The 144,179-nt window shown below is 36.1% G+C and overlaps 2 protein-coding genes across 2 annotated transcripts; one reads left to right on the top strand and one right to left on the bottom strand.

Annotated features, from left to right (window-relative positions):
- Positions 1 to 8,186: 8,186 nt before the first annotated feature.
- Positions 8,187 to 11,131, top strand: LOC128198731 (piggyBac transposable element-derived protein 4-like). The gene is made up of 2 exons (XM_052885466.1): positions 8,187 to 8,724; positions 9,006 to 11,131. The coding sequence occupies exons 1-2, from the start codon at positions 8,438 to 8,440 to the stop codon at positions 10,990 to 10,992; spliced, it is 2,274 nt and encodes a 757-aa protein (XP_052741426.1). The 5' UTR covers positions 8,187 to 8,437; the 3' UTR covers positions 10,993 to 11,131.
- Positions 11,132 to 35,649: 24,518 nt separating this feature from the next.
- On the bottom strand, positions 35,650 to 137,850 carry LOC112047349 (uncharacterized). Its single transcript, XM_024084446.2, has 13 exons — positions 137,425 to 137,850; positions 87,173 to 87,543; positions 71,649 to 71,785; positions 70,794 to 70,994; positions 62,908 to 63,144; positions 60,008 to 60,114; positions 58,916 to 59,135; positions 56,980 to 57,129; positions 51,993 to 52,139; positions 48,107 to 48,268; positions 38,630 to 38,844; positions 37,627 to 38,547; positions 35,650 to 37,366 (listed from the first exon to the last, which is right to left on the bottom strand). The coding sequence occupies exons 2-13, from the start codon at positions 87,474 to 87,476 to the stop codon at positions 36,820 to 36,822; spliced, it is 3,348 nt and encodes a 1,115-aa protein (XP_023940214.2). The 5' UTR covers positions 87,477 to 87,543; positions 137,425 to 137,850; the 3' UTR covers positions 35,650 to 36,819.
- Positions 137,851 to 144,179: the final 6,329 nt, after the last annotated feature.

Raw genomic sequence — 144,179 nt, 5'->3', positions numbered from 1 at the left:
TTGTCTTATGTATTTATAATTATTTAAATAATTAAAAATCTAACACAAGATATTATTTATTGTTAATTATTCAATAAACTCTATCAGATAGACCTTGTTATCTTGTCACAACATTAATTAGACAATCACTTTATACAGTTGAATAAATACGTACCCATAATAATATGTAGTAGCAATAATAATAATCAGAGTGGAATATGAAATCATTTTATAATGCCACTTTGACGAAACATTTCCCTCTCAAGATTTGGTACAGTTAGATAATAGAAATTGTGATCTGTTCAGTTACCCGTAAATTAGGAGGGAACGACGAGGAGGCTTAGAATTGTCACCGTCTTTTGTATAAACAATATTATGGCTCAGTTGTTATAATACTTAACCAATTAATGGGCACGTGTAATCTCTAGCCGTGATAGCACAGTGGATATGATCTCTCCCATCGATTTCGAAAGATGTGGGTTCGAATCCAGTCCGGAGCATGCACCTCCATCTTTTCAGTTGTGTGCATTTTAAGAAATTAAATATCACGTCTCAAACGGTGAAGGAAAACATCGTGAGGAAACCTGCATACCAGAGATTTATCTTAATTCTCTGCATGTGTGAAGTCTGCCAATCCGCATTGGGCCAGCGTGGTGGACTATTGGCCTAACCCCTCTCATTCTGAGTGGAGACTCGAGCTCAGCAGTGAGCCAAATATAGGTTGATCACGAGTCTCTATCATCATTTTGATTTTGTGGGCTCTTTTGAGGTTTTTACTCATCTGGGTCAATACAAATATCATTCTTAATCCGCTGCTAGATTTTGTGGGTTCTTTTAACCTTTGATATTCGTCTGGGAAAGTAGAAATACTATATTGTCTATTCTGCTGCTAAGGAGTACGATGTTTTATAGTTTGGAGGATATAAATGCCGACGATGTAATAAACACTAATTTTCTTATGCCCTGTCTAGCCTATTCACTAAGTTTGAGTACTTTTAGTAGATAATGGATATGTCACAAATTCAGTTTTCTCTCACACAAAACGTTTTCCATCTACATTCGTGCAGAAATGGGGTATGTCTTTCCGGCGTCTGTGTTTCCTACTACGTATAATTAGAACACCATCAAGCAAAGAGTATTCAAGGAATCTTCTTTTGATCACGATTGTAAAAAAGTTTAAAATCAGATTATTTTCTGTGTCAATGCTTTCGATATCACACTACATCTCTGAAAACCTAACGACGTACGAGTAATTAAGCAAAAAAAAAGTGTAAAACCTGCCGGCGATAAAAAACCGATAAAAAGCCTAGTGAATTGATATAGCTCCAGTTAATTCAAGCGTAAACTCGGAAACAAAGTTCAGCACGGCATCCACGACCATAAATAGGGTAATGCGCTCGAACGGAATGCTATGAAATTGAATAAAACCGCGATAAAATCCTTTGAAATTGTCCCATTACCTATAATAAAACGTAAGAGCTACCTACCTAGTTGTGTATTATTTTGTAGGAAAATGGAACGAGAGTTTTTAATTAAATGTAATCTTACTCACAATCACACAAATAGGTAGAGAAAAACGGTAAAGAGCAATATTATTAGCTGCCCCCCTAGCCAAGTGGCATGTCGATTCTCTTTCTACGTTCGCTAACGCTTCGAAAACTAGAAAAATGTATGTGAATGACAGATCTTGATCACGTGACCTGTCGATAGCCAATGTCATTCCCATTCATCTCAAGCCAATCGAGCTCGCTCCAGAAGCTTAGCAGGCTTTATTAGCTGTTGACGCAGTGGTGTGCAATTCATTGCGAAAATGCACTGCCTAACTTAAGGTCTCATTATGAACCTGTTTTAGAAAAATAATTTTCTATCTGTACGTATAGTGCCTACCCTAGTTATAAACCTTGTGCACGCCACTATGATGATGACCTAAAACTTCGTTCGCGTTAGGTATCTCAATAGAAATACCTACCAATATATAGAACCAAGGAGACTGTGATCAGAGAGAAATAATTTACGTGAGGTTTGATGAGAAGCTTTCTTCCCTCTAAGGTTTTGGTACTCGTAGAGAGAGTTAATAGAAATTGCGATTTGTACCGTTGCCTGTGAGATTGACCGATTTTAGAGATTGCTCAATAAAACTTAACGTATAAAGTAACATTTTTTTTTATTCTTTACAAGTTAGCCCTTGACTACAATCTCACCTGATGGTAAGTGATAATCCAATCTAAGATGGAAGTGGGCTAACTTCTTAGGAAGAGGATGAAACCCACACCCCTTTCGGTTTCTACACGACATCATACCGGAACGCTAAATCGCTTGGCGGTACGTCTTTGTCGGTAGGGTAGTAACTGGCCTCGGCCTCAATCGGCCCAGCCGGGGATCGAACCCAGGACCTCCGTCTTGTAAATCACATTATAATAATTAGTTCGAATTAACTATAATAGGAGTCTATCAAATCTTGTCAGATCGGTCAAAATATTCTCAACATAATGTGTTTCACAACTCTTAAGCAAAATTCGTTAAGATAGTGTTAGAATCTTAATTTTCTTATCTGTAATTCTGTAGTTAAATAAAAGAAAAACGTCGCTTAATTTAAATATTTTGTATTTAAGTAACCCTGGTTTATAAGTACTAGTGTAAATAAGCTTTGGATTTGTTTCTTTAAGACTTCCATGCTATAAAGCATAAATTCATTCGCTATTCCGTGTTTAATCTTACCTCCCGTAGTTAGTTACACATTAAACTGTTAATTTAGTTTTATAGTGCTGATAAAGAAAAATAATTTTAAAAGGTTCTATGCAAAATAAGCAAGTGGAGTTCTTATTCCAACAAATTATTGTAACAACTTCTATTTTTTAATTATTTACAAGTTAGCCCTTGACTACCTGATAGTAAGTGATGATGAAATCTAAGATGGAAGCGAGCTAACTTTTTTTTACGATTAGGTTGAAAATCCATACCCCTTTTGGCTTCTACACGACATCGTACCGAAACGCTAAATCGCTTTGCCGTACGTCTTTCCTGGTAAGGTGGTACTAGCAACGGCCGAAGCCTCCCACCAGTTAAAAAGCAGCAGAAAATACTCCACGATCGGAGTTAAGGGCATATGCTAGTTATTTAAATTAAACATAGCTGAAACATTGACATTTAGTCGTTTTATAACAGTGGATAATTTCCTGCGCATTCTAAGTAACCGCCTTGGCGTGTTACTTGCATGGAATTAATATAGGCTTTAGGCGTTAATGAACCACGAAACTCCCTCGAACGTATTTGATTTAGATTACATGAACATGGGCTTCAGTAATTTGAATAAAACGCTCCGAGTTCACTGTATAATCCGTTATATCATAAGTATATAAAAGTAGGTATGATAATTGTGACCGTGTGTGTGAGCCGTGATAGCCTAGTGGATATGACCTTTGCATCCGATTCCGGAGGGTGTGGGTTCGAATCCGGTCCGGGGCATGCACCTCCAACTTTTCAGTTGTGTGCATTTTAAGAATTTAAATATCACGTGTCTCAAACGGTGAAGGAAAACATCGTGAGGAAACCTGCATCTTATCTTAATTCTCTGGTATGAATGGTGAAGTCTGCCAATCCGCATTGGGCCAGCGTGGTGGACTATTGGCCTTACCCCTCTCATTCTGAAAGGAGACTCGAGCTCAGCAGTGAGCCGAATATGGGTTGATGACGATAGTTATAAAGTTTGATAATCTAGATAAGCTTACAGGATTTAACTAAACATGTTTTCTTGTTAAATAGATTTTGAGTTTATAAGTATTCAAAAGTGGCCTCAAATGGTTCGTGTGACCTTGTCGTTTTGTCAGCCATTCTCTTTAATTTGGCTTCCCTGCGTCTCGATATCTTTAATCACTGCCTGCATACCAGAGAATTTTCTTAATTCTCTGCGTATGTGAAGTCTGCCAATCCGCATTGGGCCAGCGTGGTGGACTATTGGAATAAACCCTCTCATTCTGAGAGGAGACTCGAGCTCAGCAGTGAGCCGAATATGGGTTGATAATGTTGATGATGATGATAATTGTGATTTTGAACACTTGCGATGAAATTTAGATGTTTTGAATGAATTTTTCACAACATGATTTTCAATAGTTCAATGGTAAAAAGGTTTACTTAAATATAGTCGAAACTAAATTATTTTTATTGAAATAAAGTAATTTATATAATGCAAGACGAAGTTCCCGTGGCATCGTAATAAAATTAATTCTTGAATGCTGTATGTATCCTATTCTTGTATCGCTGTGTTGTAGAATTGTGTGCAAAACTCTATTTTATCCGCTAGCGTTGAAAGTAAATTCAAATATAGAACATGACAAACGAAGCATTAAAATAACAAATAGCTTAACTTTCGTGAACAATAATAATAATATTATAATCACAACACATCACACAAGTATTATATAGGTGAAAGTTTGTGTGTTAGAGTGTATGTTTGTTTCTCCTTTGCGTTGCGGCTACTGAAGCGATTTGGTTTTACTCTGGATTAACACATAGACTACTTTTCATCCCCGAAAATGCCACGCGAACGGAGTTGCAGGCGTCCGCTGGTAGATGATATTTTCGTACAGAAAAGCAAAATACTTCGTATAAATAACTCTCGTCCATTAGAAGTCAATCCCTACATGCCATCTAGCTGTTCACGGGTGTTCAATGAAAAAAGACCAATAAGTAAAACTTTACTATCAATCCTAAAAACAATATTTCCCCATTTATATCCAATCCGGGTCTATATAGCGAAAGTTTCGTGACCCGCAATGTATCAAACATTGTCGGGACTTCATTTTGTGTCGCTGGCTGCAATATTTGAGGAAACTGGGTGAAATAAATGGGACTTCTTTTCTGACGAAGTAGTTTTGGGGCGATGCTGAGATGTGCACGTCTTGAGACATTCTATGACCTCCACTTTTATGACTACACAGCCAGTTTTTGTCCCTTTTGTAAATTTACAAAATTAAAAGAAAAATAAAAAATATTTTATTTTATTTTCAAGTATGTATGTATGTAGGTATGTAATCTTTTTCATCATACGGACCATTTTTTAAAGATAAAATGGGTCTAGTAAGTTAGTTATATTTAATCCAAATAAAAAACCAAAAAATAATATCTTACCACACGTGTTTTACATTCCTTTAAAATCATACAATTCAAGGACTTTTTTGTAAGATCTTTATAACTAGTATAGTTCCTCCAAACATGTTTTTGATATAAATCTCCAATCATCTGCCTGCCTCATAACACTGTATTCATATGTGAAAACCGAGTAAAATCCAGTAATTTAGTAGTCATTTTATTTATCGCGATACAGACAGTCGCGATGGAGGACTTTGTTTCATAATAGGTATTCTATAATGGGTGCCATAGGTCATAATAGCGTGCGACTAACTAATTTGTTTAGTATTTGTTGATAGAATATTTGGATGTCTTATCTGTTATCGCCGCGTTGCAACGACTTTCGGTACTGACGGCTTCAGTGTGCTTGTGGCGTTCGAGCTGTCCACATGTCTTGTTGTGTAATTCTTTGTGGGTGTACTTAAAAACTCTATTTTATCCGCTAGCGTCTTGGGATAGGCGGGAAGAGTGACTTGAATGGAAAAGGGGAGTGTTAGTCGACTATCAAAGGATCCTTTAACCCTACATACATCGTTCACAAGTGCGTGACTCCACTCAAGGTCATTCTCTGCCATTCTAGGGTCTTAATTTGATTACAGTTAGATTTGTCAATTAAGTTGTCCTGACAAGTGTTGTGAATAACCTTTGTTCGACATTAGTTTTCTAATATTTGTAATCACTTTTGAGTCCTATAATATATCTGACTTTGGCTTTGACATTTACTTTGGTTTTCAGTGGAAAACCAACACGTGTGACATAGCACAGCACAAAAGGAATGTGTAGAACGCTTTCCACAATGCACTGCGTTGTGCCCGTCAACTTGAGCCGTAGGTTTAAGCCTGATAGGTAGGTATCATAAATCATGATTTTACTAGCACCACAGCAATACTGTTTCTTCAGAAGAAATAAAAGAAGAAGAAGAAAAGCTGTAGTTTTTCGCTCTCTCTAGGTCTAGTACTATGCAGTAAATCAATGCAGCACTGCACCCAATAAGTGGAGCAGGTTATTAAAGGTTTCATTGTATATGTAAATCGAATATGCAAAAAACTTTCTACAATAGGTGCATTCCGCCGTATAAATTCGCCTCTCTCGTGGGATTTACTGCAGTTTTTCTCAACAGCTTTCCGTTAAATAAAGATCCGGTTGCGGTGCATTGGTTTTCTTTTTTCTATAAACAGTTTTACTAGAAGCTTTGCATAGGGAATACATGCTCGTTAAACACATTGGGCACCTCATACAATTCAATCAAGGCAATGCAATAAATAAATATTATGTACACTGAGAAAAATAAGCTAATTTCATGCGCTACATACGTTCTTACTTCTACCGGTGCAGCATACGTAAAATAGATATCCTATACTTTGTAATGACAGCCTTACAGCTATATATTTATGTAATACAGCCTTACTGTGCCTCTTAGAAGCATCGTCATGTTTTCGTAAGGGACATTAAGGTGCTAGCTACAAGCGTAATAAAGTTTGGATTGCTATGTATTTTAATAAATATGGCGGTCCTGGATTTTTTTAGGGAAAAATTCTTTATTCCTTAATAATGATTAAACCTGATTCAATTAAATAGTTATACTTATTTGTATGATTTGATAATCATAAGAGGTATAATATTTAAAAGTTACATACAATAAACAGATGTTCCAAAAACTTTAAAATTCATGTACCTAACTTCATAAATGGGTATAGCAAGCGAATGCTGGAATATATTGTTCCAACAATCTTTCACGATCCTCCGAAGACGATCAAAAATCTTCTAAGATATACGACTATTTTACGAACGAGGCAGAAATTGAAGGAATACTTTTTGGGACACCCTGTATAGCGTCGCAGCAGTGGTACACTCACACAAACGCATCTTCTTTTCAGAACTCCAAAATGGCAAGCGTAAGTCTGGCGGCCAGTACCTTCGGTACAGAGATGTTCTGAAAAGACACTTAAAACGATGTAATATAGATTCCTCGTGTTGGGAGGACATGACTAAAAATCGTGCAAAGTGGAGACAAACGGTGAAAGACAAGACAAAGGAGTTTGAGCAACAACGTCGACAAAGAAAAGAAAGAAAAGAAAAGAAAGAAAAGATCTTTACTTTTAAGTAATGCCACATATCACATTAAATCTAAATTATAACATATTATGGCTTAACTGTCCACTCAAACAGTGGAGCACTAAAGAATGCCCTGTAATATGTGGCACAACCGACTCGACTCGACTTAGATTGGAAGCGAGATGATCTTAAGCTTCGTCCACCTGCCGCAATTCCATACAATTACCGTGACGGTGTGCTAACTTGTGCCCTATGTAGTCGCACTTTTAAGGCCAAAATAGGGTACATTAGTCACTGGAAAGCACACCAGAGAACTATACATCCGAGTTCCTTACCCAGATTTGAGGAGTCATAAGCGTCGCTGTAGCCGAAATCGGCTTTGAGTCATCATCACACTCACACAATAATTAGGTTGTTTATTTTACTACTCGCTAATGTTCTTTTTTTTTCTTTTCACTTTTTGTTGAATGAATGAATGAATGATATTTTATTCATGAAAATGTAGGTTTAACATGATGGTACATATTATACAATTGAGCCTTTATACATTTTACCATAACTGGTGTATGAATACTGGTGTATGTTTGTTCACACACTAATATTATAAAGGCAAAAGTTTGAGTGTAAGTGTGTAAGTATGTTTGTTCCCCTATTACGTTGCTGCTACTGAAGCAATTTGGCTGAAATTTGGAATGAAAATAGATTTTACACTGAATGAACACATAGGCTACTTTCATCCCGGAAAAATCCATGGTTCCCGCGGGATTTGTAAAAAACTGAATTCCACGCAGACGAAGTCGCCGGCGTCCGCTTGAATCTTGTATATATTGATCGCGATCAGCATGATGTCATGAACATCGCGACCAACACACAATCAGTTTTATCGGCTTTTACTTGACCGTCAGTGGCTGACATAAACTGTTAGTGAATAGGCTTATAATAACGACCTCAACGGAAGCAATGCTGTTTTCTATCAGTGTTTTCTACTCTAGTCGAACATCCTGTATCATCAAACGATCAATTAACACATTTAGTGCTCACTACTCGGATCCGAGTTGGGAGGGGGGATAGTAGCGGTGCCGCGCACTCGGATCCGAGTGACCGGCCTGTGCATTTTGTAGTAGTCAGTAAGCCGCCGGCGTTTGAGGTGAGTTTATGTTGGTTTGCGCGACCGCTCTGAAACATATTCAACTTACGAAAACGCGTATTGGTTTCATTATAACAGTGTAATTGTGACTTTTACACACGATCGTATCAAAGCTATTTTTGCACTAAAATGGACAATAAGGCTGGACCGTCTGGAAGTAAATCTACGAGTAGTTCTAGAAAAAAGCGTCGGCAAAGTGATGACTATGAGTCTGACTATAGTGATGAGGATGTGTATTCTCAAAGAGCTGATGAAGACTCTTCAAGTTCAGAGGACTCTTCTAGTTGCGGCAGTGATGATAGTATCTTTGATACTAGACTGAAGCAAAAGACGACCAGCCGTGTACCACCAGCTCAACCTTCAAGGTCATCTGCCCCAAAGACGACAAGCCATATACCACTAGCTCAACCTTCAAGGTATGACTAACTAATGATGTTATGAACGCATGACAATAAATATTTGAAAACAATGTGGAAAATGAAATCTCCGAGTGGGAATCGAACCCGTTCCTTCAGGATTCCATCCTTGACACTTTAATCACTAAGCCTCAAAAGCCAAATTCCTCATTGCTTTGAACCGTCTCAAAGAGGTGTAGTTACCATCAAAAAATGCTTAAAAATATTTATTATGAAATTAAATTGATTGAACTCAATAATAACAGTAAATTGTACTTAATTCCATTTAATTTTATTTAAAGGTCACCTGCCTCAAAGACAGTCAGCTGTGTACCACCACCTCAACCTTCAAGTTCATCTGCATCAAAACGTGGTTTATGTGAGTCAGATGGAAGGGCTATCATTCAATGTAAGCGATTAAGACCTTCATTTAGGGATGGCCCCACGCGTAATAATTCTACTCAATCGTTGAAGTTACCAGATCTAAATAGTTCCTCAGCATCGAAGTCAGCGCCTCGACTACTGGAATTCGATGGAGACGGTAGCTTTGAATTCAATTCTGAAATTGACTGCCGTCCTACATCGCCGAATATCGTACAGGACTATGGAGATTTTTTGCCGGATATACCAATTAACCCTACCAGTTCAACACCTAGCGTATCTCTTCTGAGATCCGATGCGATCACCCCCAACCTTTCGCCAGAACGTGATGACGTCTCTCCATCAATTATGGCTGTTCGGAGATCTGGAAGTCGTACTCCAGACTTACCCGATGATTTTTATCTATCACCCAATAACTCACCCTCTGGTCAAGGAGCCACTACCACCTGGAGCAGTGATCCAAGCTCCATGAAAAGCTTAGAGTTTACTAAGGAACAGGAACTCTTAGTGCCGCCTCCAACTGATCCTTACGAAGCATTCCGACTAATGATTGATGACGAGTTGTTAGATCTTATAGTTCGCGAGACCAACGCGAACGCAATAAGAGTCGGTAATGCACAAAACGTCAAACAAAACTCCAGAATAAAATCTTGGAAAGATTTAACAAAGGAAGAACTGCTGACATTTTTAGGACTCCTTCTTCACACAGGAACAATTCGACTAAACCGTTTAAGTGATTATTGGAAACGACACTATTTGTTTAATATTCCATGCTTCGGACAATTCATGTCACGAAATCGTTTTTTACTTATTTTACGATGCCTACACTTTACGTCTGTAACCAGTGAAGAAGACCGTCTCAATAAAATCCGACCATTCATGGATCATTTTAACAATAAAATGAAAACTATTTACTGTCCAGGTAAAGAGCTATCATTGGATGAGTCCATGGTATTGTGGCGCGGTCGGTTGCTGTTCCGACAATATATAAAAAACAAACGGCATAAATATGGCATTAAACTCTATGTTTTAGCAGAACCAGATGGTACGGTCTTGAAATTTCAAGTTTACGCCGGTGCTAATGATGAGACATCAGGGCAAGGACATAGTAGTAAGATTGTCTTCAAACTACTAGAAGAGAGACTGGACTGTGGCCATCATGTATACATGGATAATTATTATAATTCTTATGGCCTGGCTGTGAAATTGCTAGATCGACAGACATACTGCACAGGAACGTTAAGAAAAAACAGGAAAGATAATCCCGTCGAAATTGGCTCTGTTTCACTGGAAAAGGGAGAAAACAAATCCTTGTTCTTGAACGGCGTTCATGTCGGAAAATGGAGGGATAAGCGATACGTTCTGTATATTTCTACAGAACACGGTAGTGAGATGATGGAGACTACTTCCAAAAGAGGATCTATAGTAGTGAAACCAATGGCAATCGTTCATTACAATAATTTTATGTCGGGTGTTGATCTTCAAGATCAGATGTTGGCATACTATCCAGTCCAAAGGAAGACGCTGCGTTGGTACAAGAAGCTGTTTGTGCATATGCTGCAAATGAGCCTTACTAATGCATTGCACTTGTACAATACATTTTCGGCGAATGACAAATTAAATCTATATGATTTCCGTATGAAGATACTGGAGAAGCTTTTACCTGATCCTAATGATGTAAATCGACGCAATGTTTTGAAAGTGAAACACGAACTCACAAAAATAGAAAAGACCCGGACGAGAGTTAAGACAGTAGGAAGAGTCACGAAACAAACTATCGAAGTGGTCCGAAAAGAATGCAAAGGTTGCAAATCACAGAAAAAAAGGGTGCAAACAATTTATGAATGTAAGCAATGTGAAGGTTCTCCAGGTTTCTGTACAAAATGTTTCTGCCTAGCACATTCATAATTGTTTTCATTAAATTTTATTGTTTTGTTACCTATGTGGTTAAAATTTTCAGAATATTTTTTATTCCTTTGTACCTTTATGTGAGTGACTCACCTTTATTCTGTGACAAGTTTTCAATTAAACTTATAATTATTACGTACTGATACTTTTGATTGTATGGCTTTGATTTGATTTTTGATAAATATTATTGTATCGCTCAGATTTATGAATGTCTTCCTCAATAAATAATTATTCAAATGCGCATTATATTTTATTTACTATCTATATCCCTATGTTACTTAGGGATAATATAGCATTTAAAATGTAAAAGAATTATCGAAATCTGTGGAGTAGTTCCATTCCAACCATTGCTGTCCCTTACGCTCGGATCCGAGTGACCGGCACCTGGCGCGCTATGTGCCTAACACTCGGATCCGAAAAAGGTTATTTTTTATTAAAAAAATAATAATAACAATATACTTTCATCCATATTTTTAAACATACCTATATACTTAATCAAAATACGCCTTAAAAAAATTTGGTTTCTGCCTAATTATTTTAATAATATCTTAAGCAGTGAATGTGTTAAAAAGCTCAAAGCACACTATCAATATCAAATTATGACGCGCTTCCTCTTGATGGAATTTTGATGGCGTCCAACTAGCAGCGTTTTTAAATTATAGTTTGAAGGGTTTTTGTCAAACTGCAAAATAAAATACTGTAAACTTTAAAACAATTTAATTAAATGATAGTTGTATGTCACTTTTATACTAAAATATCTAAAACTATCATGGAGTGGAATTGTAATAATGGTCATATTAAAAAAAAAAAAAATATAGGGCAAATTTTCTTAAAAAAAAATTGACTGCAGCGGACGTCCATCGGCCGACATAATGATAATAATTATCATATTGTCTAATAATGGCAAACAACTACACACAACAACTTATCATTACGCCATTTTACTGAATCTTTAAATTATTAATAAATGAAAGTTGCAAGCAATACGAAAAATCAAATTATGATTATTTTCTTGTCTCATCTCTCTATAAAGCTTAACGATAGGTAAATTAAAAATATCTAGTCTATCTATCTATTTAAAAGTTTTTCTATAAATTATACTGCTCAGTTAGAAAACATCTGGGGTAATGCTAATGTATTGCGTTTTAAAATGTATACCTGTCCAGGCTTTTATAAAAATGGATTAATGGACTAAGAGCCGGCGATAGCTAGACATACTTCATTTTATTTAGGCTGAAAGTCAGCCTATGCTCCTACCATTATCGGGGTGTACAAGGCATATCCTTGTTAGAAGTCTTATGCACGCCGATGTATACAGAGTGCATACACTATACATAAAAATTGTACCAAAATAGAAAATTTCTTATCCAAAACAGGTTTCTGTGGTTAGAAGTGTACTTTTGCTTCAATTAAGTGGTTACCACTGTCTATCATATTATGTAAGTAAATACGGTAGCCAACTACGGAGTTTGGACTGTAGTGACTTTAGAAAGCAGCAAAAGCAAGTGTCAAGGGTGCAGACCCGAAACTTTTCAAGTATTTTTTTTTTAATATGGTCCACGGATCCATGGGCATATAATGAGAAATCATGTCAAATAGCTTCGCGGCAATCATCGTAGAAGATTCCATTCTGTAAAGGTATAAGGTAAAAAAATTACCTTATTCTAACAATATTGGTATCAAATAAAAGATTTTTAAAAGACCATTTCAAAAATATATATATTATAATATGTGTATTACCGTTTTAACACAAATTATTATCAAAAAGCGTACCAATATAATGGGACCATCGAAGTAAAATTTACTAACTGGAATTTATGAATGTTAGGAATGACTTTGTTTGTACTTATTTAGATTTAAAATAAAAGGGTATGTCTTAAAGATACTAAATAGTTTTAATTTTTTTTTATTATAAAAAATCCGACTGCTTGAACGCAATGAACTAAAATGTATCACAATATCTATATCAAATTCTGATTAATTTCTTTGTGGTGTTGCAGGCTGAGACAAATAATACTTTCTTACGGGCAGAGAATGAATTATCAATGTTTGTCACCGCATGCGGCAACATAAGAACTTTATATAGATTTTATCATACTTGTTTTTCTCTTTTCAGTTCATTACGCTTAAGCAGTCAGGTTTTTTGTTTTTATAATAATATTTTTTTTTTTACTTGGACAATTGATGATCTGGACCATTGAAACCTGCTATCTTTCAAAGCCAATCCATATTTGGCTACCGTACCTACCTTACGTTACGAGCAGTGGCGCGCACTTCATACACGCGAATATGCATTGCTTACAAATACCGTGTGCTCGATTACGAGCATAGGCTGACATTTTTTCAGCCTTCATAAAATGAGGAAGGTCTGGCTATGCAGGCTCGATTTTATAATAAACTCCTCTCGATTGACGGGAGTAATTAATCAGGAGGATTTATTATTTTTTTATCGTAGAATAAAGCAAGAAAGCGCTTTATTTCGCTCAATGTGGCTCATTCGCAACCGCCGCGCTTACACTCAATTACTAAATAGCTTAATGGATGGAACGAGCTCATTAGCGCAAAGTGCGGGGCTGTTTAGAAAGACATTTTACTATTGAAACTTGACCTGGATGCGTTTAATAATGTTAGAAATACCTAATATATATCAAATAGGTGTATTATGTTTATAGTAGGGGAGACGGACAGGGGATTTTTGCAGTTACTTGAGTGCGGCAGATGAACATAAGGGTTGCACGTTGTTCAGTACCTCCAAAAATTATGAGTGCTTAATATTGTACGTTTTGGGCAACCAAAAAAAAAAATAACTTCAGAAATACTCAACCCGTACGTCAGATTAAGATAAGGTAAGTGAGTTATAGCTCTAAAAGGTGTGCATTTCGAAAATCTAACAATTTGAGCGTAACGTTATGGAATGGAGCCACGTGTGCGGTTAATTTTTTGCTTATTTTTAATGAACTAATCTCCTGAATCATGTTTTCCGATGATTTCAGTAAGCCGAAGTAATAAAAATTGTCTTTAAAGTCTGTAGTTTTTTCCCCACCGCTGAAAAAGAAAAAAGTATGTAACCATTTATTCTTTCTATCATCTAATCTACCAAATCTAATCGATTCCAATGACGCTTTAGTAACTGCAAATTTAGCATCCCGGGCTCCCCTACTATTATATTTTTATGTTTTTTGTCAGGCTTTTGTGTTAATTTAATAAAAGTCGAATTTCAATAAACATGAACGGATTGCCGATAAAATCACAGAAACGAGGCGATGTGCTAAGTCGATTCAGGATGATGATGAAGCTTAGCTAGATGAATTAGCTAGGACTAGCTACATGGTAGACGCTTGGCAGTACATTTTTGCTTGGATGAAGTGTTTTCTGTGATCGAGATAGTTCTTAACTCTTTACGTACTACAAATATTTATTAAGCTAATCTGTTTTTATATTCTTATGGAAAGGAGGTACGAGTTTCTCAAAATATTCAATTGCATATTTTGTAAATAGAGCCTCAATAGTTCAAAGGTCGGACTCATCACCAAGGGGTGATGGTTTGATTCCCGCCCTGTTGGTCTATTGTTGTATCCACTTATTACTAAAGTATTTTCCGACTAGTAGGTTAATATTCTTTTAAAAATTACGCAAATAAGTGAAGTGTGCGTTATCAACACTGAACAAAGAGAAACTAGCCTGCAAATAGACGTATATAAATCAAAAAGAAGATGCGAAATAAAAATTTCAGTAAGCATTATATTTCGTCCAATGCGATTCTTTCGCTAGCTCCGAGCCGCTCGCACCCAATTACTAAATAGCTTAATGGATGGAACGAGCTCATTACCGCAAAGTGCAGTGCTGTTTAGAAAGACATTATCATAAAGCTGCACGCCCACAGTGTTAACGAATGTTTGCTCGTACGTAAGGATCGGGTAAACATTCGTTACTCGGTGAGTGACGTGCGAATTTGTTCCCCGGCAACGATCGGATGTTTGCAGTGATTCTCTCTCTCGATCTGTGGTTGTGTGCAAACAGTGTGTTCACCGTTTTTCTAAGCTGCTGCCTGTGACTGTACCATCAGTAAGTTGTCTTTCATTGGACATCGTTTATTTACACGTTAGGTGCATGAACTTTTTTACCTGACTTCGTCAGAAGGAGGGTAATATTTTTCGAGCGTATATAAGTATGTGTATAAGTAAGTATGTGTGTATGTATGTCCATTTCTTTGGCAAGCCCTACAAATAAATAACTAAATAACTCGGGAATAGCTTAACAAATGTGAATGAAACACGCACAGAATCTCATAAAAATATTCTTAGTAAAATGAATGTGGAAATGTATGCGGAAAAGTTCAAAACATATAAATAAAATTGAAATCAATACATAAAAATAAATTTGAAGTGTCTGTCTGTAATTTTGAAAAATCTGTGTTTTCTCGAGTACTTATTATATAGTACTAGCGGACGCCCGCGACTTCGTCCGCGTGGAATTTAGTTTTTCACATATCACTCGGGAACCATGGATTTTTCCGGGATAAAAAGTAGTCTATGTGTTAATCCAGGAATTTAGTTTTTCACAAATCACTCGGGAACCATGGATTTTTCCGGGATAAGAAGGAAGGGAAAGTAGTGTATGTGTTAATCCAGGCTATAATTTATATATCTTAATACCAAATTTCAGCTAAATCGCTTCAGTAGTAGCGGCGTTATAGAGTAACAAACATCCAAACATACATCCAAACATCCATACAAACTTTCGCGTTTATAATATTAGTAGGATTTAGGTACACGATACTAAAACACTAACTACTTTTTTTTAAATTTTTGGTAATTATTAAATCTATATTTTAACGTTTAGACTGGACATTATTTCCAAATAGACAAATTATCTTCATATAATTTAAATGAAAATAATCAATTTTGATATTTTAAGCAAAAATATTCAATTTTAAATGTCTTTGTATGAATAATTTTGGCACCTTGATTGTTTAAACTCATGCAATCACCATCAAAGCACATCGTGTGTAATGATTTCATTATCATGGAAAGTCAGTGCAAAATTAAATTGCACGAGTAATTTAAATGGAATTAAAGAGAAAAACTGATTAAAACAAGCATACAAGAAATTTAATTAACGGGGTAGTTTCAGAAATGAATGACGCCAGGTATAAGCATCGATCGTAAATACTTTTTTAAGTCCACGTCCACTCACAGCATGCGCTTGTTACGTACTAAGATAAGATGTGCGTGCACGTCTTTGGGTAATGTCATAAATTTGTCCGTTCTCTAATATGGAAGGGCTCATCTGAAGATTTATATCGATGGGTATACATCCTACTAATATTATAAACGCGAAAGTTTGTATGTTTGTATGTTTGTTACTCTTACCGCCACAGCTACTGAACCGATTTGGAATGGAAATGGATTTTACTCTGGATTAACACACTTTGTCCTGAAAAATCCATGGTTTCCCGAGATTTGCAAAAATGTGATGATTTTGCCTCGGCTACTAAACCGAATCACCTGAAGTTTGAAGTAACTAAATTTCAGCTAAATCGCTTTAGTAGTAGCGGCGTTATAGATTAACAAACATCCAAACATACATCCGAACATCCATACAAACTTTCGCGTTAATAATATTAGTAGGAAGTAGGATTTGTATTTCTATAATTTTTGAAACACTGTTATAAGACCTGGTCAGAAATGAAACCACCCCTTTGTCTGAATAAGAAAACCATTTTATTTTATCGTACTTCGAATTCGAAGAAACGCAGCATGTTAGTACAATACAGAGATATCATTTAGTGTTTCACGTTTCGTCCCAGCGCTTTTAACAAAGCTCTGTCGGTTTGAATTCAAGGAAATACAATTCGGGCTGGCCGTTCAGGTAATAGGGATATTTTGGTTCGCTATCCACTCGTACGGGGTCGCCCGAGATCACGTAACTGGTTCATAGCATTGAAATTTTCAAGCATATTACAAATAAACGCGACAATGATAAATTTAGATGCGAACAACATAAAACTACTCTGTAATATAATAGTTTATTCATTGCGGCAGTAAGAATTTATTATAAGTTACCAAAAGAAATTAGGAAAGAATAGAATAGAAATTGCTTTAAAAATAATTTATATAAATACCTACCTAACTCAACAGGCATTCTACAGTGTAAATGAGTATTTGTGAGATTCAAGTTGATATTATTGTTATTTTCATACATATTTTCATTTTTTTTATATAGGTAAAAAAAAACATTATATATATATATAATACATGTATCTGCAAATAAATAAATTGATTGAAAAGTTAAATTTTTGACTGGAAAAATTTTTAATATAATTTTTATCAGTATGACTTCAATTACGAAACTGAGGTCCTGAGCTTGAATTCCATGTTAATAGATGCCGAAAATTCAAGACAAGACACGGCATACTGTAAGGTAGTTGACTCATATCAAATTTAATCGACGTCTATCGCATGATAAGGTAAGGTACCTATGATGTCGGTGATATGTACTGACATATATGTATGATAAGATATTCCAATATTTTTTTTACTTTAACTGGGTGGAGCCATACATAATTATCACACTAATCAAATCTATTAAAAAAAAACACAAGAATGTTTAAAACCAAGCATTTTTTTTAAAACGTTACACTATTCTATATACTTATAGCAAGTAGTATATTCTAGCACAAATTATTCAGAAATTTGAGATGGATCAACTAGTAAGTGTTATGTTTCATAATAATTGTCCAACTTGTCGAATTTTACATAAAATTACATTTTATCTCACCAATATCGATATTACGGATATGGAATCGGTTCACAGAATTATTTAACTGGACACATCTGTCGTAATAAATTATTATCGTGCCTCGTATCATTTCATTGTAGTATTGGACTCTTTCACAATAGCACTATACTGCTTCATCAAGTAACTGAAACCATTAATGATTCATCATCATCATCATCATATCAGCCGATGGACGTCCACTGCAGGACATAGGCCTTTTGTAGGGACTTCCAAACATCACGATACTGAGCCGCCTGCATCCAGCGAATCCCTGCGACTCGCTTGATGTCGTCAGTCCACCTGGTGGGGGGTCGGCCAACACTGCGCTTACTAGTGCGGGGTCGCCATTCCAGCACTTTGGGACCCCAACGTCCATCGGCTCTTCGCACTATGTGCCCCGCCCATTGCCACTTCAGCTTCGCAACTCGTTGAGCTATGTCGGTGACTTTGGTTCTTCTGCGGATCTCCTCATTTCTGATTCGATCACGCAGAGATACTCCTAACATAGCTCGTTCCATCGCCCGCTGTGTGACTCTAAGCCTTCTTATGAGGCCCATAGTTAGCGACCAAGTCTCGGAACCATAGGTCATCACTGGCAACACGCACTGTTCGAAGACTTTTGTCTTCAGGCACTGAGGAATTTCGGACGAAAAGATGTCGCGAAGCTTCCCGAATGCAGCCCAGCCGAGTTGGATTCGACGGTTCACCTCTTTCTCGAAATTGGACCTACCTAACTGGATCATATGTCCTAGGTATATGTATTCGTCTACAATTTCGAGTGCAGCGTTCTCAACTATAACTGGGTGGAGCGATACATGAGCATTACACATTATTTTTGTTTTGCCCATGTTCATTTTCAGGCCCACCTGTTGAGAAACGCTGCTGAGGTCATTGAGCATGGTACTAAGGTCATCCAGAGTCTGTGCCATGATGACTACATCATCCGCGAACCGCAGTTGAGTGATGTACTCGCCATTGATGTTGATGCCAAGTCCGCTCCAGTCCAGAAGCTTAAAGACGTCTTCCAGTGCGGCGGTAAATAGCTTCGGAGAGATCACATCTCCCTGACGCACTCCTCGCTGCAACTGGATTTGCCTCGTAGTCTGATCCTGAATACGGACTGACATAGTGGCGTTTTCGTACAAGCACTTCAACGCTTGGATATACCTGTAATCAATTCGGCATCTCTGCAATGACCTTAGCACAGCCCAGGTTTCCACCGAATCGAAGGCTTTCTCATAGTCCACAAACGCTAAGCAAAGTGGCTGGTTATACTCGTGAGTCTTCTGTATAACCTGCCGCAGCGTATGGATGTGGTCTATGGTACTAAAGCCTTTTCGGAAACCGGCTTGTTCGGGAGGCTGGAAGTCGTCAAACCTATTAGCGAGACGATTCGTAATGACTCTCGAGAACAATTTGTAAACATGGCTTAGCAGCGAGATGGGTCTGTAATTCTTCAGCAAGGTGTTGTCACCTTTTTTGAAGAACAGAACCACCACGCTCCTATGCCACGCCTCAGGCGTCGTGAATTGAACAATCGCTGAAGGACTTTAAGTATCGGTTTTCCACCCGCTTTCAGGAGTTCTGCTGTGATTCCGTCCTCACCTGGCGCCTTATTGTTCTTCAGGTGTTTGAGAGCCACACTAATCTCGTATAGGCTGACGTCCGGGATATCTTCGGTATAGTGTCGGGTCAACTTGGCTCTGGGGTCTTTAGCCAAATTGGCAACAGGCTGCTGAGTAGTCGTGTATAGCTGTCCATAGAACTTCTCGACCTCACTTAATAACTCGGGCTTGGAAGAAATTAGATTACCGTGTTCGGTCTTCAAACGCGTCAGCTGCCTCTGTCCAATAGACAGATCTCTGGCGAAAACTTTCGAGCCTCGATTATTTTCAATCGCATTTTTAATACGCTCGGTATTGAAATTTCGCAAGTCGCTGGTTTGCGACTTAGAGATCTGTCTACTGATTTGTCGGTATTTTGACGCATCTGCTGAAGACTGTAATCTCATTTCTTGCCTCTCTTCCATGAGTTTAAGTGTTTGGTCCGAGAACTTTTTGGTTCTTTTCGCACGGTGGGTCTTATAGAACTTAGACCCAACGGAATGGACAGTTTCCACAAACCTGTTGTTCAGATCGTCCACAGTTTCGCAATTTGCTAGGCAATCAAAGCGGTTCTGCAGTTCTAGTTGAAAGGACTCGGGGTTTTGAATATGGGCACGAGTAGGTCGGAGCGTAGACTTCACCAGTCGATACCGTTCCAGCTGAATGTTGATATTCAACGTGCCTCTAACCATTCGGTGATCGCTACCGGTTTTCACCCTATGGATCACAGAAACATCGTTGAATATTTGCCGTCTGGTAGACAAGATGAAGTCGATCTCGTTTTTCGTGGAACCATCGGGGCTCATCCAGGTCCATTTCCTGTGTGGTGGCTTCTTGAAGAAGGAGTTCATCATAAAAAGGCCCTCCTTCTCCATGAAGTCAGCCAACATTTGGCCCCTATCGTTCCGTTGCCCATACCCAAATCGTCCCACTTTCAACTCTGAACCGCTACGTTCGCCCAGCTTTGCGTTAAAATCCCCCATCACAACATTGTAATAAGAGTTTGAGGCATGTATGGCTTTAGAAATATCCTCATACAATACCTCTACCTCCTCGTCGGGATGTGTCGAGGTCGGTGCGTAAACCTGTATAACCTTCAACGAATACCGTTTGGTAATTCGGAGGACCAGGAACGCTACCCTGCTCGACACACTCTCGACTTTTACAACATTGTTCACGAGGGACTTGTGAACGATAAATCCGACACCACCCTGGGACTGTTGGTCGCCCTCCCGGTAGTAGAGCATGTTGCCGGATTCAAGGATTATCGAGCCCTCCCCCTCTCTTCGGACTTCAGACAATCCTATGATATCCCAGTGCAACTTGCTCATAACTGCTTCCAGCTCGATGACCTTTTCGTCGGACCTCAAAGTGCGTGCGTTGTATGTTGCCAGGTCTAGTCGTCGGGGTTGGCAGCGGAATCTCTGCCGGAGATTCTTAACACCCCTTGCCCCGCCGTTACCATAACCGCTGCCAGAGCCAGGAATAGCGGGGCTGCCGGGGACTAGGGGCTGTGTTTTGTTTTTGCCGTCCATACAAAGTTTTGCCCAGTACTGACCACGCTGGGCATGCGGGTTGGTCAGCGCAGTGCTAGATTACTCGCGCCGGTGTCGCTGCTGCCCGACACCGGCCTGAGGCATTTCGTAATCTAGCCTGTGGGAATGGATATACCGCCATTCGTCGGTCGCCAGAGCCTCGTCGGTCCATCTGCAGGGTGCACCACGAGCAGGTGAGGTTGGCAGTTGGGGAGACTGACTGGTACTAGCCTCCCCCTTACACCCCATTAATGATTACTTGAAACTATTTGGTTATGAAACTTTTATAATACGTAAACAATCAAAATCATCCTCGTTTTTTAGGTTTTTGTAGTCAACACGGAACTCTTAGTTCCGCCATGTCCGTATGTCCGTCGATACGCGGTTTAGCTCAAAGACTATTACTCATAGGTACTCATCATCATCATCATTATCAGCCGATGGACGTCCACTGCTAGACATAGATCTCTTGCATGGACCTCCAAGCATAATGGTCTCGAGCCGCTAGCATCCAGCGTTTGCCTGCGATCCGCTTGATGTCCTTGGTCCACCTAGTGAGGAGTCGATCAACACTGCGCTTTCCGTGCTGGATGACCTTAGTACTAGTAAGCTGTAATTTAGCATAGGTATGTACGAGTACATTGTTAAGTAAGCCAACAAAATCCTGTAATAAAATCTTGAAGTAAAGTGAAGTAAGTACCTACCCTGAAAAAATCCCTACCTTACTGATAAAGTGGGGATTTTTTTTATGTATGTCCAGCGATAATTCCGTCAATTATGGACCGATTTTGAAAATTCTTTTTTTGGTTTGTAGGGTTTACTTCCAGGGTGGTCCCATTTTTTTCATGTCAGGATCTGATGATGGCATCCTGGAGAAATTGAGGGGAACTTTCGAAAGTTGTAGAGACGACTAGTACGTTTGTTAGTGTTTCCATAAGGTATTTTGAACCACTACAACTTTATGAAGGTTTGGAGTTGGTCTGATGATGGAGCCGAAACACAGACGATGGAACTCGTCAAGGATTTACAGCAGTCACCTTTTATTTGGGCTTGATTAATTTGTATTGATGAGTACTTTCCACCTATATGGGTTGTGACTGTATTAAGGGTCTGGTGATGAAGACGAGGGACAGTGAAGAGAACTCCTCGACGGTTCACAGTAGCTACCTTGTGTTTGGACTTAATAAATTTGTATTGATGAGAACTTTACACCTAGAAGGATTGTGACTGTATTAAGGGTCTGGTGATGAAGACGAGGGACAGTGAAGAGAACTCCTCGACGGTTCACAGTAGCTACCTTGTGTTTGGACTTGATAAATTTGTATTGATGAGAACTTACCACCTAGATGGATTGTGACTGTATTAAGGGTCTGATGATGAAGACGAGGGACAGTGAAGAGAACTCCTCGACGGTTCACAGTAGCTACCTTGTGTTTGTACTTAATAAATTTGTATTGATGAGAACTTTCCACCTAGATGGATTGCGACTGTATTAAGGGACTGGTGATGAAGACGAAGCACAGTGAAGAGAACTCCTCGACGGCTCACAGTAGCTAGTGTTTGGACTTGATAATTTTGTATTGATAAGAACTTTCCACTTAGATAGGTTGTGACTGAACACACGCAGTGGGTATGCTAACACTAAAAATAAAAAAATAAAAATTTTAATAAAAAAAATTCAACCGACTTCCAACTCAAAAAATAACTTTAACTAAAAAGCAAAAAATAACATCCTACCTATGTGCTACCTTCTGATCAGTTTTAAGGCGGTGTCAAGCCAGTGTCGTGTTTTAATTAAAGCTGTTTCTGGAATAACCACAGAAATTTTGTAGTTTAAACTTATTTAATTAAAACATCACTGGCTTGGCACCGCCTTCAAACTGATCAGAAGGTAGCACATAGGTAGGATGTTATTTTTTGCTTTTTAGTTAAAGTTATTTTTTGAGTTGGAAGTCGGTTGAATTTTTTTTATTAAAATTTTTTGTGCATTATGGAAGTGTTAATTCAATCTAAGGAACCACAGAGCGTGGCCCGTCATTCGCTTGGCCAGTTGATATATTTATAATAGCTTACCTATTTCTGGTTTTATGTTATCAGATTACATAAAATATGTTCTCTATACTTTGTAGTTTTGTGTCAAACAATGATGACAAACAAGCCAACAAGTGGCGTTTGCAATAAATTCTTTACGTTGTTGCATTTTATGACATTCACACGAGTATGAAAATGGCTATTGAACTTGAGATGAGCGCTGTTACTGTGAGTCGTTGTGACATTGTACTGCTGTGAATACTGACCTTTTCGTACTTTGCTATTATAATATAAAGCTTAAGAGTTTGTTTGTTTGTGTGGTTGAAATTTCGGAACTACTGGTTCGAATTGAAAAGTTATTTTTGTGTTGTCTAGTTCATTTATAGAGAAAACTATAGGTATCATATCATGCTACGAATTACATGGGCTTAGAATTAATGAAAAACTTTCCAAGTTTCCATTACCTGCTCTGTGTTCACGGTTAAATAGATGCAATAAAATATGGAAGATAGAATTAATAGAGTATGATCTTTATAAAATATGGAAGATAGAATTAATTGTTAGACTTTAAAAGTTCTAAAAACAAATCTACAACACATAGGTTGACTCTCTATAAAGGTTTTATTATGGTAATCAAATTTGTTCTAAATTAATTATTTGCGAGGCTGACATTAACTCTTATCCAATACGTACGTAGGTACCTAATATACCAAAATACCTCCGCAACAAAATAATAATAATCGAATATCAAACTTAAGACGAAGTCGCGTTCGTAGGCTACAAAGCGTATGTTTGTGTGAATGTTGGTTTGGATGTTTGTTATACTTTACACCGAAATTACTAGATTTGGAATGGAAATAGAGTTTACTCTAGATTAACACATAGGCTACTTTTTATCCCGGAAAAATTCATAGTTCCCGAGGGATTTATGAAAAACTAAATTCCACGCGGACGAAGTCGCGTATTCGGAGGTGCATGCCCCGGACCGAATTCGAACCCACACCCTCCGTAATTGGAGGCAGAGGTCATATCCATAGGGCTATCACGGTTATTATAATAACCTAAATAGCCTTAATCGAAAACTCAACCCACCTTCGCAGTCAGGTAAAAATAGAGTCAGACAAGAAAAAAATATACTGCATAAAAACAAGAGTTCATAATACGAACGCAACGTACGGAACACTATAAACTCGATTTCCACTGTTTCAGCAGAATAAGCAGCCGCTGCGGTGCCGCTCAGCCGCGCTCTTTATTGTTTCAATTTTGTTGCAACACTTGCCTTTGTTATTAGTTTTGTTAGAGTTTATCACTTCCCAGTTATTTTACTGCACAATTCATTATGATCCATACCTCCGCAGAGTTATGAGCATCTGTTTATTTAACGACTAGCGGACAATCGCAACTTTGTTTGCGTGAAAGCTTATAACGGTTTAAGGTGAAGGCTTTATTATTAACCGACGAAAGACAATTTTTTTTTAAAGAAGAATGAATTTGTCATGTTTTTTTATAATATTACCAATATAGGTACTCATTCCCTCCAACTAGTCGGGAAAGACTGTGCTAGGAGTAGGTACGACAATAGACCAGCGGGGCGGGGACCGAACCACCACCCCTCGGTGATGATTCCAACCGCTCTTAAGATTTTTTTTTTTAAACTTTGCTTTTTTTTCGGGATAAAAAATAGTAGTAGTTTATAAAGAGCTACAGAGCCGTGATAGCCTAGTGAATATGAAATTTCCTCTTTTGAGCGCCTCATTTTTCATGACCTAACAACACATCTAACAGTATTTAACATCACTGGTTTCACCGGCTTCACCATGTTGCTTGTAAAGACTCATTCTGTATGATCTTTATTCTGTGGCTTCAGGTATACGCAAGAATGCCTGCTATGTGGGCCGAGGATGCCACAAATATCTCAGTTTGAAACATGACAAACAGCTGTTTTGCAGTCAAACAAAAAACTCCTCGCTGAAATGTCCAGCCAAATATTTGCAGCGAGCAGACGCGGACACTATTTACAAATGGCCTTTTTAGTTTCCTGAGGCATAACTGTTTGGACGGTATTTTTAAATGCTTTTTAAAAGTAATAAATGTTACACAAAAATTTTACAATGTCTTGAATGTTTCAGGAAAATAACTGGAAAATTTTTGTATTATTATACAAACTAAATTGTAAATTCTCCAATAGACTTTGGAATATAAAAATAATCTCTATGAGTCTTAAAAGCCTGAATAGCCTTAATTGTTATTCGAGAAATATTTGTTACAAACTAAAGGGGGTTTGTTTTTTTTTAATTTGTACATTCTTGTACCCCCTCCTAATACAGACTTACGACTCAATGATCGGAAACGGGAACTTCTTATCCTACTAATATTATAAACGCGAAAGTTTGTATGGATGACTTTTTAACGCCGCAACTACTGAACCGATTTGGCTGAAATTTGATATAAAGATATAACATAATACCCTGGATTAACACATAGGCTACCGTTCATCTTCTAAAAAAGTCCATGGTTTCCGAGTGAAAAACTGAATTCCACGCAAACGAAGTCGCGGGCGTCTTCGAGTTTACTAATAATCTTTATGAGTCTTATAAGCCTGAATAGCCAATATAGTTTACGAACTAAAGAGGGCACACTGACATATTTGTTCGATCCCCGCCCGCCCAGTAGGGTGGTAACTAGCCGCGACCGAAGCCTTCTACCAGCCAGACCTGGACCAATTAAGAAAACTTCGATCGGCCCAGTCGGGGATCGTACCCAGGACCTCAGTCTTCTAAGCCCACCGCGCACACCATTGCACCACGGAGGTCGTCAAAAATTTAACGGGAACGCGAATTTTGGTCTTACGAATGAGAATATGGTGTAGTTGTGTAGTAAACTACTTAAATTGACTACTTATAGTCATACTAGCTAACGCCGTGCGGTTTCACCCGCGTGGTTCTCGTTCCCGTAGGAATACGGGGATAATATATCCTCTCTATGTCTTCCTCGATAAATGGGCTATCTAACACTGAAAGAATGTTTCAAATCGGACCAGTAGTTCTTGAGATGAACGAGTTCAATGAACCAAACAAACTCTTTAGCGATACAATATTAGTACTATATAATAGACACTGACTGAATAACATATTAAATAGTACAACTAAAAAAAAATATGAAAAATAATAAAGTTTTTGGGTTTGAGTTTGATTAAATTTTTAACAAAAAAAAAAAATCTTTTCCTTCACACTTTACCATAAATTTCAGATTTCACTTTTTAATGCTATCGCGTTATTTATTTTTATGACGAAATGAATTTTTCTAATATAAAACTTTACACATTTGCCTCAAGGAGTGCGGATTTAACGACTTAGTTTATTGCCCGATTCCCAATTAGGCAATTCGAACTTGTGGTCGATACTTAACTTAAATTACTCTTAGAAAACAGTTTTTGCTCTCAAGAACGCCTCAAAGGAGTCAGGAATAATAAATTACCGAAATTGACTAATTCGGCAACCGTTAAAGTTACTTTTTGTTCCCGTACTTTTCCATTAAGTTGGAATTTTTCATGCGAACTTTACATCGTACATGTTGAAAATGTTTGCCTTTTTCATACAGTTGTGTACCTATTTGGCACCAAACAGTGCAATTATTTAAAAAAAAAATTTTTTACAAAAATAATTTTAGGAAATTAAATATCACGTGTCATAAACGGTGAAGGAAAAACATCGTGAGGAAACCTGCATACCTACCTGAGAATTTTCTTAATTCTCAACATGTGTGAAGTCTGCCTTTCCGCATTGGGCTAGTGTGGTGCCTAACCCCCCTCATTCTGAGAGGACACTCGTGCTTAGCAGTGAGCCGAATATGGGTTGAAATAATGACTTAATATTTACGTCATTGTTTTGTGAAGACGGGCACTTGTAAGATGTGTTCCTTCTATCATGTTCTTTAAAGAGTTCCACTGCTTTGAGATTTTTGCTGGGGAAGGATTATTTTGTAACAAAAAAGAAGTTTCCCTCAATGACAAAGCATATGGTGAATAATATGCTCTGGTCAGCAGTAGACCAAGTAGCTATGTGAGAACAGAACACGGAGATTCTGCCCTAAAATAGGTATTTGGAAAGGGGTTCGTACCGTGCATACACTTTCCGCCATTGCATTATTTATTAAGCCTGATGCGTTTTACGCGTACCATACTGATTTGTGAGGAGGGGCCAGAATGAGAAACCAATCTAAAATAAAGTACCCCCGACTCGTTAAATCTCATTATTTATTTAATTTGGAGTGCAATGTTGTATTGAATGCAGCAGTGTACCTAAACGTATCGAATCTAATATTTTTAGCAAGCGAAAATTTTATGTTTTGTTTTTTAATTTACTTTAAGGTTTTGTTTTCTTAAATAACTCGATTAACATATTTCTTTTATATTTTTTTTATAAAAAAAAATATATGTAAAATATATATTTTTTTTATAAAAAACAAAACCTCAAAGTAAATTAAAAAACAAAACAATATTTAAAAAAAAACATAAAATTTAAAAAACAAAACATTAAAACATATAAGCAATTTGCCTATTTTTTAAAACACCATTTCATCAGATTTTTATTGATGAAAGAATTTTTAAATACCTATTCGTAACAAACAAACAAAAAAAATATCAAGTTTCATTTCTTTATAATAATAAAATAATAGACAGTAAAAAGCTCTGATGTACATCTTTAAGATAGATTCAATTACTCATGTAAAAGTTTTCATTACATTTCAAAATAATTAAAGAAATCAAGCCTATAGAATGACGGTAATTTTGAAAATATGCGTAAACTCAAATGACCCCCGAGACCCTTGCTCTTATTTGAATAAAGACATAATAACGCCATTAGCTTCCATTTATAAATCAATGTAGCTAATTTAGTAGGCGCACGCAATACGCGGCTGATGCTATAAATCTTCGGTAACTACCGCAAAGTAGCTCCACCGACAACGGTTAATCTGTAATCTTAATATATTGGGTAACTGTACGTACATGTAAGTATCGTAGATACACGTACTTGTTATTAGTACCAGTCTTGTAGTTTCGTAGCTACAAGAACTGTAGCTAAGAACTTTCTGGGATATATACAAAGAGTTATTAATTCAGGGAGAAGGATGAAAGAGAGAATGGGAGGTAATAACATTAAAAAAAACTAAAAAACACGCTTTTAACAGCACTAAAAATTACAATATTGGATTTAAGTCACGTGACTATTTTTTCGTATTCCTGACAGCAAACCCTTTTATTTGTTATCCATATCATGGGGGTGGATTTCAAACAGCCAGTCCGCAATCTTGGGGAGGCAACCGTATTGGATTTGTAATGATCTTTCTTAGCTAGACATGTATTACCATCAGAACTCAGAGCGTGTGCAAAATTTCATCCTAATCGAAGACCGGGAAGTAGGTCAAATTAAGATTCCAAGATGTTCTTACATACATAATTACAAATGATTGGGGAGGCCGCCATAATGGATTTGTAATGACGTTTCTTAGCTAGTCATGTATTGTCATCAGAACTCAGAGCGTGTGCAAAATTTCACCTTAATCGAAGACCGGGAAGTGGGTCAAATTAAGATTCCAAGATTTGATTTTCGTACATACATAGTTACAAGTGAAGCTAATATAACCAAGCCAAGCCAAGCCGCCAAGCGATTTAGCGTTCCGGTACGATGCCGTGTAGAAACCGAAAGGAGTGTGGATTTTCGTCCTCCTCTTATCAAGTTAGCCCGATTCCATCTTAAATTGCATCGATGCCGTGTAGAAACCAAAAGGAGTGTGGGTTTTCATCCTCCTCCTAAAAAGTTATCCCGATTCCATCTAAGATTGAATCATCACTTACCATCAGGTGGGATTGTAGTCAAGGGCTAACTTGTAAAGATAAAAATATAAAAATAAACGGGATTTTTTTTTTAATATTTTTTGTCCGCCACACTTTCAACGCACTAGTATAAAATTTTTCTTTTACGCTGTATATGTATAATACACAGCTTTATCGAAAGTTTTACAAATTACATACATAATAGCAATCAAGCATTCAGTAAGTAGATAATACTATGCAAATTAATCATAATTAAAAATAAACACAACAATAAGTTAATTAATCCTATGTCAATTAGCAATAACGATTATTTACTCAGTATTCCCCTGCGTAACCCTGACTCGTGTACACTCTTCCACACAAATCACAGGATTATGACACTTATTGCGATGGTAATAAGTTGCAAGTTGGATTTAGTTGCAAGTTGTACAGTGCGTTCATTAAAATTTCTTCCGACGTGCGTGCGATAAACCACTCAAATACCTTACCCGGCGAAAACTTCGACTTATCTCCCTCACGTAGGAGGTCGTTACGTCGGAATTATGGGCCATGGTTAAACACATGCTACATTTAGTCGAAAGTTCATGTTACGCCCGAATAACTTGTTATTAACGCAAAATGGATAATGGTACACATGACGGCATGTAGTATAGTGGAATATAGCTAAAGGTTTTAGTTTAGTTTTAGATGGAATTTCGCAGCGCGAAGATGTCATACGTTATGAATTTTTTTGGTTTGTTGATACATTACACATGTATGTTGTGGTGTGTGGATGTGTGTCTGTGGTTAAATCTTAGCAAAAAATTTTAATGGCAGAAAATTGCTGAATGTTTTATGAATGAAATTAATAAAACTTTGTGAGATAAAATGTAATAATAATAAAAAAATAAAACCGACATCAAAATCTCAAAAATGTTTCTACTAAACCGAAAAATAACATCGTATGGGCTACTTTCAGATCAGTTTGAAGGCGGTACCAAGCTAGTGCTGTATTCATTAAAGCCGTTTCTGAAAGTACTGTCTGAAAATCCTAAATCTTTATGAAATAAACTCGTTTCCATCACCAGACCCTTAATGACAATCAAAATCCATCTAGATGTAAAGTTCTCATCGATACAAACTAAACAAAAATATTAATTTACTTTACTGGCTGTTTTAGTGCATTTGCCTAAAAAAAACAGCACGCACTTCACTATTTGTGCAAAAATGACAAGCGTATCAAAATCAAAAATCATATGGAAAACAGGCAAAGATGCAAATTCATTGTCAGAAAGTGTGTTCAAAGTGTGTTTTCGCGCGAATGTGTTATAAAACGTCGTATGACATACGTGCGCTTTGATAATTACAGCCTCTTCTTCCTTACTATAGCTCTCGCCTACGACTCGAGCTTGCAATATCGTTTTGGCTGTAATTTTCAACTTACCGCACTTTTAACATACTGTACTATTTTTATGCCATTTCGATGTCTGCTTTTATGAAACGCTTACCACATAGCATTATTACATTATTGTAATTAACAAAATATTACCGCATTGGAAAATTCATTTAACAGTCGTATCAAAGAGAAATATTACGCATTCGATGGGAGGATACGTTTAATTATGGCGATTTATGGAGAGCAATAATGGCGCAGCCATTGTTATGATTTTTGTTCGATTTCACAAATAATTGCATGCGAAAACATTAATTTACAATGCAATTCGTGAAATATTTTCATATAACCTGTTACATAGCGTCTCAAAACCATACCATTGTTTATGGTCATCTAGAAGGTGATGGCTATTTGACCTGAAATATAAGTTGCGATTTAGCCGAGGTGTTTGTAGTGAGTGGTTGATGTAACATAGAGCTGCTAATTCCAATTTTGTCATCTATATCTTTATCGATACAGATTGAGTTACGAGTACATCTCTATTTTATACTCTTATCTCAATCTGTATTGTGTTAAATGACACAGATTGAACTGCGAGAGTACATCTCCATCATTATCATCGAATTCGTTGAGACAAATTCGACACTGCTGAGTACAAGAGGCACACGTCCATCAGTGGACGTCCATCGGCTTATACTGATGATGATGAGTTATGAAAGATCTATTAGATTGAAGGAACAGTACCGAAACTTGGTCTTCTTGCCAAATGGAATGGAATGGATGAAACGGCGATCAGAAAGCGCAGTGTTGGTTGCCCTCTAGGTGGATCGAAGATATCAAGCGGGTTGCAAAAAGCCATGCAGGCGGGTCAAAACTGTTTTGAAGTCCTTAAGAAATGGTCTATGTTTACAATAATCTATACTAATATTATAAAGCTGAAGAGTTTGTTTGTTTGTTTGATTGAACGCACTAATTTCAGGAACTACTGGTCCGATTTGAAAAATTCTTTCAGTGTTATTTAACCCATTTATCCCCGTATTCCTACGGGAATGGGAACCACGCGGGTGAAACCGCGCGGCGTCAGCTAGTTAATGATAATTATGAATTGCTACTCTGTATTGTGCCGTTTTTAGTTCACTAACCTATGGCTGGTAAAAAAGAGATGTCAACTATAAATTTCAATTGTGAGTTTTTCAATTTCAGTCGTATATCCTCATTATGTACAGGTGCACTTTTCAAATAGAATGCGGGCACAAAATTGATTGTATAGGACCGTTTTCCATTTAGATATGGAAATTCAACGACTATAAACGAGATCGTAGTCCGTGTTAGAAGCTAAAAATATTGGATTGAGTATTTGTATGTCAATTTCAATTAATTTATTTAACCCAGATTATTTATTATTTCTTTCAATTAATATGAATATTTTAAATACATATATCCTTCAGCGCTAATCTATAGCAATGTAAAACATTGTTATAGATTATTTTTTCTATTATTCTTTATAAGTTAGCCCTTTACTACAATCTCACCTGATGGTAAGTGATGATGCAATCTAAGATAGAAGCAGAATAACTTGTTTGGAGGAGGATGAAATTGCACACCCCTTTCGGTTTCTACACGACATCGTACCGGAACGCTAAATCGCTTGGTAGTACGTCTTTGTCGATAGGGTGGTAACTAGCCACGGCCGAAGCCTCCTACCAGCCAGACCTGGACCAATTAAGAAAACCTCAATCGGCCTCCGTCTTGTAAATCCACCGCGCATACCACTGCGCCACGTAGGCCGTCAACAGAACGGAAAGGATTAATAATTTAATACAAAACGAACATTAATTGTACTCGACGCGGCTAATTTGTATTTGTCTCGCAATATAATTAGATTATTGGCTCAGTCTGCAACAGTACGTCCACTCCGACGAAACGGGCGCTGTAAACTGAATTATCAGATGAACTAATTGCTGGCTCGATGGTAACAGCACTTGGCAATGCGACGAACGTTACGATATGGACTAAGGGCCTGCGATACCTAGACCTCATACCATTGATAAGTAAACTGTAGCCAATTATGAAAAGGGAATGTCCATCTTCTGCCTGTCCTGTATTTGGAAAATTGATTATATCATCATCATCGTCATCATTAGCAACCCATTTTCAGCTCACTGTTAAGCACGAGTCTCCTCACAGAATAGGAGGGCTTAGGCTAATAATCCATCATGCTGGCCCAATGCGGATTTGCAGACTTCACACACGTAGAGAATTAAGAAATTTCTCAAGTATGCAGGTTCCCTCACGATGATTTTCCTTCATCGTTTACAAGTTTCAAATCACATGATATTTATTGCACAAAACTAAAAAGTTGGAGGTGCGTACCCCCATCCCGAACTCTCCGTAATTGGCTACTGTACTTACCTATGGTAGTAGCGTGGGCTGACGAACTTTCAGTCTCCATAAAATGATGTCTGGCTATCGCAGGCTTGCATTTTATTACGACGCGTTTTATTATCCTTATCGATGGTTAACAGACAAAAGAAATAACTGCCACTTTACTAATTTAACATGATAATAGTAGAAAAGCAAAAAGCGCTAGCCAGCCAAAGCAAACTTTGTTTGGTATACGAGTAGATCGATTTCGCAAAAAAATTTTTTTTTAATTTAATTTGTCCGGGAAAAAAGGGTTTATTTTTTTTAACTCAGAATCAGATTTTATTCAGCTAGATATGGAATGCAACTGACTAATTAGTTAGATGTAATTATTTAATCATGTCTTAATTTAAGGAAAAACATCGTGAGGAAATCCGCATACCTGAGAATTTTCTTAATTCTCTACGTATTCACATACGCCAATCCGCATTAGGCCAGCGTGATGGACTATTGGCCTAACCCCTCTGATTAGGAGAGTTAGTTGCTAATGATGATGATGATGATTTTGTACTTAATGACTGACTCAATGGATTTAATAAAATTAACCCTTATCTATTTTATATTTATGTTCCATAACCTACACGCGGTCTCTAAGACCGCTGTTGATACATTTTTGCTTACCAAAACAGCGTTTGCGTAACAGTAAAAGTAGTAAGTAGTAAAGAAGACTTTATTTTTCCGTGAATAAGACCGTTACTTTTGCTTTATGACGTTACTTTGACTGTTACTTGCGATGAAGAAACTGGCCGTTACCGTCTGCCAATCCGCACAGGAACAGCGTACTAGATTTTAGTCACATGATTATTTTCCTTTACTCTATAAACAGCTTGGCCATCCAAATATGATGACAGCGATCTTATTGAATAAAATTTCTATTTAACTTTTTATCTTCTTAATTGGAAGACTAAGAATAGCACAGATTTAATTTTCTTGATCGGATAAAGTAATTATAGCTTCGTTAGGAGCGGCCGTTTGCATAGCAACGAGGGATGGGAGCTTTACAAATGTCAGATTTTATAGTTCCCTTTAGGATCGTTATGTAACAAACAAATGAGCTCTCTCCGTTTGTTGACAAAACTCGTTATTTTAAATGACGTACTATATTTGCAAGCATATAAACTTTACAGTCATTGTAAGCGGTTTGGTTTCTCATCTCTGCACTGCAAAGATTAAAATTGTCTTACGCAAATATCTTGAATTTCCACTTGAGCTTCCGTTTTCATTCCACCTTCAATGCCTATCTAGTCGAGAGTGAAATGCCACCAAATCTGGTGAGTTCTAGAAGTGCCTTAAGATTTACTTCTACCTACCCCTTAAAGTGTTTCTAATCCTTTTATGTTAGAAAATCTATTGCATTCGTGAAAAAAAAATACAAAGTATAATTTGAAATTAAATGTAAACTCTTTGGAATAAAAAAAAAACAAAAAAAAGTATATTTTTAACATAAAAATGGAACCGACATCAAAGACGTATTTTAGTTATTTCTATTTTAACACAAATTACTAAACCGATTTTCATGAAAATGAAATGGGACCAATGAGGAAGTATCTATCTCTTTCAACCATAAAAGAAATTTCAAAATCAGAAATTATTAGGTAACTAACAAGAAAATTAATAAACTTTCATAGAAATAAATCGTGTTCAAGCGTTGAAGCACAAATAGGCAATCGAATCTTTTTAGTGTCTAACACAGAGGCTTTAGTGTCGTATACATGATCTGAATTTCCATATCTAAATGGAAAACGGCGCCACACAACGGTTCTGTTCCCACATTCCATTTGAAAAGTGCACCTGTACCTACTGAGGGTATACACGTTTTTCAGCTTCTGTACGAATTGAATTTCACGATTGGAATGCATTGTTTCAATCTTTTTGCTTACAGAGCTACAGGGCAGAAAATCTCATTTTGTACTCGACGAAAATGTATTTAATGATTGATTTCTTGTCACAGTTATTCAAAACTTAAGGTTTGAGAACAACTTTTAAACTGTCTAGCAAGTAAGTTATTTTAGCATGTTGGGTTTAAAATATTTATTATTTCACAAAGAATTCACTCATTCACTTATGTGAAACTTACAGGCTAATACAATACATTTCAGTTTGAGCGTACAAGAATAGTAAAAAGTAGTAATAATAGTAGTGCTAACAAATAAACTATAAACAATAAGAATTATAACGTGATAAACACAAATACACAGTATTTCAATAACTCAATAACTACTAACTAAACTAAATGTTAGTGTAAGTAACTAATATTATAAATTAATAAATATATGTGTGGGCGAGTGAGATAATTGATCGGTTAGCAAAATCTAAGTTAAATATTGGGATTTAATTATTTACTGTTTAAATAAATAAGACTGTAAAAGGTTGATCACGTGACTCTCGTCCAATAGGCGCGTCCAAATGGCGCGTAGCCGGTACGTTGACAGAGTGAGACACCCTGCCCCCACTGTAGTCTGCTGGTTGAGCAGTTCAGTTGTAATCGCATTCTCCACGACACGACCGATTCTTGATCAATATTATACATCGATTAGAGGGTAGTACTGTAATAGTAAGTTAAGCAGTCGTTCCGGTAATGATCGATAGTGTTACTTTGTGTATCTGCCATCCTTGACATGTAAAGCTTAGAACTTGTTCTGAAGCTACGGCTTCTCCGTTATCAGAATTGGAATTTAGTCTGTTCCCCGTTATATGCATTTTATAGAGAAGCCGTGATAGCCCACTGATATCATCTCTGTGTTCGTTTTGGAAGACGTAGGTTCGATTCCCGTCCCGGGCATCTGCCTCGAGCTTTTTATTTATGTGCATTTTAAGAAATTCATTCGCGATAATTATAACAAAAACCTGCGTACCTGAGATTTTTTTTAATTTTATACGTCTATACCAATCCGCATTAGGCCAGCGTGATGGACTATTAGCCTGACCCCTCTTATTCTAAGAGGAGACTCATGCTCAACAATGAGCCAAATATGATTTGTTAAAGATGATATCTTTTATAAATGTATAGTAGGTATTAAACATTACTTAGCCATGAAACAAAAAAGACTCAAAGTTATTTTTAGAAATGACTTTATTATTCCTTTTACTCGGAAATTACTTACAGATGTTAAAAATTCTTAAGCTATAATTTATTTACAATCAGTTATTGTATACTTATAAGATAAATTTACACACATATCAAGAATCTATATGGTACATAAGGAAAATTTATTCACATTATCAAGTTATACAGTTCTTGTTGTCTTATCTACATTTTTTACAACCTATATCACATTTCATTTTATAACTAGATTTTCAATACAGATGTATATTTTCATTTATTTCTACATAATTATTCGCCAATGTTACAAATTAATTGCGATGTGAATCGCAAACATAGCAAAATAAACAATTTACTATAGTACCTTGTCAAATTATTTGTGTATCCAAATTGTAAAATTTTTCGTTTACTTCCTAACCACGCATTTATTAATATTACAATTTATATTGATTTAACTTGTATCTTAAAATCGTATTGTCAAGCATTTTATTTACATACAGATATGTTATTTGATGTGATTACAATGTTTATAATGCAGATAAATTAAATTTATGACCAATTTTCTATTTGGAAGGCAATTAATATTTTAAGATAACAGCAGCAATTATTGTTGTCTTAATATATACAAAGTGAATATGACGATAATATATAACTATGTATTTTATTGAAGAAAACGAAGTTAAACATCAATATTAGTAGATTATTTTTTTAATTACTTTTCAACAACGCATGTGAGTGCATTATTGCTGATCAAATTAGTTAGGGAGGCACTTTCGCCAATTCAGTCTTTATTTAAATATAATACGATGACAATTTTTAATTTATTAAATAAGGTCTTAAAGATTGCGTCACTCCACTATTGTCATTAATCATTTCTTTTATGTAACATTACACCATTTTTGAGCGGTAATTGCTCATTTATTCTTTATTCTTCTTTATTACGGTAATTAGAATACATTTTGTTTTATAAATGTGGCAAGTTTACAATAAAATATATTCGCACGTCCATGGAAGTTATTCGTATGTCCTCTAGAGATAGCCTATTGAAATAACGTTGAAGTTTTAACACACATATTATAGAAACACTTTAACTTGTATGTGAACACATAAGTTTTACAAATTACCAGTTCGACGTCTTTTCAGCAGTAAGACTCTTAATATTTCAGACGCTATACTGTCGTTTCTAACAGATCAGGGGAGTGTCAACAGAAACCATCTTTTAAGTCTGGATAACCTAGATCGGGCATTGCTCGTCTAGAACCATTTCCTCTATTATTTTCAGCACGAAGGCCTCTACCACCACGGCCTAAACTAGCATATCTTGTATCAGCAAGTTTATCTCTTTGTGCTACTTCATCGTAATATCTTGCATCGTTTAACCCGGCACTGTATTTTTGACTTAAACTGTATTTGTCTATAGTTGCATATTTCTGTACTGTTGCATATTGTTGTGTTGTTTCAGGAACTCCGTTGACTTTCGCATGATCATAGGGTCTCTCCTCAGGTGGTAACGCACCATCAAGTCGTGCTTTGAATTCTTTATCTTTTCTTCGACGTCTTTTACATGCACATAGTGTTATTGCTAAGGCACATATAAGAAGACCGATACCAGCGAGTGCAGCAACATATGGTGTTGGTAGGGATAACTTAAATGAACAATTGGAATCGTCTTCGTCGTAACCGGAAGGACAATGAGGGCTGCCATCACACCACAATGCTATAGGGATACAGGCGTTTAGTTCCGGACAGCTAAAACAAGACACAAAAACATGAACATTATTTTTCTACAACAAAAATACTTCCTGGTTCAAATTTCACATGACAATATTAGTCTTTAAAATTAAATTATATTATTTTTATAATACCAGTTTGATTTTTATTAGGGAATTTATTAATTTATGATTAATTTTTTTACGAAAAATACAAGGAATTTGTGTGGAAAAATACAGATGAGGAAGATAAAAGTTTCGAACTTTCCTGTACAAAACTGTTACTATATTTATACTTACTTATAACGGCAATCGAGCGTAGCAGAAGAAGGTAAAATATTTGTATCCGGGTCATGTTCGATACTCGCTTTCTTCATTATTTCTATCCATTTCACCGAGTAATCTGCCTGTTCATGTTGTAAGAAATCTAAAACGTAGCTTCGTGCGTGAGGTTTGAGTGACGATTCTATTGTTGTTTGAGCTGATTTCCAGCCAGGAGAGTAAAGTACAACAGTATTACTAATATCTGGACAAATTTTTCGATAGATCGACGTATCTCGTGCTTCGTAAACAAATAACCGATTGTGCGTTTTGCAATACGGAGAGTTCGAAGTAATTTCGTAACCTGGAATCTTTACATAAAGATATCTTCCTTGCATAGGCGTAACATCATCGCCTCCGGGTTCAATAAGCCATGGCCTATGAACACAGGCCACTTCCGCTCTTACGCTTTCCGAAATTACATGTCTATCACCTACAATATCAGGTGCTACAGAAGCTTCTCTTTTATCGTATAACCTTATTTCGCCACTACTGCCTCTAAGTTTACGATCACCCCAACCTGAAGAGCATATACTATCATCACCAGGTCCAGTAGGAATAAATTTGTATTCACCTTCAAAAGCAAAATCATCATAATCTTCTGTTATATTCATCATTGTCACTGTGAAATTTACTTCAACAACAGGCGCTGTCAATGTGTGTATGTTCAAAGGTTCAGAACGATTCGTGCATAAGCAATCTCTTTGAATTGGGATTCCTTCCCAAGGATACTCAGTGATAATAATTTGTGACAATCCTTCGCCCCCTATAATCCTTTTAGCCGGCCTGTCACATTTCCAGCGGCTAGTGCGGGAATCTTTATGGGTACTACAAATTTTATTTCCGAAATACGTGTTAGTAAATGTCAGTTGTATTCTTTCGCCATGTTTTGCTTCAAATCTGCGAATAATAAAAAAAAATAGTAGTAACAATAAAAAGAGATAAACATTCATTTGAGAAACCTTTATGTATATTAGTTTACCTTAGTATACAAGTAAGATTTTGTGCTCCACCTCTCCCGTAATAAAATATGGCACGCGGTGCTTGAAATCTTCCAGAATATGTGAGTGCTGACTTGAAAACCCTGTCGCAGGCCGATTGAGAGTCTACTAATGGTTGTCCTTGCTCGCTCACGTCCACGAACTCGTAGCGTAGTAGGAAAGAGACGGGATACAATGCTGAGCCTTGACGCAACTCCTGCGGGAAAATATTTCTTATTTAGCATTTGTAAAATTAGCAGACAACGGTTGAAGTTAAAACAAATTGGGGTCCCGATGTGCAAATAACTTGTTTACTTCTAATTTAATCTGTAGCATGTATATAACGTAACTTAGTTTATAATTTTATCTACTAGCGGACGCCTGCGACTTTGTACGCGTAAAATTCTGTTTTTTACAAATTCCGCGGGAACCATGTATTTTTCCAGGATAAATAGTAGTCTATTTTGTTGTTCTATAACTTCCTCTATCTTCCATTGAAAGTCCCATTACAATCTCTCTAACGGCTGGTTCAGCCGAGATTCGTTCGGATATATAGAAAGACAGACACAGAAAATTTAAAAAAAGGTTGATTAATTTTTAGTAAATATTATCGTGTATTAGCTTGAAAACAGTTATTTTGAAATCACAGACAGACAATTAAATTTTAAATTTTATTTATAAGTTTAATAATTGATTTACCAATGACTTGTTTTGGTATTTCATTTAGAAAGTTATATATGTTTACAAATATATATATTCCCTAGATGAAAGAGATTTGATGCATTTCATGTTCGTAACATAAAATAAATCAATAACCAAGTTCAATAAAGATATGGAACAAGATTGCGTGCAGTAGTAAAACTTCAAATATTTAGTTAGGAAACTTGCTTCAGTCCTTCCGACGTTGAATTTAATATTGAATAATAAAGCAGTTCTCAACTTGTGACTTTAACAACTTGCTTAAGACCAGGTTCCCTGTATTAACTAGGACGCTCCACTTCGCGCGTTTCGCACAAATATTATTGGAATCAATGTTGTTTGTCAAATAATCAAACACGATACACATTTCATTAAGTATAGTGCTACAAAACATAATATAGCTTCTAATGAGTTCAAAGAAGATCTATTTTGATAACTAAATTATTGGCGATCACGTGTACTGACTTCTTAAATGAACGAAACTACCTAAAAATAACACTTTAAAAATTAACTTATGTCTTCAGCCTATGATTATCTAGTGACACCCTTGTGACGAGAGAAAGATAAGTGTCAACCAATAGCGGCGGAATTGAAAATATTTCTTTCTTTCTCTTAAATATATCTCTATTGTTGCATTGGGATGAAAGAGAGCAATATTACCGCTGTCGGTCGACAATATGTCTTTTTCTCTTCACGATATCGTATGCTAAGCCTACCGACCGATAAGAGTGTCGATCAACAATTTATCGTTGCAATTTGATGCTGAATCGTATAGACCAGACAGAATTTTCCGAAAACCCAGTCTGAAGGGCATGGTTGCCAATTACAGGTGTAAAATCCTAAAGGTTATTGGATACAGGGCGGAACTTTTTGAATACCCTGTGAAGAGTTCTGAGACAGAGCTTCACTAACCATCTGCATGGTCCATCAATGTGGTATTTTAAAAAGATGAGAGTGCAATCAAACACCAACTTGTCCTTAAAAACAAATGTTCATCTCACTGAATCTCAGTAAATTAGCACAAACAGTCATCAAGCTTTTATTCTCTTTGCTCTCTGTAATAAAGTGACAGCACTTAAGCATTCCATCACTGCGAGCGGAGAGTGCACGTGCCTCTTGCATTATTCACTGTGGCGGGTGCAAGTCTACGCGTGACTTATCTTCCCTTTGCTCACTTAATGTCAGAGAGCAGAAAAATTCCTTGTGCTCATAGAATGAAGTCTTGAAAAATATGCGGCTTTCATATAATGCTTCAATGACGATAGCTAATTTAATTTACCACTACATATAAAAAAGATTGACTGCTTCCGTGGCGCAGTGGTATGCGCGATAGATTTACAAGACGGAGATCCTGGGTTCGATCTCCGGGTGGGCCGATTGAGGTTTTCTTAATTGGTCCACTTCGGCCGTGGCTAGTTACCACCCTACGTACCGCCAAGCGATTTAGCGTTCCGGTACGATGTCGTGTAGAAACCGAAAAGGGGTGTGGATTTTTATCCTCCTCCTAACAAATTAGACCGCTTCCATCTTAGATTGCATCGTCACTTACCATCAGGTGAGATTGTGGTCAAGGGCTAACTTGTAAAGAATAAAAAAAAGGCTGACCAAGTATTTAAGAGAAAATATTTACAATTCATTAAGTATTATTTTAAAAATTCGTTATGTTTTGCTACTATTATCAAGAGTGAGCTTATTCTGTGAGCTTATTCTCTATCATTGATCAAATAAAATGAAGTTAATAAATGGTACTGGTAAGACTCCTCTTTACGCCGCAAGTATCGCACAGGAGTGCAATCAATGGAGTGGCAGGCTAAAAGCAACTTGGAAGCGGTCTACAAAACCGGAGATGAAGACTGTTGATCTATCCTGAATCATGATAAAGACTGTCGCTGAAAAGCCTGGGATAAATCTGGAAATATGTCTGTATGTGACCAGGTCCGCACTACATTCAAGTCCACAGTTTACGATGCTCTTCGCGTAGCCGGAGATAGGAAAATATGGCATAACATCCTAAGGACAAGGATCAGTGATGGAGGTGGTCACGACACTCACACATGAGGATTACGATTTACGGAGGATGTCTCTGTTACGGTCCTATGCAACACTATAGGTGGGAAAGGAGATAAAGAGACTTTAGGAATAACTAAAAATATTTCTCTTAATACGTCTCTATTTAAAAGAGCTACAATTAAATGAATCAATAGGTGTAAGTGATTAATTAAAGATATCAGAGTAGTGATAGCTCAGTGGATATGACCTCTGCCGATTCCGGAGGATATGGGCTTGAATCCGGTCCGGGGTATGCACCTTCAACTTTTCAGATGTGTGCATTTTATGCAACTAAATATCACGTGTCTCAAACGGTGAAGAAAAACTTCGTGAGGAAATCTGAATACCAGAGAATTTTCTCATTTCTCTGCGTGTGAAGTCTGCCAATCCGCATTGGGTCAGCGTGATGGACTATTGGCCTAGCCCCGCTCATTCTCAAAGGAGACTCAAGCTCAGCAGTGAACTGAATATGGGTTGATAATGATGATGATGATGATTTAAGATACCACATGGATACATAAAAACATACAACAGAGTATTGAGAAAATCACATCTAAAACCAATCAAATAAGTCATTATAATGCTCAAGCTAAAAATGGAATTGTAATAGAAAATTGGATACGATTGCGCAACATTACAGCAAATTTAACGGTATCGAACCTCCTATAATATTCCGCTCACGTAATCGACAAAAGCCGGGAATATGTCAGCGTCGGGAACGATTTGTGGCCCGTCTCGTGCGTGGATCTGTGGGAGCTTGCTATTATGGATCAGCAAATATAGAAATTTAACTAAGAGAATTTCACAAAATGTAATTCATTGAAACGTGAAAGATAATTGTGTCTCTATACTATATAATTATGATATATTACAACCATATGGACAAAAATTCTGCAATAGCCAGACGTACTTCATTCTTGGAAGGCTTAAAGTAGGTCAGCTTGTGCTACAGTAGCTAATTATTAAGTTAGTACGAAAGGGAGAATTATCTATCTTCACCGCTAATGGACGACAATATGTCTTTTTCTCTTCACGAGATATCATTATCAACCCTCACTAAATTCAGCTCACTGCTGACCTCGAGTCTCCTCTCAGAATGAAAGGGGTTAGTCCACCACGCTGGCCCAATGCGGATTGGCAGACTTCACACACGCAGAGAATTAAAAAAATTCTGTAGTATGCAGGTTTCCTCACGATATTTTTCCATTCACCGTTTGAGACATTTAATTTCCTAAAATGCACACCAATGGAAAGTTGGAGATGCATGCCCCAGACCAGGTTCGAACCCACACTCTCCGGAATCGGAGGCAGAGATCACTGGGCTATCACGGCTCTGCGGCACGAGATATAGAATACACAATTTAGTGGCTTTGGAAGGTAGCAGATTACAAGGGTCCAAACCCTCAGTCGTAAACTATAAAGCTTTTTTATATGATATTTTCTTTCTTATAATATAAGAATTGATGTCGGCAATCGCCAGTCTTCTACTTCTACTTAACTTATATGTCTACTAAGATTCAACGTCTACCCATTTATCTTCGCAGTAATCCTTTGAAAAGTACCGTTGTAGATCAAACTTTAAGGATCTCTGTATCGAACGTTTGCCATAAAGTTAAAAGTCAGGCTACTGGAAACATGATTTACTCATGATGTACAATAAAAATAACAAAAAAAATATATTTTATACTTGGACATTTGAGGATCTTGACCAAGATATGCTACGGTAAACTCCATGATTGATTACCGTACTTATCGATGGTTAGAGCATAGGCTGACGTATTTCAGCCTACGTAAAATGTCAGCCTTCGTAAGGTGTGTCTGGCTGTTGCAGGCTCCTTTTGTATTACGGTTTCGGTCCAATTATATTTTGTTCATGACATAAATTATTGTTCCAATTAAAATGTAGCAATGAGCTTATATGGTTAGTTTATTTGATATGACAATTTAATTGTATTCAGTGGTCTAATATTAATAAGTTTATTGAAATTGGCCTACAACTACTTGGATTGTAAACTTTTATATACTAGCGGACGCCCGAGACTTCGCCCGCGTGGAAATCAATGTTTCAAGCCCTATTGCACCACTTTAGGGGCTGAATTTAAAAAATTTTTGAATTACATTATATTTCATATTTTTTTTATGATTTATGAACAAATTTTTAGGACTTTCCATACAATTTTTCAACCCCTATTTCACCCTCTTTTCATTTTATTTTCGCAATAAAAAGTATTTTATAACCTTTTTCGTATTATGGTTTTAAACCGTGCCAAGTTTCATTTGAATTTGTTCAGTAGTTTCAGCGTGATACCCGAATAACAAAAAACACAGACAGACAAAAAATCAAAAAAAAAAATATTTATAGCTTCAGTATTGATTATATAATTGGGGGGAACCCAACAAAAATTTTCAGAACATCTTCAATATACAAAATGTACAGAATTCGTATTATAAGTATAGATTCTAGATGGCGCTGGCGTCCGTTATGCCACGGTGACGTTTGGTGTTACAAATGGTATAAGTAAAATCACAAAATGCGAATAATTGTATAGAATTCGACCAGTTTTACTATAAGTATAGATATATTATTTTAGATAAATAGGACTTGACTTGACATAGGCGTTGACTTGATGGAATGTTGTACCTATTATAAATAATAATTAGATACGTACAGCAAACTTCGCTTTAAATAATATTATATGAGTTTGGTATGATCAAAGTTAACATTCCATACCAGTAAAATACTTTTAAATTTTCCGTTTTTGGTAATCGAAATCTTAAACATCTTTAAAAAACTCTAATTTATTCTAATTAAAAAAATATTAACAGATATGATATTCCCCATTGTAAACTCCCCAGGATATCACTATAGCAAATTGTAATTTTAAATCATAATAATTTTATTTCGTGGTTCAAAAGATGGGATTTGTGTTTGTCCACATGATATACAATCACGTATTCTGAACCACTCAGAAAAATGGTGTCATACTTTCCAATTACTTTCATTCTACTGACATCCACGGATAGTGTATGTGCGTTATATTTTTCATGGAACTGCAAGCCGCGCCGTACCGCTCCATGCATAGTTGAGTGAACCAAAATGGAGGCACAATGTTTGCGATGTAATGAAAGACCTCGAAAGACCTTCACATAAGCCAAGTCCTTTGCTTTCCGCCGTGTTTGGATAGCGAGCCTAGATATTCTTTCCTTGATGTTGAATTGTGTTGCTATAATGCTTTGATATTATGTTTTTTTTTTTTTTTTTCTTTTACAAGTTAGCCCTTGACTACAATCTCACCTGATGATAAGTGATGATGCAGTCTAAGATGGAAGCGGGCTAACTTGTCAAGGAGGAGGATGAAAATCCACACCCCTTTCGGTTTCTACATGTATACTCGTATGAGTACTTTTACTACTATTTTCTTTAGTTCTATTTGTGTCTGTAATGCCTAACTATCGATGACTTTGGGGAATCATTACATTTGAGCACATCATTGGGATGTTACGCCAGCTAACGACAATAAAGCTTAAAGATTATTGGGATTTCGATATTTTATTCAAGTCTGCAGGCTGTACTGCAGACTTGATCGTGTGTAGTTGGCGTTACGAATTGAGAACCTATACGTTGTTAGTTTTTCTGTTACATAATAACACGAAAAATTTTAAACTTCGTAATACAAAAATATTGCTGATACTGATACAAAATATTATGATATTAGGAATGAAAGAGGAGAATGATTAAGAAACAAATCTTTTTTTAGTAAGAGTTTTACATGCTTTTTTTTATTTTGTTTTTTAATTGTATAGATTTTGGCTTAAATTTCTTATTGTTTTCTTTCTTAATTATGTTTTACTGTTGTTATTTTCCAAATATTTTAAAAGCTCCATTGAAACTCCGTACTAATAATAAAGCAGATGTTATGTTTAGTTATTAAACCCAACGTCTTAGAAGTGAGCATGTGCCAGTGATACGTGGAACGAACATTAATTGTGGCGGAGCACAGTTTGCCGTTCGACATATACATGATTGATACAAACTGCTGAAATTGCATCTTGTTCCAACGGATACGTAGACAAATGATGCCCTCTATACACAATATCTCAATTTGAGACGATTGATAGAAGCAGACGTTACTCAGATAAATTACTTGACATAATCTATATCTATACTTGTAATAAAACTGGTCGAATTCTATACATTTATTCGCAATTTGGGATTTTACTTATAGCATTTGTAACACCAAACGTTACCGTGGCATAACTGTCGCCAGCGCCATCTAGAATCTATACTTATAATAAGAATTCTGTACATTTTGTACATTCTGTACATTGAAGATATTTTGAAATTTTTTGTTAGGGGGCACTATATAATCGATACTGAAGCTAAAATTGTCTGTCCGTTTGTCTGTCCGTGTTTTTTGTTATTTGGGCACGCTGAAACTACTAAATGAATTCAAATGAAACTTGACACAATTTAAAACCATAATACGGACAAGGTTATAGGATACTTTTTTTTTGCAAAAAAAATAAGAAGGGGGTGAAACAGGGGTTGAAAGTTTGTATGGAAAGTCCTTCATTTTTAGAGTTACAGTTTTAAAAATTTGTTCATAAATCATAGCTTTGTCACTAAGAAATAATACAATACTTAAGCTGACTTACCCTAATAACTATACAAATCATGCCCACGTGGTGGCAAGAATTGAATTTGCACGAAAAATGAGCCAGTCATTTGTCACCAGTCGAGGCAACTAGCTGCGGTGAAATCATTCGAAGAAATACTTCTTTATTAATATTATAAAGAGGTAGAGTTTGTGGTGTCACAGGGGTAATCTCTGGATCTACTGAATCGATTTGGAAAAATCTAGAAAGTCACGTTATTTGTGAGAGTCATAGGTTCATTTTTATCTTCGTAAAAGCACGGGGCGTTGGCTAATAAGCAGGTAATTCCAATTTTCGTTTAAGTGTTAGTTGTCATACTCCTTCGAAACGGCTTGACTAATTTTGATGAAACTATAATTATGTAGGTATCTGGTATATTCGGTAGGTCTGAGATTAGGTTGAAAATAACTATTTTTCATACCCCTAAGTGGTCCACCCCAAATGTATTCGTATTTAACCTTGCACCTCAACACTTTTACAAAATTATATTAAAATTATCTATTCTATAAATCTATTATATTCTACTTCCTACTAATATTATAAAGGAGAAAGTTTGTATGTAAGTGTGAAAGTGTGTAAGTGTGTATGTATGTTTGTTCCTCTTTTAGGAAAAAAATTCATCCCGGAAAAATCCATGGTTCCCGCGGGATTTATGAAAAACTGAATTCCACGCGGACGAAGTCGCGGGCGTCCACTAGTAGTGAATAAATGTAAGATGTGTATAAGGAAAAACTCAACCGATTTCATTAAACATTACACTATCGAGGAAAATAAGATCATATGTAAGTACGATCTTATTTTTTTCCCCTATCTACTAAGCGATTTGAAGGAGATGCCTAGCCAAATAGGTAGCGCTCTATGTATTATTTTGTTTTCTTGGCACCGCCAATTATAATGTTATAGAGTCGAGAGCCAGAAAAGTTGTGGCGAACAAAAGTCAACGACTTTTAGCACTCTGAAATCGTAAATTCGTTCGAAAATTATAGAATGTTCCTGTGTAACGTAAAAAATTACGATTAAAACAAATAAATACGTAAATAGTAAAGACTCATCTAATAGAATTCATCATCATCATCATCAGCCGATGGACGTCCACTGCTGGACATAGGCCTCTTGCATGGACTTCCAAACGAAACGGTCTCGAACCGCCAGCATCCAGCGGCTCCCTGCTACTCGCTTGATGTCTTCGGTCCACCTAGTGGGGGGTCGACCAATAACTGCGCTTTCCGATTGGGACCCCAACGTCCATCGGCTCTTAATACTAATAATTCGAACTAATATAATTACGGATGAGCAATTAGAAAACGAAGATATTTGTATAAAATCTAGGTATTTTCGGCGTCCTTTGCATTATCATCTATCTACGTTATCTATATTTTTGTAAAAAACTTGTAAGTAGGTACCTACCTACTGTATCTATGTGAATATTCTAAAGACGTAAGATTGTATTGTTTGTTCGTTTGCATTGTACGAGTATAGGCTCCGAAACTACTAAACCTATTTGAAAAATTCTTTCACTGTTGGTTAGCTACACTATCCCCGGGTGCTACAGGCTATATTTTATCCCCGTATTCAAACGGGAACGGGAACTACGCAGGTGAAACCATGTAGTGTCTATTAGTGTATTGTAATATACAATATCACCCAAGCGAGTTGTTTTTCTTGTTATGAATATTCAAAAGAATTTTGACGGCCTCCGCGGCATTGTGGTATGCGAGGTGGATTTACAGAACGGAGGTCCTTGGTTCGATCCCCGCCTGGGCCGATTGAGATTTTCTTAATTGGTCCAGGTCTGGCTGGTGGGAGGCTTCAGCCGTGGCTAGTTACCACCCTACCGCCAAAGACGTACCGCCAAGCGATTTAGCGTTCCGTACGATGTTGTGTAGAAACCGAAAGGTGTGTGGATTTTCATCCTCCTCCTACCAAGTTAGCCCGCATCATCACTTACCACCAGGTGAGATTGTAGTCAAGGGCTAACTTGTAAATAATAAAAAAAAATTCGAGCCAGCTTTTTTTTCTTGCTAGTGTGTTTTCTTAATTAAAGTTTAAAAGGCAGTCAACATTGTTTAGTTTACCTGTAATATAGTGAGGGCTGGCCCGGTGGTGATGTAACTCTCGCTCGGTGCACAAGGCCGAGTAGCGCGGGTGGCGTTCGACAGAAGAGCGTGGTCGCACAGTCGCGGCGACTCTTCTCGACAGAAGGAGCCCAGAAGATACTTCTTATCAGTCATGTCCAACTAAAACAGAAAATTATGCTCAAAACACCATAATAATAATGATGATATAGAGATACAGAAGGCAGTTATTCTTGAGACGGCGCGTAAGGAGGTCCATCACTCTGGAATCCTGACCACCGGTTGCTTGGGCACTCTAATGTCCCGCAGCGGGTGAGTTGAATTTTTTTATAAATCTTTAATAGTGTTTGGTATTTAAATATTTTTTTAAATAAATAAATAAGTGATAAAGTAGTATACATAGTTGTTTGTTTGAGCCATGATAGCCCAGTAGATATGACCCCTGCCTCTGTTTCCGGAGGTTGTGGGTTCGAATCAGGTTTGGGGCATGCACCTCCAACTTTTCAGTTGTGTGCATTTTAAGAAATTAAATATCACGTGTCTCAAACGGTGAAGGAAAAATATCGTAAGGAAACCAGAAAATTTTCTTAATTGTCAGCGTGTGTGAAGTCTGCCAATCCGCATTGTGACCCGTGGTGGACTATTGGCCTAACCCCTCTCATTCTGAGAGGAGACTCGAGCTCAGTATTGAGCCGAATAGGGGTTAATAATGATACATAGTTCTTCTAGTTTCGGAAGACGGTTTGACTTTGCATGTAGTAGTTACATTACAAAATCGTTCGGATGCTTAAAGTAAAGGAAGATTAGCACAGCAGAAATGCACTTATGATTTTTTTTAAAGAATATTTGCCATACTTTTTTTAAATATGACCAATATTCCCATTCCCACCAACTAGTCGGGAAAGACTGTGTTAGGTGTGGGTACGACAATAGACCAACAGGGCGGGAATCGAACCACCAACCCTCAGTGATGTGTCCGACCGCTCTTACCGTTTAGGCTATTGAGGCTCTACAATTACATGCATAGTAACAACATACTTTATATTACGCGTGTAGAACCGCGAAAAGGTATGTTAGTTTTGTTATAATTACCATTACCTAACTTATAAAAAATTTTGAAAACTAGTTTTATTTTCAGCTGTAGTAAGTTATTTCATATTTTATATTATAATGTATTTACTAGCGAGGCAATTCGAAAAGAGAATACATTTTATTTTTCAAATAAAAATAAAAAAAGCCCGCACGAAATACCGTGAAACTGTATCATCACAATATTCTATTTTATTTTATAAAACACAATGAAAACAACATTTCTTCCGTCCAATAAAAACGATAAAGTACTTGCTCGTTTGTACCAGCAGTTTGCCATATTAAAACACAGTTGCAATAATGTTTCTACTGGAGAATAAAGCGTGACCTACTTCCGAAGTACACAATCTACGAGCAGGAAGTGATTTGCTCTAGCCAGGTGCACTATTTACTCGAACTATCTAGCGAGAAAACTTTACTGATTAAAGTGCCAACAAAAAATAACTTCAGCGTAGCGCTCATCCATTCTTAATGCAAACTGTGGAATGCCGAATGAATGGAACGAAACACCGCACTGCAGGACCGTGAAGCGCTAAACGTAGCGAATGAATGACATAGCGTGTTTTACGAAAGAAACGCTTGTTTGTCTTTTTTAACCGACTTCCGACTCCCGACTTTGAGGAAGAGGTACTACGTTCGGTATGTATATATTTTTTTATGTATGTCCAGCGATAATTACGTCATTTATAGACCACATTGAAAATTCTTTTTTGTTGTGAAGGGTATGATTTCAGAGTGGTCCCATTTTTTTTATGTCAGGATCTGATGATGGCAACCTGGAGAAATTGAGGGGAACTTTTGAAAATTGTAGAGACGGCTAGTACGTTTGTTGTAATAAGGTATTTTGAACCACTACAATTTTATGAAGGTCTGGAGTTAGTCTGATGATGGAGCCGAAACACAGACGATGGAATTCGTCAACGATTTACAGCAGCTACCTTGTATTTGGACTTGATAGTTTTGTATTGATGATAACTTTCCACCTAGATAAGTTGTGACTGTATTAGGGATCTAGTGATAAAGACGAAGGAGAGTTAAGGGACCTCCTCGACGGTTCACAGGAGCTACCTTGTGCTTGGACTTGATTAATTTTATATTGATGAGAACTTTCCACCCATATAGGTTAAGACAATCCTTATTTTAAGCTGTTTTAAACTAATTTACATTCCCTTAACCAAACATTTACCTGAATATGTCGAATGATTGGAAAGAATATTTAAGTCATGGATGTAACCATTATCTCTTGGATTTGGTTCTACTCCTGAACCGTTAAGCTATTGACTCTTGTAAAAGAAAACCTAATATCCTATTATCACATTTAGATCATGATAGATAGACAATCATGGGTTACACACAACAAGAAACAGAAACGGGTAAAGTTATTTTAAATTCTGATATTCTTAAATGTTTTGTACCTCTACGAAAGTTAAACGATTGCTAAGCTTAATACTCTAGAACAACTCTAGTAACTAACTAATTTAGTTTATTTCCTTTAAATACCAAAGAAGGTTTTCATGAAGAGAAAAAACGAAAATAAATATGGTAAAACACCACTTTTTTTCTATAAAAACTACAGATTTGAAAGTACGCAGTCTGTGTTACTAGTATTAGAATAAAAACGCCCTGAATGCACATCTTCTCCGATCGCTTCGTATGTTTAATGCTCAGAGTTGGTAAAAGTACTCAGACACATTAAAGAAAATTAATGTTCGGCTCCCGACGTCAAGTGGCAAGAAGCGCTAGTTGGCAAAGTGAAATGGCACGAATAGAAGCGAAGACGCCCGATTTTATATAGTTTCTGTATTTGTATCATCGCATTAGTCTTCCACTAGCAAAGTTTGCGAGCTAAGTTATTCCACATTTCATTATTTTAAACTTTACTCTCCGCAGTTAAGACGGGTATACTACATTTAACTTTGAGAACGATGCTTTGAGAACTGATAATGTGCGCGCTAATGGGACTTTGGGTTAGCACTTTTTATTGCTTTGAACTAATTAATTTGATACTAAAGACTTCCATAATTGGTTCATAATAGATTCCGCCAATATTCAAACGGTGTGGGGAGTCTGAGGTCAATTTACTTCTCCATATTATCTTAAATGAACCGCACTGCTCTAGATTTGTTCATGAATTTGTATTAGACTATTTTCTACAGAGGGAAACTGAAACGTCCCTTATTATTCGGAAAAGTACTAGTACTTATTATTTTATATGTATTTATCTTTTCTTTTTTATTATGTAACAGACGGATTATTATCACCAATCCCGTATTGTAAGTAAAAAAAAAAAAATGAAATACACTAATTATCGTAAAAAATCCAAACACAGCTTTATCATGCAGGGTAAATACAAAATAAGTGTCATGTGATTCCAAAAAGATCAAAAATTAATAAAAACAGTTGTAAAAAATCTATAGTTACCTGTTAATATTAAGATATTTTTGATAGTTTGTTTGTATTGAATGCGAATGTCTCAAAAAGAATGTTTTTCGTATCTATGCCGACGAGGCTATGAGCCGTGATAGCCCAATGGGTATGATTCCGGAGGGTATGTATTCGAATCCGATCCGAGGCATGCGCCTCCCAACTTTTCACTTGTGTACATTTTATGAAATATCACGTGTCTCAAATGGTTCAAATGGAAGTTTTCCTTCACCATTTGAGACACGTGATACATCACAGTACCTACATCGTGAGGAAACCTGCATACCGTAGAATTTTCTTAATTCTCTGGTGGTGAGAGGAGACTCGAGCTCAGCAGTGAGCCGAATATGGGTTGATAAAGATGATATTGTACCTTTCTATTGAGATCAGCATCTGGAGCTGCACCGTCCCATATAGTGAGTTGCGAGGAGCAGTCCTTCTGTTGGTCGAAGCCCGCTGGCTCTGTGCCCGCAGCGTGATATTTGACAAACGACACCCAAACTATTTCATTTGGACGACCCTGCAGACAAAAGCATAACTTCCTTAGGCTTCATTTACACAAGCGACAACTCTACCGACGACCGCAGTCGACTGCAGTCGGCGACGCCGTCGCCTGCCGCCGAGACGTCGCCGACTGCAATCGACTGCCATTGCCTGTCGCCGAGACGTCGTTTACTGCAGTCGGCGACACCGTCGCCTGTCGCCGAGACATCGCCGACTGCAGTCGACTGCGGTCGTCGGTAGAATTGCCGCTCGTGTAAATGAACACTTACCCAAAATAAGGGTTAAAATTAAAAAATTTAATAAACCCCCGACAGTTGTGAATTTAGTTTGAATTACGATTCATATGTAAGTCATCATTTTAACAGAAAAACGTCATAGTGGATCACCGGATTTTCATCTTATGAACGAATAAAAATGAATTTTAAAATGTTTTGTTTCATAAATCATTACATATTACATTCTTCCAAGGCTCCCTTTCGGTGGAAATTTTTATTACTAGGTGCCGCTCATACTCTGAAATATATAGATAGAAACCATTGTATACATATATACTATACAGATAGTTACTACGATGCAGCTCTGTGTGGCAGCTTGTTGCTAGCTTGCATAAAGACACCCAGTCTTTATTATTCGTTCGTTCGTTACGATTTCACCACTTTACTTATCTCCGTATTCTTACATAAACGGGAACTACACAGATAAAACTGGTTAACTATACAATTTTCAAAGAGATCGCATACTTACTAGAAAGTCTACCTAACGCCGTAACATTCTGTGTTAGTAATTTAACTTTAGCTACGGAATGAATTTCTCTACCTGAATAGTTCGTTCGCTCAAAAGGCGGACAAATACAGCTAAGTGTTTGTCTTTAGAAGGACCTTCGCCGGCGACTCTATGTAGCTATTCAAAAGTAACCACGACCTAGATGACTCTGCCTTCACGTATTCTACGCCATGTTGTGCGTATTAAGTGAAGCTTTATGGAGGGATATCATTTCAAACGTAGTGTAGGTTAGAGTAGTGAGTACATATGTGTGTATTTAGTAAACGTTTGGAATTTTATAGTTAACTAGCGGACGCCCGTGACTTCGTCCGCGTAAAACTCGATGTAAACTTTCAACTACCCCTACCCTACCACTACCCTAACCTACCCCTACTCTACCCTACCCTACCCTTACCCTACCCCTACCCTACCCCTATCCTACCCCTACCCTAATTACATATCTGTCTGTCATTATACGTCAATTACATAGCTTTCATTTGCGTTTTGCGTTTCATATCAAGTCACACTGGAATGCTGTCGAACGGGATAAAAAGTATCCCATGTCCTTCTCCTGGCTCTAAACTACCTCCATGCCAATTTTCAGCTAAATCGGTTCAGCCGTTCTTCAGTTATAAGTGGAGTAACTAACACGATTTTCTTTTATATAATATATAGATTTGTAGCTAATCAAATCAAATAAGTTTGTAGAGTGCCTCCATATGTACAAGTTTTTCTATATTAAAAGAAGTTTTCAGTTATTTTTAGCCTGTATTTGGTAAAATCGTATTGGACATCCGTGCCTTGAAGAGTAAGTAAAGCCGACGATTATGATCGTTACAAAATCAAATATTATCCACCAAAAACTGCTAATTCACATTAGCAGCGTGGCGGGTCTAAGCTCTATATTCGCTTAAAGAGGAATCCACCTACCGCGTTGCTCTAATGTATAAGTGGGCTTAGCTTAGCTTATAAGAAATAAAGAATTACATCACAATCCGTACACAATTGTATGTTTTTCTGAAGGTTAAAATACCCCCGTACAACATTTTACCACTAAACACTAGTGTGTAACGTCTAGCGCTACTTTCTTAAGTGAAAAGTTTGTCAAACGCCTCCTTGTCTTTAGAATTTTTTTACTCTTTTCAGCACGTCGCTCGGTACTCCAATTTTAACTTCAGATAAGGGATAGTTTTCGATATATACATAAAACTTACATTACATAATTTTATTATTAGATATAAATTTTGAATTCGGCCTTAATTGCAAACTATTGATGACAATTTCAATATGATATTAAAATTGTCTGCATTAAGATGACATGTGTGTAAAAGGAGTGGATGATGAATTGACTAGTAATAGAGACGAATGGAAAAGATCGATATTTTTCCGACCCCACATAAGTGGGATTATGATGATTGAAATTATATTAAGGAGATGATGATGATTGAAATTGTCTGCATTCTAATTGAGTAGTATTATAATTAAGTAGTACAATATATTAGAAAATTCAGAAAATAAATGCTTAATCCGTAGTTGAAAAGTTACTACAAATAGACAAGATTGACTTGCCTTTTCTATTATATATTACCATAGCCCACTACAGCTTGTTTCATGTAGGATGGTGCGGATGACAGTTCGTTTCACTCTTCAAAGATTGCCGCCATTCACGATAGTAGTACGTATTATGAACGTCATATAAGCGACAGTCACCATATCTATGCTATCTGTAAAACACTCTACGTGTCTATGATAAATGCTCCTATGTCGCTCTTAAAAAAGAAGCCTGTAGTGTAGGTTGGTCATTAAAAATAGTGATGATGATAATGATAATACTTTTATCATGTCTTTTTCAGCATCAACTTACAACTACGCCCTACGGCAAAGGTTCTGTTCTCTATGGGAGAACCAATGATTATGCCATTAGATGTGGCACTAGCATTTCGTAACTGAGACGAAGAAAGGCACATTGGCTTCATTTCATGTAGTCGCATAGTTAATAATGAAAGTTTTTGAGCATTAGAATACCTAAATAATATTATAATCAACTAGCTGACGCCGCGGTTGTTGTTGACGCGTGGTTTTCTTTCCCGTAAGAGTGCTGAGATAATATATAGCCTATAGCCTTCCTTGATAAATGGGCTATCTAATTCTGAAAGAATTTTTCAAATCGGACCAGTAGTTCCTGAGATTAGCGCGTTCAATCAAACAAACAAACTCTTAAGCTTTATATTTTAGTATCGAATATAGATGAGTAGCGTGTGTTCAGGAGTATAAAAACTGTACATACATAAATATGTAATGTGAGTAATTTATACAAAATTATGCATGTGCGCCCAGAGGAGTAGCTGAATTTTTACACTTTTTGAGGTGATATTGTAGGTAGTAGGTACGTAACATATTTAATAGTAATAAAATCATTTTTTAGACCCTATGGGCCTCCATGTATCAATATCCTACTAATATTATAAACGCGAAAGTTTGTATGGATGTTTGGATGTTTGTTACTCTTTGACGCCGCTACTACTGAAGCTATTTGGCTGAAATTTGGAATGGAAATAGATTTTACTCTGGATTAACATAAGGGGTACATTCTTATCCCAAAAAATTCAAGGCTTCCCGAGATTTGCGAAAAATGATGATTTTTATGATATGAACGTTTGTTACTCTTTTACGCCTCGACTACTGCACCGCCTTAGCTGAAATTTGGTATTGAGATATGTTATAGCCTGGATTAACACATAGGCTACTTTTTGTTGATTTGTGAAAAACTAAATTCCACGCGGACGAATTCGCGGGCGTCCGCTAGTCTATATCTATACTATCTATACTAATATTATAAAGAGGTAAAGTTTGTAAGTTTGTAAGTTTGTAAGTTTGTAAGTTTGTAAGTTTGTAACAATTTTTTGAAATGGGGTAATCTTCGGAACTACTGGACCGATTTTAAAAATTCTTTCACCAGTAGAATGCTACGTTATCGGGGAGTGCTATAGGCTATATTTCATATTTCTATCATATATAACTACTGAGATATCGCGGGTTTTCTCCTACAGGTCAGACCGAAAAACTTACTTATTCGCATGCGCTGCCTCAACCATTGCGTATAACTGAAATAAATGTATGGAGGCTTTTTGAACCTTTAAAATTTGTACAAAAAAGTCCGCGACACCATATATCTATCTTTTATATTTTAGCAGATATAGTACCTTTAGTACTTTAATAAATTATTTAAATTTTAAACTAAGTTTTACGTCATTATTTACACAACTAAACTTAATTCCTTATCAAAATAAATGATTTAATAATCACAAGGATATTATAGGGATAAGATTTGCCCTTTACAGTATGTTAATTAGTTATATACTTTCGGAGATAATAAAAAAATTCTGAAAGTCGCAGAAATGCCGCTATATGACGCCCCGCGGTTTCAATTACGTGGTTCCCGTTTCCGTATGAATATGAGGACCAAACATAGCCTATGACACTCGCAAATAATGTAGCTTGCTATAGGTAAAAGAATTTTCCAAATCGGTCCAGTAGATCCAGAGATTACCCTCGACAACCACACAAACTTTATCTCTTTATAGTATTAGCATAGAAGTCGCTTGGGAAATTATAGTCTTTTGGTCAGGGTTAGGGTAGGGATAAGGTAGGGGTAGGGAAGGGTTAGGGTTAGCGGTAGGGTAGGAGTAAGATAGGGGTAGGGTAGGGGTAGACTAGGGGTAGTGTAGGATAGGGTATGGATAGGTTACGGGTAGGGTTAGGGTAGGGTAAGGTGGGGGGAGGGAAGGGTTAGCGTTAGCGGTAGGGTAGGAGTAAGGTAGGGGTAGGGTAGGGTAGGGTAGGGTTGGGTAGGTTTACGAGCAGGGTAAGGTAGAGGTAGAGAAGTTTACATCAATTTTTACGCGGACGAAGTCGCGGGCGTCCGCTAGTATTGTATATTTCTCCCGATGTAGTTCTGCTGCACCACTTATTTGGACTATTGGAAGCAAAAAAGACATGGGTAATATCAACATGGGTTGTTGAGATAAAAACAACCAAGAATCCTTGAATTTGCAGCTAACATTTACCAAAACAATAAATTCCTATCCACTTACTTGAAAGTAATAAACACAAGAGGTGTTCGGGGGCAGAGAATGGCGCGGATTTCTTAGCACGCCACTCGTCTTGTCTGAAGAGCGCAGAACAAACCGACACCGCCCATCTGAGCTCACGTACGAATGGGAATCTTTGTCCACGTACAGTACCTGCCAAGAATAATATTGGTAATACAAACAGGGCGATTTGTTATGAAAAGAATTGTTTTCTACAACGTGCGTTGTTCAGAATGTGACAGATGTATTTCGTTCATATATTGTGTAACGAAAGGAAAGTACGAATACAGTTTAAGTTCATGTACATCACTTATCATTATCATCCGATATCCGGCTCACAGTCTCCTCTTACAATGGGAGAGCTTAGGCCAATAGTCCACCACGCTGGTCAAATGCGGATTGGCAGACTTCACACACGCAGAGAATTAATCAAATTCTCTGGTATGCAGATTTCCTCACGATGTTTTTCCTTCACCCTTTGAGACACGAGATATTTAATTTCTTAGAATGCACACACCTGAAATGTGACTGATACAATCTGTAAAAAATACAAAAAAATACAATCTAAAAAAAAAAAACACAAACACAAGGCTCTGCACAATCAAATGAAGGTAGACACGGCACGCACATTTCCGTAATATTAAAATAAATTGACGATTACATAAAATCAGTTTACATAAAAAAAAATACATTTTACAGTAACAAGAAAAGGAAACATTTTACAACTATTATTTGAATATACTATATAATACAAAAAATAAAATGGAATTGGTAAAAACAAAAAGAAAAATTAGTTTAGCAAATAACTTGCGATATGTCCTTGGTGAGTCTATGTGGATATCTATAGACCGCCTAAGTGCGTTATATAATTTACATAGCCTAGGCATAGTAGAATAGCCGTATATCATACCATATCACGTAAGGTATTTAGAAATACAATTGTTAATCTGCTTAACAATTCTACACAATGAAAAATCTATAGAGAAGTGCAAAGGAAAGCACGATTTTTTCGATAAGTTGAGTTAGAGAACCATGTTAATGAATTTTTTTAACCACATACTTATTATGGTTCATACTTGGTTCTTATTCTGTACGATCAACGAACGATTACTTTATTGTAAAGGATAGGGGGTAACCCGGGCAAAGTGAATACTTTCAAGGATTTCATAACAAGGCCTCCCATTGCTTTCATCTACTGCTTAAATACATATTCATTAATGTTAAATAATACTTTATACAGGGTGCTGGGTATTTACCATAACTCTGGGGAATTCTTTACCGAAAATTAAATAAAAATGTTCAAGAAAAGTGTTCTAAAATGAATATTTTCCGGGTAAATAATATTTCTTTTTCAAATCGATCTTAAAACGTCTCACGTATACGCATACTTATAATAATGACGTAGCCAAGTTTCACGTATTTTAAAATGCAAGGATATAGATATCGGTGTGAGTTACATGGATAATCGTAATTATTTAAATTACTTCATAATTTTTTTTGGCTGGTGGTAGGTTTCGGCCTACATAGGGTATTTACCACCCTACCGACAAAGACGTACCGCGATTTAGCGTTCCGGTACGATGTCGTGTAGAAGCCGAAAAAGATTTCATCCTACTCCTAACAAGTTAGCTTGCATCTAAGATTGCATCATCACTTACAATCAGGTGAAATTGAAGTCAAGGGCCAACTTGTAAATAATAAAAAAACTTTGTACGAAGACATAAAAAGATTTTTTTTTTAAATTAGTTATACAGTTCGGCTCCTATAAGTAGACTCGTCAACACCTTGAAGTTATGGAAAATACTTCCTGGCACCTTATACGTTGTATATGATTCTTATAGTTATTTTTCCATAAGGTGTCAAGCGTTAAGCGTTCCCTTTTGCCCGGACATCCCCTAATAAAGCAAGGTGGATTAAATGAACAAAGTATAAACCTTACCTGAACTTCAAGTTCAAATCCAGGCAAATAACTCAATGGCACCGGATGGAATGGATTATCGTACGGTGAAGTATGGAACTCTAGGAGCATGTTGGGTCCTCTGCTGACTATGTCCGGTACGGCGTCCCCTCCACACAGACGCACAAGTACTGGAGAGTCTCGTGTTAAGCCGTCCCATACTGTTAGGTAGTCTTGTACGACGTTACATTGGTCCCATATTCTAAAAAAACAATTAATTAGTTAACTTTTTTTAATATAGATGAAGAAGAATAAGAAGAAGAAGAAATATACTTTATTGTACACTGTACACTAAAAACAAAAATAAACAATAACTTATAATAAGACTTAGAAACTTATGTACAAATGGCGGTCTTATCGCTAAAGAGCGATCTCTTCCAGACAACCACTGTGGAAGAGATAAACGTAAACACAGATTCGGGTATAGGCACACATGTTGAAATAATGATAGATAGATGTAATTTATGTAATTTAAGGGTTTTAATTTGTAATAGCTACAAAGGAATTTTAAATACTTATATTCAAAGCTATTTACAATTAAATAAAAATGAAATTAAATATATTTTAGTCATATTAAGTATTAATTTTACATTTAATCAGAACAGTGTTTACAACTAAAAACGACACACCCTGACAGCTGATTGCAAACAGTGCACATTTTTGAAGACTTGCTAAATGTACTTGCAATCCGTTCGTAATGGAATTTTTGGTTCAAAGGATTTTTTTACAACAATAAACTAAGAAGCAAGTTTAACAAGGCTTTATAAAATGATTAACTTATATTAAACTAAAACTTTTAATAAAAGAAAAAAAAGGATAAATTAAGATGTAATTTTCTTTTAACATTATATGAAATCTATACTAGTATTGTAGAATTAAACTTTGTGAGATTGTAGGTGGTAATTTCTGAATTAACTAAACCACATTTAATTTCTTTTTTTACTAATTGAAAGCCACGATAACTGAGAATGTCATAGACTATATTTCATCCACGTATTCCCCCAGAAAAGGGAACTAAGCGGATAAAACCGTTCGATGGCTTGTATATGGTGAAGAATTGAACAAATTACTTACTTGAGGACCCGTTGACTTCGGTCATATTTCACTATCTGATCTTTGATATGTATTTTATGGCTGTTCGTTTGTCTAACCGCTAACATGACGTGTTTGTCCGCTGGAATCTGGAAAGATGTTTTCCTTTTATCTCCACATCTAACAACATACTTTACATATTGATTAAGCGTTGTATAGCCAGACCGTCGTAACTTAATATTAAAGCTTATATAGTACCTAATTATGTATTTTAGACCGTGGTGGCAGATTTCAGGGGTCGAGGCTCTCAACGATTCAAGTACAAAGCGTATTAAAACGAAGTTACTTGTCGCGCGTTACGAAAGGGACGGAAAAAATAAGACCAAAAATTGTAACGACACTTTTTACCCGACTGCGTAAGGGTAATGTCTTTGCTATAGTTGTAAGCCGTGGCCTGAAGACAGCTGATGAGCTCCAGGGTCCTAAAAATGCCCTCTGTCCCCAAAAAGCTTCCCGATCGCAAAAAGCCACCATCTTCAAGAGCCCCATGTCATGAGGCTAATTTTCTGTCGACTAAGGCCTTAACTTCTCATCGTAAGAAACTATAAAAATACGTTTATAGTAGGTATTTTACACCTTATAATTACTACCTATTAAAATCATCACGTTACAAACTTTATAATGCCAATCACACTAATATGGTTGGGACACGAGCTAATAAACTTTCAGCTTTTTGAATTAAAGAAGTTATCACATACTAGGTACACATAAAAACACAATTTAACTTTGATAGTAAGCATACGATTGTTTATTCGTCGGTCACAAGGTAGCAACATTTTATATGTAATGATTCTTACCTATTGGACTGAATGCCTGCGATTGCCAGACATTTTATAAAGATTTAAAGTTTACGTGGCGCATTTGGTAACCTTTAAACTTTAATTTTAAGTTTTAGAGTAATTATCATCATTATCTAATAACCCTTCTAGCAGTCGGGTAAACAGCATGACATTTCAAAAGTGCTTCTAAACTAAGCCTTATTGAAATAAACAAATTTTGACTTTGACTTATGACACGTTCTTACAATAGGTAAGTTCATCAGCCAATTACGGTATTTGGACAGTGGTGGCTTTGAAATGTAGCAGGTATCAATGGCCTAGGCACTCGACTGTCCAAGTTTAAAGCACATTTTTCAAATATTTTCTTTAGAATAATAATACAAATCTTGTCCCCAGTCGTCAAACATATACTCGTAGATTATTTTTATAATAATATTAAGGATCTCTAGCGAAGGGCTGCCATAAACATAAGGGTCTCATGATGCCCCAAAGAAAATATCACAACGTATTATACTTGGAAAGGAGATGGTCCAAAATTGTATGGAGCCCAGATCCAGTCATTGTACCCTAGCGGAAATAAAAGAAGATATTTTTTTAACTATTTTTGATTATACTAATCTACGAATTTTATTCAATTCTTTCGAAATCATTATCTCCAAAGAAATGCAACACTAATACGGGTAATAATGGCGGATCGATGACGTTTTCAATGGAGTATTCGATTTGACGTTTGCTGTCAATTGTCATGTCATACTTGTTTTAAGGACGCCATCTTGATATAACTCAAAAGCTTGGGTTTTAATTTTATTTATTTCTTTTTATTTAGTTACATTTATTCACTTTAATAAATTTTAATAAGATCCTTGTATTTTTAAAATTTTAATGATACGGGGTACAAGAGTGGACCTGAAATTGACCATCTCCATTGAGGATATTGCTCCTTGTGACCAAAGCTACTACGTTCTAAGCCCCATGATTGGTTATTGTACTTGCCTATGGTAGCCTTATCTAAAATAATAAAATACACAAACAAACAATAAGGTATGTCTGACTGTCGCAGGCTCTCGCTATATAATATGTATATGTGGAGGCCTGCGGAGACGGCTGGTGTAAATTTTAAATTAAATATTAATACAAACAGCCGCACCAACCGCGCGGCCTTACGCGATGTGTGAAATGTTCGTTTTAATGTAAATTCGCGACACCCTTAACCCAGATGTAAAGGGTTATGTAATTTCGTTTAAAGTAAACCGGGCTTTTAATTTCTGTGTTTGTTTTGCATTTTGAAATGTTTTCGGCAAATTATTATATTATAAATAAAGCATTGGAAATTTTTGTAACTATATACTTCGATTTTCTCGAATAATTATGACTATACGAAATTTTGACTAAGTGGATCAGAATTTAACATATTATCTGTAATTATATTAAAAATGCTACCTGATTTAAATCCTGATATTTCGTAACTTGGAACAACTTAATGGAAACTCTTTACGGACAATTGAATCATAGTACGCGCACACTTCTAGTCTTGTTTGAGGTTAGTCCCGCTGAGATATGTTTTTGTACACAGCGCAATCATAAGCCTTGTGTTCTCATATGACGCGATTTGGGAACCGGACTAATATGACTATCCTTTTATAAATGTTTAAAGTGTTAAAAATAATTGTATACCCGTAATGCATAATAACTGCACTGCTATTTGGAAACAAGCTTCAGTTTACAAACCCGCCAACAAAATCAACGTGGTGATTCTAAGCTCAACAATATTTCCTTTATTATAAGCAGGCATTACTGGCTGTTAAAATAGGCTGACTATAAGCACATAGGTATCTACATGAAAATCATCATCATTTTTGAGGGGGACGAGGTATACTCACACATCAAAAATATTTAACACCAATAAATATATCCACTTTCGTTATACTACATACAACAACGTATTATGATAAATCGTAACGCACACTCGTGTAATTTTAATATAGTGAAACGTCGATTCTTAGACGCAGTTTGTATAAACACGTTAGATCGTGATCATATACTTTAGACAGAGGGGTAACGTCTAGCGAGGCAGGTCCTGTAGTAATTGGTCTGAGTATTTACCTTAGTATGCTCGATCCGGTAGACACACGAAGCATTACGTGGATACACGCCGGGGAAGTTGGGGGACTGTATTCGACATGCACGTAGATCACAGTCGCTCAGTATGCGGTCACAATATGTGCCGGCAACCCGCTCCCCCCTCCAGGCGCCCACAGTCGCATTCCCGTACCGCAGTCTCGCCTCGCTCCTTCTTAGAAACTTGTACGCCAACTTGAAGTCGAAATTGTATCCGACTCCCTAAAAGCGAAATGACTCATTACATACATGTGTAAGATGAATTAAAATTATCAGACTTAATTGTCTACGTCTCCCTTTGTTTAGTTGTGTATTCTGTTTGGCTAACAACTTTGGACAGAGTTCCGAATTTGCATTTTTCCTGTAAGCCTAACAGTGGAATTCGTAGACGTTGTAGGGGCGCCCCCAGGGTTCCTTCGCCAGCTGAGTGTCGAATTTAAATTGGATACTCAGCGGGTCAATGGTCCCTTAGGGGTGTCCCTGCAACGTCTATGAATTCCACTGTAAGATGTGTCTGTATCTTGGGAACTGATAAAGACGTATTGTCGACCAAACCATTGGCATTGAAAACATCGATCTCTCTTTCAGCGCATTGTAAATCATCATCATCATATCAGCCGATGGAATTCCACAGGAACAGTTTTTTTTATAAAAGAACGCTTAACGCTTTGTGCCAATTTCAGTTAGTTAAAATATTTTGATATTGTAAACCCTAGCCCAAAAATTTGTTAAAATTATGTAATAGTAAAAGTAATAGTTTTGTATGTAAAGGAAAAAACAAATATGTTGATTCTTTGTAATGCTTTGTATTGTTGAACTCTTTTAAATATTTCCTCTCTCTTATTCTTTTTTAGGTTGTCTTCTAACAACAAATACTCTAAATACACACACGTAATATTACAAAGGATACCACGGATCGCAATAACTAAGTATGCGGTCGCAATACGTGCTGAAATCGTGCCCGTCCCTGGTACCCTGTACCCACCCTCTACCCTTCCGCATTTACGCCTCGCTTAGAAACTTGCGAGCCAAGTAAAGTCGGAATAGTATCTCACACCCTCAAACCCAAGGTGTCGGTAGTAATTAACGTCTATCATTCACTAGTTGCGTTAGTTTCAATGATAATTACTTTTGATTTATTTGTACGAAATTACGAAAGTGGTTTGATACTTGGATTATTATGTATTGCCCGGAATTGGAAAGTTGGAGGTGATACACCCTCGTACTTTAGAGATCACAAGAAGCCAACTGTGTAAGTCAATATCTATGTCACTAACATTTCTCTCCTTCCCCGTATGAGTGTTGACATGCCTTAAAGGAGCCTTAACCCTACATCCATCGGTCACAAGTCCGGGACGGTCAAGGTCGTTTTCTGCTACTCGAGGATTTATGAGTAACATTCCTGATGGGAATTGTGAGACCTGACAGAGTTTAATTTTGCCCTTTAATCCGTTTCTGATGTCCAAAAATGCAATATTTGGTAATTTAGCCTTAAGATCACGCAAATTGTGTCCTTGGTTGGACTATGAAGTACTGTGCCTTTATTTCTTTAAAGAAATTTTCAATGTTTTAGGAAGAAAATTTAAAACTCTCCCCCTTTCCCCCGCTTGCTTAGGGAAAGTAGTATATTGATCACTTTAAAACAATACATTGTTACATTGTCACGAAAGATAGTGAAAATGTTACCTACCAATTAGCACAAAGAAAGTCGTTAGTCGTACTGTAATTGTCATGTGTAATTATAAAAGCGGGTGCCGTTTAATTTTCCACATTTACCCGTATGTTTACATTACCTTTTTAAATTTAAGGTTCTTTTGCAGACACCTTTACTTTGTTAATGCTTCTATTTGCTTTTAACAATCATTAAAATGTTTAATGGGAGACTTGTTTTTAAGCGCTAATGAAATGTTAGAGTTATTTCATAATTATTTAATTACTGCGATTTTTAAAACCAAACTCATTAGATACAGACGTGATATTAAAATTGTTCAGTTCAAAGACTGGTCATGACTTTACCTAGAATATAGCTTCTATGGCAGCAACTCTTTTCATTATAATATCGCCGATATCTGTTGCCTTATATGATTTTTATGGTTACCAAATAACCATCTGGATCACGTTGGATATACAATGAAATATTGAAAAATACTCTTGAAATTCTTACCCATAAAAGATTATGTTTTTGTAATAAAAATGCACATAGGGAATCTTGATCGAGAATTTGAAGTTAAGCTTCTTTAGGCTCCCCCCACGTCACGCCCAAAATACAGCTTTCTCGGTTCATATAGAATCAGTTTTATTTATTAAATCCATACTAATTTTATAAATCTGAAGAGTTTGTTTGTTTGTTTGATCGCGCTAATTTCAGGAAGAATGGTCCGATTTGAAAAATTCTTTTAGTGTTAGATAGCCCATTTATCGAGGAATTTTATATATTATCTCCGTATTCTTACGGGAACGGGAACTACGCGGGTGAAACCACGCGGCGTCAGCTAGTTAAAGAAAAAATTAGAGAACAGGAGCGAGTGGAAGAAAATATAATAAAAAAAGGTTACTGAATTGCGGACACGAGCTACAGCCATGAAGAATTCGATCAGAAAGAAGAAGAAGAAAAGAGTCTTGATCACTTTAAGATTTCCGACCTATATTAAAGCAGAGTTAAGAGAGAGGCCTAAGTACCATAAATCACACTAACACAAATTATTATTTTGTTTTAGTTCCACATCCATTGATGAGTTTTCAAGTATTTCTCAACATAAATTGTAAATTATGAGTAGTATTGTTACATAATTCAATAAACGAACCCATAAATTAATAGATAGGTACTGATTACTGAATACCGAACCGAAATCAATAACTAATCCTTTAATACCATTCGAAATTACCATGCCAGGCCGTTAATACGGTGTGTTTAAATAGGACTAATATGTTCTATTTTGCGAAGGATTACCTACACTAAATAAGTAATTGCATTGTTATCATATAAAAAATGTAAACTGGATTTTAACTAAAATTTACCTGCGGTCAAATTAATATACGACTAGTCAATCTGTCGTATAAATACAGTCAATGATTATTTTATACTATAGATATGTTACGTGCCAACAAAATTACTGCAAAAAGTGATTCGAATTTAGCGACACTACTGAGCTCATACGTGTAAGCAAAATATTGTGTTGACATTGTTTGACGGCCTCCGTGGCGCAGTGGTATGCGCGGTGGATTTACAAGACGGAGGTCCTAGGTTCGATCCCCGGCTGGGCCGATTGAGGTTTTCTCAATTGGTCCAGGTCTGGCTGGTGGGAGGCTTCGGCCTTACCGACAAAGACGTACCGCTAAGCGAGTAGCGTTCCGGTACGATGTCGTGTAGAAGCCGAAAGGAGTGTGGATTTAATTCTACTCCTAACAAGTTATCCCGCTTCCATCTTAGATTGCATCGTCACTTACCATCAGGTGAGATTGTAGTCAAGGGCTAACCTGTAGAGAATAAAAAATTAAAAAAGACTTACATTGTACATTTTTTTTTCATATATAGTTTTTACATTTCCTAAACACACAACTCGACATTGTAGATAATATTCAGGTATCAAGTGTTTAAATAACTTTTGTTGTTTAATAATCGAATGAAGGAAATTAAGACAATTATGCACATTTGTCTCCTCAATTTTGATACGGGCACTAGGCCCTATGAGAAAATATCATTGGCTTCAGCTATGAAATAAAATTTTAATGTACAACTGCGATTTACAAGTTTCGAGTTATTGTAAAAAAATATAACAAAAAAATTCCAACTCTGCACTATAATAACTCACTGTCTACTTACTGAGGTTCTTAATTATTTTGCAAAACAGTTTTGCGAGCATCTAGCAAATTTAAAGAATCGACTACATGTTCTGGTGAATGGTGATGACGACCAGCTCTCGGACCTCCAATTTATAGGATCCACTCAGAACATTGGTAAAACTGATCGTTCACTACTGTCATCATCATCATCATTATCAGCCGATGGACGTCGCCTACTGGACATAAACCTCATTCATGGACTTCCAAGCACATCAGTCTCAAGTCACCAGCATCCAGCGGCTCCCTGCAACCAACCCGCTTGATGTTCACTACTGTAACTGATCTAAAATTGGGAGGAAAACCCGATCCGATCGCTAGATATTTTAAACAGATTCTGTGACGCGAACATAATTGCCTTTATTAAAATATGAAAGTAATAATATTAATTATCGTAATTGGACCTATCCAGCCCGGAGGGTGTTCGTAATCATCGCTTAATTAATTGATCGAAAGTTCAACCCTTGGTTCAGATAATGTGCCTGCTAAAGGGAGATAAAGTAAAGGGCACCGAACCGGTAAACTCGGGGCGATGTGAAATATTGGGCGAGTCACAAGTGAAAACATGTTTGTTACGTCAAGTCGGTGTAACATAAAGGGGTGCTTAGATACTCTAATGAAGATAAATATCTGCTCCCTTATTAGGATTAACTTTGTGATGAGCTGATGCTGTTAATTTGTAAGTTAGTACAGAGTTGCAAAGTAGCTGATCAAGCTAAGCAAATTTACTTGCTTAGTCAACTTGCAAATGAGCGATAGCGATTATCATAGATTATATCTTTCTCTCATTTGCATTATGGTCGATCGATTTATGCTAATGCTGAACTTCGAGTTTAGTTTAACACTAATATTATTAGAAGACAAATTATTATGATTAACGAAACGTATAGAACTCTAGGTTGTAAGACATTGTAAATGTAATTAAATTAACACGTTCACTGCGGGGTCATTTTTCATGGACTTTCAAACAGTGCGTAAGAGGTCTTTTCGAGGCCAGGTTGAACTTCTTTTTTAGTACGTATGATACCTTTCTGACCTCATAATATTGTGTTTCTGAAAATACTTTAAATATGGCCCAAATTTGACAATAATTGCTTGAAACTTTACCATATTATGAAGCATTACTATAAAAATAACTAACGGACACGGTAAAGAATCGCTTCTACTTTTGTGCACTTCTTCCCTACCCTACCTCTTCCCTATCCCTACCCTACCCCCTACCTTACGCTACCCCCTGCCCTACCCTACCCCCACCCTATCTCTACCGTTAAGAATAGTTAAGGAAGAAATGTAAAGAAATAAAAATCATGACTATGCATCGTCTGTACATATTGTAAATTGTACTTGAATGAATCAGTTCTATTCGAACCTAACCTCTGTAATTATATCGATCGCGCCTTAATTACACCACCTAACAACTTTATAATTACTACAGCGCTATATAAAGTCTATCAGACGAGTATCCAATCAATAATAATTGATGTCACACAAATATTGTTAATTATAGGTAGATGCAAATATAACGCTGCTCCAGTTGTATTTCTTATATAACAAATAAACATTAGTTATGTATATAAACAAAATTTGTTGTTAGGAGCATTTAGTATCACTGTAAGTTCTTACAATAACTTTAAATAGTCAAAAAATCTTAAAAAATATGCTTTTAGAACGCACTAAAAATTACAAATGGATTTAAGTCACGTGACTTTTTTTTCTTATTCCTGGCAGCAAACTCTTTCATTTGATATCCATATCATGGTTGTGGATTTCAAACAGCCAGTCCGCCATCTTGGGGAGGCCGCCATATTGGATTGCATGCCTCGGACCGGATTCGAACATACACCCTCCGGAATCGGAGGCAAAGGTCATATCCACTGGGCTAACAACACATGAGATGAGATAGAAACACATGTATACATTCAATTATAAATTCAACATGTTACAGAAACGGGGACAACAATGATCATCGCTACGCCATTTCCATGCTACATCCATACAACTGTAGTGACCCATTAAAAGCGAACCAGTGAAACAACTGATCTAGATTTCAAACCTATGCTTAACAATCATTTATTATTAGAGGCTTTGGATAACAACCGCGCTTCACGAACTGAGAATGTTTTGAGCGAACAAATAAAGGGCTTTTTATTCATTTCATTTATAATTTTTATAGTTTATGTACGAATAATATAAAAGTTTGTTATTTTTATACGCTTCTAACGATTATCCTGCAGTTTTCTATACACGTTTTCAAGAATAGGTACAAAAAAAAAACATAGATACCTTTCATCCAGAAAATATGGATGGATATGTTATTTTTTTTTTAAGCGACGTTGCTTTACTATTTTAATTATCTTAATCAAAAATATAAATATAATATTTTCAGGTGGCTTAGTAATTATTTTTATTCAAATGTACAAAACTGATGATAGTAAAATTATCTTAAATTAAAATCAGTTTTTTAAATTTGCTCCATTTATGGAAACCAATTTTTAGACATTTTCATAATTCATAATTCATTATTGACATTCTTTTGGTTACACCTTTTTTTAGGGTCCCGCATACAACTGACTAGCTGACGCCGCGCGGTTCCCGTTCCCGTAGGAATATGGCGATAATAAATAGCCTTCCTCGATAAATGGGCTATTTAACACCGAAAAAAATTTTCAAATCAGACCAGAGATTAGTAGTTCAATCAAACAAACAAACAAACTCTTCAGCTTTATAATATTAGTATAGATTAGTGTCACCTGAGAGCGACGCCTGGCGCGGCGGCTAGTTCGATGTTTGTCCTTGGGGTGTGGATCAACACTACACTCACCATTGCGGTTTCGGCATTGCAACACCTCGGAACCACACCGTTTATTGGATCTCGGAACAACGTCTCTTAAAGAACGTGCGATAGCCAGAAATAGCTCATTTTAAATTTGGTAATTTTTTTTTTATTTTTTACAAGTTAGCATGATGGAAGCCGGGTAACTTGAGAGGAGGATGAAACCACACCCCTTTCGGTTTCTACACGATGTCATACCGGATCGCTTAATCTTTGGCGGTACGTGTTTGTCGGTAGCGTGGTAACTAGCCACGGCCGAAGCCTACCACCAGCTAGACCTTTTTTTTTTTTTTTAAAGTGGGGAAATCTTCATGGATACCTTCTCGCCACGGGGAGGCAATAAGGTTATGTCAGACTTCAACCGACTAAAACCCCACGGTGTTCCGACTCGCCGCCTGATGACTGAGCTACGGGAACATTTCATAAACTACCGCAACACCACCAGCTAGACCTGGACCAATTCAGAAAACCTCAATCGGCCCAGCCTCCTTAATAGGCTGACGTAAAGTCGCTACGCGCAGGTCATACATAAATTCAAGACGCGTGAGGCGACTGCGGATGGGTGGGAGATGCGCGCGGATTTTCTGTGCTATACTCGTATCTAAAATCTTATATTGCGTTGCGCAGCACCATACTAACCTATTTGTAATATGTAATGTAATATGCATAATGGGGATGATGACTAGGTTTGAATATATTGATTTTTATGATACATTCGGGTAAATAAGGTCAATGTTAACTAATTTATACATAAAAAGCAAAGATTGTTTGGATATTTGCAAAATAAATATGATTATAAAAATTCAAAATCTATTAAATTTTTTTTATCGTAATTAGATGAAAATTCATACAGTTATAGCTTCCTTACATTACATGTGACATTTTTCAATAAATGTAACAATAAACATAAACGCACAAATAACAAAGATATTAGTAATTTTGTTTGAACGCCCATACAAATCTAACGATCGGCGAACCACCGACGTCACTAAATCGTGCCATTTTGTATGGAGCGTTTTTCAGGGATCCACGGCCGCGCCGCAAATCTGACCCTTTAAATCCCTGTAACTCCGAAAGTAATGATCGCAGATACCCTGTTGCTTTTACAAAATTGCTTTGCTATTAGTATACTCTTAATTTATAGTATGTCTAACTATCGCCGGCTCTATTTCTAAAAGTATAAATGTCAAAATCTTACCTGTTGACTCAGTCTATCCAATCTAAGCGTCATATTGATTGAGTCAGTCTCACTGAAGTATACAGTGTAACCCCACGCCGAGCCACACCATTGCCCCGTGGGGGGTGATGGACTGTTCTCAACTATCGTCATGTGTCCGTCCGGACATCCGTCCGACGTGAAGGACACGAACTTGCCTACGGTGAACGTGTCGAATGTTAGCTGAAACAAGATTATGTGGTTAGGGATCTCTTAGCGACTTTCTACGGTTCCTTCGGGGTTTATTCTGGGACACGTTCGAGAAGTAAGTGTTTTTTTTTTCTAAAGGTTAATTTTTCTTTTGTACTTTTATAAAGAAAGACATATTGTTTTTTAAAGAATATTTTTTTTCCTTTAGTTCTCCTTACAGATCTTAATAAAACAAAGTCTAAATGCTTCACGTACTTTGCGTAATGTAACTGTAAACCACATCAGAATTCGATGAATTATTACGGAAATTAATACTAAGAGGAAGGCAAACAGAGGCTTTCTAGTGGAAACAAAATTTCAAAAATTGATTTTTGTTTTCACTATTGTTTATATAGCAGTTATGTCATTTTTGTTAGATTATTAGATTTCAATATTTTATAGATATTTAATTTAAATGACGCCAAATTTTGAAATTCAAAACTCAAAATCACGCTTGTGTATTAAAAAAAAAACATTAAAAAGCTACGGGACCTAAAGCTAAAATTATTTTTTTAAAGTTACTTTGTAAAACTACGATTTAATTTAATAACTTCTTATTATATCATTTACCTGTACCTGATTTTTTTTAAATTTAGAACTGAAGTTTTTTAGTAAAAGAGTAGATAAAAATATGTATAATGTAGTTACCTGTATAATATCGCCATAGCTTCCGCCATTAGCGGTGAAGTTAAGATGACACACGAAGGGCAGGTGGTCTTCCCTCGGCCTCCGCACCTCCAACTCGTAGGTCCGCCCTACGTCACCCATGTACGTTCTATTGCAAGCTGAAACAAAATATTCATATTAAAAAAATTATATTTTAGTTACAAAATATTAAAATATTAGCGGACGCCCGCGACTTCGTCCGCGTGGAATTTAGTTTTTCACAAATCCCTCGGGAACCATGGATTTTTATGGCATAAAAAGTAGCCTATGTGTTAATCCATGCTATAATATATCTCAATACCAAATTTTAATTAATTCGGTTAAGTAGTCGAGGCGTGAAAGAGTAACAAATATTCATATCATTAAAATCATCAGTTTTCGCAAATCTCGGGAAACCATGGATTTTTCGGGATAAAAAGTAGCCAGTAAAGTAGTTAATCCAGAGTAAAATCCATTTCCATTCAAAATTTTAGCCAAATCGCTTCAGTAGTAGCGGCGTTAAAGAGTAACAAACATTCAAACATCCATACAAACTTTCGCGTTTATAATATTAGTACAGAATACATAATTACGTACAGGTATAAAAGATTCACTCCGTTACGTCATTTATTTAAATAAATAGCGACTCTCGCAACGACACAATAGAGTGCAATTCAGTTCAAAGAAGTTAATAGCCTTTTGTTTTATTCACCTACAACTTTTATCTATTCTGACAACGTTAGGGTTGTCTTCAATTACAAAATACTTAATACTAGAATCCACGCGCATGTATAGGTAGTGCAATGAACTATACTGTGGTTTACTACCAGTACCATCATTTTTAAAGTTACAGTAACTCTAAAAATTATTAACTTTCCATACAAACTTTCAACCCCTATTTTACCCCCTTCTCATTTTATTTTTGCAATGAAAAGTATCCTATAACCTTCTCCGTATTATGGTATTTAACTGTGCAGAGTTTCATTTGGATTCATTCAGTAGTTTCAGCGTGATACCCGAATAACAAAAAAACACGGACAGACAGACAGATAAAAATCAAAAAAATATATTTTTAGCTTCAGTATCGATTATATAATGCCCCCAACAAAAATTTTCAAAATATCTTCAACGTACAGAATATACAAAATGTACAGAATTCGTATTATAAGTATAGATTCTAGATGGCGCTGGCTTCCTTTATGCCACGCTAACGTTTGTTGTTACAAATATATGTTCTATAGAAATCGACCAGTTTTATTATAAGTATAGATACGGTTGAGCCACGACATGCAAGCATTATGAGAGTTACATAATAATAAAAGAATTATAATGAATAATCTTATTCACTATAATTCTTTACGTACATTTGCCGCTATTGTCAATAGAGAATTTAAAACATATCAGCTACCTTGGACCTTTTTTAAACCTTCTCAGGAAAAAGTCTAGTTTCTGACATTAATATTATTACAATCACACCTTCTTTTAAAATATAACCTTTAGAATAAACGAGACTTGTTATCTTTAGATAAAATTTAGAATAAACTAGTATACCCGTAGGAATTAAATCGAGACTTTTCTCGTAGGTCAAGTGATTCTTTAGAAAACGATGAAGGTGTTCTTCAAACAATGAAATTGTGAACAAGAAAACATGAACCTTGAAAACGAACAGTAGACATACTCCCATTCTAGCAAATAATAGACAATATGTTAGTATTTATACAGACGAATAAGAAAGTTCTGAGTAAACATGTTGAACAATATTATGTTGTTTTGTATGAGTTTCATACATCAGTTGTGGTTATCTTATATCGGATTTCGGACGAAGGGTCAACCTTGGAGTTATCTTAGAACAAGTAAGTACCAAGTTCTACGTAACCTTTCAAATTGATTAGAAGAACTTTGTTAAACTACCAACAGAGGACTAAGGAGGTCGAGCGAAGGATTACGATGGGTATATATAAATAAAAAGCTTAGAATTCAATTACTATGTAATGTAATCGTCTGTAGCTAGCCCTTTAAGTCTAAAGCTGCCACAATTCAAACTTCAGAGTTGCCTTACCGTACTACCTGTGGCGTTTCTGGACTACCTACATTGTAGGTACGTCGAGCACGAAAGTAGAAACATTAGTCGTGTGGCAGATACCGGCGGGGATAGACGTCTGCCTAACCAAGTTTGGCAATAGAGAAATGAGCAGGTCTGCGGCATCATACTACACTAAATTGTATTACTGTTTGTGACACTATAATAAATAAATGTCTCTTTCTTTTTGTAGGAACATGGGCTGACAAAGTTTCAGTTTTTTATAGGTCTGTGTAATTCTTGATATAGGATTTAAATACGAGTCACTACATGTTTTTCAACGATTTTTCATTTTTTGCAATGCAATTTGGTTATTTCAACGAAATGACCTTGATGACGTCATTTACATCTATAAGCAGTATTTTTTTTTTGTTTTTACGCTCATCTTTTATGATGAGGCATTTCAATGCATTGTTTCACGATATTACGGCTAATAACGTTACGACTTAATATTATTGCACCTACTATATTAAAGTCTGTGGAAGGACATAAGAGGAGAGGAAGGCCAAAGAAGAGATGGTTGGATTGTGTGAAAGAGGACATGTGTGTAAAAGGAGTGGTGTGTAAACTCATCATGTGTGTAAACTCATCATGAGTTGACGAGTAATAGAGACGAATGGAAAAGGTTGACATATTTTTCCAACCTCACTTAAGTGGGATAAGGATAAAGAAGAGATGATGATGATATTAAAGTCACTTTGCGTCAATGGAAATAAATGAGTCATTTCAATAAAAACAAACATACGAAAATCCATAGTCCATGCTTTAAATCGAACATTACATGTGGCGACAGATCTGCGTCTTATGTATCGGATGCAGTGCATCAAACGAATTTTTAATTTTACGGTAGATAAAATCTGTTCGGTGCTATCCGTATGATTCGGATCAGTGGACGCACTTGAATAACTTTCTATACAAACAACATTAAAATCAGTTTGATGCGATGCGTCCGACACGTACGATGCAGGACTGTGGACCCTACGTTAATGACCTACGTTAAATAATTATCCGGCGAGTCATCATAGTCTTAATCCATAAAGTAGGAACAAAACCTCAAAAGCTAGGTTAAATAGTAAAAAGTATGCACGAATTAGTAATTTCGAGCTATAATTTTTTTAACAGACCACTGCAATCTCCAAAAAAGTCGTATGAAATTTTTTCGAGGACAATAATATAATTTTCGGGTACCTGTACTATTGTTAATCCTTCCTACACAAAATAGGGAAATGAGAAGGAAAAAGGAATTTGAATAAAGTGAAGCGCACAATGGGTAGGCGGCCATATTTTTACAATCTTTTAAAAAAGCCTTTTGTCTGTCCTGACAGGGCATTAAGTACGGCATAAGACAAGTGTTCTCTTCGCCAGGGAACATTATTGTTCGCTTTTATGCTTTTTAGACCTTTTTCTATTATGGTTGTGTGTATTTACCGTTTACCCTGGGAAAATGCTTTTTCTGAAAAACTTTTTCCCTTCAACCCACTAGCACAGCTATTACTATAATGACTATAACTAAAATTATCTGTATATACGAGTACCTCTATCTCACCATCATCATCATTATTAACCCATATTTGGTTCACTGCTTAGGTCGAGTGTCCTCTCAGAATAAGAGGGGTTAGGCCAATAGTCCACCACGCTGGCCCAATGCGGATTGGCAGACTTTACACACACAGAGAATTAAGAAAATTCTCCGATATGCAGGTTTCCTCCCCGTTTGAGACGCCTCTATCTACTTGCATAATATTATTAATAACCACTATTATGAATTTAAAACCATAATTTATTGCAGTCGCGGTAGTCTCTTAATAAATAATAAATGAAAATGGATATTATTAGATGTCACTAGCGGACGCACGCTAATATCCGTGAAATTCCGTTTTAAAATCAGTTCAGCCGTTCAAAGATGATACGCACAAACAGAAAGTCAGACAGACAAAAGTTTTAAAAAAGGGCAGACACTTAATTTTTTTATAATGGATGGTGATTTTACTTATAATATAATTTTTAATTATTAAAATCTTAAAAATTCTGAGTGTAATAGGCCACAGAATACATAACACTTGATCTTTATCCATAGGATTATGTGATACTGGCTGCCACACGAATTTGCTAACTGGAGAAGACAGAGAAATACTAGATAGTTAAATAGTCACTAGATATAGGTTTATAAATAAACTATAGTCTAGACAACAAGTGCTTTTTACAAGAACTTAACAACTTGACGTTTCGCCCTTATTTTTACCTCGGTTTATAAATATACTCGCAGTTTTGCTGATCCAAGAAAAATTTCTTAGAAATTACCTGTAATAATACCTATTGTATGTATAGGGTTTTCTTTTTTCAAAGTTATTCAGATATTATGATATATCAGAATTATTGTGGAATACTTTAATAAATAGCTTTTAAGAGCTCTTAGTTAAAAAATTTAGGAATTTTGCTAGCAAAACATTTTATTTTCAAGAGTCAAAATTTTCTGTTTGGATTTGAATTACAACTTGTTCCTGATTTTTGGTTCTGATAAAGAAATATAACAGTATTTACAAATAAAAACTATTAAAACAATAACATCGTATGTGATACCTTCTGTTCGCTTTGAAGGCAGTGTCAAGCCAGTAACGTAATAATTAAAGCTGTTTCTAAAAGAACCACGGGAAAAAATCGTCTAAAAATCCAATAACCTTCTGATTTTTTAACGGCTCGAGTTATATCACTGTGTTGGCCCCAACTTCAAAGTGATCAGAAGATAGCTTATACGATGTTATTTTTTTTCGCTTTTTAGTTGTAATTTTAAAGTCAGTTGAATTTTTTTATTAAAGAGATTTTATTTTTCTGTTTTTAGTGTGTTCTAGCATAGTGCAAGAAAGCGCCACAGTACGAGCAATTTTGAACCGATTTTCATGAAAATTAAATGGGACCAATCTGAAAATTTCAATATCGGTTAGGAAATGACGAAGTTATGAGGTAACAAAAATTAAAAAAAATATACATTGAACCGATCTGTATATTCGCATCTTATTATATTTCGCGAAACACAATATATAGTTATGTAGAAACAGTAACGATGCACTATCAAGATTGTACTGCACTCGCATAGAAATAATAGGAGAACTCGAAATGCATACCCGATCCTAGATAATAGAATTGCGCACTGGATCTTTTATCGTGTGGCTTCAATATCGGTTTACAATAGGGGATGTTTTCTGCTTTGTATGAGTAGGTACTTATAGTGCATTCCTGTTATATTTCTAGAGACATAATTACTAATACTGCCTGTATGGCCAGATCTTCGTCGTTTAATCAAAGCAAAAATTTCGCTTTCTAATTTTGTGTAGCTAACATCTGTGAATTCTCTGATAGCAGGGTGTTTCAACCAACAAACACACCTTACCCAAATCTGACAGAAAATCCTCTAAGCATTTAGATTATAGGGTAGGTTTATACCCTATAATCTAAATGCTTAGAGGATTTTCTGTCAGATCTGGGTGACGTGTGTTTGTTGGTTTTCTTAGATAAAAACAAAATAAGTCACTATTTTTAGGACCGATTATGTTGGAGTAAGCAAAAATACATGTCTGTGATACAATACTAGCCAGTATTAAATATCTATATTGTTTATTTAAACTGCCATCTCTCGGACATTCAAGTGTCATATTATCTGTCATTATCTTCTTTTTCAAGTGATCTGCAGTTCACTATTTTTTACAAATTTTAATAAACTGTTAGTCAAGCAGTGCTTTAATGTGTTTTCTTTCATCTCGAGACTCCAAATTCTAACAGATTACATTATTATTAGACAAATTTTCAATCAGTCCTTTAAGGGTGATATTTCAAAGTTTTCAATTATAGTATAAATTATATTTATTAGTTAGTCTATGTACTTACTATTTTAAAAAAAAATATTTCCAATTTAAACACTTCTGTTTTTATTATCTCGGCAATATGTAGCCTATGTTCTTCTTTCTACAACGTCCCATTTATCCGGTATGGCCGTGAAAATTAGCAAGCAAACGAACAGACTTACTTTCTCATTTATAATATGGATACTTGGTTATGTTAAGCATTAGTAATAATCTAATTTACTTACATATTCTACACAGAGCATGTTAAGCACGAAACATTTCCCTCGACAATAAAGAATGCGTGGGTAGATTAATATTTAGCAAAAAATATACAAATTCTCGTTTTCGTGCGGACGGGTGATTTTTTCAACCCGCTGCACGCCGACGTCACAGTAGATATATTGCAAGCAGTAGTTGGACTTCATACTAAAGGTCGAAACGCGAGCTATACCTACGCAGCTCGTACGTGGGGTGATCGTGGGGTGAAGACCGTTGCGACTGTGCCGCGGTGACGAACGCAGTGTATTGGATTTTTTAATTATGACGACTAGGAAAAAAGTTATTATTTTTATAAAGTTTGATTAATATTTTGTATTCTAAAGGCATAATTTAATAAATAAATATATAAATAAATGCTTAAATGATAAAATTGTGTAAATAGGTAAATGACGTAAACGTTAATATAATATTATTAAATAATTATTTATTAACTTCTTCATTTAGGTTGTTTTCTTTGATTATTATGTAATACATAGATTTAAATCTTATGACATGTATGTTTTGTATACCTGTATTTTAAGGTAATAAAGAAGTTACGTAAAGAAGTTGTTTGAATTTAACAACATTATTGTGTTGCTCATACTTTAATGTATTTGAATAAAAAAAGTAAAGAGCCAGCTGATATCAATATACCTATCCAGATTTTTTTATTAAACTACTAGCGAACCCGGTCAATCTCAATTTGTTTTTTGTTGTTCCTTCCCTACATGCCAAGTCAGGGTCAATTTTTTATCGTCTATTCTATAGTGTGGGGGTATCGTTATCGGTATTTTTGTACATTACATAAGGGGTTAAAGTGCTAACATAATCTACGGAACCCTACACTGCGCGTGGCCCGACACGCACTTGACCGATTTTTTATTATTTGGTCACCTAGTGTGGTGCTAATAGATAGATGGCATCACCAAAATAAATATATGAAGGTCCTTCAAGATCATTGACTAGTATCAACCTTATTTAAATCTACCAATCAAAAAACAACACGCATTTTATTGATCACTTCCTATTTTACTACAATTTACAAAGTATTTTATTTGTTTATTTAAAAAAAAGTATATTTACAATCACATAACTGGATCACATAAAATGGAAACACAAAGTTGGCAAATGTAATTAAAATGCTGGAGGCAGGCAGCCCTATCACATGTTTACGGAGCGCGCGGCTGTAGGTATTTATTTCAAAAATATGGCCGAGTTATTATACTGCTTGTAATATATCTACTGTGCCGACGTAAAACAAATGGACCATTTTACCAGACTAATGGTATACTTACACATACTTGTGTATGTGAGCAAGGACGAGACCTTGGATAACTATTTGCGTTTACGACAGTGGTATGGCCTAGTTCCAAAACCGTAAACTTAGGATATGATTTCGTGGGCAAAGCAACGAGAGTTCCAAAACCAGAAATCAAAATGTTTGTTTGTTTGATTAATTGAACGCGCTATTCTCAAGAACTACTGGTTCGATTTGAAAATTTCTTTCAGTGTTAGATAGCCCACATATCGAGGAAGGCTATAGGCTATATATTATTCCCGTATCCTTACTGGAACGAGAACCACGCGGGTGAAACCGCACGGCGTCAGCTAGTTAACAAATAACCAAATAATATTTAACTTTATTAGGCTACCAGCTGTTTCAGATTGTAATCAGTTTTTCTTCTAGTAAGTTCCGAGTTTCATTAAAAATATTATTGGGCTTTTAATTTGTTTTTTTTTTCAAAGAAATTCTCATTAGCTGTTGAAATGTTGGTGGTGTTAATATACCGGTTCTATTAATATTAAATGTGAACGATGCCTCTTGGAAGTCCCTAAAAAGCCCTATGACCTACAGTGGACGTCCATCGGGTGATATGACGATGATGATGATAATGATGACGATGATGAGATGATGATGATGATGATGATGATGATGATGTTGATGAAAGGTGGAGAAAAGATATCTGAATGAGTTCAAGTGCTTGAACTTAGTGTCGTCAATCTCTAGGGTATCATTAAAAAAAAATAAAAGAATCAGCCATTAAGCGAAGTTTCTCAAGAAGCATTCAGTATTGTCCTCAAGAAGTTTGCACTTGAGACATAAATTCTAAGAGGGAAGAATAAATCGAGAACTAACAAGCGAATGCAGATTTTGTATAGTCGTCATAACAATGGACTGTTTCACTTGACTTTTTCAACAAAATGTTTTCTATTTTTATACAACGACAAACTTTTAAACAATGTCAAACTTAATTTTCAATATATTCGTACATTATAACACAAAAATTCATATACTCGTTCACTTAATGCGCTTCATATGTAAAATAATGTAATTTTTATAACTAACTGCTAAATAATTATAATTAAGCGTGTTTCTTAATAATTTCAAGGCAAAGATTTATAGCACATAGATAGTGTGTAGTCGCAGATGCGTAAGCTGTTTTATGTGCCCCGAAATGGGAGCCCTTGACGTATTGCTACACTTCAATAAGTACGCCTGTGTGCGTGTCGGCAAGTTAAATTAACTTAGCTCTTATGCTCACACAGTCAAAGTAGTGGCTTACGTTTGGAGTGAAAAATTGTTAGGTGTTGCGGGTCCATAGGTTATTAGTCTTAGGTTTGTTTAACGCAGGCTTATACAAAAAACACATTTTGCTCCTAGCGGATGGCCCGCGGTTTTACCCCCGTACTTCCCGTTCCTGTAGAATTAAATAAAATAGCTTATGTTTCTCAATAAAAGGATAGCTTTCTAATAGTGAAAGAATTTATAGATCGCATGAATAGTTTTTCAGTTCAATCGTTTAAACAAACATATAAACAAATCTTGTCTCTATATAATGTTAGTTTAAATAGAGAAAATCTAAATAATATTAATTGTCAAACCATATATTTTTTTAATATTACAGGATAAACGCTTAAAAATAAAAATGACTCTTACGACTATTTTTGTCCATACTAATATTATGAATGTGAAGTCTGTCTGTCTGTTTGTTCCTACCTTTTCACGCCTAAACGGCAGAATTTGGAGAAAATCTTAATATCTAAATCACGAAATCACGAATACCACTTGACGTACAAAGATGAAATTTAGCAGGGAGGTAGTCTACAGTTAGTAGACGTCCGCTAAAACGGCTTTGTAAAGAGGCCCAGATTAAGGAGGTCTAAGGGCGGACGAAGTCGCGAGCGTCCGATAATACGGCATAGAAATAAATTGGACCTTGGAGCAGAACAAAGGCTTTTAGTCCCAGAAAATCCGTGGTTACCGTGGGATTAGTAAAAACTGAATTTCATGCAGACAAAGTACCTACTAGCGTTCGCTAGTAAGATTTATAAAATACTCGTAAAAATCTATTTTTAATTAAACGGCTTTGAAGGAAGTTCATTAGCAATCACTGGAAACTATCAAACATAGTATACGACAATTTATAAGATAGTTAACTTCTGCCAGTAGCAGAAAGCAAACAGGAGGAGTGCAGCACTAATTATGTGCAAACTGACTGAGAGTTCGTATTCGTAACAGACAGACAGTATACATAGTTAGCGTGTGATTAAAACTGTAGATTGAGTTTCATGAAATTGTTAAACTTAAGTTTAAACTGTCGTGAGTGTTTTTTATAATAGATAAGTTTATAGTTCAACTAGCGGACGCCCGCGACTTAGTCCGCGTGGAATTTAGGTTTTCACAAATCCCTCGGGAACCATGGATTTTTCCGGGATAAAAAGTATCTATCTAGACTATGTGTTATTCCAGGCTATAATATATCTTAATACTAAATTTCAGCTAATTTGGTTCAGTAGTTGAGGCGTGAAAGAGTAACAAACATTCATATAATCAAAATCATCAGTTTTAGCAAATCTAAAAAAAACCATGGATTTTTTCGAGATTAAAAGTAGGCTATGTGTTAATCCAGAGTAAAATCTATTTCCATTCCAAATTTCAGCTAAATAGCTTCAGTACTAGCGGCGTTATAGAGTAACAAACATCCAAACATACATTCAAGTATCCATACAAACTTTCGCGTTTATAATATTAGTAGGAAGTAGGTTACATAGTTCAATTCAATATTTGATAACGGGAAGTGACGTGATATGACCTCTACCTTCGACTCGGAAGGCGTACATTCGAATCCGGTCCAGGGCATGTAACTCCAACTTCTTAGTTATGTGCATTTTAAAAAATAAAATTTCACGTGTCTCAAACGGTGAAGGAAAAACATCGCGAGGAAACTTGCATACCTGCATCTTAATTCTCTATGTGTGTGAAGTCTGCCAATCCGCATTGGGCCAGCTAGTAGACTATGGGACTAATGGTTTTAATTATAATGTAACTAAAATGTTTTTTTTTTAAGTTTAAAACATTTTTTAATGAGTAAATTGACAAAATGCGTATTCTTGAAAGGTAAAAAGACATGAATTCTAGAAGTAGTATTATAGAAGTAGGTATTATATTCGTTCTAATATTGGCAGTTACGAACAGAAATTGTCTATTCTTAAGCGAAGTTTCTCAAGCCTCACTAACACAAAAGCGTCCACTTATGACGAGAGTCGTACGATAAAAGAAAGGCGAAGGCTTAACTGAAGTACTGAATTCTTATTATTCTTTCGTTGAAGGTAGTTTTTGATTTCTTTACATTTTTTGATTTTGTATTTAGACAATTCATACTTTATTCGCTGGATGCTCGCGGTCTCGAGCATCCAGCGGCTCCCTGTAACCCGCTTGTCATTTCTGATTCGATCACGCAGAGAAACCTCAAGCATAGCTCGCCCCATCGCCTGCTGCTTTATGAGGGCCACAGTTAGTGACCAGGTCTCGGATCCGTGAAAGTCATCACCTCTAAGAATAGAGGGATTAGGCTAACAGTCTACCATGCTGTCCAATGCGGATTGACACGTAGAGAATTGAGAAAACTCTTAGGTATGCAGATTTCCTCACAATCTTTTAAAATCATTTATAAACGTCATGTTTAAGATTTAAATAAAATAATGATGATTCACAGAAATCAATTTGTTAATAAGAGCTACAAATTACTCGATTCATAAACAGATGGAAATGTCTTGAATGGTTCGATTGTTAGCGGTTCTATTGAAATAATTGGTAGCTTCGTAGCAACAATTCTCATTTTCACGTCCATTCCACGAAGCCTTCATTTATCATTTTGCGAATAACATCAAAAAGCACCAGCGAAACGGGCAAAGGATGCCGTGACGGATTACACTCTATTTCGGAAATGGCACGGTAAACTTAACACCTTATTAAACGGCACGTGGGTTTTTTGCTAATTGCAGTTACATTTCAGCTTAATGACTATGAACGTGCCAACGATAAAAGCAAAAGCTCATTCACACCCACCGTTGTAATTAAAGGTGGTTTTATTATTCGTGCCTGAGTGTTTAGAATGTGCGATGGATTTTATTTGGAAAATGTGTTTTGGATGGATTTTCCCTGTTTAGTGATTCGGTTCGTTAATTTTGGCAATTTTCATATCATGTCACTCTGTTATGTTATGGTATGGTCTTCACGAATAGATTTAGAATTGATAGATACTTATATTTTATTTTTAACTTAAATTAGTTTTTATTTATTCTTTACAAGTTAGCCCTTGACTACAATCACACCTGATGGTAAGTGATGATGCAGTCTAAGATGGAAGCGGGCTAACTTGTTAGGAGGAGGATGAAAATCCACACCCCTTTCGACACGACATTGTGCCGGAACGCTAAATCACTTAACGGTACGTCTTTGTCGGTAGAGTGGTAACTAGCCACGGCCGAAGCCTCCCACTAGCCAGACCTGGACCAATTAAGAAAACCTCAATCGGCCCAGCCGGGGATCGAACCCAGGACCTCCGTCTTGTAAATCTACCGCGCATACCACTGCGCCACGAAGGCCGTCAAAGGCCGTTTGGAAGGCTACAATACACTCGTACTATTCAGGAAAAACCTGGCTGAGTTTGTTGTGGGCTCTTCTCAGACCAAGGCGCCTTTACAACCCTCGCAACTTTAATTTTAAGTTTTCAACTAAGTAATAATCACCAATAACTTTAATAAAATTACCTACCTGACATTTCGAAAGCGCTTTGTAAAATAAGCCTAATTGAAAAAAGTAAATGAATATTGAATATATTGACTACTTCCTGTGCATATTAATATTATATTTGTGAAACAACACAAAATACGAAAGAAAGAATATTTCATTCTTTGAATCTCTCACTGATTAAAGGCCACAAAAGAATGAACGCATACAACTAGATTCAAGTACTCTCCATATCAAAAGTCGAGAAATAATGAAGTAACGCCGTTGTTGCAGGGCTGGCAGCCATTTTTAGAACATTGTTTAGGTTAGTTAAACTAACAATCGGTCTTTAAGTACGTCTGTCTCTAGCAAAATGCTGTGAATGGAATCATCCAGGATACTAGTCAATACTGATACCTAATATTTGAGCTTTTCTTATTATTTTTTATCTGAAAAGAGTGACATATATCTAGGGATGAATTTGTCAAGCACAGGTATAAGAAGAATCAGATTTCATTCTTGAAGAATTCCAGGATTTTTAGTTATTGATCGCTTTCAACAAACGCCAACGTTTCAAATACTAAAATTGTATGTGGATGACATTCGTTCTCGATAGATCACTCAACCTCTTAACCAGATGTGACATTCCCATATATTTTTAGTTTACGTAGCGTTGCGTTAATAGAAAGAGAATCGATATGTAACATGGCTAGAGGCTTGGGCAACCCTAGCCAACGCGTCGCCGATCTCACGACGTTGTCCCCTCGAGAATGGGAATTGTGGGAACGGAGAATAATCTAGTTCTTTCAATTTCCTTTGTAAGGACATCCACGATATCTTTTGTGTTAGACAATTATCTTTTGCGGAGCGTAAAAACGTATTTAAAGACGACAAAGGCACCGATGTACCGTCTGTTCTTAATTAGCTGTTTGAGATCTGTTGCTTGCAGTTAGGTATTAAAAACAATAGATTTATACATTAGATGTGCCAGGAAGAGAATTTTCTTTGATACTGTAACCAGACCACCATCACACTAATAAAGTATGTTTGAATGTGTGTTTGAAGTGTGTACGTTTGTTACTCCTTCACGCCGCAACTACTGCATTGATTTGGATGAAATTTGGAATGGAGATAGATTATACCATGGATTAACAGATCGGGGAACTTTTTTTTACCGTAACATTCAAGATTTTTCCAAAAAAAAATTGAATTTAAAGTGAAAAAATTTGCAATCGTCTGTAAATCTATACTAATATTACAAAGAGATTGTTTGATTGAACAAGCTAATCTTAAAAACTTATGGTCCGATTTGAAAAATTGTTTCAGTGTTAGATTTGTTAAGGAAGGCTATAGGCTGTATAATATAACTGTATTCCTACGGGAACGTGAACCACGCGGCGTCCGGTTCGTACGAAGCGGATCTGTAGACACATCCCACCAGCCTGAGAGGTTTTGCTGAACAATTCTTAGAAGAAAAGTGTTCCATAGCCCGATCCAGGATTCGAACCCAGGACCTCGTGATCTAAAGCTACATACGCTAATCACTAGACTAACGGAACATAAGATTTTAGTAACGAAAAATGTAATAGTAAGTATGCAATTTCTATGCCTAGTGGCCAAGTAAAGTAAGTTAGTAACTTAGGTTAATAAACATACACTGTATTCTGAGGTTAGTAAGTAGGTCTACTCATAGAAATTGCATAGGTACTTACTATTAAATTTTAAAGTAGTTTAAATGCGATTATGAGAAGTGCCTTTTAATTTCCTCGATAGTTTTCCAAGTACACTGTAACTTTGAAATAGAATTTTTAATCAACTCCCACGGATATTTAAATTTAAAATCGTCCTTGGTTTGTGGAGTGCGCAAAATGAGCTCTGTTACAATAGTCTCATTTGATTGGGTATTCTCCCCACTGTAAGAATATTTTAGGCAAATTTACGCGGTATTATCTTAGGGATTCTGATTATGAATGTATTAAATTATAACGATCCTATTCAGACTTACCACGAAATAATTTTGATTCTCTTGAGATTTGTTTGTAAAACGAAGAATATAATATTGAATATTTGAAGCTTTTTATATGGATGAGTCACCATATAAACAAATTAGGGTTAGTTATATTACGGCTAAACTCATCTGATGAAATTAAGACTACTTAAGTATTCAAGAATAGTATAAACAGTAACATATATCAACTTTTATCCTGATGTTCTAACGGGAACGGAATCTACGCAAGTAAAACCGTGGGGCACTGTTAGTAGATTTAAAAATGGATGGATGGAACAAATAGTACATATTCTGTCCGTTTCTATATACAAAAAATGGAAAAGTATACCTTTATTAGATAAACGTCATGTATATAGGTACAGTAATCTCCTATTCGTACGGAAAAGCCATATAATTCGTAAAGCATTGGCGCACTTTGTCTTGAAGGTTGAAAGCTTTCTCTTATAATGAGCGGATTTCAGGAATTAAGCCCATTTTCTACTCTGAAGTTGAACAATTATAATAACTGTAACGTCGGTGTCGCCTATATTATATAAAAAGTAATAATTACTTAGTACCACTTTTAGAATTACTTTATTCCAAAATTTCTTTGCTTGAATGTTGATTGGGTTACTAGGTTTAAACCCAGAAACAGGCAGTTATATTTAAGGCTGACTGACGAAGCCAAACAGAGCAAGCTTTATTCTTGGTCTGTCAATTGAGAGAGAGATGGATATCTTAATAATCCATGGATTCAACGGGTCCGTCGTGTGGTAGAGAGAAAATCTCCAAGCCCCGGACTTGTAACCAATGGGTGTAGGGTTAAGGACGTCCTGGACTGTTAACTAATACTCCCCTTCTCTGCTCGGGTTGTTCTCCCTGCCTAACCCAATTTTGGTAAGATGCTACTAGAGCAAATTTGGTTAGGTACTAATATTGATTTAGCTGGTAATCCTCTCGCATCTACTCCTGAATTTATTTCGTTTATAAAAAAGGAAAATGTGTAGTCTAGATCTTGAAATAGATTTAAGAATCCTCTGAGATTTAATAATGTTTTTCATACGTATCCATTATTAAAGTTCAATAGGGCTTACTTGTGGACATTGATATTGAGCTACATAAACGAAGTTAATTTGTCTTTATTAATAGTAAATCCTTTTTGAGCTTTAGCTCCTAAAAGTGTTATAGCTTCACATATAATTTAAGTAGACAAAAGTGGCATCAAATGGTCCGTCCGTTGACGCTTGTCCGCCGTTCTCTCTGATTGGCTAACGCACTACCGTGCGTCTCAATATCAATAAAACAGTACGTAAGTTAGTATACTAAAGTTAAAAAAAATGTGAAACTTACGTGTACACGACTTTGGCTCGTCACTCTTATCTCCACAATCATCCTCGCCGTTACAGTACTTATCCAGAGATATACACTGCCCTGTATCACACAGGAGCTCACTCAACCTACACGGAGTGTCTATATTCTGCGGTGTTTTCACTTTCTTCACAGGCATAACTACACTTATATCGGAGTCTAAATTGTCCTCATTAAAGTCTTCGATTAAGTCCTGAGGAGTGCAAAGTTTCAGAGATAACAACACTATCATGAACAGTAAAGTTCTGTTGTTCGATATATCATAATAGCCCTTTAGGAAACACATTTTTAGTTCATGGGCGGTGGGTTTTTGTCACAACATGATGTTTACTGCACTTAATTCCACTCGATACCTGGAACAATACAAACGTAATATTTAATAATAATTATTATTATTTTTATTTAATTAAATTATTTTTATTTGATTATTAGTATTCTCACGGGAACGGGAATGGCGGGTGAAACTGCGAAGCGTTGAATAGTAAAAAATATAAAATGACAAGATAACAACTGACTGATTGACAAAATATCAACGTCCAGCTGAAAGTTATTTCCTGTGATTTGCAGAGTAAAAGCTTCATGCATGGAAGGTGTCAAATATGTCACTCTCTAAACTTAAAGCTAAAAACTATACTCACTTACAAAAGTAAGAGAGTATAGTTTTAACTTGAAATCCGGAAAAAAAAGGTTGACATCAAAAGTAGATTTAAAGAAGCAAAACACAATTGTTGATTGGGAACCTAAAAGATTTATCAATTTCCATTAAGAATCTTACCAATAAACTCTCGAGTGGTAGAAAATAACCTTGAGTGAAGTCCCGGACTTGTGACTGTTGTTGTAGGGTTAAATACATCTTTTAAAACTAGTTTACACTCCACTTCTCCACTCAAGTCATTTTCCTCGCCTATCCCAAACTAATCCATAAAGAACACACTCATTATCTATACTTATAATAAATCTGTAGAGAGGTCAATTCTGTACAAGAAATATATTTCCAAAATAACTATCAGGGGGTGATTAGTGATCAATACTGATGCCAAAAATGCAATCAGTAAAATTTTTGTCTGTCTGTCTGTCTGTCTGTCTGTATGTTCTTTATAGAAACAAAAACTACTGGACGGATTTTAACGAAACTTGGTACAATTATTCAACATACTTCTGGGCAGGTTATAGTATACTTTTCATTACGCTACGATCAATAGGAGCAGAGCTGTGAAGAGAGATTAGAATACTAATTCATGCTTTAAGGACTTTAAGGATTATAAGGAGTATTTGTGTAACGGTTGCCGCGCTCGACGCGACTCGCGGTGGGAGAAATAAATAAAGAAGTGCAGCCTTAATGAGTAGGGTAGGGGTACGGTAGGGGTAGGGTAGGGGTAGTGTAGGGTAGGGGTAGGGCAGGGGTAGGGTAGGGATAGGGTAGGGGTAGGGTAGTGGTAGGGTAGGGGTAGGGTTGGGATAGGGTAGGGTAGGGGTAGGGTAGAGGTAGGTTAGGGTAGGTTAGGATAGGGGTAGTTGAAAGTTTACAATGACTTTCACGCGGACGAAATCGCGGGCGTCCGCTAGTATATAGATATAAATACAGTTTTTAACTTAAGCATTTGGTGGTGGTAGTTTACATGAGAGTATTGGTGTTGATGTGTTTATTAAAAAAAATCAAAAAAGTTTTTACAGAATTCATTTATTTCAAAATCAAAAGTCAGAGGCTCCGCTACTAATAAATAATATATACACCTTGGATGACAAATTATAACGACGTCAGTGAGTCGACCCAAAAACAATTAAACATAATTAATCCATATTAATCTCACAACAACTGAGGCACGGTAAAGCTGGGTCGTTTAAAATTAACTTTTCCATTAAGCCTATTGCACCGCCGCCGGAGGGATGTGTCCCTGCTGTGTTTACGTGGAGTGATATTATTTTTTTAATATGGAAAATTATGGTTAGAGTTTAGTATAGTAAGGTTAATATTTACAAGTTTAATTTCAAAAGAAAACATTTTCAAATAAAATACACCATCCAATCGTATAATTTATAAAAGGTAGCTTCACGCGACATCGCGTGGTATGACAATAAACGAGTTTTCTTTTGTTTTGAAATTATTTATTTTTCTTAAACTGTTTTCAACATTTTTTCAGAATATATATATATATATATATATATATATATATATATATATATACTATCCCTTATATACATGAAATCTCAAAATTATTTCAGTGTAAAATATTCGTACTTTCTAAAGATTGAACCTTAAATTAAACCTGAACAAAGGATCGTCAAAATTATCTGGTAGTAGAAGAAAATTTTGCCGGTTCATTGATTCGCACATAATTTCAGACGTTTATGGTTACGCCCTTGAATAAGATGAAACCTAACTGAAATTTAGATAGACGGGTGAAATATTTTATTAATAAATACTTTTATGTACGTAGCTAAGTACCGGACACTGGCAATCCGTTCGAGCAAGTCATAATTTTTTGTTTTAAATCATCTCTGCATATATCCTTTCTAATGGATAGGGGTAAGGTAGGGGTAGAGTAGAGGTAGGGTAGGGGTAGGGTAGGGTAGGGGTAGGGGTAGGGTAGGGTAGGGTAGGGTAGGGGTAGTTGAAAGTTTACATCGAGTTTCAAGCGAACGAAGTCGCTGGCGTCCGTTATATATACATTAGGAGTATACTAATAGTAAAGCGATTTTGTAAACGTAATATTGGGGTTATTACTTTCAGAGCTACATTTATTTAAAGCTACAGGGATTTACTGCCACGTATCGCTCAAAAACGCCCCATACATAATGGCACGAATGAATGACGCCATCGATCTTATTGACCGTTAGATTTGTATGGGCGTTCAAACAAAATTACAGATACCTTTGTTAATTGTGCGATTATGTTTACACTTTATAATAAGATAAAAATCCTCATTACCTATAGGTTCATAAAAATAGGCATTTGTCAGACTTCTATAACATGTCACTGCAAAAATTACTACTGTAGAAAAACCAACACGTTTTTGTACTTGACGGAAACAAATGTAAGGTAGTCTTATAATTTGAAAAGTGTAATATTCAACCCATATTATCTTTAATTGGTTTGTACAAGGCATTATATTATAATAAAAAACCGTTTAAGTGATAATTGATGTCCCTCAAACTAGACCGACTATTTAGAAATTATAAAGTCTAAAATTGATTTAACCATAAAACAAACTCAATAAAAAGAAATGTTACATGATTATCGACCAGAAAGTTCATCAAAATAAAAAACTGTAAAAGAAAATAAAACCTTTACATATTTTTATGATATGGGTTAGAATAGCTTATATTCCTCAATACAACGCTAGCAATCAACTTTACGACAAACATAAATCAACCCTACAAAAGCGTATATTAAATTTCTTTATCCACACACTATCAACTAGTTACAGGTGTGCAGTATTATTTATGGTCAACACATGTCGCCAAGGGCTGAATGGATTGCGCCACGTCAGCTCTTACGGGGTCGATTGTACCACCCCTTGGCTGTTAATGTTTGTGTAAACATTACACGGTTTGATTTGTTCTTGTAATATCAACTAGTGTGCTCGATACACGAGTATGTGGGCAATATTGTGATGTAGTTCTGTTTTGTATACATTTGCGAAGCTAGGGTTAGAAAGCATATATCTCGTAACCAAATCTGTGGTTACCATTTGTTTTAAAAATACAGTGCTAATAGATTTCAAGATATAAAAAGAAACGGAAAATTATGAAAGATAATAAAAAAATAAGGTACATATTACTGGTATGGTCCTGGTGCTCAAAGATTGCTTTTCTGACAGGTCGTGAAAGAATGGGACCAACATGCCTCGTTTTCTGTCTCATCACTACACAGACAAACAGTTGGCATAACCTTGAAACAGCGCAGTTCAACAACTTTGTACGCTAGTTCGAAGTTACATCGCCCATTTGATCATGACCTGTCAGAAACGGAATCTCTGAGCGACTAGACTTTACTTGAAAAATTTTATAGTTAATCAACGGTAGGACCCTATAAATTGTGATTGTCTTACGGCCAGTTTCTTCATCGCAAGTAACAGTCAAAGTAACGTCATAAACGGTAAAGTCTTCTTTACTACTTACTACTTTTACTCTTACTTTAGCTTTACATGATGAAACTGGCTGTTAGACTTGTAAACTTAGAAGGTTGATTTATTCATGTCTTTAAAGGTATGTAAAATTGAGTATATTATATGGTTTTAATTTCGTCTGGATACCTCCCGCGTAAAAATCTGTCCCAGTAGATATGTGCTCTACCTCCAATTCCGGAGGGTGTAGGTTCGAATCCGGTTCGGGGTATGCACCTCCAACTTTTCAGTTATGTGTATTTTATGAAATTAAATATCACGTGTCTTAAATGAAGGACATCGTGAGGAAACCTGTCAATTTTCTTAATTCTCTGCGTATTTGAACCCTTTGTGTAGTTTGCCGATACGCATTGAGCCAACGTGGTGGACTATTGGCCTAAGCCCTCTCATTCTCGGAGGAGACTCGAGCTCAGCAGTGAGCCGACTATGGGTTGATAATGATGACGTCCCGCGTTCCTGAGATTCAGGATCTTAACAGCCAGACATATAAGGACAATAAAGTTATCCTACAGGGGTTCCGCCTATTAATCTTCTAACGTAAGGAACCCTTAAAACACCGAACGTTGCACAGTCGACCAGACATTGGTATTTAATAGGATTTGATTCGAAACTAGAAAATATGTTATGTTACGTATACGTATACGTTTGACGGCCTCCGTGGCGCAGTGGTATGCGCTGTGGATATATTTACAAGACGGAGGTCCTGGGTTCGATCCCCGGCTGGGCCGATTGAGGTTTTCTTAATTGGTCCAGGTCTGGCTGGTGGGAGGCTTCGGCCGTGGCTAGTTACCACCCTACCGACAAAGACCGATTTAGCGTTCCGGTACGATGTCGTGTAGAAACCGAAAGGAATGTGGATTTTCATCCTCCTCCTAACAAGTTAGCCCACTTCCATCTTAGACTGCATCATCACTTACCATCAGGTGAGATTGTAGTCAAGGGCTAACTTGTAAAGAATAAAAAAAAAATAATAATAAAAAATAAAATAAGTACGATACAAAAGCCGTTCATGCATCGTAACAGTGCGGAAAACCTATCCGAGTTATCCATTCAGAATGCAAACGTCAAACTATCCCGACGGTTTTACATTTCAACGTATTATCTGCGTCGCTTTTATGATAGAATTGCAAATTTAAACCCTTTGTAAGCACTTTGCATTTGGAAACACAAATTCGCTTTTACGGTAATTTGCATGTTGCTGTGTCGCAGTTGTGGTGACTTCCGAAATGCGCTGGAATTGTACACATTGCGAGTCCTATTAATATTATATTGTGCAAACACCATCACTTCGGAGTTCCTTTGTTGACGTGACGACGTCTTATAATTCGACGGAGCCTGCACAATCGAAAAAAGATGACGTCATGCGTCCTTCCCTCGCTCTAAGGTTTCCAACTTTTTTTACAAGAAATATAACATTCTGTACTATGCAGATTAATTAACAGTATTTTAGAAAAAACAAACAATATTTTATTTATTTATTGTTTTAAATACGTTAATTAAAATTTTCTTTTGAAAAATGCAACCATACCATCAGTATTTTCTGACGTTGTCACGTATAACTATCGTCAGTAAACCGTCTTTACAGACAACCGATTTTTTTTAAATAGTACGTAAGACGATTATGGTTATAGACGGAGAGCCAGCCAGACTTTCGTCATTTTATAAAGGCTGAAAGTTTGTCAGCTCATGCTCCTACTACAAATGAGTACTGTAACCAAATACGGAGTTTGGACTATAGTGGCTTTGGGAGCAGGTATCAAGGATCCAAACTTCAACCACTTAAGTATAAAGTATATTTTTTTTTTATTTTAGTCCGCATAATATGACAAATGATATCCCCATTCGTCAGACACTTGGCTTCATGGCAACCCTTCGCTAGAGACTCACTTCACTTCTAGAGTCGCTCGTATAGGTGGGAATATAACTTGTTTATTGCTGCTGATAAAAGTATATTTTTTATTACATAATACTTTCAGACTTTTTATAGTAACTACTAGTGTCTTCTGTATTTTTCAAATTAGACTTCTCTAAATCTGTGAGGCATGGGGTGTAAAACTACCGATTTACCAATATTCTTCTTGAGTATTTCTTTTCGATAAATTTTATAGTTGTTCAGAGAGCAAATTATGCAGCAGTTGGTCCACGTTGGAGACGATCATTAACATCTTATAATGATGGTCATTATAAAGATAAATGAACCTTTTACCCGTCAGCTCATGTCATGTCAAGGAGCAACTTGGTGGGTTCAATTTCCAAGAGAGAAAAGGCCATTGCCGAAAAGTAGGTTGTAAATGATGTTAATACTAGCTGACGCCTCGCGGTTTCACCCGCGTGGTTTCTGTTCCCGTAAGGATACGGGGATAATATATAGCCTGTAGCCTTCCTCGATAAATGGGCTATCTAAAACTGAAAGAATTTTTCAAATTGGACCAGTAATTCTTGAGATTAGCGCGTTCAATCAAACAAACAAACTCTTCAGCTTTATAATCAAACTCTTCAGCTTTATAATATTAGCTTCCTCTTAAATTGGTAACTATAATACCAATTTAAGAGGAAGCTAAAACACAATATAGGTAATATGTCCTGGTGCATATTATGCTAGCTTCATAATCACATTGTTAACAAAACAAGATCGGAATAGCAATTTTAAGGACTGGCACCATACGTGTATGTCCATAATTCAAAGTAAACAACCCAAGTAATTGAAAAACAATAATTCACTTAGCGAAATACCGAAAAAGCATCCTTTCGATGTAATTTCCTTTTAAAAATTTATTCAGATTGAACACAGAAAGGTAACAATTTGTATAATAAATCAGGAGATTTATTTTTCGCCCAAATGGACGCTCGACTTTAAAGAGATAATTTGTTGGACAGTGAAAATTAATGATAAAATAATTAGTGATAATGATCCTGCGTTGATCATTATCACTAATTATTCAATCATTACGCGGAATCTGTCCACAATAAAAAACGTTCTGTTTTTAATGTACCAGATCTTCGAAAAAGTGTCGCCATTTGAATTCAATTCATCTTGCTGGAAAGACAAATTGACTTTCCATTAAACATTCGGGGCCATTAGCGTGAAAAATCTTGCGGATTACTTTATATTATTGACTAGTAGACGCCGCGCGGTTTCATCCGCGTGATTCCGTTCCCAAATACGAGGATACAATAGCCTTCCTCGTTAAATGCGCTATCTAACACTGAAAGAATTTTTCAAATCGGACCAGTAGTTTCTTCGCGAAGATTAGCGCGTTCAAACAAACAAATAAAAAAACTCTTCGGCTTTATAATATTAGTATAGATAAGTATACTGTAAAAAGGGTATATTTAAATGTATTATTTTTTAAAATAAAAAATGTAAAAATCACGTTAAAGTAAAAATAATGCCTTTTTTATAAAAAAAAAATAATGATAAATAATGTCAATGATTTAAAAAAAAACTTATTTAATTTTTGGATTTTATATTGCTTCTTTTGTGTTTATTATAATAAAGCTTTTCTATACACCTAATTATATTTGACAAGCGACGCATATTTATTTATTAATAAGAGGTAAGGTACAAAAAATAAAGCATTGTTATAATTCATTACTCAGTCCCATATATCATTTTTACAACTAGGTACAGAACAAAAGGGAACAAACAACAACGCAGTGTAGTTTTAAATTATGAAAAACAATACACTTCTAGGCGCAACGCCGTCGGGTAATATCCTTTGTAACATTCCGTGTACAATGAAATTGCAGGCGTTGTTCCATATTATAATAATACGGTACAATATAAAATGAAATCCCCATACATATAGTGCTCATATGGGCTCTGCAGCATCCGGTTTGTTCACAGGGAAAATTCCACCTTTTTATTGCAACATTGTTTATTAAAAGTAACTTATGCTATACTGCCCACCAACCCGCGTTGAAGCAGTATAGTGGAGGTAGCGTCTTTATCTCCTTTCCTATAATGAATGGGGCCTTAAAGTATAGTCCTTTTTCATATAGTGCTCATATGGGCTCTGCAGCATCCGGTTTGTTCACAGGGAAAATTCCACCTTTTTATTGCAACATTGTTTATGAAAAGTAACTTATGCTATACTGCCCACCAACCCGCGTTGAAGCAGTATAGTGGAGGTAGCGTCTTTATCTCCTTTCCTATAATGAATGGGGCCTTAAAGTATAGTCCTTTTCCATATAGTGCTCATATGGGCTCTGCAGCATCCGGTTTGTTCACATGGAAAATTCCACCTTTTTATTGGAACATTGTTTATGAAAAGTAACTTATGCTATACTGCCCACTAACCCGCGTTGAAGCAGTATAGCGGAGGTAGCGTCTATTATATCCTTTCCTATAACGAACGGGGCCTTAAAGTATAGTCCTTTTAATGAAAGAAGTCCTCCAGACGCAGCGCAAATGTCTTTATATATATATATATATATATATACAAAGTGGTGCCAGGAATACGACCTTAAATTAATACACGATCGCTAACAGTCAATCAAAATACGATTAGGTGATTAAATTAATTATTGTATAATAAATAAAAAAACTAAATTTTCAAACAAAATAAATTCGGAAATAATCTAAAAAATTCACAACATCCTTTATAATAATATAAAACTAACCTCAAGTGACCTGTAGGTAAAAGCGGCAACATCGCGTCTCCTAGTTTTTGGTTATTTGGCGGTCCGTTTGTAGTGCGTAAAATTCTTTCATGCAACTCGTAGGTACTTATCTACATAAAAATCATCACGCCGGGCGGAAGCGCCAAAATTGAATTAATTTGTATTTTGTACGCCGCACGAGACGAGTAGATACCTATTGTTCTTGTCACTAGATGTCATTGTTACAAATGTTACTAATCAAAACTCAAACATTTTAAACATTATAGGTATAGGTAGGTACTCGTACGTATTTACAGTACCTACTTAGCTTAAATTTTTAAATGCTGGAAATGTCCACCATTGATTAAAATACACATGTTACAACGTCGCGAGATATCGGTATAATACTCAGTAGCAGTATTACCGAAACGTGGCATTATGTTTCAATACCAAAACACACTTCACAATAAAAAAAACTACACAAATCACAAGAAATGTTTGATTTGTATAAAACAATGCGCAAGGGTAGCAACTGGCTATCACTCACTGAGCCACTATTCAAAAGACGCCGCCCGCGCCGGGAACCAAATCTAGCAAAAACACTAAATGTATTTCTATCCTATTCCCACTTAGTAAATCTTCCAAACACCTACAGTTAGCTAAAAACAAATGATATTGAATGAAAGCCCTTATAGGCCAGGATCCGGTGAATATTTTAACAGTTGATGACTGTCAAGTTAATTTTCCATGAGTAGCTTCGCCTTGATGAGGCGCCCAACTTTTAAATTTTCGAAAATTATTTATTTTGGTAGCTAACAGAGTTACTAGATAACAAAAATGTCTGAGCATAGGAACGAAATAACTGACCACGCTATTTGTAAGACAATATGGCTGATAAGTTGTATAACTATTAATTTATACAACTTTTCAGCCATATTGTCCTACAAATTCAATGTTATTTATGCCTCATCAAGACAAAGCTACTCACATAAAATTAACTTGGTAGTGATCAACTGTAAAAATGTTCCCCGGACCCTGGACTATTAATGCCCAATTGACAACGTCGCAATTTTCGTTTGTTTACATTAAAAATAGGTACAAAATTTGTGATGCCGAATAATTATTGTAGGTAAGTATGGTAAAGATAATAAGAATTTTTATTCTTATGTGCATTAGGTCTAAATTTCAATAGGATTTTTGTTTTTTGTAAGTTACCAATATTTTTTAAAACGCACATTTTAAATTGTTATTTTGGTTTATCAAGGTGAATGACCTAGTGAATTTTCGTGAGGTATTTGTAATACATTTACAGCGTGTTCAAAAATTGTTTAAGTGAAAAAATTATCCTGTGGCTAAACCGCTGCATAGAAATTAATAAATATTGGCGTGCAGACTACTTACACGATACCCCATATGTGGGTGAAATTAAGGTCGTAATCGTTTCACCACTTTGTATATATATTAAATAGCGTTCATTGCCATTATTTATTTATTTATTTTATTAGGAAAATCAAATACTAATACATTAAGTTCGTGCTTATAACTATGTACATTAATAGAGTAAGTATATGCTTAGCCACTTATAGATTCTCACAACGTACACAATTTTTAGTATATGTCATCAAATTCGTTAGCTATAATATGTAGTCGTTCCCAATAATTCTGTTACAATATAATATACCTTCTTAGGAAAATGAGAGTTACCTAATTCGCTCAACATTTTCCGTATAAAACGATACATTTTACGTTATCACTCAAAGAGGTAGGTAGAGGTTATAAAGAATGTAAACTATGCAAATATTATACTAATTCTTTAGAATATTATAAAAGATGCTTAATTAACGAAGAACCTTGTTTTAAATCAGTTATTTAACTTTACGAGTATAACACTTTAATCGTTAATTTTACAGCTGGGGGAAAAAACTTAATCCTACAATTTAATATAAAACTTATCCAGTTTGTTTTTATTATATATGAGGATCAACCTGCAACTAGAATCAAGGTAATTAATAATTTAAAATCTACGAATTAGAAGGAACTTTAAAGTTTCGTGGTTTTAACAACACTTTGACAGAACGACTTTTAGAACTATCTTCAAAAATTAAAGATACGTTTTAAATAAAGAATGACGATTCTATGTAACAGAATCAAACTCAATAATTGCAGTTTCAAACCAACACATACGCAATAGCACTGGTAAGGTCGACAAAATAATTTAGAGGGTAGAAAGTGACAGTTTTTGTCGCTCTAGATGGCCCTATCTCGGAGACATAATTAATTATATTCTCCTCCAGTCTTACTGCAGCGCAACCGACCCTGTTTATTAATGTGGGGCATTATTCAAAAGCAGCCACAGATGAAACTTGGTGCCCGAACATAAAACATTCTTGAATTATATTCATTCCGCTCGTTAAAAAATAGTTGAGGGAAAAACTCGACATTCATGATAGTTGCGTTTCTTTTACCGCTTGGCTTGCGGCTTTGTATTATACAAAGAGAGCTTGCCATAGCTAGACTTACCTCATTTTATGAAGGTGAAAGTTTGACAGCCCTTTATTTGCTTCTATTAAAGCCAATTATAGTTCGAATGGTGGTGGTTTGGAAGATCTCGAGGCTTTTAAATCCTCAATTAACCAAGAATAAAAAGACCGTATTAAATAATATACTGTATTAAATACCGTGTAAAAAAACGTAGTAAATATAAAAAAATGATATTTTATGCGGAATAGCAAAAGGCTTTTCATATTCTGTATAAAATTGCCTGGAATATTCACTAACTTTTAGCTACATTATATAGTTCACATTAAACCAATAACAACGCCATTTTTCATATTCCGTAAAGCCTTAAAATTAATGAAAATCGCAATGTCTAACCTTGATCACTTACGAGAGCAATCGCGATATCACATGACTTAAGAATCATTAACTAATAGCCATGTGGCACATCAATTCTCTTTCAAATCAAATCAAATCAAAATTCATTTATTTCAAGTAGGCTCAGTTTACAAGCACTTTTGACACGTCAGTTGACTATTTGTAAAGATTCTACCACCGATTCGGAAGGCAGGTTCTGCTGAGAAGATACCGGCAAGAAACTTAACAGTTGCTCTTTTGAAAAAGTCATACAGTATTATAATTTACAATTGATAACAATTACAATTTCATATAGATTTATTTCCTGTGTGAAGGTGGAAGCTGATCCAATGGCCTCCAAGCGCTTTTATCTTTAAGGATACGTATATATATTAATGTTTTTTAACACATTGCTTAAAGCTATGCATTGGCAGGTCCATCACAGTCTTGGGGATCTTGTTATAGAAGAGTACACCCAAACCTACAAAAGATTTTTTTACTCTTTGGAGACGATATGCAGAAATAACTAACTTATGCCCGTGTCTAGTAAGACGTCGGTTTAAATCTCCTTTTCGTTTGTACAAATTAATATTTTGTCTTACATAGACTATACTGTTATATATATATATATTGACAGGCTACTGTTAGTATACCTATTTCTTTAAACTTTTGACGAAGGGACTCGCGTGATTTTAATTGATATATTGCTCGAATTGCTCTTTTTTGAAGTACAAATATTTCTACAAACTTTCTACAAAAAAAAGCTTTCTACAAACGCTCACGCTTAGAAAAGTAATAAAATGTATGGGAACGACAGATCCGATCGACAAGTTGATCACGTGACCTGTCATTAGTCAATGTCATTCCCATACATTTTTTAATTTTCGAAGCGTTAGCGTTTGTAGAACTACAACAGGCTACAGGCCGAGGTAAGTCTGACTATCGCAGATTCTCGGTGCATAATGAAAAACTGTGTCAAACTTTGAACTTATTTTGAGATACCTACCTAACGAATTTAATGAGTTTTCGAAAACTAGGTGAGAGGTGTCTGCTTGTTAGCTTCGACGTTTCGCGAATTATTTTTAAACTTGGCATTGAATTCTTTTTCATGATGATGAAAGTGAATAATATATTTTAGTTTACTTTATATTTTCATTTAAATTTTAAAAAATAGCAGTTATAGAGACTGCCGATAGAAGTGAAAATTTTAAACTGCTATAAGCTTATCGGTGACGCGAACGCATGAGATTTCACACATCCAAAAAGTGTCTGGCGACACACTGCGCGTGCTCTATAGTTTGGCAAATTCGTTGATAACACTCCCATGATATGCGGGCGACAGGGGGAGAGACTGCGCAGGTGTGAAATCGTACGTGCGGGGAAGTGACGTGCATCAGTCGTGGGTTTTTCATTCATCGCTACACCAGCATGGAACATCGAGAGTGTTACGAACAAAGTTGCCAAGCTATAGTCATAGGCGTGTTAGTGACGCACTTCCAAATTCAGGTGTACCATAAAGTCCAGCCATTTTTCTCTACTGAGCCAAGTAAGAAAGTATAAAATTTAAAATTTAAAGTGAAAATCGTAACTTTTGGTTTTGAACCAAATCAAATGTAAAACATAAATTTTAAAAATTTCACGGACAAGTTTTAAGTGAAACAACAAACTTAATTAAAAGTGTAATTTGTAAGTACATTCGTGAAAAACTTTGAAGAGAAAGTGAAATATGAAACCTTGAAACAAACTCTGGTCAAGCCTCTCCAGACTCGGGCTGGGCTTTAGTTTATGGTACACCTGAGTTGGGAAGTAAATTACAGTAGAATTACTCGCAAAACTTTTTGAAGTGAAAACATCTATAATCGCGTTGGACATTTTTTGGTGGGGGAAAATCTTATGGATTCGCCTCACCGAAATGCTGCTGCGCGCCTTAAGGTAGCTTTCCGTTCTTGGCGACCGAGACGCGCGACCGCGACTTGCGACTGCGCGACCCACTACTTTATATGGAGCACTAAACAAAGGGGAATGCCCACCGACCCATACAACGTAGGCCCAGGGAACCTAGGTATACCCCAAAAGTATGTGGATATGATAATATGATGTAAAAATAAGGATCTGGTTAAATAATTGGCTCAATAAAAGTATGTTTCTTGAAGAAAAATATTTTTTTTATCACTCTCCTGTGGCAAAATGTTCGCCGGTGTACCAAAGCGGCGAAATAATATTTGAAGCTGTTTTATTTATTTTTGTATATTTTTTTTCTGTTACCAACAAGCTTAACAAACGAGAAAACGAACAAACAAACCAATCAAAAGTCTTCAAAAATATCGTAAATGTTGTAGCAAACATTTTTTCATAAAGTAATGATTTCATTATTAAAGTAGAACTATATTTATTTTTTTAAATATAAATAAATTGCCGGGTGGTTAGGATAGGCCTGGGCCGGGTATGGGCATTCCCTTTTGGTCACGCGTCGTGGTCTCGGGCTTTGTTTAGTGCTCTATATAAACTCATACTAATTAGTGGGTCGCGTGGTCGCAGGTCGCGGTCGCTAAGAACAGAAGGCTACCTTTGGACACTTTTTGGATGAAATCACCGAGATGCTTATAGCAGTATATAATGAAATGAAATTGAAATGAAATGAAATGAAATGAAATTCAATATCAACAGTCTCTGATGAGTGTCATAGGCCATATTGTATCCCCGCATTCCCAGAGAAACGGAAACTATGTGGATGAACAAATGATTTTAAACTAATGATGTGGATATGTGGATGTGGATGAAACCGCGGGGCATCTACTATTTTTCATATCATCAATAACAACCCCTAGTCGGCTCACTGTTGAGCACGGGTGTCCTATCAGAATAAGAGGGGTTAGGCCTTAGTCCACCACGCTGGCCCAATGCAGTTTGACAGTCTTCACATACGTCGGGAATTTGGATCCTCTCGATGTTTTTCCTTCACCTTTTGAGACACGTGATATTTAATTTCTTAAAATGCTCACAACTAAAAAGTTGGAAGTGCATGCCCCGGCATTTGAACCAACACCCTCAGAATTGAAGGCGGAAGTCATATCTACTAGCCTATCACGTCTCACAAAAAATATATTTACAATATACTACAGTAATGACACGTATATGAGAGTTCTCGGAGCTTTAACGATTTTATCTTGAGCTGTTTTAGGCTTGTAGTCGATTTGTCAGGGATTATCTTCCGAGTAATAATCTGCCCCGGGCAAATTTGGGTCAGCAGGTTATTGTAGACGCCATCTTAGATAATTGCGAACATAAATAAGGAGTTTTATAATTTTGAGCCTCGAATTCTCAGGAAGCGCCGGAATGTTAATGAATTTCGAGATTTACGGATTTTATTAAAAATACAGAATTGTAGCAAAGTTTTACGAAAACATTTTTTAAATTTATTAATAATAAACTTATTTACGTAGTATTATAAATACTCTGTAATACCTACTATAGCAGTGGCGGATCCAGGATTTTGATTTGGGGGGGCTTGACCATGCTGAGGGTAGTTTTTATTAGGAAAAAAATATAAAAACGCCCGAGTCCATGTCGGGCTTCGCGCGTGTAGGGTTCTGTAGATTTAATATGCACTTATAGCTTATGTTTCAAAATGCTCGAGTCTTTGAGCTCTTTTTTTTTAATTCTCTTTGTTTCTAGGCCACTTAAAGGCTAAAAGACCAATTAGCTCTTTAGCCTAGATCTAATTCAAGAGTTTTCAGAACTTTGAGCCCTAATATTAGACTAGCTTTTTGTAAAGGCTCGCGTCTTTTCATAGTTAGCTGTGTGATGCCATTCTAAAACAAAATGGCAATACGACTATCGAGTACACGCCAACAATAGGGGTATCAAATAAAAGGGCTTGCTGAAAGTAACTCAAAATGCAAGTAACTCAAAGTGTCGTCACTCTTAATCCAATATGGCGGACTTGTTATACAAGGTGGATGAAGTATATTATGCACTTCTACAATATGGATATCAAATAAAAAGACTCGCTGAGTGTAACTCGAAAATAAATGAGACGTCACTCTTAACCCAATATAGCGGACTTGTTATACATGGCGGACTAAGAATTTATTCATTTCTACAATATGGATATCAAATGAATGGGCTTGCTTAGTGTAGCTCAAAAAATAATGCGACGTCTCTCTAAATCTGATATGGTAGATTTCTATAGAATGCTGATTAATTTTATATACTTACTGAGAACAGCCCGATAAATAACTACGTTACTCTAAATCCAAAATGGCGGACTTTAAATTTAAATTTTCACTTCAGGATCTGTTTTCGCCATTTATGCAATGCCCAGATATCAATTTTAAATGAAATCGGTTCAGGAATAAGAAATTTTAAATTACGGCCTTTTTTGATTTTTACTTCAGGGTCTGTTTTGCCATTTGTATAATGCCCAGATATCAATTTTAAACGAAATCGGTGCATTGATGAGAAAATTAAAAAGAGTGGCTTTTTTTTTAAATAATGACTTACCTAAATGTCAAACACAGACAAATCGGTAACCACACCCATATAGGCACAAAAAATATTAAATAGCGATTTCTGCCAATTCATTGTAAACTGTATATAAGAACATCGTTCCAATAAAAGGCTAGTCCTCACCCAGAAAACCATTTGCATTTACTTAAGCCGTTGTTAACGGCTTAAGTAAACCCATCACTGTCTTGGCACCGCCTTCAAATTGATCAGAAGGTAGCACATACAATGTTATTTTTTGCTATTTATAGTAACTATAGAAAACAAAGTTGTATTGTTGATTGAGAATGGCCTTGACATAAAAATGTTCAAGTAGGTATGCTTCTTATATAATTTTATTTCTGTTTTTTTTACACGTTTACTCTTAAAGAACGTTTAATCCAATGTACATAATACCTCATAATATTATAGAATTAAAATAGGACTAATTACTTTTTAGTAGGGGTCCTAAAAAGGTTAATTGCGCACAGTTATATTAAGTTCCTTTGAACCTGGCTAATTTGTTCGTAGCTCTCTTAAAGTAAAAATATAATCGGAGTGTAGAAAGATAAATCAGGCAATTGCGAGCCTTAGGGCATGGCTATGGGTTCCGTATCGTAATAAAGTAATTAACGAACTTAATATTAATAATTGAAGTTATCATAAATTATGAAATAACTCAACTTTCCTGAAGCTGGTGTCATTTTACGCCTAAAAGTGGGTTTTTATTAGTTAACGGAATCTACCGCAAAATATTTAAGGCATTTTGGATTTTTTTGGAAAGTAACTATCGATTTGACTGTTTTCATACTTTCTTTACATGTGCGCTAAAAGGCGTTTTTTCATGTTTTCGTATGTTTACAATAATTTGAAATAAGATATTTAATGAAATTGACACTATAAACTATAGCAGCAAAGATATAATTTGTATTAGAGGCATAAAAATTATCCTAAATAAATAACTTTGACAGAGAAACTAGATTTAAAATTTAACGATAAAATAAGATCACAACTAAATAATGTGTAGGTTTATATAAAGGAATCAGTTACTGACTGTCTAGCAATACATAGTTAAAAGTCTAAACGGATTGCACTGAACTTTTTTAGCACGCTGATTGGACGTACGAGTATACATTGGCTAAGAAACGATTTTCCAAAATTTAATAAGAATCTCCCACTGGATAGTCGTTATCAACCCATATTCGGCTCACTGCTGAACTCGTGTCTCCTCTTAGAATGAGAGGGATTACGCCAATAGTCCACCACGCTGGCCCAATGCGGATTAGCAGACTTCAAACACGCAGAGAATTAGGAAAATTCTCTGTTATGCAGGTTTCCTCACGACGTTTTCCTTCACCGTTTGAGATACGTGATATTTAATTTCTTAAAATGCACACAACTGAAAAGTTGGAGGTGCATGCCCTGGACCGGATTTGAACCCACAATCAGAGGCAAAGGGCATATCCACTGGGCTATCACAGCTCAGCTCACTGGATAGTAAAGCTCTCAAATTCACACAGATGAAGTCGCATTGATCAGCTAGTTCATATAGTATATAATATGAAGCAATATAAAAAAATTTCATAAATGTTAAATCGAAACAAAAGTTCCACATGAAACATGAAACGAATCACAAAAACATTTGAAACACAATTCGATTAACGAAAATTATGTACATATTTTATGGATACAATGAAAAACAAGCTACAATTTTTGAGCAATTATACGTAACGGTTAACCGAATAAAAAATGTATTCATCAAATAATAACAATTGGCAATGGAATGAAATTAACATATTTGAATACAGATCCCGATCTGTATTCACACATTGTAATTTATTAACGGTATCAATCTCAACGAAAAAAAAACGGCTTGCATTTTTATGGATCTAATTTATATTCATCGCCATAATAAATACACGTGCACTGTTTTTATTTCGGATTGATATACATTTTTAAGCAAATTTTTCGACGGAGTGAATTTCTTTTTTGCATCACTATTTTTGACAAAGTTAGTAAGTTATTCATGAAAATCAATAAAATATTTAAACGTTATAGGTACATAAACCGTATGCGACTACTTTTACAAATAGTTTTGCTTGTCTTTAATCTAGCTGGAAGCAAGGTTTCTTTCCGGGATAAAAAGTTGCCTATGTCTTAAAACAGGGTATTAACTATAGCTATTACATAATTCCGTGCCGGAGCAGTGATACCAAGTGGATATAACCTTTGCCTTTGATTTAGAGGGCATAGGTTCTAATCCAGTCCGGGGCATGAACCTCCAACTTTCCAGATATGCGCTCGTGTCACGAACGCTGAAGGTAAAACATCGTGAGGAATCCTGCACAGGTACCTGAGAATTTTCTTAATTCTCTACGTGTGTAAAGTCTGCCAATTTGCACTGAGCCAGCGTGATGGACTATTGGTCTAACCATTTTGATAGGACACCCATATCGAATATGGGTTGTAAATGATGATTCCAAAATTCAACAAAATCAGGTCAGTAGTTAGCGTCAGTAGAAGCATCAAACACACAGACACCTTACTACCATTTTAACCCTTGACGCAAAAAAGAGGGGTGATATAAGATTGACCTGTCTATCTGTGTCTGTCTGTCAGTCCGTCTGTGGCTCCATAGCTCCCGAACGGATGAAGCGATTTTAAATTAGTTTGATTTGTATGAAAGGTGATTTATGTGCGAGTGTTCTTAGACATATTTGATGAAAATTTGTTGAGCAGTTTAGTACTGGGGGAGGTTAAAGTGGGGAAGAATAATTGAATGTCGGCAAATATACTCAAGTGGGGTCTCAAATAAAAACGCACTGAAAGAGAGTATTGATGACTTGATCGAGAGTGTAATAAATAATTAAATTGCTTTAAAAACGCCATAAACGAACGCTACTATCACTGACAAAAAATCTTAATTGATGTTGTCAGCTAATGAAAAATATACATTTTATTTAATTAATTAAAAAAAATTAAAATTCCAAAATATTTTTTATTTTGGGTTTTAAGCTCTATACTTTACGTTCTTTTAAGATAAAAATAATTTGTTCTGCTTAGTTGCCACTCGGAATAAAGACCTAGTCTACAATACAAAATTGGGACATGTCTTATAAAGTATCCATTCTTTCGTCTTCCCAACTTATCTCGGCATCTTCATTGCCTAATCGTGCGCTCAGCCACATGATCCAAATTATATGAGCGCCGGTGAAAAATAGTCCGTCGTTATTCTTGGGAAAACTTTCGCCGACGACCGAGTGGGAGTCATGTCTTTTATGCCACCAATTTTTCTTGCCTGTCAAAAAATGTATTCGTAATTTTCATACTCTACTTGTAATAACTACGTTATAATAAATGAGGGCGTCAGTGTCATTGTGGTCTCCCAAACTTCGCCCATTATTTTATCTGGATTTTTATTTCATCATCATCATCATCATATCAGCCGATGGACGTCCACTGCAGGACAAAGGCCTTTTGTAGGGACTTCCAAACATCACGATACTGAGCCACCTGCATCGAGCGAATCCCTGCGAGTCGCTTGATATCGTCAGTCCACCTGGTGGGGGGTCGGCCAACACTGCGCTTACTAATGCGGGGTCGCCATTCCAGCACTTTGGGACCCCAACGTCCATCGGCTCTTCGTACTATGTGCCCCGCCCATTGCCACTTTAGCTTCGCAACTCGCCAGTGACTTTGCTATGTCGGTGACTTTGGTTCTTCTGCGGATTCCCTCATTTCTGATTCGATCACGCAGAAATACTCCTAACATAGCTCGCTCCATCGCCCGCTATGTGACTGAGCCTTTTGATTTTTATTTAGCGAACTTTAATTTGGAATTCATTTAAAACTTTATATCATACTGCAAATCTAGCAATATCTAAAAGCTGAAACATTCTATTTTTTTTCCCCATCCCTAAGAATTGTCGTAGGACAGTATTAGAAGGTATTACGCTATTGTACCCACCCTTATTACTATTCCAATGAGTGTTGAGTCCGGTCTCATAAAAATGGATAAAGAGATGATAAACAAACAGATTTTTTTTTAATATAAAGTTCAAAGAGGGCACAGCACCTTATTTTCAGCGAGTCAGAGTTTCATAAATAAAGTAGAGTAGTCTAAACATACCAATAAGGCAGTTTGTTGTCTTAAGATACCTTTTAGTAAATGGAGATAGAAAGTTGACCGCATTCATTGGTTAATTTAATAATTTTCCAGAATATAGTACGAAACTTTTTGAGACGAAGGCTAATCTCAGACAAATTATATCAACTTTTACAAAAATAATCTCATTTCTGAATCAAGTAACTTATATGGCATCGCACGAAATCTAATAACAAAGGCATATATCTACTCGTAAGTCTTGCAAAGAATTCTCAAGATGTTATTTAGGTCTGCTATTGTCGTCTTTATTTTATTTGTATAGAAATAATGGACAATAGGTATAAAATATAATAGTAATCATAATTATCTTTTTTTATTTATTTTATTTCCACAGTAGACTTATAAATTGGAACAGTAAAAAAAGTTCCACAGATTATTCAGCACATTTAGTTTATTTATAACTACCCGACGCCTCGCTGTATCATCCGTGTAGTTCCCGTGAATACGGGGCACAATTTAGCCAAAAATATAGGATATAGCCAAACTAACCATCAGAACCCACGCCGAACGATGGGACAGCTTAACCACATGTAGACATACGAAAGAGGCTCTCCCAGGCCTCAACCCAAGGATAACAAAGAAACTTATGCACCTCACACGAGACAAGTTGAGAACAGTAGTTAGCCTAATAACAGGTCACTGCCCGCTAAACAAACACCTTTCAATTATATATTATACACCGAGGGACCCACGCACAACGGCCATTCACATGGCTAAGTGCGGAAACGGCCCAGAAGAAAGAAGAAGAAAGAAGGAATAAAAACATAGGATAAAATACACACACATACTAATAACGTTGTTTTTGAGTAGTAAAAGAATTTTCAAAATCGGTTAAGTAAATCCAGATATTATTCCCTACATTACCACAAACTTTTCCTTCATGTAAACTTTAGATTAATAAATCCTACAACAGAAAATTATTAGATGTTATAGTCATATTTAAAAGTAAAATAGCATGGCAACATTATCCCCACAAATACAATATGTTGGACATGCTTCAATTGTTCCAAACAGTATTGTGTTATATCGGCAGGCATCATTGTATTTTCGAGCATTTCCTTCCTTACAGAATGGCACTTAGAAATATTTATGGGACAAACTTGAAGCGTAACTCCGATTTTTTGTCAATTGTATCCAATTTTTATATCGCAGTCTTATGTTTCCCTCTGATATATGAACATTACTGATGTCTGAACAGTCGTTACATTTCACTTCTTGAGCGCATATTTTTCTTCAACTCCATTGATTTCATAACAATGTAAGTATTCTCTTGGTTCTAACATAATGGAAACGAAATAAGAACTCTTTTCTATATTTTTACGTCATAACAAATACTTTTATTGGTGATACCACAATAAGATGAACTAAAAGCCTGTGGTTATCAGACTTACCTTATTTTATTATAGGTTTCAAGTGTGTCAGCTATTGATATTTCGTGTGAATAAAGTTTGAAATCGGGAACCGCAATCCAGTGTGACATTTTAACTAAAGCCGTTTCTGAATATTTTTCAGCAATTTTGTAATAATTTTAATGGCTTGAATAAATCACTAACTTGGCACCGCAAATAAACGCACTCAAACTGATCAGAAGGTAGTACATGTTATTTAAACAAAGTTAAGTTAATTTTTAAGGTGGAATTTTTTCAATTAATTTTGTTACTGACGAATCCATGACTAAAATATTGTATAGTAAATACTCAACTGGGACAGTTTCCACAGATAACTAAGATTTTATTTTGAATATTGATTACACACATCGGTAATTTTCAATGATACGTATTGACAAACAGACTTGCTTTACATAAAAGATCCCTTAATTAATTCCTCAATAGATACTTAAGCACGCCGAATAATCTGAGAGAATGGACATTCGGGTCTTATTAAAGTGAACAACCCATCTTGTAGCGGATGGGACTTATGCAAATGAGCAAAGGGTAAAGTGCTGTTAGTCTGGATTAAAGGGACCGGAGTGACTGTCTGTTTTTACTGCGTCACATGTTGTTGAGTCTCTAAACAATACTGCTAAATGAATGGACTTTACAAACATCTGATCTGATGCCTTAAGTCTCTGTTATGTGAAACTATCAGACGCCGGCGACTTCGGCCACGTGGAATTCCGTTTCTCACAAATCCCTCGGGAACTATGGATGGACCGCGGGTTGAAAAGCAACCTAAGTTATCTATGTTTATCTAAGGTATTATTTATCTTCGTTTTAAATTTCAGCTAAATTTTCAGTAAATTAAATTGGTTTAGTAGATGCGGCGTTGAAGAGTAACAAACATCCACACAAACTTCCGCGTTTATAATCATCATCTTCATCATCATCATATTATCAGCCGATGGATGTCCACTGCAGGACAGGCCTTTTGTAGGGACTTCCTAACATTACGATACTAAGCCAGTATCGCGTTTATAAAATTAGTAGGATTTTCTATGGCAATGTGAAGCACGTATATTTCTGGCCGCCTAAAGTTGCTTAAAATCAGTAGGTACTAGAAATAAAACATATTTACACATGCTAGCCGACGCGGCTTCACTCGCCTACTTCCCGTTCCCGTGAGAATACGGGGATAAAATAAAGCCTATTTGTAAGTATCATACTTACAAATAACGTGGCTTTACTACTACGATATTAGTAGAGATAAAAAAAAATATTATTATGATATATGATAATTAATGTTAACAAATTATTTAACGACTAGCGGACAACTTTGTTTTCGAGAAAATTAATGTATATTTTCATCCCCTCTTCAGAACTACCTATTACTAACCAGATGGTTTTTTTACTGTTGCTTAACTAATAGTAATACAATTTAACAACCACAAGGTTCTACAAATTGCGTGGTACATAGCCTAGTTCCGACGCTCAGAAATTTTTATTACCTTAGTAACCCAGTTAGCTATTAGAATCAAGAGTTTTCGTAAAAAGTTGAGCGACTTATCAAGATGAAGCTAACGGAAAATTAACTTGATAATACCTAATCAATTGTAAATTTGTTCCACGGATCCCGTGCTAACATAGATATCCCTAGATATATGTATCTAGATCTATAGTGTCGTACTTTTCAGGATACATCTAAAAACCTCAAATGATGGGTTTGTCATGCGGCTGTTCTTCTGACCAGCCTAAATTGTATATTAAACCATAATAAATAGTTTGATATACTTAGCATTGAGTCGCACGGCTTCGTTGGATGCAGGTGGCTCAGTATCGTGATGTTTGGAAGTCCCTACAAAAGGCCTATGTCCTGCAGTGGACGTCCATCGGCTGATATGATGATGATGATGATGATGACTTAGCATTTTAACTTAGAAGTTTACAACTTACAACTTATTGTGAGGACAGCCACAGTAGTCGCCAAAGAGTGATTGAAAAATAGTGTCATTTATCAACAGAAAGACCCACAAACACTGCAAGTTAAATAAACACCAGCAAAAGGATATGCGTACGCAGTTACCATAGGCACACGTTCCCACAGCCGTACCTATCCAAACACACGGTAGACTACGTATCCAGTCTGTAGACAAGTGCAAGGCTTTGTGAATAAAAACACTTCTTTGGGAGGCTGCGATTCTTTACAAACACGGCCCATTGTGATGACAGGCAGACGGGAAAAACCCTTGCATATTTCACGCATCCGCCAGACAGGATACTCGGTAAAGTCTCGTTTAAATAAGAGCACACGACGCGGAATAAAAGCCTGTGATGACCAGACATCACACTAATATTTTAAAGGCGTAAGTTGGTGTGAGTGTGTATGTTTGTTCCTCTTTTACGCTGGGGCTACTGAAGCGATTTGGCGGACATTTGGAATGGAAATTGATTTTACTCATAGACTATATTTCATTCCGGAAATATCCAAGGCTTCCGCGCGACTTGTAAAAAATTAAAATCCAGGCGAACGAAGTCGCCGGCGAGCGCTAGTACCTAATAAGTATTAGTATACTCAATACCAATTATGGAGTTTGGACTATGATAATTTTGAAAGCAGGTTTCAATGTCAACCATACAATAATAAAAAACTAATTTTTTTTTGTATTTTCGGCATACTTTTAAACACGGGTCTCCTCTCAGAATGCGAGGGGTTAGGCTATAGTCTGCCACGCTGCCCCAATACGGATTGGCAGACTTCACACACGTAGAGAATTAAGAAAATTCTCAATGAACACTTCTTCACGATGTTTTTTCCTTCCTTCTTCCTTCATCGTTTGAGACACGTGATATTCAATTTCTTAAAACGCACATAACAGAAAAGTTGGAGGTGCATGTCACGGATCGGATTTGAACCTACGCCCTCAATCGAAGGTAGTGGTTGTGTCCACTTAACTCAACCGACTTTTTTCATAAAATGAGGTATGTCTGACTATTGCAGGCTTTCGTTCTATTACACACTTCCTCAGAGGTAAGTAAAAATATGCTAAACAAATGAGCTTAAAAAAAGTAGCTTTGGTTAGCTTTATTTTACTCTGTTAGTTGAGTAGTTAGCATAAATCTATATTAAGTTGCGTCGGTCTTTAAAATTTTCAGCTTTTTTTCATGCAAAAAAAATCTGTAGCTGCTAGGATTTGTAACCCAACTCCGTGGTCCCCGTGTCTTGAGAATCAAGTATACTTTAAGTCCCGGTCATGATCATAAGACCTGACAAATATCGTTACAAAGAGAAACATTATAAACCTAAACAGCAATGAAGTAGCGACTTCACTCCATCTATAAAGATGGTGTGAGTGAATAATAAATTAATAAAAAAAAGTGTGAGACTAAATTATGATCCAAAAAGTTATTTCGACTTTTTGGTTCATAATTTAGCCTCACACTTTTTCAAGTCTGCTTTTTGCTTTGTAAGCATGATTGATTCTCATGTTACTACATACAGACTCACGCAATCTACAAACTAAATTATAATCCAAAAAGTTAGTTGAAATTTTTGGATCTTAATTTAGTCTTGCACTTTTTCAAGTTTGCTTTTTGCTTTGATGATGCATGATTGATTCTCATAATATTACATACAGGCCACTCACGTAATCTACAAACTAAGTTGCGTCACATTTAATAAAAAACCAAAAAGAATTTTCTTCCTTATTTATCTACTAACGCCCTGCTATAAAGATATTTTCTGCGAGCTCTGATAAGTCCATATGTACCGTATCTAATCTCCTTTCATGTCTTTGTTTCAGAAAACCTTCCCTTGAGACCGGCGAGTCTCTTTGGCTTAAGAGCACATTATCTACGTCAATACTGAAAAAAGGACCATTTTAAGGAAATATCTCGGTATCGCGTAAACCCTTAAGGAGCCATTCGGGGTCTATTAAGAAAGATTTTTTTCTCACTTCAGTAAAAATATATGGTGAGATTAGTTTTGATATATATACGGAAAGATTTCTGGCAAAATCTTCTTTTCTTACTACCACTCTACTATTGATCTTTTTACTTGTTTTATTGTACTTCATTATTTTGGTAAGAATTCTTAAATTAAACAAAGAAAAACTAAATTACAAGGAAGTACGATTTGATTTTTGTTTGTTGCAAATAAACTACTATCGTTCTAAAAAAATCTTTCACTAAAGCTACATCATCAGCGAGTATCGAATAATAGGTATAGTTTTCCCATAGGGGACTACGCGAGTGAAACCGGGGAGGATTTCGGCTAGTCATTTATATTTCTCGATTGATATCTTACTGCAAATCAAATGTAAGTTTAACTTCAGTTGGAGTCGGTGCAGATTTCTCAACTTGACAGATTAGATGAAGCGATAGCGCCCCGCGTTTTTCCGCAGAGAAAAATAATGGCGGTCGTAAACCTTGAGATGTAATAGTGGTTGTCTGCAATATACTTCTAACGATCTCTGTGGCAACGATGCTTCTTCTCATGCTTCTTTCCATGCGTTTACATTTATTCGCAATTTGAGATTTTACTTATACCATTTGTAACACCAAACGTTACCGTGGCATAACGGGCGCGCCAGCGCCATCTAGAATCTATACTTATAATACGAATTCTGTACATTCTATACATTGAAGATATTTTGAAAATTTATAGGCATCATAAAATCGATACTGAAGCTAAAAAATATTTATTTTCGATTTTCTCTGTCTGTCCGTGTTTTTTTTTAATATTCGGGCATCACGGTTTAAGACCATAATACGGAGAAGGTTATAAAATACTTTTTATTGTGAAAATAAAATATGAAGAAGGTGAAATAGGGGTTGAAAGTTTGTATGGAATGTCCTTCATTTTTAGAGTTTAAAAAATTTGTTCATAAATTATAAAAAAAATACGAAATAAAATGGGATTCAAAAATTTATAAAATTCAAACTCTAAAGTGGTGAAATAGGGCTTGAAAGTTTACATTATTTCCACGCGGACGAAGTCGCGGGTGTCCGCTAGTATTCTATATGGCGCGCATAGGTTAAGCAATTATTTCTAGGAACATTTTTGAGATAATATTCAATTGTTATCCCTTCCTCATAACTTAATAAACTTAATTTTATGAGTTCATATTACAGAGCTCATATTTTAACTAATATGCAAACATTTCATTTAACCACTTGAATCCTAAATGGACGACCGGTCGCCGTATCCGTTAAGTGACATGTAAAAAAATATAAAGTAAACTAACGGCAATAGGCGAGCACAGTATCATGCTCCGCGCGATAGAGTAATATAAAGATTTTTTAAATGGCTCACAACGGTAGATTAAAACCGCATTCTCTGACTGTCGGCTTCTTCAACGCAGACGGGCTTTTCGATAAAATACTCGCGGGCAGCGAATGGTTAAACTATGAATAGGTACTAATATTATCAAGAGGTTTGTGGTGTAGTTGTAGAGGGTAATTTCTGGATCACCTGGACCATTTTGAAAAATATTTTACCACTTTTTATCTCCGTGTTTGTCCAGGCTAATCTCTAAAACGTCTGAACCGATTTGTCACTTTCACTGGAAGATAGATAAAGTTACTGAACAACATAAATGCAAGTTTCTAATCAATAGATCCCGAAAGATCTGTGAAAAACTCAATTCCACGCAGACGAAATCCGTTAGTCTGATATAAATCAAAACGTTATAAATTGTATTCCAATAACATCAGCTTTATAAGTTTTATTTTCATACCGTTATAATCCTATTATCGAAACTGCGCTTGCAATAAGTCCCCAAATTATAGAAATTCCCCAACAAACACGAACGCGGTTTGCAATAAACAACATAAATTTCCCTCGAACACCAAATACAAGCACAAACAATAACAGAGGTGAAACTATTCCGGCTAAATTCTGTATACGGACGGCTACTTACGCTTACTTAATCCCATTTAAGCCAGTACAAAGTAAGAGCTCTAATAAGGCCACTATTTCACGTAGATAATTGGTGAGCTGGCGAATGTTGTCCAGATTAAGGATGCGACAACATTTCGCGAACACTCCTTTTAATACCAACTTAATTGGTAGCTATGTTATGTTTAGTGTTTATGTACTTATTCTTGTTATGTGTAGCGTACTTTGGTTTGAAATCTGAAATAAGAAGGTACTAAAATTAGGAAAATTTTGTCTTTATAACATACTAGCGGACACTCGCGACTTCGTTCGCCCTTAGACCTCTTTAATCCGGCGCTATCGCGAAATCCGTTCTTAGTGGATACCTACTAACTATACAACCTCCCTGCCAAATTTCATCTTTATAATATGTCAAGCGGTTTAAAAGATTACGTGATGAAATGACCTTTCGCATTTATACAGAGTGCTCAGGAGTATTTACCATAACTCTAGGGTTAGGGTTAGGAAACCTAATTAAAAATGTCTAAGGAACATTTTAATTAACATTTTCGGATTAAAAAATATTTCTTTGACCCTTATATCGCATCCTTATATTATGACCTAGCCAAACTTATTAATTGATAAATGTCATGAAGTAGCTTACTAGTGAAGTGTGGAGTGCCAGATATCTCGTCGATATCGACAGTCTTACCACTACGATTGCGAATTTTAAAATGCAAGAATAGTTAAGCGTGTGTGTGTGTGTGTGTCGGAATTATTTTAATTACTTTGTATGAAAACATAATAAGTTTTCTTTTTTTAGTTTTTTTTTAATTAGTTATGCAGTTCGGCTCCTGGACTTGTCAACACCTTGAAGTTATGGGAAATACACCCGAGCATTCTGTATATTAAGTCTCTATCACTAATGTCAAAATGTTGTGAAGCAAATTACTTGCATCTAATGTCTTCCACATCTGTCATCCAGTAGCGTGCACTTCATAGACGCAAAAATGCACTTCAGTTTGCTACTCGAATAGGCACTTCAAGAAGTTTGTTGTTTATTGATGTATTTTTTAACTTTTTAGTCTAGCCTACGTACTGTTTAAATTCTGTTTATTTTTTGTTTTTCCTTCTTAAGCGTACCTAAGTACAATACTTACCTACGTACTTAAGTACCTTGATTTGGACTGTCACAAACCTTAACTTCAAAGTCTTACTCATACAATGAAAATGGAACCAACTTTAAGGTAAGTAGGTATACAAAAAAGCTCTTTAAAATAAAAAAATAAAGAGCCGTGATAGCCCAGTGGATATGACCTCTGCCTCTGATTCTGGAGGGTGTGGGTTCGAATCCGGTCCGGGGCATGTACATCCAACTTTTCAGTTGTGTGCATTTTAAGAAATTAAATATCACGTGTCTCAATCGGTGAAGGAAAACATCGTAAGGAAACCTGCATACCAGAGAATTTTCTTAATTCTCTGCGTGTGTGAAGTCTGCCAATCCGCATTGGGCCAGCGTGGTGGACTATTGGCCTTACCCCTCTCATTTTGATAGGAGACTCGAGCTCAGCAGTGAGCCGAATATGGGTTGAAGACGACGACGACAATAAAAAAGATTTGTACAATTCTGAGAATGCCAAATTGAGAACTTCTTCCAAAATGTTATCGGTTAATACTTTTCAAACTAAACTAGATGTTCGTTAAATTTCGAATATTATACGTTAATTATACCATTTAATCGACCTTTGTATTGCAGAACCAGACACAAAGGCCTGTTCGATATCGGTGTCATCAAAATATTAAATCGCGAAATGGAAATCACATGACTTATTCAATAAACGGCGCAGCCAGTAAATCTATTGAATACTGCAGAAAATGAGACCGTTGGAAATAATAGATTATAGTCCGAGAGCCTGCAGTAGCTAGAAGCATCTCATTTTACATTAACCCAGCGTGAGTGAGGTGAAAAATAGTTACACAAACTGTGAGGTGGGTATGGCATACCCAAATATAAATGAAATGACTTAAGAATAATATTTAATACTTTAATATATTAATTAACACTAGGAAAAATGAGGTATACACTGGGGCTGTTCGATATCGGTGTCATCAAAATATTAAATCGCGAAATGGAAATCACATGACTTATTATTCAATAAACGGCGCAGCCAGTAAATCTATTGAATACTGCAGAAAATGAGACCGTTGGAAATAATAGATTATAGTCCGAGAACCTGCAGTAGCCAGAAATATCTCATTTTACATTAACGTGAGTGAGGTGAAAAACAGCTATATACCTATTAGGGTATGACATAGCCACCTCGATGATGTGAGAGGAGATCACGTGTAGTTTGCTCCTTTGCCCGATCAAATGCCACAATGTGACGTCACGTTTTTCGAAAGTCGTCTGGAGAGTGGGAACAATAATTCCCATATTATGCTGAGGAAATTATTAAAAATAGGCATTTTGGACGTTTGAAGGACTGGACCCTTAATAACGGCTATCCTCCAAAGCCACAATCCAAACTCTCTATTTGGCTACTGTACTCAACTATGGTAGAAGCATCATCAACAACACTGTTCAGCAGAAGTCTCTTCTCAGAATGAGATGAGTTAAGTAATAGTTCATCACGATAGCCCAATGCGGATTAGCAGGAATGCAGGATTCCTGACGATGTTTTTCTGTCACCGTTTGAGATACGTGCTATTTATGGTAGCCATCCACAGCTCCGCATTGTACGTATCGAACGCATTGCATCAAATGGATCGTAGTATTCTTTCTTAGTACTTAAAGGAAGTCATACAACTTACGTGCGTCCAAAGATTCGCATCGTTCAGATCGCTTCGAACGGATTTTAACTACCACAAAATTAAATATCCGTTTGATGCGATGCATCCGATGAGTAAGATGCTGATATGTGGACGTCTACGTTTAGTAAGAGGATATAGGTTGACAAAATTTTAGCCTTTCTTAAATGCAATGTGCTTGGGTATTGCAAGCTCTCGGTTCATTAGCAGATAATACGGCTCCAGTGATATTTGAACTTCGAACATACATTAAGCGGCAGACAAACTTATTACATAAAACTGTGCAAATTAACAAATCTTACCACAAGTCCGTTCCAAACGATGTATAACTTTATATTGTAAAACGAGGACTTTTATTATAAAGCTGAAGTTTCCAGCTAAGTGGTTTTATGTTGAGTTTTATATTGACTTTAACGTCCAAAGAAGACCGTCTGCATAAGGGTAACGGTTTGGCAGGGATTTTGTGAGACTATTTTTCAACTTTTATAGTCACCCTTGTATTTACATTACACTTATTCTATTTAAAACTCGACGCAGAAGCTCCATGCTTGTGCGTCGAGTATTGTAAAATTACATTTGGTGATATATCTACTTTTGTTATGCACTCTTGGTCATTGAAAATTTAGGCTTCTAGGTTTATTCATACGATGTAGAAAGATACAGAAAGATACGATACAGAAAGTCAAAAATCGCCTGAATGGCTTCGAGAAAGATGTTACGACCGTGCCTTGTTCCTCGACTGTGCGACACTGCTGTACCTCTTTTACTCAATGATTCTTCACTAAGTTTTATTATAGCCTGCCTGACAGCCTGTTTAATCTTTGTTGGAGTTTGAAGATAAGACCAACCATGGTGCCCCATTGGCGGGTTGGCGGGCCTAGTGTAGAAAAGTTTGACCATGTAACTATTACTATAAGATGTTAATGATAATGATCGGGACAATTGACTAGCGCTCCTCGAGCTCATGGGGGCTACAGGGGAATACTTTCCAACACCAGGCTGCTACAAAAACTTTCTTAGCAGAAAGAAAAGCTGAATATTTAACCTATTCGACCTGAGACTTAAACTTAGGACATTTATTATCCGCACAAGGTTAATCAAAGAACCAACGATATCTCTGAGGATACGTTCATGATCTGTATTCAATATGAAAAACATTGATTTTAGATCGTAAATGACACAAAAACTGAAACAAAGAAAGAGGCAACTTAATTAAACTACTTTGCATTCAGTTTTCATGTGTTACTTTTAAATCACGCAACTCGTATACTTCAATCAATTTTGAGGTTCTGTAGGTTGCTAACTAGGGAGACGGATTGCACTATACGACGTCCAAAGTAGCAAATTACCTCTTGCAAAATTTTCGACCTTATTACGAAACATTGGTTTTTTTTTCGTCATGAGTAAGTGCCGATGGCTCCATGTGGGACCACGGCGACACCGGGGGGTTTGGGCGAGCGCAGAAGCATGGCTGAAATAAAGGTAGAGGACGGAACGACTCTCTAAGGGCGTCTCCTATGAGACTCGGACCTCGGCTTAAAGGGCCATTCGGGAGGGGTTACCGTGACCTGAGTGAATCAGTCCGGACGCCCCCAAGATCGTGAGTTAGAAAACCCAGGTCCGGGTGCACATTGGTTTAAGCTACCTACAAAGGTTTGGTTCTACCTACAGACGTTCTTTTATTTGATCGATTCATCTAACATGTAGGTACATGTTAGATGAAAGAACGTCTGTAGGTACAACTAAAAGGTTGCAAACTTATTCATAAAATGAATCTTTTTTTCGGATATCTATTGAAATATTTGCCAATAAGTTTCTAAATAAATTGTTTAGGTAAAGTTTTAGCGATTTGTTCGCCACAAACATAAATAAATACTCCTAATAATAATTTAGAATAGTTACCTGGCGCGCGTATTCATCAACCTTAGTTAATTGGACTACATTTATACAAATAACAATTTACACATGAAAAACATTTATATAGTAATTGGAATGAATTGACAATATTACATTAAAATTTATATAAACGTTTAGATCGTTAATTCAATCAGGTCTGTACGCTCAATGGGTTTTCATCAACTTGAATTTTAGATACGAATTGATATTTAATTACATTTTGACGAATAATTACGCAACCAATGTGCGGATAGATTGGACACACGCTGTGTTTAAAATTTTAATAAAGTTTTAAAGGAGAGCCTGCCGTAGCCACGCTTACCTCAGTTTATGTAGGTTCAGAAATTGTCAGCCCATGTTCCTACCATAGGGTACGGTAGCCAATTATAGAGTTTGTATCGTGGTAGCTTTAAAAGTGACAATCGTACAAGTATGAATCGTAAAAGTTTTTGATTTTTATACGAAACATCATGAGGAATCATGTTTTTCAACGCTAGATTTTTAGTTTCAATGAAACCCTTCGCTAGAGACCTTTAGAGATGAGGTATATCTTCATAAAAGTAAAATTCAAAGCCAAGTAGCAGTCAGGTTATGTTATGTTGGTGGTAAGTAAATTCGAAAACTTGAACTTACGAGTGTTCCAAACGCATTATGGCAAGAGAAGAACCCACAACAAACTCAGCCTGCATTTTTTGTTATCACCATTATACACTCACATCACACTAATATTATGAAGGCGAAAGTTTGTATGTTTGTTTGTTCCTCATTTATGCTGCAGCTACTGAAGCGATTTGTCTGAAATTTGGCAAGGAAATAGATTATACTCTGGATTACCACTTAGGGTACTTTTCATCCCGGAAAAATCCATGGTTCCCGCGGGATTCGTGAAAATCAGAATTCCGAAAAGATGGAGTCGCAAGCGTCCGCTAGTATTGTCTAAAACTGAGTAAGTTGGTACCCAACGTCATAGTCATATTACTAATTAGCGGACGCCCGCGACTTCGTCCACGTGGAAGTCAGTTCATCAGTTTTTCACAAATCCCGCAGGAACCATCGATTTATCTGGGATGAAAAGTAGCCTATGTATTAATCCAGAGTAAAATCTATTTCCATTCCAAATTTCAGCCAAATCGCTTCAGTAGCCGCAGCGTAAAAGAGGAACAAACATACTTACACACTTACACACGAACTTTCGCCTTTATAATATTAGTGTGATAGTGTGATTACGACTATGTAGTCCTACTTACTCAGTTTATTTTTAATTACAAACTTGTCGTTCTTAATAAGACATTTCTAGTGTATAATTACATAAAGTACATCTGGGTATAGCAGGCTTTTAATCCATAACTCAAAGCACGAATTCATACAGTTTGATTACTGTTTTGATTACAAAAGGGCAGCCGTTGAAGTTCGAAGGGGACTGAACGGTGAACGGTCAGTTGATCGATAACATCTCCCTCCGATAGCTCTCTTTCTATTGCTTTTGTATTTTTCACCAGGATATAGACGATATGTACGCTATAGGACTTTCTACCGCAAGGATAACAAAGGATTGTAATTAGATCACCCGCACTCTTGGTAACAAGATTGGTATGCTTTGTATACAGCTGACGGCCTTCGTGGATTTACAAGAGAAAGGTCCTGGGCTGAATCCCCGGTTTTGACGATTGAGGTTTTCTTAATAGGTCCAGGTCTGGCTTCGGCCATGGCTAGTTACCATCCTACCGTCAAAGAAGTACCGCCAATAAATTTAGCATTCCGGTACGATGTCGTGTAGAAACCGAAAGGGGTGTGGTTTTTATCCTACTCCTAACAAGTTAGCCCGCTTCCATCTTAGATTGCATCATCACTTACCATCACATGAGATTGTAGTCAAGAGCTAACTTGTAGAGAATAAAAAATATATAAAAAAGAACATATATGTTGGTATTTATTGGCAGAGTTAATTGGTAACGGACAATATTATTATTTTCTAAAAATCCATCAAAAATGTTTTCTGTCGATGGCGGTTTTAGTAGTTTTTTATAGTACTAATTGACGGGCCAAGCAATGGTCCACCTAATGATAAGTGAAAGACCAGCGTTCATTAACAAAGCAAAAATTCACATGGGATGCCATTAACATGTTGTACAAAATGCCGCCCTGAGTCCTTAATCTGAGGACTCAAAACCTCACATGTCACTGTAACTATGCCTATAAAACAAAGGCAAGTTGTATATAGGAATGCTTTAACGACAGAAATACCTAAGCATGGCGGTAGTACTTCCCCAAACGTGCTTTGTCATAAAGCTCTACTACTTGAAAACTCTTTAGGCTTTGTTTTAATAATTTTGCTGAAAATGTTGATATAATTTGATAATTCTGCTCAAAATGTTTTAATAATTTTGCTCAAAATCTATACTTATAATAAATCTAAAAAGATAGGTCACAATTCTTTACCTAAAATATCTTTCCAAAATAACTATCGGGGGGTGATTAGTGATCGATACTGATGCCAAAAATGCAATCAGTAAAATTTTTGTCTTTCTTTCTGTCTATCTGTCTGTCTGTCTGTATGTTCGTTATAGAAACAAAAACTACTCGTCGGATTTTAACGAAACTTGATACAATTATTTTTCATACTCCTGGGCAGGTTAAAGTATACTTTTCATCATGCTACGATCAATAGGAGGAGCAGAGCAGTGAAGGGAAATGTTGGGAAAACGGGAGAAGTTTCTTCATTTTTTAAGGTTCCGTCGCGTGGTAGGGTAGGGGTAGGATAGGGGTATGGTAGAAATAGGGTAGGTGGTAGAGTAGCAGTTGGGTAGGGGTAGGGTAGGGGTAGGCTCAGGGTAGGGTAGGGTAGTAGTACAGTTTCACGCGGACGAAATCGCGGGCGTCCGCTAGTGTTTTAATAATTTTATTCAAAATGTAACGACATTTTAAGCAAACTACACTAAAGGGTTCTCAAGTAGTAGAGCTTTGTGACAAAACACGATTGAGGAAGTACTACCGCCATTCTTAACCTACTTATGTACTTATAATCGTAAGTCGGATCTTATAACGAAAGAGGCCTTACCCTGTAGTGAACCATTAAATTAATGATGATGAACCAACGCAGGTGTAGACACAGCCTAATAACGTTTGTAGGTCAGCAAACAGTCCCATCACAGTATGACGTGGCAAGTAGTTATCTAGGGAGAGATAAACCGGAATAGTCGAGATATTTTAGAGTTTAATACTAACTAGGCGCGGTCGCTTGACTTTCCAACGACGAATCTGTTTCATACATGCATTTGTTCTTAATATGTCTTTGTTGAACGAATCTATACTAATAATAAAAAGCTGAAGAGTTTGTTTGTTTGTTTAATTGATTGAACTCGCTAATCTCAGGAACTACTTACTAGTCTGATTTGAAAAATTCTTTCAGTGTTAGATAGCCCATTTATCGAGGAAGGCTATAGGCTATATATTATCCCCGTGTTTTCACGGGAATGGGAACCACGCGGGTGAAACTGCGTGGCGTCAGCTAGTGTTTAATATACAGATAGACCAGAATGATAACTAACGCATACAATATGTTACAGTTCGTTTTATGTGGGATGGTGCGGGTTTGAAAGTTTGCCGCGATTCACGACAATAGTACATATTAAGAACGTCATACAGGCGACTGTCACAGTACCCATGCTAGCTGAGTTTTAAATGCGTTTGAAAGTTAAATCTGCTTGTTAGTAGTATCTGTGACATAGAAAAGGATATATGAAGCTTATCTATGCTTATTTTTCTTATACAAAATTGTATACCTAACGACAACATTTATCGGTATGTTGACTGAATTTTTCAGGAATTATAATTGATTTTGGACAATTTATAGATGTCGAAATTTATTGAAATTCGTTTAAAACTTTTTTAGTTTATCGCATTCGCAGTGAATGCGCAGAGCTCAGCGTGACCACAATATAGTAAATTAGACAGTTAAAATGATAACAAAACCAAAAATGGTTAACATTTACGAGGCCCGTCATGCTGTACCCATAAAGCCATGTAGGTACGTACTGTAATATCGTATCTGTATGCAAATCTCGCCGGACCGGACCGCTTCATACGCTTTAATTGCGTAACTGATGGCTATTCCGACTCGAAACCGGAAAGTGTAATTATACCTTTATTAATAACCCACATTTCCTACTAGGGCAATTTTTATTGTTATACTAAAATTTGGAAACCAAAAGGTCAATTTTGGTAATTTCATGAATGTTAACTTAATACACGATATCCTGGCCTATTCATTAACATTGGTCTAATGGCCAACTCATATAATTAACATGAAATCAATAATAATATAATTCATTACACAGTCCAAAATCGGTCAGTATATTCGATTAGTTAACAATAAATTAATATTGAATACAAAATCACGTGACTTAAGAAAATATTGTAAACTAGCTAACGCCTGGCGGTTTCACCCGCGTAGTTCCCGTGCCCGGATACTGATTAATACATGGAAATAAGATAGGATATGACACTCACTAATAACATGGCTTTCAATTGTAAAAATAATAAATATCAAAAATTCAAAAACTGACAAACTTTACTCCTTTATAATTGTTGGAAATTGCCATGACCAGCAGGTAGTTTGAGAAATAACCGTATCAAAACTTGTTGTCACTGTCATTCAAATGTCTTATCAGCTTGACAACCGAGTGGCGGCCATTTTGGATTGACTACATCGTCTGTCAGTTGCATACAAACGGCCAAGGCGTAAAAACACTTCTTACGCTATATGACTTGCTGTGATTATGTGTATAGACTCCACAATATTCCAAAGAACTATTCCAAGTCGCAAAACTCAGTGGTCATGTCGTGCATCTATTTGAGGGTATTATTAGGTATAGACGTACCTAACTCTTTAGTTGTTTCCTACTCGTACCTAAATGCATGTAGACAGGGATATGCTTGATAAATAATTTAATGCCAACCTAGCTTTACCCTCAGGCCATGTATCTATAATATCTTATCGGAAAATACTTTTATAACTCATTTTATATGCAAAAAATTTTGTGGCCAAGAAAGTTAAGCAAAATACGCCTATAGGTCTTCAAATTGTTTTACGTCCCGAAATATATTCGGCCTCCAGGCATATTTGAAGTCTCATAAACATTCCCCGGCCTATATAAAAATTCATAAGGGCATTTTACCTTTCCAGGTATACGCTAAAAATGTTGAAGTTGAGTTTTCTGTTCAAACACATATAATACAAAACGATGTTTATACAATTCTCTGGAATGTCAATGAACTTTTCTGAAAGTTACTTCGATAAAATGTACTTTTTTTATTAAACGTAAGAAATGTTGTATTTATTTCTTTACTAGACACTTTTAGAAAGATTGTGTTGTGCTACAGTGGTGAGTTAACATCTATACCTACGCTACAAATTGTCTTCTAAAATTGAATCTTAACATTCTCAAAAACGAAATGGGGAGTAATATCACCAACTTCGTAAATACAGCCTACTACTTACTGGGAATTTCTCGATATCTAATAGTTATTACTAGAACGACCTAGGACTCGAAATTAAAACACTGAGCAATTAAAATACATAAAGTGACCAGTCAGAGTAGATGATAAAACTTTCTGAAACAGCCATTTATGAAATAGTAAAATCAATCGATGCTCGATCAAAATATGCATATTGCATGTGTATAAAAAAGATATGAGATAGACTGCATGTTACAAAAGTTTGTAGATCTAATAACGGGTTGATTTTTTTAGTTCTCAACTTCAGCTTTATATCCGGCGGGGCTGTAACAATATTCGATAAAACAATATTTTCCCATTTCGCGCTCATTCTTTGAACGGCGTTTGTAAAAATGGTATCTTCAAAATTCGATTCAATTTCCTGGCGAGCAATTTTTGAAGCACTGCAGGCTTGCGAGCTCTACAATGATCGTGTTGGTAGGAGAAGCACAATATGTTTTACAACCGTTTCTGTTGGAATGGACACAACTGAAACTATTTATATTTGTTTAAAATATATAAATGTTTGTTTGTTTAAGTTTTTATATTTATATTTATTCAAATCTGTTTTCAGGGTAGGTATAGTACATCAATAGAAATAACGGAACCGTTATTTGGTTATTCGTTTGTCTATCTATTTATCCCTTTATTTCGGGAAACTCTGAAATCTGTTTTCATCGTCATGAACAAAAATCCGTTTTTTATTTTTTCTTTAATTTAATACAGAAATAGCGTTTGAAATTAGAACATGCGATGCGATATTTAAAATAACGAAGGCCGTCGTTCGTTATTTTAAAAGCCGTTAAAAGATTTCCAGCTTTTGTATTTACTATTGATAAGTACGGTAGAACAGGACTCGGGTATCATATACCTATCATCGGGTATCATGGGAAACTAATTGCAAAAAATGTATATTCATTTTAAAATAACTATCCCGCCACCTTGGGTGGTCTGCCATATTGTATTTAGATTAACGTCATATAATAATAACGTGCATTGTCATCCAATTTTAATTGTGTATACAAATTTCAGCTCAATCGGTTGAAGATATCTACTTCAAAATTGAGCTCAAAGAATCCACCCTAATATCCTACATCCTAACACCCTTACATCATTGCAAGTCAAATAAAAGATTTTAAAAATATAAAAGTTGACAACAACAACAGTTTATCTTTATCGAGGGTTGTCGCGAAAGTAATCTATATAAAGAACAATTTTGTAAATTGCTAATTTAGGGCACTTTATTAGGTAATAACATAATCCCACCCATATCCACAAAGTCAAATATTACTAAAAGATATAAAACTGGAACTAAAATCATAATAATACACTAACATAATAAAGTGATATATCCACCTAATAATAATAATCTGCTCGATTAACAGTTTCTCACCTTTCCCCTCGTTTCAGGCCTTTATCAAATTGGTGGGAAATTCCTCTTAGAGGTAACCGATTGGTTCCATTCGGAATTTCGTACGCGCCCAAAATTTCACACGAGCTGCTTAGAACGGATTACATCAGAGCATCCATTTGGGTAGCTACGGTTTGTATTCAAACACGGTAACAATTGTTATTGAGGTACAACATAATATTATAGCTTGGCGATTTTGTTCATAACACTCCCGACGGTCTGCGGGTGCCGGGGGACGGGTAGCGATGACAGAAAAAGACCGCTACACATAACTTATTACGTTACGAATAAGTCCTAAAGTAACGTATTAAAGATTAACTAACTATTTAATTAAATATTATAATATAATAATCATGGGCGGAACTTTACTGTACGTACGTTAAACAAATTAAAATTATTAGTGTTCCATTAAATATTACTATTAAAAATCGGATAATATAATATTGATATAAAATAAGTTATTTGGTTGCCTTAACTTTTAGTGAGAATAAACTTCCAAATTAACTAACTTCTAGAATAGTTGCTAAATTGGTCAAAACAAAATTAGCATTTTAACATAACTATTTAATTAAACAAAAATTCAGTCTTACAGAATCATAATATTATTTATTATAAATGTAACGAATGCCAATGATTTACTAGTAGAATGGTTAATTATAGTAGAAATTACCAACCTTTAAGCGTTAAACCCGAATTTCACACATAATTTCGCTAGTGCTAAAATAACTTGAATAAATTATTTATAATAAGTATGTCGGTATCATAAGGGTAGGGTACTGAATGTCTCTAACTTTTCAATTTAAATAAATTTATTTTCTTTCTTTTTTCAATTTCCGTTTTTACTACAACCAGCAATATGGGTATCTTATGGGTCATAATGAAAAGGTGCATGCCTTTGAGGCAAGCAAAGGCTCAGTGCTTATAGGTAGGTACTTAATTGAAAAAATGCACACCACAACTTACAGAACCCCAGTAACAAGTTATCTGAAAGGGCGTATTGTGTAAACGTTCGACACCAGAGTACAACGGTACAGAACGTGCGATATCAACTAACATGGTCTTTGTAGGCTGTGACATTTCCCCCACAATGGAGTTACGCTCTGCGCCAAACAATGAGTCCACTCAATCGAGGTATCGGCTCTACGAGTACAAACAGTGATATTGGTTCCAACGTCCAATGTTATAACAATGTAATAATCAAACCGAATCAATAAGGTTTGATGTATTTGACATTTTTTTTATTTGTTATCGATTAACGGAAGAAGACGCCTACTTTGAACGCGTCATCGCAAACTAGAATGCATTATCCTGTTTAATGAGGCATACATCAATACTTCTAATCTCAATATCTTCAACATTAGGGGACACTGGCATTCATGTCTCGCTTATTGAATAAATATACGAATCAATGAAAATATAGGGTTTTTAACCACTATAATATTTATAGTATTATACAATTTTATCCTATAATGCTTTAAAATATGGCTATTATTATGTTTACTTTAAAAAAACAAAAACTGAGTTTCATAAATAGAGCTTTTGCAGTCTAATCCAACCCAAAACGAAACCTTTAAGTGACCATTATTCATGACAATCACCAAACCATATGTTTTCTGTGACCAAACTACAATTTTAAATCAAATAAATTTGAATAAAATTCTTTTTCAAAATTGGAAACACTAAATTACCGAATGAAAATCCTCGGCTTTAAAGCGTTATACTGGCAAAGTTGCAATGTCAAAGCGCTTTTAACTTGTAATACGAAGCCGTATCAAAACGCCAACGATACGTCACACTTATTATCACGGGCTTTATTGCAATGTCAACCGAAACGTCACCGCATAATGTGGATTTGCATGGCTGCCGAACCATTTTTCCAATAGTTTTTATTTGGATTGAAAATAAATTTCACCCAACGTGTTGAATGTGACAGTGAATATGCCTTAGAACTTTTATAATATAAAGCCGGGTCCATACATCTGTAACGCGTAATGTAATCCACTTTGTAATGTAAGGAGGCTTCGCCCGTGGCTAGTTACCACCCTACCGACAAAGACGTACCGCCAAGCGATTTAGCGTTCCGGTACGATGTCGTGTAGAAACCGAAAGGGGTGTGGATTTTCATCCTCCTCCTAACAAGTTAGCCCGCTTCCATCTTAGACTGCATTATCACTTACCATCAGGTGTGATTGTAGTCAAGGACTAACTTGTAAAGAATAAAAAAAAAAAATCAAATTCTACGTGTGGGCAGCACTACGAGCATTACATGTAACGATCGCGCCGACGTTCGGGCTGATCCAACGGCTGTCGTTATTTTGCGCGAACACAAAGGCTGGTCTTCATTTAGTAGACACATAGTAGAAAAATAAAAGGAGCACCAGCTATAACGACCTTCCTATTCAGCATGTTCGTAGCAACTATTGGAAACCGCTCTTGAAATAGATTCGCTTAGACAATTCGCTTTGAGTTCGTGTGCCGTCCACACTGTTGACGGTAAATTACACGTAATCTTACATTACGCGTTACACACGTCTGGACCCGGCTTATGAGATATAATAAATTGGTTTTAAAAAAATATGATTTTATCTTCAGTACGAATTACGTAAGGCGATATTAGCTGTTGATATTGGAATATTATCGTACATTGACGATATTGGAACGTTGTTAATTTCAATAGTGTAGCAAAAAAAAAAAATATTATGTAATAGTACAATAATAATCAACACGCATTAACTATTTGCATAATTATGTAAAGTAAAATAATTTTGCTCGTGTTCTTAAATTAAATTCATGTTAAACTCAAATCTAGATAATATGTTCACTGGAAGTCATGTCTACACGAAAGTAACCTTAAATAACCTTAAGTTGGTTGAAACAGTTACAGGTATTATCAAGCTCCATGTTAACTCTAAACACGAGTGTAATATTATACTGGTATATATATATATATATATAGGAGCCGTGATAGCCCGGTGAATATGACCTCTGCCTCCGATTCCGGGGGGTGTGGGTTTGAATCCGCTCCTCCAATTTTTCAGTTGTGTGCATTTTAAGAAATTAAATATCACGTGTCTCAAAGGGTGACGGAAAAACGTCGTGAGGAAACCTGTGTACCAGAGAATTTTCTTAATTCCCTGCTTGTGTGAAATCTATCAATCCGCATTGGGCCAGCGTGGTGGACGATTGGCTTAACCCCTCTTATTCTGAGACGAGACTCGAGCTTAGCAGTGAGTCGAATATGGGTGGATAATGATGATGATCATGATAACATTCATTTTACAACAACAACTTAATTTCTTTCGAATAAACCATCGTAAACATGAAACGAAAGCTTTCGCTTCACGCATTAATACACATAATTATTACAATATTTGCAGAAATCAGGATTCAATTAAGCAGTTGGTGGTGCAGGCAAAAGATCTAGAGGCAAATCTTCAACGCGATAGACGGATTTAGTCAATGCTGCCACACAATCCATCCATGGTGGTGTGTTCCCATAGCCAATTGTCAAAACTGGAGGAGCATTGCACAGAAGGCGTGGCTCATCGCACCCACAATCACTCTGCCAAGAGTGAACGATTATGAAGAAGAATATTATTTCCATCAAAAAGTCGGTGACCGCTTCTGCCAACTTCCACTAACAAATTCTTAACCATCAGCCGGCAAAAGATATATCGTTAACCTTGTCTGTAAATTATAGCTACCCTCTGATTACATTCGAACCCATGCGGGATAGTTTGTTTACAGCCTGCTCTGTGACCGCTATAAAAGACCTCCGCCCGAAACTACTCCATATGTAGGTACGTTGTTTAGCTTTACTACAAGGGGCTCAAATTGACCGGATAACAAAATGCTTCTTGATGTTTTTGATAGCTTATTTACGTGTATTAGTTTGGTTTTTCTTAACCAGAGGTGTATTTAGCAATTTATTGATCTAATTTTCTAATATCTCGGAGATAACTATTATTTTTTTCTTATTCCTTACAAGTTAGCTCTTGATTACAATCTCACCAGTAAGTGATGATGCAATCATCAATTTGGAGGATGGAAATCCACATCCCTTTCGGTTTCTACACGACATCGTACCGGAATGCTAAATCGCTTGGCGGTACGTCTTTGTCGGTAGGATGGTAACTAGCCACGGCCAAAGCCTACCACCAGCCAGGCCTGGACCAATTTTAAGAAAACCTCAATGGGCCCAGCCGGTGATCGAACCCAGGACCTCAGTCTAGTAAATCTACCGCGCATACCACTGCGCCACGGAGGCCGTCAAAACTATAATCTGACGAACCCGTGCGCCAAAGTCACCCAGATCTGACAGGACGCCTGTTTCATCCCGAAATCAGAGCATCCTTAGGACTCTAAAACGTTCAGGTAGTTCTATATAAGTTCTATAAATTAAAAAAAAAATTATTCATTCAAATTGTTTTTTTTTTTTGTGTACTACTTATTATACACATACCATTTACTTGGCTCAAATTCAATCAGCGGGCGATGGAGCGAGCTATGGGGTTTCTCTGCGTGATCGAATCAGAGATGAGGAGATCCTCAGAAGAACCAAAGTCACTAATATAGCTCAGCGAGTTGCGAAACTGAAGTGGCAATGGGCAGGCCACATAGTTCGAAGAACCGATGGATGTTGGGGTCCCAAGGTGCATGTGCTGGAATGGCGACCCCGCACTGGAAAGCGCAGTGTTGGTCGACCCCCACTAGGTGGACTGAGAACATCAAGCGGATTGCGGGGAGTCGCTGGATGCTTACGCCTCGAGACCGTTTTGTTTGGAAGTCCATGCAAGAGGCCTATGTCCAGCTGTGGACGTCCATCGGCTGTTAATGATGATGATGATGATATACTTGGTATACAAAAATATTACATTGAAATTATAATGTCCATTCAGAACTTGAGTCTTTCGCTCATAACTATATTTAATTTTAAGAAACAATCCTAAAATACTCTGGTCAAATTGCGAATCTGCCTCGGGTCAAATTGCGAATCTGCCAAACTGCCAAAATGTGGATTGCCCTTCCGGCGTCTGTGTTTCCTATCACGTATAATTTGTGCACCTTCAAGGCAAGAGTGAATAGGCACCTTCTAGGCAAGTGCGCTTCATCTTAGACCTCATCACTGCTTTCCATCAGGCTTGATAGTGGTCAAGCGTAAGCCTACTACATAAAAAAAAAATCTATGTTGTAGTTACGTTAAAAAAAATCAACTGAAAACATTAAAAAAATTATCAATAATGATTCTCTATTCGCAAGAGATGATGCGTTTAAACATTCGTCATTTATTTTTATTCATTGACACTCGTGTCTAGCTACACATAAATTACATTAGATAAATCTTCCACCAGTGTAGATATAGTGAGATGAGAGCTTTCATGTTTATTTATACATGCCACAGAGATCGGGTACTGCACAAATAAGCGCAAACAGTTATTTGTGCAAGTCTGCTATAACAGTAACATTTACACTGGAATGTAGTCTTGAGCATAGAAATACAAGGGTGTTTCGTTTTAACTATATCCGTGCTATTTTCTATGGTAACAATCGCTTGCTGCACTATTCTACCCAATTATCTTGAAGTGTTTTGATAGGCTCGCTGAGGGTTTTTTTTAATTATATCCGTTACAGAGTTGTTGCTAAAAAGATGGTGGAATAAGAAAAAGTACTTTTTATACCTCTTCAAAGTTTGCAATGTCTTATAAAACACATTTGCTCGTAAAGTATTGCTTTTTCACCAATTTCAATATTATAATGTTACGCACATGTGTCGTAATGTAAAGAAAAATGCACATGTCCCGAAATGTAATATAAAACCTTTATCACCCAAAAAAAAAATAAGCTACAGTAAAATTAATTTTAAAAGATTTTTTAGACTCGCGGGAATACAGAAACAAAACACGTCGCAGGCTAGTGTTAATTTAAACTTTTTTTTTTATCAATACACGAAAACTGTGAAACGAAATAAACAAAGCTACGATTGCTTCCACTATCCCGGATGTAAAATAAAATGTGAAAAATTTTACACGGACATCCTCACCTGGACATTTTTTACTCTGCAATTTCATGAAATTAATTTTACATGCCTCAGGCGGCAGAAATTTCAATTTCATAGATCTCGTTTGACAATTAAAGTGGAAAAAAAGCTCATTCATTTATCAATTGTTCGAGATATTGCCAAGTTTTTACTGTTATCGTTGTAGTGGGTCGACGCCAAATTATTCTTTCACCTCAACTCTATTTTTACTGGCGAAGTACTTACCATAATAATGTAGGCAATTTCAAGTAATGCTGCAGACTATTTTCTTTATACGATTTAAAAGCTTAAATTTTTTTTTCAATACAATTTAATACAAATTGCTGGTGGCTGGTGAATTGTTGTATTGTTAATCTATTTAAATAAAAATCAATGCCACTTTTCGTTGTAATTTTATAACTTAAAAAACGGGCTTACTTATCCAAATCAAATATTATGGCTTTGTTCATTTATAACCGTATCATTACACACACAGATTTCAAACAATTAATACTAGTTGACACTTTTTTTTAAATGGTCTTAAATTGTTCATTGTCGTTCTACTAGATTGAAAAAAAAAATATCAAAGTTTTTTAAGTAAAAGTTTATATTTTTTAATATATATTTAACTTTATGACGTCACAAAATGGACGACAACGTTTATGACGAAAAATTTTAAAAAATACACGATATTTAAGTTAAGTTTTATATCGATATATTTCAGACCCTTATTCCATATGTTATGCGAAATTAATTTTGTTTATAATAAATTTGATATGAGTCAACTACCTTATTATAATTATGTGCAAGTCTCATAATTTCTTGAGACATTTTTTATCAAATAAATACATATTAATAATGTTGACAAAATTAGTACCCATTCTGGATAAATAAATTAATTAAATCTGGTATTAAATTTTCTTCAGGTACGTTGACAAAGTATAGAATATCGCTAAAAACCTGTCTTATATTTTATATATTATTATTTTGTCTTATATATTATAAATTGTGTTCTGTCTTCGAAACCTATATTTTATTAAGTTCAATAATATTCCGCAACCTACTGAAATGTAGCCGACGGCCTCCGTGGCGCAGTGGTATGCGCGGTGGATATACAAAACGGAGGTCCTGGGTTCGATCCCCGGCTGGGCAGATTGAGATTTTCTTAATTAATCCAGGTCGGGCTGGTGGGAGGCTTCGGCCGTGGTTACCACCCTACCGGCAAAGACGTACCGCCAAGCGATTTAGCGTTCCGGTACGCCGTGTAGAAACCGAAAAGGGTGCGGATTTTCATCCTCCTCCTTACAAGTTAGCCCGCTTCCATCTAAGACTACAACATCACGTACCATCAGGTGAGAATTTAATCAAGGGCTAACTTGTAAACTATTAAAAAAAAAATGTAATGAAGAATTTGTCTCGACCAAAGAAGGTTTTCAAAGCCTTTTAGAGTGGGAACCCTATTAACGAAGCGCCTTTGTGCGCCCATACACCCGCAGTATCATTAAAAATATAGATATACGGCCTTTTCTTCGAAAATGTGAGTTGAACGCGTGTAAAAAGCCTCAGATTCGCTTAGCTGCGCCGTTTTAATGAAATTAAAAATAAACAGAGAAGGCGGAGACTTAAAAATATTAGTTTCTTGGAATACACATTACGTTTACCTAGTAACTAAGATACGTGAGCCCAGTGGATTTGACCTCTGCCTTCGATTCCAGAGGGCGTGGGTTCGAATCCGGTCCGGGGCATGCACCACCAACTTAAAAAATTAAATATCACGTGTCTCAAACGGTGAAAGAAAAACATCGTGAGGAAACCTGCACACCGCAGAATTTTCTTAATTCTCTTTTTTTTCTTTAGATTTTAGCCCAATCGCTTTAGTAGTAGCGGTGTTAAACAGTAACAAACAAACATACAAACATCCATACAAACTTTCGCGTTTATAGTATTAGTAGGATTAATCAATGCCAAAGCGTAACCGCTGATAATCACTAAAAACCGTTAGAATAGCAATAAATTCAGTCTACAACCACAATACATTACAGTATCCTTTTTACTCTATCGCCTAATGTTCTTTTACAAAATCGTGGGAAACTCACGCCACTTTACTAAGCTTTATGACCTAGATGGGTTATTTAAACAAAGGATTTATTATAGTTACCTTAAACTCTGGTTAAAAGGTTAGCGTGGCATAGTTATGAGAGGGCATAACATTTGACACCCATTTTCATCTATTTACTTTATTGAAATATAAAATACTACCAGTTTTGTATAATACTGACAGAATACAGTATTACAATTTATTATCAACCCATATTCGGCACACTGCTGAGTTCCAGTCTCCGGCCAGAATGAGAGGGGTTAGGCCAATAGTCCACTACGCTGGCCCAATGCGGATTGGCACATTTTACACACGCCGAAAATCAAGAAAATTCTCTGGTATGCAAGTTTCCTCACGATTTTTTTCCTTCACCGTTTAAGATACGTGATATTTAATTTATTAAAATACACACAAGTGAAAAGTTAGAGGTGCATGCCCACACTCTTCGGAATCGGAAGCAGAAGTCATATCCACTGGGCTATCACTGCTCAACAAAAGTTTTTTGTACTTATTTACTTAGTCGAGGTTACTACACCATGGATGAGTTCCTTAAATAAAGAATGCTTGGAGGCCGTTGGATCAGCTTCCACCTTCACACAGGAAGTAAAACTATAAGAAATTGTAAATTCCGAACCGGTGGTAGAATCTTTACAAATAGTCAACTGACGTATCAAAAGTGCTTGTAAACTGAGCCTACTTGAATTTGGAATTTTTGAAAACCATAAATTATGTAACTATAATTATATCACAAGCTTTATAATATTTTGATTTTCATTTACTATTTTTTTTTCTTTTCATTAACATATAAGTCCATTAACCCGCAGATCTTCAGACATCATTTGTATAAGATGAAGTCGGTGTCCTCAATGTAGAGCGTAATTGCAAACGTACATAGCGAACGAACTTACAGCTTTACCGGGAAATCAACTCAACCTAGTTGCCAGCAAAAGCAGAGTTATTTGCTTACAGCTGCGCTTGACTGGGACATTGTTCTTTGACGTTAAATCCTATCACTATGCAGAGCAGTTAACACGCACACATACGATAAATTATGCTTTACGTATGCGGGCTACAGACCTTCAGTTTTAACTATCAAATATGAACTGTTTAGTTAAATCGACCGTGTTTAGCCATAACTGAGAACTGTGCAGTTTATTCAAACGACTTTGCTTAAAATTTTGATTAAACAAATCTGTTCAGTTAAAATTGCGCAGTTATGTTATGCGGGCTATAAAATTGAAGGTCTAATAGCCCGCATAACAAAAATGAATGCTAACTATGGGCCTCATAAAAAGGCTCAGAGTCATACAGCGGGTGATGGAACGAGCTATGTTAGGAGTATCTCTACGTGATCGAATCAGAAATGACATAGCTCAACGAGTTGTGAAGCTGAAGTGGCAATGAGCGGGGCACATGGTTCAAAGAGCCGATAGCTGTTGGGGTTCCAAGGTGCTGGAATGGCGACCTCGCACTAAAAAGGGCAGTGTTGGTCGACCCCCCACCAGGTGGACTGACGCCATAAAGCGAGGAGGAGCAGGCCGCGGCGTGCGCGTCCGCCAACAGCGTGCAGGCTTTACTGCCCATATTTTTTTCATACCGTGGGCTATATATGAAAAATGGATTATGCTAGCCACTCATCATCCAATAAACTCACATGCCTGCAGCGCTAACGGCTTGACGTCCGATAAAACTGATCGTGTGTTGGCCGCGATCAGCATGATGTCAAGATTAGTGTTATCGGCTGTCAAGCTTTTAGAGCTTATTGGATCGTCAGTGTCTGACTTAAGATAACTTTCTGTATCGTATCGTTCCGAGTAATTATTATAAATACCTCTGCAATACGTCTATTCATATTTTTATGCCCAATAATACCTACTTTCCATAAATCAAATTGAGGTCACGTTGTTCCGCCGCCCATCGCACCGTAATTGCTAAGTTTGATGGAAATATAAATAAATAATCGATTTTCTGAGCAAAACTGTAGGTGAAACAAATCAAATATAAATATTGTTTTTAAATTTTATAACTACGGATACAAAAATACTAAAGTATTGCGGTCAGTCACATATTATTACTGTAAAAATACGGTTAATTAATAACAGAGAAAGTTGATTTTCGTCTTTTTTTTAAGTTACATTAAATACACACACAGACACTTTTCCCTCCGGCTTTAAGCGAAAAGTTCATACCAGGAGGTGGAAAGAAATCCTACATCACATTTAACTATATATTTTTAACAATACTATTGACTTATCTGAAGAGTATCCATCTATACACATGATATTTTAATGCACAAGTGCGAGTTTAAACACGGGTGCACTGTTTATTCTTCCACTCTCATAATCCGAAATAATGGCATGAGATGAGAAGAAAGTTTAAAAAGTGGAGCTTTACTTGATGGCTGAGGTACGACAGTGTACTAGAACTGGCGATTCTTCTAAGAAAATCCCAGTGATTTATTTTAGACCTGGTCTGAAAATTGAACCTTATACTATTAAGCAAACGAGGTAACCGCTGGACGAATGAGGCAATTAATAAAATATTTATAAAGACGACTTTTTTATTTAATTTTTTACAAATTTTATGTGTCGTTACTTGTAATTAAGACTTCCTAAACTTGGAGCGCTGGTCTATTTGCCAAGGTATAGTTGGACACCATTCAGCCCCACCGACAAAGACTTACCGCCGAGTTTTGCACTCCAATACAATTTTGCGTTCCAAAAGCTCGAATGTTTCATTGACACATTTATAAAAAAAGCAACACTGAAAGGTATAAATAAAATAAAATACACTATAAATAAAAAGTAAGGAAATAAATAATTTAATTACTGAAAAACTTTTATAAAGAGTAAAAAAATAATGACGTCCCCAAACTTTATTCATAGCAATTATTTAAAGTTGGATTAAAAGTAAACAAGTGCACTAGAACTTAATCTACAAATGTGAAAATTAAAAATATTGTTAGAATTCTAATTTTCTATTAAGAAAAAATAATAAAAAAAGTTAATATTGTTTATCTAATTTACCTTAATGCAGTAATAAAACATGTAATTCCATTATACCACGTTAATTGTCCATTATTTTATAGTTCCACTCACACTGTAACGTCACTCGACATTATTCATACACAATATAATACTTTAACTTTCTACCGCAAAATAAATTAAACAGTCCAATTGAAGCACATTTCACAATAGCATTATCGTATTTATGTTCAAAATTATTACGTAAACGCCGGGTGATAATAGCTTTTTACGTGGACAAAGGGCATACTTTCCAACCATATTGTCCATTTCGAGTCACAACAGCGCTTTGTGGAAGATACACATTTGAGAAAAAAATAACGAAACTGCTTTCGCCGCTGGCCCTATTGTCCGAGTACTGTGAGTAACACAAATGCTACGCCGTAGACACGTTGTAGCGTCGCTACGGCTGGATCGCCACTGGCGGGGGCTACGAGCACCCGGACGGCGCACCCACACTACGACACCAGCTATACAACAACGAATCAACCCACTCACACAAGCAGCCGTATTACAGAAAAGCCGTGAGAGGAAGCGGGAAAGTAACATTTTTGAGCCTGTAAACGATGTACACACTAATGGTTGTACATTCACACAAGCGCGGTGACGCACACACTGACATAAGTATACGGACCGATTTAAACTTGTAATCCCTAACGATGATTTGAATTTAAAGGATTTGGCTAATCTTGAAACAGTAAAACAAGTATGAAAAGCGCGTTTCTTGCAAACGAAACGAACATTTTACTGCCCAACTCAACAACTCGAAAGAACAAAGCAAGATAAATGTATACAGATAAATTTTAGTTTCATGTTAATTCAAAATTCGGACTTAACTTTTTCCATGTCCTGTAAAAGTGCTGATGCGTTAGAATTATTTTTACTAGAACTTTAAAACAGTTGAAAATTTCAGGTGGACTTTTATTAGTTAAAACTACCGCAGACGATCTATTTTGGACTCTGTAAAAGTTTCTCACAGTAAAGTGAGAAACAAAAGTAGAAGACCGAATTACTCAAATTTTCGATCTCTAATACTTACCACTGTGATGTTTTTAGTGTATAAATATAACACTCGATGTCTTAATGTTAAAAATGTTTTGTTATAATATTAACACTGATATCCAGCTTTGTTCGTTGTATTACTTTTTCTAAAGATATTATAGCAAATTCCTGTAAACTTTTTCATCATCATCATCATCATATCAGCCGATGGACGTCCACTGCAGGACATATGCCTTTTGTAGGGACTTCCAAACATCACGATACTGAGCCATCTGCATCCAGCAAATACCTGCGACTCGCTTGATGTCGTCAGTCCACCTGGTGGGGGGTCGACCAACACTGCGCTTTCTAGTGCGAGGTCGCCATTCCAGCACCTTGGGACCCCAACGGCCATCGGCTCTTCGAACTATGTGCCCCGCCCATTGCCACTTTAGCTTCGCGACACGTTGAGCTATGTCGGTAACTTTAGTTCTTTTGCGGATCTCCTCATTTCTGATTCGATCACGCAGAGATACTCCTAGCATAGCTCGTTCCATCTCCCGCTGTGTGACTCTGAGTTTTCTTATAAAGCCCATAGTTAGCGACCAATTAGTCTCGGAATCATAGATGGACCGAACAAATATAAACATTTTAGATACCACTAATATAACGGATAAAAATTATAAAAAGTTTATATTAGTGTTTTATTGTTTTTAAACTATTATAACCACTTTAGAAAACAATTATTTCGAAAACAATAGACAGACATTTTAATTTAGTTATATAGTAAGTGATAACTTAATTAGTAGTAATCTAATAAACGTGTAAACTATCTTTATATAAACATACCACTACTACCTATGGTTACGTGATATTTGGGTCAAGTTGTTGAACTGTCCGGTTCTTGTTATGGTACGAGATCCGGCATAAGAAATATACACCCTCATCTATTATTTAATCGGGATAAGGAACAATACAAAAAAAATACATTGCACATAGGTTGCTTAGTTAAATTGCAGCCGAACAGTATTAAATGATATTTTTTTTTGTATTTAATCTACTTCCCTTATTGATTTATTTAAAAAAAATCATACACTTGTTAATAGAATATACCAAAAATAATTGAAAAAGTAACGGTTGCACTGCAACTGTGGGGTTGCCAGATATAAACAGTTAGGTAATGTTATTTACATAAAGCGAAGCGATAGCTCATTTTATGCTTAATTTAACTATATTAGGTTGCCTTTGATCTAGTTCATGGCTTGCTAAATTTGTATGAAAAATGTCTTTGGCCGCAATTTAACTAGGCAATCTATTTCCAATGTGTCACAGTAAACATTATCTATCATTTATTTCATAGCACTTCTGAATAACAGATGAGGGTATATATTCAAGAATGAATTGAGGTGAATTCGAAACTTGCACTTGTGAGTTAGGACGTAATAGCTTAGTGGATAGTGACCTTTGCCTCCGATTCCGGAGGGTGTGGGTTCGAATCCGGTCCGCGGGTTTGAGAAATTAAATATCACGTGTCTCAAACGGTGAAGGAAAACATCGTGAGGAAATCTGCACGCCAGAGAATTTCTTAATTTTCTACGTGTGTTAAGTCTGCCAATACGCATTGGGCCAGCGTGGTGGACCTAACCTAACCCCTCTCATTCTGAGAGGAGACTCGAGCTCAGCAGTGAGCCGTATATGGGGTGATAACGACGACGACGACTTGTGAGTTATACAAACATCGTTACTGAATAGCCCTCCTGATGTTACGTAACGACATAATTAAAATAGACGCTAATTTGATAAGAGATCAGTTTATTGTGACTTGTTACAAACGGTAAGCCCATTTGGGAGAAACTCTGACATTGCAACACGCCGAATCGCTTCATCATTATCAAACCATATTCGGCTCACTGCTGTGCACGAGTCACCTCTCAGAATGAGACGGGTTAGGCAATCCACATTGGGTAAGCGTGATGGACTATCCACCACGCTGACCCATTGCGGATTGGCAGACTTAACACACGTAGAGAATTAAGAAAATTCTCAGGTATACAGGTTTCCTAACGATGCTTTTCTTCGATGATCTTCACCGTTGGAGACACGAGATATTTAATTTCTTAAAATTAATGCCCCAAACCGGCTTCGAACCTACACCATCCAGAATCAGAGGCAGAGGCTATATTCACTAGGATATCACGGCTCTTTGCTTAGCTATCGGTAACCCAGTTGGATTACGTTGTCGTTTACTACGCAACCATAGGCCTTATTAGGCCTGCTTAGAGTGGACTAGAAGTTTGGCACGGTCTGTACTACACAAACACAGAGTTCTTAATAAAGTAGTAGCTGAGACGAAAACTTTGTTATTATTCATAATTTAATTCAAAATAAAAAATACATAAATATTTCATTAATCCCTTCTCCCATTTTAAAGGAGTGCGAGAATAAACACTATGACACGAGATTTTATATATTAGACAAATCAGTTTCTAGACTGTACAAAAAGTTATAAAACGATAGGGAAACAATTGTTACATGGAATCCAATTTCGTACATTCCCAGTTGGTTGACATCAAGCATCAACACCAGTTGATTGACACGGAAATTTACCATGATTTATACCCACAGTTGCCATTCAACCACCCTTTCAATCACCTTTTATACCGACACACTGCATTGTCAAAGTTCGCCCGGGGAAAATTTCAGATATCAAAGTTGACTGAGAACTTTTCAATGAAGATGTCGCAATTAATTTTCGATAAAATTTAGCTCGTTAACGTTTGAAATTACGGACTCCGAAAGAGCTTAATTGAAATGTACGAAGTTTTTTCATTAAGGATCGACCATTCCGGATATATTATTATATTAAAATAATGTGCAAAATATACGTCTCAATGAGAACAAAGTTACTAATATATTTTTCCATTATACTTATTTATGTCACTACAGTATTATGGTCTGAAGGTTAAGCTTCCAATGAAATTAGAGACACGTGAGCCTTCCAGATCCTTTTTTATACATTATATTATCATCTTCATATACTTTTATACCAGAGGCCAAATAATAAGATTCTCGATCATTTTTTAGGGAATCGAGTACTTAAGAACCGAAGTATTCTGGGGCCCACTTTGTAGTGGTCGGTAGGCATTCTTCTTTGTTTTGTTTTAAAGAATATTACTATATTTTTTTTAAATATAACTAATATTCTCATTCCTTCCCCCAATAAGTCGGAAAAAACTATGTAAGGAGTGGGTACGACAATAGTCGAGCGGGCAAGGATCAAACTACCACCTCTCGGTGTTGAGGTGCTATTAAATTATTTAGGCACTAGCGGACGCCCGCAACTTCATCCGCGTGAAATTCAGCTTTTCTCAAATCCCGCGGGAACCATTAATTTTGCAGAGATGAAAGTAACCTATGTGTTAATCTAAAGTAAAATATCAATCAATCAAACGTCCATACAAATTTTCGCGTTTATAATATTAGTAGGATTAATTTCATTTAATAATATTGTTATATGGGATTGTCATGCGTTATAGTCGAAGATTTTTTATTAATAGTTCAATTAAAAACAGCTTAAACATTTTCCATACGTAATTTGAATGTGTTATTCGTGAGACGTAATAGCCTAGTGGATATGACCTCTGCCCTCGATTCGGACGGCGTAGATTCGAATCTGGTCCGGTGCTTGCACCTCCAACTTTTTAGTTATTAAGTGTGCATTTTAAGAAATTAAATATCTTGTATCTCAAATGATAAAGGAAAACATCGTGAGGAAACCTGCATACATGAGAGTCAATTCTATACGTGTGTGAAATCTGCCCATCCGCATTTGACCAGCGTGGTGGACTAAGGTCTAAACCCTCTCATTCTGAGAGGAGACTCGTGCTTAACAGTGAACCGAATATGGGTTGTTAATGATGATAAGATAAGATAAGATAAATATACTTTATTTGCACACCACAAAGACAAAAACAAGTGAAATAAAAAACAAATTAGGAAGAGATCAGCATACAAAAGGCGGCCTTATCGCTAAGTAGCGATTTCTTCCAGGCAACCTTCGGTTTAGGAAAACTTAAGGACATCAGCAGGTGGCGTAAAACAAAAATAACCATAGTATTAGTAATACACATACATACAAATAATTTACATCCTAATACATAAACAATATTACACAAATACCTACAATAATGAATAAAATACATATCAAAATATACTAATAAATACCTTATATTGAAAAGAAATAATATATACAGATCGTCTTTACTGCACCAGATAATGAGACTTTACGGCATTTTTAAAAATGTCCAGTGTCTTTGATTGCCGTATGTTTAAAGGAAGAGCATTCCATAACTTAACGGCTTGCACAACGAAAGAATGATGATGATGATTCGTAAAGAAAATTAGGTATAGTGCGCTAGTTACTTCACGATATGCTTGAAAAAGTAAAGTATTAAAAATAAAATTAAACACCAAGGTTTAATTAAATTACATCAAACAGAAATATCTCCGAATTCGAATAATGAAACTTTAATTTAATACACCGTAATCATGCGTTAAGATATTCTGTATAAATTATTGTTGTTTACGAATTAACATGAAAATGTCTATATCAAATTCAAGAACCACCTTAGATATGTACATCAGTGTACAATTAGTAAAACCCTTCCAATACAATTGAACATGTAACAAAGTGGTCGTATATAGAAACCTCTCAAACCCCGATCATGTATTATGAACAATTGTTCCCAGAGGATCATTATTACGGTACGCATTGTATAAATTGAATAGACAAATATAATGGTAACCAAAATCAAATTGCCGTCGAAATATACGACATAATTGATATATGTTTTGTGTATAAATTAATTATTATTTATTGTAGATGTTTCATAATAAATTATGAAATAGGAAAAGTTCTTGTCTTGAATTACATTCTTTGAAATTACAATTTGTGATTATTTTATCTTATTTATTACGTTCTTATAAATAATATATATCTTTATACTAAGCGGACACCCGCGACTTCGTCCTCGTGGAATTCAGTTTTTCACAAATCCTACGGGAACCATGGATAGTATGAAAATTAGCCTATGTGTTAATCCAGAGTGAAATCTATTTCCGTTCCAAATTTCAGCTAAATCGCTTCAGTAGCCGCAGCGTAAAGGAGGAACAAACATACACACACACACAAACTTTCGCCTTTATAATAGTGTGATGTGATCAATATCATTTCCCTACCCCCATCTTATTCTTCTACTCTCAACCTACACCTACCCTATCCCTACCCTACACCTACTCTACCTGTGCCCTGCCCCTACCCTACCCATGTCCTACACCTATCCAACCCGTACTCTACCACTACCCTACCCTTATCCTACCCCTACCCAAATTTCAGTTTTTTACAAATCCCGCGGGAATGTATCTCCGCGAGATAAAAGTAGACTGATTTTTACACAATAACCTCCATCTTCCAATAAAAGTCCTAATAAAATAAGTTCAGCCGTTCCATAGATAAGCCCGGACAAACAGACATAAATTATAAAATATCTTGTTTGTGTTTTAGTATCGTGTAAATAATGTTTACTAAAATACAAACAACTTTATGAATTAGAAATGTTACATAATTGTCTTAATAAAATACATATTTAAATTGAATTTAAGTTTAATTTAAATATGTATTTCGTAGAAACATAAATAAATAACTAATAGCACTTTAGATAACGCAATTATTATAATATAACTGATATACACACTTTTATTTATAAGTATTGGTATGT

Source organism: Bicyclus anynana, chromosome 14, assembly GCF_947172395.1.
Source record: "Bicyclus anynana chromosome 14, ilBicAnyn1.1, whole genome shotgun sequence".
Taxonomy (NCBI): Eukaryota; Metazoa; Arthropoda; class Insecta; order Lepidoptera; family Nymphalidae; genus Bicyclus; species Bicyclus anynana.
The sequence above is the reverse complement of the archived record's forward strand: the minus strand, read 5'-3'. Positions and strand labels throughout refer to the sequence as shown.

Excerpts from the sequence above, each read along its gene's own strand:
- LOC112047349 (XM_024084446.2), bottom strand. The coding sequence starts at position 87,476 with ATGTGTTTCCTAAAGGGCTATTATGATATATCGAACAACAGAACTTTA. Across the intron at positions 59,136-60,007 it reads CGAAGTCAACGGGTCCTCAA|AATATGGGACCAATGTAACG; the intron begins GTAAGTAATTTG and ends TTGTTTTTTTAG. Across the intron at positions 38,845-48,106 it reads CAGCCCTCACTATATTACAG|GAGTTGCGTCAAGGCTCAGC; the intron begins GTAAACTAAACA and ends ATTTTCCCGCAG.
- LOC128198731 (XM_052885466.1), top strand. The coding sequence starts at position 8,438 with ATGGACAATAAGGCTGGACCGTCTGGAAGTAAATCTACGAGTAGTTCT. Across the intron at positions 8,725-9,005 it reads CCACTAGCTCAACCTTCAAG|GTCACCTGCCTCAAAGACAG; the intron begins GTATGACTAACT and ends TTTTATTTAAAG.